Source organism: Eschscholzia californica, unplaced genomic scaffold, assembly GCF_041429995.1.
Source record: "Eschscholzia californica isolate CP2 unplaced genomic scaffold, dmEscCali1.0.p SCAF_2, whole genome shotgun sequence".
NCBI classification, from domain to species: domain Eukaryota; kingdom Viridiplantae; phylum Streptophyta; class Magnoliopsida; order Ranunculales; family Papaveraceae; genus Eschscholzia; species Eschscholzia californica.
Genome location: NW_028238309.1, coordinates 21,313,110 through 21,456,183, shown reverse-complemented (window position 1 = coordinate 21,456,183; position 143,074 = coordinate 21,313,110). Strand labels below are relative to the sequence as shown.

General features: G+C 35.4%; 9 protein-coding genes, 9 long non-coding RNA genes and 2 pseudogenes across 29 annotated transcripts; 8 read left to right on the top strand and 12 right to left on the bottom strand.

Annotated features, from left to right (window-relative positions):
- Positions 1-11,765: 11,765 nt before the first annotated feature.
- Positions 11,766-12,741, top strand: LOC147556876 (uncharacterized). The gene is made up of 2 exons (XM_086658721.1): positions 11,766-12,380; positions 12,664-12,741. The coding sequence occupies exons 1-2, from the start codon at positions 11,766-11,768 to the stop codon at positions 12,739-12,741; spliced, it is 693 nt and encodes a 230-aa protein (XP_086514847.1).
- Positions 12,742-22,450: 9,709 nt separating this feature from the next.
- LOC147556875 (uncharacterized) lies at positions 22,451-24,050 on the top strand. Its single transcript, XR_015233545.1, has 4 exons — positions 22,451-22,628; positions 22,977-23,144; positions 23,378-23,439; positions 23,790-24,050. It is a non-coding gene; the product is annotated as an uncharacterized LOC147556875 (long non-coding RNA).
- A 25,132-nt stretch (positions 24,051-49,182) lies between these two features.
- LOC147556874 (uncharacterized) lies at positions 49,183-57,522 on the top strand. Of its 5 annotated transcripts, none has more exons than XR_015233631.1 (16): positions 49,183-49,745; positions 49,849-49,936; positions 51,097-51,166; positions 51,373-51,500; positions 51,758-51,813; positions 51,925-52,006; positions 52,106-52,236; positions 52,370-52,540; positions 52,622-52,951; positions 53,449-53,469; positions 53,594-53,634; positions 53,976-54,066; positions 54,169-54,367; positions 54,471-54,599; positions 54,989-55,694; positions 56,023-57,522. XR_015233631.1 is itself a non-coding variant. In XM_086657845.1 (15 exons), the coding sequence occupies exons 1-15, from the start codon at positions 49,577-49,579 to the stop codon at positions 55,641-55,643; spliced, it is 2,367 nt and encodes a 788-aa protein (XP_086513971.1). In that variant the 5' UTR covers positions 49,183-49,576; the 3' UTR covers positions 55,644-55,933. The 5 variants fall into 5 exon arrangements, 3 of the variants coding, with proteins under 3 accessions (XP_086513971.1, XP_086513972.1, XP_086513970.1); XR_015233630.1 differs by having other exon boundaries at positions 54,462-54,599; positions 56,023-56,502; XM_086657845.1 differs by lacking the exon at positions 56,023-57,522 and having other exon boundaries at positions 51,376-51,500; positions 54,462-54,599; positions 54,989-55,933.
- On the bottom strand, positions 55,908-60,324 carry LOC147556873 (uncharacterized). Its single transcript, XR_015233632.1, has 2 exons — positions 58,699-60,324; positions 55,908-58,631 (listed from the first exon to the last, which is right to left on the bottom strand). It is a non-coding gene; the product is annotated as an uncharacterized LOC147556873 (long non-coding RNA).
- Positions 60,325-62,257: 1,933 nt separating this feature from the next.
- LOC147556872 (putative polygalacturonase At3g15720) lies at positions 62,258-63,602 on the bottom strand. The gene is made up of 4 exons (XM_086658719.1): positions 63,444-63,602; positions 63,273-63,290; positions 62,465-62,672; positions 62,258-62,367 (listed from the first exon to the last, which is right to left on the bottom strand). The coding sequence occupies exons 1-4, from the start codon at positions 63,600-63,602 to the stop codon at positions 62,258-62,260; spliced, it is 495 nt and encodes a 164-aa protein (XP_086514845.1).
- LOC147556871 (uncharacterized) lies at positions 63,420-66,523 on the top strand. Of its 2 annotated transcripts, XM_086657843.1 has the most exons (4): positions 63,420-64,369; positions 64,856-65,704; positions 65,789-65,926; positions 66,083-66,523. In XM_086657843.1, exons 1-4 carry the CDS (start codon positions 64,247-64,249, stop codon positions 66,083-66,085), a joined length of 1,113 nt encoding a protein of 370 aa, XP_086513969.1. In that variant the 5' UTR covers positions 63,420-64,246; the 3' UTR covers positions 66,086-66,523. The 2 variants fall into 2 exon arrangements, with proteins under 2 accessions (XP_086513969.1, XP_086513968.1); XM_086657842.1 differs by lacking the exon at positions 66,083-66,523 and having other exon boundaries at positions 65,789-65,970.
- Positions 66,524-73,214: 6,691 nt separating this feature from the next.
- Positions 73,215-77,490, top strand: LOC147556870 (uncharacterized). Its single transcript, XM_086657840.1, has 4 exons — positions 73,215-73,459; positions 74,518-75,207; positions 76,387-76,542; positions 76,945-77,490. Exons 2-4 carry the CDS (start codon positions 74,650-74,652, stop codon positions 77,248-77,250), a joined length of 1,020 nt encoding a protein of 339 aa, XP_086513966.1. The 5' UTR covers positions 73,215-73,459; positions 74,518-74,649; the 3' UTR covers positions 77,251-77,490.
- A 1,307-nt stretch (positions 77,491-78,797) lies between these two features.
- LOC147556869 (putative polygalacturonase At3g15720) lies at positions 78,798-82,005 on the top strand (annotated as a pseudogene).
- A 589-nt stretch (positions 82,006-82,594) lies between these two features.
- Positions 82,595-88,604, bottom strand: LOC147556868 (uncharacterized). Its single transcript, XM_086657839.1, has 9 exons — positions 88,367-88,604; positions 87,343-87,606; positions 86,955-87,067; positions 85,778-85,849; positions 84,977-85,012; positions 84,144-84,189; positions 83,807-83,894; positions 83,660-83,717; positions 82,595-82,837 (listed from the first exon to the last, which is right to left on the bottom strand). Exons 2-9 carry the CDS (start codon positions 87,437-87,439, stop codon positions 82,787-82,789), a joined length of 561 nt encoding a protein of 186 aa, XP_086513965.1. The 5' UTR covers positions 87,440-87,606; positions 88,367-88,604; the 3' UTR covers positions 82,595-82,786.
- A 4,365-nt stretch (positions 88,605-92,969) lies between these two features.
- LOC147556867 (uncharacterized) lies at positions 92,970-95,860 on the bottom strand. The gene is made up of 7 exons (XM_086658718.1): positions 95,597-95,860; positions 95,313-95,516; positions 95,153-95,242; positions 94,962-95,069; positions 94,578-94,880; positions 94,408-94,481; positions 92,970-93,457 (listed from the first exon to the last, which is right to left on the bottom strand). Exons 1-6 carry the CDS (start codon positions 95,858-95,860, stop codon positions 94,449-94,451), a joined length of 1,002 nt encoding a protein of 333 aa, XP_086514844.1. The 3' UTR covers positions 92,970-93,457; positions 94,408-94,448.
- A 53-nt stretch (positions 95,861-95,913) lies between these two features.
- Positions 95,914-103,415, bottom strand: LOC147556865 (uncharacterized; annotated as a pseudogene).
- On the bottom strand, positions 98,416-100,842 carry LOC147556866 (uncharacterized). The gene is made up of 2 exons (XR_015233629.1): positions 99,676-100,842; positions 98,416-98,682 (listed from the first exon to the last, which is right to left on the bottom strand). It is a non-coding gene; the product is annotated as an uncharacterized LOC147556866 (long non-coding RNA).
- Positions 103,416-109,118: 5,703 nt separating the features above from the next.
- Positions 109,119-110,455, top strand: LOC147556864 (uncharacterized). Its single transcript, XR_015233628.1, has 2 exons — positions 109,119-109,208; positions 109,962-110,455. It is a non-coding gene; the product is annotated as an uncharacterized LOC147556864 (long non-coding RNA).
- A 4,523-nt stretch (positions 110,456-114,978) lies between these two features.
- On the bottom strand, positions 114,979-115,998 carry LOC147556863 (uncharacterized). The gene is made up of 2 exons (XR_015234996.1): positions 115,845-115,998; positions 114,979-115,306 (listed from the first exon to the last, which is right to left on the bottom strand). It is a non-coding gene; the product is annotated as an uncharacterized LOC147556863 (long non-coding RNA).
- A 1,692-nt stretch (positions 115,999-117,690) lies between these two features.
- LOC147556862 (uncharacterized) lies at positions 117,691-118,736 on the bottom strand. The gene is made up of 2 exons (XR_015234983.1): positions 118,583-118,736; positions 117,691-118,043 (listed from the first exon to the last, which is right to left on the bottom strand). It is a non-coding gene; the product is annotated as an uncharacterized LOC147556862 (long non-coding RNA).
- Positions 118,737-123,180: 4,444 nt separating this feature from the next.
- Positions 123,181-125,849, bottom strand: LOC147556861 (uncharacterized). Of its 2 annotated transcripts, none has more exons than XR_015233623.1 (3): positions 125,774-125,849; positions 124,055-124,208; positions 123,181-123,516 (listed from the first exon to the last, which is right to left on the bottom strand). It is a non-coding gene; the product is annotated as an uncharacterized LOC147556861 (long non-coding RNA). The 2 variants fall into 2 exon arrangements; XR_015233624.1 differs by lacking the exon at positions 125,774-125,849 and adding an exon at positions 124,877-124,953.
- Positions 125,850-126,407: 558 nt separating this feature from the next.
- Positions 126,408-127,383, top strand: LOC147556860 (uncharacterized). The gene is made up of 2 exons (XM_086658717.1): positions 126,408-126,591; positions 127,015-127,383. The coding sequence occupies exons 1-2, from the start codon at positions 126,487-126,489 to the stop codon at positions 127,381-127,383; spliced, it is 474 nt and encodes a 157-aa protein (XP_086514843.1). The 5' UTR covers positions 126,408-126,486.
- Positions 127,384-129,105: 1,722 nt separating this feature from the next.
- Positions 129,106-130,787, bottom strand: LOC147556859 (uncharacterized). Its single transcript, XR_015234966.1, has 2 exons — positions 130,157-130,787; positions 129,106-130,076 (listed from the first exon to the last, which is right to left on the bottom strand). It is a non-coding gene; the product is annotated as an uncharacterized LOC147556859 (long non-coding RNA).
- A 281-nt stretch (positions 130,788-131,068) lies between these two features.
- LOC147556858 (uncharacterized) lies at positions 131,069-132,257 on the bottom strand. The gene is made up of 3 exons (XR_015234965.1): positions 132,210-132,257; positions 131,517-131,630; positions 131,069-131,128 (listed from the first exon to the last, which is right to left on the bottom strand). It is a non-coding gene; the product is annotated as an uncharacterized LOC147556858 (long non-coding RNA).
- Positions 132,258-136,718: 4,461 nt separating this feature from the next.
- LOC147556857 (uncharacterized) lies at positions 136,719-139,838 on the bottom strand. 6 transcript variants are annotated; one of them, XM_086657838.1, is made up of 7 exons: positions 139,535-139,812; positions 139,104-139,209; positions 138,789-138,847; positions 138,346-138,463; positions 137,772-137,918; positions 137,570-137,637; positions 136,882-137,022 (listed from the first exon to the last, which is right to left on the bottom strand). In XM_086657838.1, exons 2-6 carry the CDS (start codon positions 139,156-139,158, stop codon positions 137,627-137,629), a joined length of 390 nt encoding a protein of 129 aa, XP_086513964.1. In that variant the 5' UTR covers positions 139,159-139,209; positions 139,535-139,812; the 3' UTR covers positions 136,882-137,022; positions 137,570-137,626. The 6 variants fall into 6 exon arrangements, 3 of the variants coding, with proteins under 3 accessions (XP_086513964.1, XP_086513963.1, XP_086513962.1); XM_086657837.1 differs by having other exon boundaries at positions 139,669-139,766; XR_015233625.1 differs by lacking the exon at positions 138,789-138,847 and having other exon boundaries at positions 136,719-137,022.
- Positions 139,839-143,074: the final 3,236 nt, after the last annotated feature.

Below are 143,074 nucleotides of genomic sequence, written 5' to 3'. Positions count from 1 at the left end.
GCTTCAAGTGTAGCTCCTCTACTTGGGACACCGAATAAAGTATTTAATCTCCCTCCTTGAAAGCTCGCTAGCACTCCAATGGTGGTTTGATAATAAGAAGACCTTCTTCTTGCTTGACTAGAAGATAGCTTGGGAATTAGCTCACTTTCTCCTCTCTACTTGATGTGGTAGAGTAAGAAAGCTTAGAGAGAAATTCCACACCTTATTCTCTGCCCTAAGAGTGTTTATATAGAACCCTAATAAGAATCCACCTCCTTTTAGGTTCCCTAAAACACCCTTTAGAATAAGATTTAGGGAAATAGTCGAAAATAACAACTAGTTGATATTTTCTCAATTCCCTAAGGAGATGACGTCTAAACCCAGCCAAAATTGGTATATTTAATGTTAATAACATAAGGAAACGTCCCTCCAAAAATCAGCCCAATCCGAGCCCTAAAAGTGCCTGAATCGGCCTAGGCCCAAAACCCTTATTTCGGGTCTTTTTGCTATCTTTTGCCCAAATTCTATTTAGACCTGTGAGATATGTTTATGGGACATTCCCAATGTTATATCACACTCCCACTAGTCATATCATCCGATTAAATACCTCTTCTTATGTGTAACCCGATGTAGGATCCGATCGAAGTTAGCCGCGAATTACTTCGTAATTCGACGATCGTAGTTGGTTTCTAGCTAAACGCTACGACCCCTAAATCAATCGGACTTGATGATCTTCTTCATCAATTGTCCTAGCCGACATATTGCTCGCATTGCCATCTTGGTCGAAGGACATCTCCTTAAACTCCTTCAGACTCCCACTTGGACTTAGAAAAGTGCAATGCCTCGATTCCCGTGTCAATTTAGTATCCCATCTGATACGTCACGTCATTCAGACTTTCTTGATATCCGAGTACAACTGTAAAATACAAACGATTAACTCCTAATCTGTTTGAGCGTGGCCACGCATTTTCAGTTGCTACTCATCAAGTGGCCTTGAGACACTTTGTACCTAATGTGATTAAGTTGACACAATCTATTCTTGCGCTCCTACTTAACTTCATGTCTATCCTGTCCTTCCCAGTATCCGTCTTTATAACCTCCTTTTACGACGCGGCGTTTGACGGAAGCAAAGTCGGACATTCCTTTCATAAGATGAGTGGTGCACTCATGTTTTGAGGAATCTCTCCAATTGTCTTTATGAGAAGTATTGACGTTCATCACGAGTGATGTACTTCTCATTTGAGGGTTATCCAGTGTATAAACCTTTTACACACCTTCGAAGGTCGGGTTCAACAGATTCCGTCGAAGGATAACTCCTTCGTTGGAATATTTAGAGAGGGATGAGAGTTTTTTTTTAAGGTCGCCGGTTGGAAAAATTTCCGGTCGGCGACCTCATCGGAGAAGGCAGAGTGAGGTGGAGAGAGAGGTTAGGTGAAGAGAGAGAGGGGTGAGGTAGAGAGAGAGAGAGGTGAGGTGGAGAGAGAGAGAGAGATGAGGTGGATAAAGAGAGGTGAGGTGGAAATAATTGTGTTTTTTAATATTTTATTTAGAAATTAGGAAGGATATTTACGTTATTTACATGAAAATAGGGGGCTAAAAAAGAAGCTGGTCACAAAGTAGGGGGCCAAATAAGAATTAACTCTTTTTATTAATGTCTATATAGGGCTCATCTTATTTCCCTCATTCATTTTTGGGATATTTAGTGTTTGGGTCAAGGATAAGTATCGGTTTTAGTGTTTAGGTCTCAAGTTTGTCCGTTATAGGGTCTGGGTCACGGACTAACAGTTGACCCCTTGACTAATGACGATAGCTAACTACCGTCATTAGTCAACATGGTCAATGGTTAGTCCGTGACCCAGACCCTAAAGCCGGTATTTATCCTTGACCCAAACACTAAACACTAGCTGATGTGAGCCGTTCTAAGTCCTATTTCTTGCTGCCATGAAAACCGAGTTAGTCCCTTGAAATCCCAAACTCGAGGGTGCTTCCATGAACGTCCAAGCTGCTGCCACCTTCCATGAGCCGAGCTCAACTCCTTCTTCCCGTGTCGGCGTAAGCATTGGCCGGTCGGCCAAGCTTTTGCCGGTCATCTCTCTCTCTCTTTCCCTCTTTTCAAGCTCTCTTAAACCCTAACTCCCAAGAACCCTGGAAAACCCCCAACTTCAGAAAACCCTAGCTTTTCCCCCCTTTTCATAATAAAAGGTGAAGATCTGTTCATTTACTCATCTAACAACTTTCGATACAATTGCCATGGATTTACATCTAAAAAACAAGGTAAAATCAGATCTAGAATCTTTTATTAAATTAAAACAATTTTATCATCAATTACGTCTTGTTTGGTAACAAAGTTATCTTCTTCGGTCTTCCATAAACTGGAAAATCATCAATCGTTTCCGCCATGGCTAAATTCCAGAACTACGATATCTACGATATAAATATATCAAATGTTACTGATGATTCTGACCTAAAAATGCTTCTTCTTCAACCAACAAAACGATTAGTTACTTTTATTAAAGATTTAGATCCATATTTGAATGAGAAATCAACATCTATAAGTTTATCAGCAATTTTGAATTTCATGGACGAAATTTTCTCTACTTGGTTGAAGAAAGAATCATGGTGATTACTATGAACAACAAAGACCAAATTGATCCATCAATTTTAAGACCTGAAAAAATTGATGTTCAAATCCTTTTTGTGATTTTAATGCGTTCAAATTTATTTCCGTCTTTGGAACGGCTCACAGCAACGCTATTTAGTGTTTGGGTCAAGGATAAGTACCGATTTTAGGGTCTGGGTCACGGACTAACCATTGACCCGCTGACTAATGACGCTAGTTAACTGCAATTCCAACTATTAAGTTTATATTAAGGTTTTTTTTCCTATAAACTTAAGTTTATATTAAGGTTTCTGAGTACTTCTTTTAAATCTATATTCCAACTATTTATAATTTTTCATTTGTCTTGGTAGAACTCTATATTTAATATTTTATTAATTATATTTTATTAATTATATTTTATTAAATATATTTTATTAATTATATTTTATAATAATTTATTAACTTTATTTAATATTTTTAATTTTTAAGTCTATATAATATCTAATATTTTTATTATCTTTAATATTATTTAATGTTTATAATTTTTTTAATATTAGTAATATTATTTAATATTTTTAATATTATTTAACTTTTAAGTTTAATTTTCATCATATAGCTTTCATTGATTTGTTGGGTCTTTGATACTAAATTAAAATCTTTGGAAGGTTGGGATAAAGACAAAAAACTTAAGTAGCACCGCAATGAAATGAGAAATCGCGTACAGACAGAGGTCAAAATATAAAAATTAAAAGAAGAACTAGACGCACATTACATCTACTGTAGTAGTGCTACACTGAGTTCCCATCTCAACCCCTTTCAATCAATGTTTGATATGATTAGTTGCATGTTTTCTTACTTAGTTACAGTAGCATGCTTCTATCTTATATATATTTGTTAAAAGATTTTAAATCTTTATTCCAACTATTAAATATTTTTCATTTGTCTTGCTAGAACACTATATTTAATATTTATTAACTATATTTTATTAAATATATGTTATTAAATATATTTTATAAATTATATTTTTATAAAATATATTTTATGAATTATATTTTATTAAATATATTTTATTAAGCTATCACTACATTTGATTAACTATATTTAATAATTTTGTATTTAATATTTTTAAATGTTTAAGTTTATATTATATTTAATGTTTTTTATATTTATTTAAATTTTAAGTTTAATTTATCACTCAAGAACACTTTATACAGCAAGTTCTCTAAGGTTGTGTTTGATTGGCCTTTTTCCCAGGGAAAAGAGAAACATTGTCTCTAAATCTAAATTTTTCATTAGTTTGCTTACTATTTTAGGGAAAGTTAAACCGTCAATCACGCGACCAAATTTTTTCCATTTTCCCTTAAAATGTCGGAAACTTTTACCCATCTCTGTGAAGGATATATTCCCTCGGCCCGAAGGAATGGTATCCTTCTAAGGGAATGTCCTTTGACCAAGATGGCAATGCATACGATTTGGCGAATAGGATCATAATGACCTTATACGGAAGATCATTAGTCCGCTCGAATTAGGGGTCGTAATGCTTAGCTAGAAGCCAACTACGATCGTCAGATGACTTCGGTAATCCGCGGCTAACATAGACCAAATCCTACAAGGGTTACACATAAGAGTGATGGTTTGAACGAAGAGAGGTTGACTAGATATAAAGTGGCAAATAAGTGATTGGATCCATTATTTAGTATTCGGAAGAGTCTGGACAAGTATACATAAACCCGGGCTAAAAGGGAGGTCCGGGAGTGCCCATAAAGGGGTCGGCCAGCACTTGGTCGGCTAGACCCTTAAGTGGGCCGGCCACAAAGCCCATAATGGGCTATAGTGGCCGGCCACACCATAAGCCCTAATTTGGTTTTATGTGGGACTTCTAAGGATATGTCTTAAGTGAGATATTTTAGGAATCCTGGTTTGCGACAAACTCCTACACTATGTTCCCTATAAATAGACCTCATTAGACATAATTATGTATGCAATCAAGAGCAAAGTTAAGAGAGCTTTTCAAGAGAGAAAAAGCAAGAAAGAGAAAAAGGAGTTTTCTCGGTTATCTAGTTAACAAGAAAGTGTTCTTCATCTCAACCTTCAAGAAGGTCCTAGCTGACTCGAAGGAGGGAGTTCAAGTCATACACTCGGTGTCTCAAGTAGAGGAACTACAGTTGGAGTTCTTGCTCTTCCGAATCTAGTCGGAATTTTGTTCGTGGGAAAATGATTAAGGTAATCTTCTTTCCATTCTAGTTCATTGATTAGTCATGTAAATATCGATCCTAGATGTCTAGTGTTAACATATAGATGTTTGAGATTCCGCAATAAACACTAGATAGTGTATTAGATACATACGTAACCCTACAGTGGCATCACGAGCCAATCACATGTACTATCTTTGACTAGACGAACTAGGTTCGAACTTGATAGATTAGATAACAAAGTGTTTTAATGAAGAGATTTAAATATGATGAGACATGAAAATGTCCCATCTAAATCTTGTAACTTGGGCTAGTTAGTCCATTTCGAGCAGTTACTTTGATGAATTATCTATTTCTCTTCCAAGGTGTCTTTTACGGAGTTCAGTGTGAAAAATAGCTAAAATCGGGAGAAAGACACACTTGAGGGGCATTTCGGTCATTTTGTGATAAGGGTATTCTGGAAGTTTTAGTACTCAGACGAACACTGGAGTCCAAGACGAACCCAACGCCGAAGACAAAAGCCAAATCAGAGTCCGGATGAGCGAGATAGAACGGATCAAAGTATGGGTCCAAATCCGTTAATCAAAGGTTAACATATATTCGTTGTGACGCATGGCGCTAATCCAGAGCAGGAATTCGAATTTTTCGGTACACTTTTGGTCACACGCTGGTGCTATTCGGGATCTCTCCAGATTATGATTCAAGGTAACTTGATGCAAGATAAAAGATAATCCGGGAAGATCCAAGACGTAACCGCCTATCAGCTTTCATCTAACGGTCACTAAACAAGTGACCGCGAATCTAATGGTTGTACGCGTATCTCATTAAATCTCGATGACTTTGCTCAACAACAAAGAGTTGCACACTAACAGTACACGGATCTTATTGGGCACTCGAGATTTCCAGGAAGCAAGATTCAGTGCATTGCGCATTCTCACTTCAATACTCCCGCATACATTCGACGGACAGAGAGAGGAACCGCGTATATCGAATGTATCTCTCAGGGGTCTTATTGCATCTCGTTACACCGGGAAGCACTGAATCCGTCACACCTGCTAGCTAGTTACACGTTGGTCGGCACCTTTTTCTCCTTCCTTATATAGTTATATATAGTTTCTGTTTAAAAAAAGAAAGAGAGAACAAAGATATGCCCTTCTTCATAACAGTAGAGAGAGAGAGAGACAAATTTGTTTCTCTTAAAAACAGAGGAGAGAAATTAAGAAAGAAACTTGGGAAAGATCAAATAAAGATAAACAGAGAAGATTTTTAATCTCTGTTTTTAGAGAGATGAAAGAAGATTCCAAAGGAAAGGGAAGTCGAGAGAGATTTTGTTCCTCTTCTCCGGTTCTTTAGAAATAGAAAGAAATGAAGACAATCAATTTCGTTGAAGATAATATTTCCAGAGATATTCAAAGAGCTATAGAGAGAAAGATTGAAGATAGAAGAGAGACAGAAAGAAACTATTGTTGTCCCTCTGATTTCTCTTCTCTAAATACAAAAGGTAATTCTATTATTTCTTATCTCTTCAAGAAGGACAACAAGGAGAAGAATATTTCTAGAGAGAGAATCGACTGAATTAAATCTTCTCTCCTCTAACAGAAAGTTTTGAAGAAGTATATAACCGAGAAGGGACTCATGATGAGGTTTATCTCACTTTTGGGGGTCAAATCTTCTCAAAAAGTTCAACTAAAAGATAAAGATCAGAGAGATAGAGAGGGAGTCTCACCGCTAAGAACAGAGGGAAGTCAGTTGGTTTTATCATCATCTCTCTTGAGATTAAACAGAAAAACATCAATCATCTCTGATTGTCACTTTTGTTTTCTTATTCTTGTTTTGTTAAGTTTCTTTTAGTGAGAGAAAGAGATAAACAGAGAGAGCGAGAAGAGAGATTTGTTATTAGAGAAAGATAGGAAACAGAGAGTTGAGGGAGTAATCAACTTTGTTATCTTTTAGGGTTATTTCCCAAATAGCCCCCACCACCTCTATGTCCAACTTCCTGGCTAGCCCCTTACTTTATAAAAAAATGCCTAGATAGCCCCTTTTTTACAGTTACCGTCCATTCACCACTAATTGACTGTTAAGTTTTTCTTTATTTCCAGAGATACCCTTATTTAATGTATTGCTTTCTCTATTTCCAACTTTTTGTCTTTATGTTTCTTCCCTGTAACTCTCTTTTTCTCTCTACAATATCTTACATAACAAATCTAAAGAGAAAGCATGGATAAAATCAAAATTCAATTTCACAAAGTATGTTTCTTTCTTGTAACTCTTTATCTCTCTCTAAAATATCTTCCCAAACAAATCCAAAGAGAAAATCAAGGAAATCAAAATTTAGATCCAGAAAATATATTTCTTACATCTAACTCTCTCTCTACTTTCTCTCTTACTTTCACTCTCTCTCTCTTTATCTTTCCGTTTTACAACCAGGTTCAAAAAACAAGAAAATCCAAAACCTTCAGTTTAATCTAATTTGACTCGTCAAAATCTCTAAATTTTTCGAAACCAGTCTCATCAGTTCTTCTGAATTTGTAGTTTCTAAACTTTCTTCATCAATAATCATCTTCTTGATCCAGATTTCAATCTATTTTGATCCTTTCGTTTCGACCCATTTTCAGGAGATGAATTCTAGAGTTGTGGGTATGGCAGCAATTGCTGGATCAGAATTGATTACTGTTGAAGAAGATGAAGGGATCTTACATGGGTTTTTAAGAATTTTTTCCACACAGATCCGGATTACTAAAGAACCATTTTGTTTCTTGAGAGAGAAAGTTTAGGTTTCAGGAACTTCTCTAGTCAGGAATTCGATTTGCAAATTCAAGTGGAATTTCTCCTGATATTTTATTTGAAGAAAGATTCAAATAATGCAAATTGTTTCCTCCAAAATCTTCAACCAATGAACCATTAGTATTAGAAGAACCAGGAAGTAGTTAAAAATACAAACATCTAACTCCACTCCATGAACATGGATTATGATCTTCATTGTTCTAGTTTTTTAACACCATTACAGGATCTTTAAGAACATAGCACTTAAAAGAAAGTAATAGTATCCCATTTATGTTAAGCCCAAAAGATCTAATCACAAAAATAAGGAGAAGAAATTTAGTAATTTTCCGGGAATTCGTGATTTATTGATGAACAAATTCATGTCTAATAATTCATGAGTAAGAAGAAAGATATGTTCGGAATCTGGATCTTGATTTTCTCATTAGATTTGTTTGGTAAGATATTTTCTCATTAGATTTGTTTGGTAAGATATTAGAGAGAGAGTTAGATGGAAGAAATAAATTTTCTGAATCTAAATTTTGATTTCCTTGATTTTCTCTTTGGATTTGTTTGGGAAGATATTTTAGAGAGAGAAAGTGGAGAGATAGAGAGTTACGGGGAAGAAACATAAAGACAAAAAGTTGGAAATAGAGAAAGCAATACATTAAATAAGGGTATCTCTGGAAATAAAGAAAAATCTAACAGTCAATTAGTGGTCAATGGACGGTAACTGTAAAAAAGGGGCTATTTGGGCATTTTCGATAAAGTAGGGGGCTAGGCAGGAAACTGGTCATAAAGTTGGGGGCTATTTGGGAAATAACCCTATCTTTTACTGTATAGAGAGAGAGGGAGAAATCAGAAGATCAATTCATTAATCATTCATATTCTTGCTGTATTTCTTCTTTGTCTAATAATTTTAGCGAGAGAAAGATTAAAAGAAGTTTGAGAAAACAGTAGAATGAGAAAGTCTGTTGTGGAAAACAATTTTCCCAGAGAGAAATAATTTCCGGGAAGATGAGAAAACTGCTCTCTTAGGGCGCGTTTGGTTGCCCGAGTGGAAAATCAGCAGGAAAAACAATTTCCAGTGAGAAAGTTATGTTTTCCTTCCCTCTTTATCTCTTATTTTCATTCTTGCTAATGTTATTTTGTTTGCCATGAGTGGTTAACCATCTTATCTAGGGTTTAGATGAAGTCCATAGCGAGAATTTTATCGATTCGATTTATATGCGAGTCAATTGAATTTTAGATTAAATCTTTATATACTTTAAAGTCTGTATCGTTTTTTAGCGATAACACTTTCCGGATTTTAGAACATTCATGCTATAGAATCCGAGTAAAACAAAGAACTTAGTTGACTAAGGAAAATAGATCAACTTTAGGATTGTCACGTGGATGGATACGAAAACCCTAGGTTCTCCCCATTTGAGTTCATCTTTGTATTCGTTTTAATATTTTATTTTACTTTAATCACCAAAAACCAATTTTGAAAAGAAAACCGTGTTACTTCTAAGTATTAGGATAGGTTTCACTTAGTCCCTACGGATTGACTCGGTCTTACCGGAATTATTACTTGACTCCCGTGCACTTGCGGGTGTAAACCTATTTAGGAAACTTTTTAGGCCCATCAAATTTTCGGTGCCACTGCCAGGGACTAGTTTTAAATTTGTTCTAATCTTGGAAAGTTTTATTTTTGGTAAGTTTTGACTTTTTGAATACTTTGACTTGCTTTTCTATTTTTGATGTGTAGAGCACTAAGGAGCTAAAAAGGAGGCGCAACAAGGAGGAGGACCTCAAAAGAAGAAATTTACATTTGTTTTAATTTTTTGTATTTATTTTGGTGTAAAAGAGAGACTTTAGACTTTCTTAATTTTATTTTATTTTTAGGGTTAATTCCGTTTTGGCCCCCGATTTGTGACCAACTGGCCGTTTTGGCCCCGAATCCGCTGTAAGTGGGTCCTTGTATGTGTTTTGTGTGCCTAATTGATTTGACGAACTGCTTAGTTTAATCGTCTTTAGTAAGGGCACAAACCCCATTACAAAATAGGAGTCGGATTTCATCACCGATCTCTTGCCCATTTAGGAAACAACGTTGCGAATCCCAAACTCACTTAAATTAAAATCTGGTTTAGACATTGGCCTTAGGGTATCGAGCTCGTAGGATCTTTGAAACAATTCAAGGACTTAATTTTTATTTGGGCATTCCTCAAAGGTCACCTCGAGAAGAGGAAACATTACCGAAGGTTGGACGGCTATCACAAAAGTAGATTCAATAGCCTAAAACACTAAAACTTTAGATTTTTGAAAAAAGGTTTTCGAAAACTAGTTTTAGGGTTTTGAAATTTGTCCAAAAAGGGTCAAAATCCACTGTTTTGATGATGAAAATTATCAAAAACATTGAGTTACAGCAGCTGGACAGGAAATCCAGTGAGGAAGATGAGTTTGGACCGAGAGATTTCCTAGAAAATCTCCTGGCCGGACTGGCCAGGACGCGTCCTGGACGCATCTTGGCCGTCCAGCACGTCTCGGTCAGACTGTCTGAGACCGAGTGGGACACGGACTAAGAGTTCGTGTCGGTCGGGATTCCAAGTCCTATCCAGACTAAAAGTCCGAGATCCTAGGATCTCGGACATCCCAGCGCGTCCAGGACGCGGCTGGGATATCCCAGTCTGATCGAGTCGGACTAGGAGTCAGAGACGCACGCGTCTCGGACGTCCCAGCGCGTGTCTAGGACGCGTCTGGGATTCCTAGTCCGAGACGGACTAGAAATAGGTCTCGGTCTAGGACCGATACCTGGACGCCATGTCCAGACGCACCTAGGATGCGACTGGCGCGTCCGGATGCGTGTGGGACGCGTCCAAAGGGCATCCAAAGATGGAAGCCCATGTCGTCCCACCCGAGACGCGTCTAGGACGCGTCTCATGCACCAAACTCCACTAGGACGCATCCTAGGGTCTGTCCTAGGGCCAGATTCGTCTAGGACGCATCTGACCTGCCCAGGACGCGTCTAGCTAGGCTAGGACCCGTCTGGCCAAGGGACAAAGCACGATGGAACGTGTTGTCCCTTGGTCCGGCCTATGACTAGTCAAGGGACTTTGACCAGGGTCAAGTTGGGTCTTTTTGAGTTTGACTCGAGGACTTTTGGGCCTTGACCCGAGTGGGAGTTTTTCAGACCTTTTTCTCTAAATTTCAAACTTATTTTTCCGAAATTGACCCGGGTCGTCAAAGGGTCTAACGGAGTTTTTCCTTAAAGCGATTTTGGAAATCATTAAGGAAGAAACATCACGTGCTATTGGTCTGTATTTTATGAAAATAGACTTAGAACTCACGTTAGACATAGGAATGTCACAATTTCCCACATCTAGATATACGAGACATAGCGAACCTAGACACGTATCTAGGATACATACTTTACTATGACTGTCATATTTTTGAATGTATGTATATTTTATGTGATTGCGTAGTTTGGTATACCTTTAGATAGGCTAACGTTTCTTGTTCCCAAACACAAGTGATTGTGCTCGAAATAATACTTAGAGTATAGGGTCTAGGAATCCATTGATGAACCGAACGATGAGATCATGGTTCAAGTGGGAGTAATTAATGGAGGTTCAAGGATGAAAATCCATACGAACCATAAGCGAACAAGAAATTAACCTAAAAGATGAGATCTTTTAGGGATATAGATTTGAATAAATCATTACGCAAACCCACATAAACTTTTACGTAATAAATCATAATTGGTTATGCTAGAGTTCATAGTAACGCAACTTGATAAATTACGTTAAAAGTCCTCAAATTTTTTTTGAGTAAAGCCTACCCAGATTAAGACAAATGTTGATCCCTTGTTCATCGATGGTGGGTCGGCCTTCACAGAGTGCCATCTTTTACCTCGGGACGATACTGGTAGATCTATAACAGAGGTCTACATGTCTAAATGGTTATTCTCAACGAGTCAGCTAAAGGGTTTTGGATTTCGAGGCAAAAGGACAATTTGCCACTAAAGTGTGAAATTTGTCAACCAGGAGTCATAAGAGTATGATCAGTAAAATGTTACTTACCCAGGACGACAGATTAAGGGCAGTGCCCTAGTACGCTTAATTCCGAAGAAATGGGATCCTGGAATTATGTTATTCTTAGGGGACAATAAATAAAGAATAATATAGGCATACACGACTATTATGCAAGGATAACAAGTTTAAATCACTTTCGCGTTTCTTACATGTAGTTTAATTATGACGAACGTAGGAATCTTCGACCTTTGCAACATGATAGAGAAATTGAACGATACAAACTACGTTCAATGGGAAAGAAATCTGAGAAAAATTCTCGGGGAAACAGCAGTAGTATTGGACACGCCTATCCCGACACTCACAGAAACCTCTTCTAAAAAGGAACATGAGCAAGCTGAAATTATCAAGATAAAGTCAGGACCAGTGACAACACTAATGCTGGTATCCATGGAAACAAAGTATCTAGATACTTTCATTGACATGGATGCATACAACATCATTCAACAGCTAAGAAATGTGTTCAGAACACAATGTCAAATTGAAAGATTTAAGATCTTCTCAAGTTTGCTTGACAAAAGCCAGCAAAAAGGGGAACCAATCCGACTTCATGTCTTAAGCATGATGGACCATCTTAGTGACTTGAAGTGGTTGGGATCTCCTATGGACGTTCATATGGCAATTGACACAATCTTGCTGTCCTTACATAATGGATTTGAGCAAGTGAGGAATAATTTCGAATTGAAATTTGGATTAGTATCACTGGAAAGATTCTGGAAGTGGCCGAAAGCAGATTCGTTGTACTTGAAAATACAGAAGAAGTTCTTATTGTCCAAGAAGGTACAAACTCGGGAACGGAAGAAGTTAGGAGAAGGAGACGCCCTAGGACAAGAAGGGGCGGGAGAGTCCGAAGACCGAGGACAATCCTTTCTAACAACAGCTGCATATTTTGTGGTAGCAGATCTCATATATGGATAAGAGATTGTCCACGCTACCAAGAAGAGCTGAACAACGGAAATGTGATTTCCGCTCAAGGTAATAAGAATTAAAAGTTGATTCAATTAAATACAATTCCTAAAAGGTATTGGATACCTAAAATTGTTCTTTTGATTATGAATGACAGGAACAAATGGAAGCTGAGTATTTATTGAATAGGAAACGAACCTGTCAAAAGCTGAAGGAAGCAAAAGTTGCTACATAAAGCTGGAGAAGGATCACGGGCTCCATAGGCATAACTTTAAACTAGTTTTTAGTTTTCTTTTTCTTTTTAAGAACATTGACTCTGTAATAAGATTATGGAGATAAATAACATAATCAGTATTTTATAAATGTTCTCAAGCAAAAAACCTAATCAACTTTTAATAATTACACCGAACGATCCAATTTAGTTATTCTAATCTAGTCAAATAAATTTGAAAGAACATGGATGAAGCTAAAGTTGATTGATCTCGTATTTCTCAACGATAGTTAATCATGGTTCAAACAAAAGAAATTTGACGAGATCCTAAAGGTCAAATTACTCACTAGAACTTTTGTTAGACATAAGAAACTGACTAATATGACTAGAATAGACTAAACACTAGATTAAAGGAAAGTCACTAGAACGTGTCCAGCACAAGAAGCTCCACAAATTCTATCAAGAATAGTGCTATAGGCGCCACTCCCATTTGCTATTGTTGTTGCTGGTCGGATAGAGGAATTTGGGTTGCATTTCCACTTGAGATAATTTCTACAAAGGTCAAAATAATATTGAAAATGAGTAGAAAAGCACATAACATTTGAAAATTATTATTCAAGTCAAAAAATGTGCAAATACTAAAATACCTCTTTTTGTCATTTTGTGTAACTAAAATTCTTTTATTTTTCTTTAAGCTTTAAATCGATATAACTTTTGTTTGAGATGTCGGATTTCTATAAAAATTATATATTTAAATATGATTTTTCGTTAGCTTTCTAACAAGATCCACTTTCAATACTTTTTTTTCAAAAAAAAAAATCAGAAAAAAACGGCGTTTTTTTCCTTTACGTTTTTCTGCAAACGTGTTTGCAACAATCTGTTATGCAAGTGTGTTTGCAACAATCTGTTATGCAAACGTGTTTGCAACAATCTGTTTTGCAAACAAGTGTTTGCAAACAAGTTATGCAAACATTTGTTTGCAACTATCTGTTCTGCAAACATGTGGTTGCAAACAAGTTCTGCAAACATGTATTTTCTTAGAGAGCGGATCTCCGACCATGGAGTTCCAAACAAGGTTCTGAACTTTAGCAAAGCTCTTATCCTTCTTGACACAATTTTGCTCGCCTTTCTAATGTTAGGATGTAACTTTTCGATTAATCCATTCAAGCTTTGAATTTGTTGGTATAATTGAGAGTTATGAAGTTTGTGAGTACGTCTTTGCTTAACACGACATGTCGAATTCTAAAGCTTAGGTACAAATTCATCTAGGCTTCTAATTCTTGTTGGAGCTTCATTTAGGTCCCTAGAAGCTTGTTCTAGTGCACCCACAACTCCAATCATGCTCGAAACGATTTGGGTAGCAGAAGAAATAGCTTATAAAGCATCCATCTTTACCTAGATAGAGAAAGTGCAAAAAAAATTTCCCAAGATTTTCTTATTTAACTAACTTGAAAAAATTAAAACTCCAATACCTATAAGTGAATACTACTTGATCCAATAAACACAATTTTTAGGTCATTTAGATCCCCGTCAAGTTTCACTCATTTCCTCCAAAGAAAAAGAAACAAACCCCAAATCTTGGTATAATAACTAATTTATTAACTTAGGAATTTAATCAAACATGTTAAATTCATTAAATATCAGGAAACACCAATTTCAATGAAATCATAACAATTTCTAGTAAGCCACCCATAAAAACCAAAACCCTTTAATACTTACCTACTTCATCCATTATAAGAAATCTAAATTCTGAATTTGCAGTTCCAGTTTTGAGAATTCTTTGATTTCTGGAAAGCAAATAAGAAAGAAAATAAAGCAGCCAACAAAAAGTGAAGAAGAACCAACAACTAAAGAATCAGTTTTCCTACTGATAATTGCATAAATTATAATTATGTACTCTAAACCCATTATTGAATTATCCATATATTTATCAAGTTCTTATTAAAGAGATACTGAAAGTTGCAAAATAATTGAAATTTAAAGCAATCATTGGCTCAACTGTCAAATCTTAAATGTGGAGGTATCTTCTGATTATTGCCACACAAAAAATTTCTTGAGTTTGGAATTGATTCTGAAACCTCATTCATTTTTCCACCATAAAGACTAAAGATTACCACAGGTTCCTTTTTGTCTAATAAAATTCTCCATAGTCCTTCAAATCCAACTTTTGAAATGGGGTCTTTCACATAATACTACCAGAAAATTACCGAACATCAGAAGTGAGAATCTGAACATCAGATGATGCTACCGAATGATTGCTGGAATCTTGATCAGATCTGGTTAGTTTATGAAGGAATCCGTCTAGATCAACAGATGAATTAACACAGACATGACGATAGTTCCTGATTGATTTGCTTCCATTGCTGAGAGTTTATTGATCTCTAAAGAAGGAGAATCGGAGAAGATGAGGGATTGGAGAATAAGAGAAAAAACCCTAAAGCTTCTTGAGAGATAAAGTGGTTTTTAATATGTAAGGGTATTTTGGGAAGCAAAAAATAAAAAAATGACCTGATTACTAATTATTCAAATTATTTTAAACTTGATTTATCATTCGCCATAATATTTTAACAACTTTTAGTTAATAAAGAAATATACTTGTTTTTTTAGCTATTATGAAATCTTTTCCTACCTAAATAGTGATTTTCTATTTCCAGTTTAAATTAAATGGCTGCTACATGTCTTTTAAAGAAGTGGCCATGAAATTAATTCCTTTTTAAGTCCTTGATTCATATGTACTTAATAAATAACTCCCTTCATATCTCTATCCAATGAATTGAATTTTCATTGATTTCTATTTAATCCCCAATTTGACTTTTTCTTTCTAAACGTCAAACAGTCTCATTTCTATCCGTAATCTTTTATTTCTTTAATCGAAAACATGGGATGTTACAAAGACTCTCCATGGAACTCTTGTATTTCCATGGAATTGTTTTCCTGATATCAAATACAACCTTATATTTTAACCTTTGTGTCTGACTGGTTTAAGAATGTGGAGGATACTGATTTTTGTGGGCTAAAGTTTCTTAGGGAGTATATAATCTTGAATTCTTATGGATATATGATTCTTACTTTCTAATCAATTGAGGTGGATGACCCATCCATGTTTACAATTTTGACCCATCCATGTTTTTTTCTTACAACTATAGAAGCTTCTTCTTTCAGGCTGGAAACTCAAAAATAAGGTAAACAAGTTTGAATTTAATTTTCGCCCATCCTTTATTGAGTTAATTACATAATGAAGAAATCAATCGATTTTGGACACAAAACTATCAGAGTTTTTCTGCAAACGTTTTGCCCTAATATCTCATGGAGGTTATTGGATTTTGAGATAATTTAAAGTAACATTACTGCCGATTTGAAAATATATGTTCTTGATTGAGTTCGTAAGGAAGTAATTTCTTATTCAACCAACTTAATTTTGAGAGAAAGCTGTATAATTGAGTGATTTGATCAAATTCTAATATCTTTTTTTTTTTTATCTTGGATATGATTTTAGGACTCGGGGGTATATCTAATTCCTTGATCATCTACACTTTTTCTCTTTTGTCTAGTTGATCTATTTTGCAATGGAATACACGCCGAAAGAAGAGAAGAAAGTGTTCTGTGGTAGTAGTGGTGGTGGAGAAATAAGACGAAGCGGCATGCGGACACGGCTTCTTAGTTAGAGCTTTTTCGTACAACTTATGCAGGTTAGTTTAGTTTTTTAAAATCCTTGCTTTTTTATCAATTTGATTCATGTTTTTTTCTCTTTGCTTGAATTTGTTGTTTTCTAAGTGCTTGTTGTTTGCACTTTGTATCTGGTTCAAATAGAAGACCTTGAACATTAACTAAAAGAACAAGGACCGTTGTAGTCTTTAACATTCTCACATAAGGCTACTACAATTTTTTCTCTTTGAAACTACTTCTAATGTGAGTGACACTAAAAATACATTATGGAATCTAAAGGTCTGAATATATTTTATTTAAAAACTAAAAAGCAAGCTGAAAGAGGGAACACAACAACCGGTTCAATGTGTTGTTATCCTTCAACTAATTCTAGGGGTTTGGATTTAGTTTAAACTTATCTAGTTAGGAGGGATGGTTATTATGCTCTATCTTTGTTGTAAATTTGATCTTGAATTTGATTTTTTTTTTCCCTTTTTCCTGTCCCATGTTTTGAGTTTTGAAGGGTTGGTGTTAAGATTATTAGAAATTAAATGATAACAATGCTTGGAATTGGTGGAGAAGGGTATTGTTATTACTTTTGTATTGATTTCAGTTTTTCGGTTCATGATGTGCAGTAGTATATGAAGCACTTGGGGTAAGTATCGATACTGCACTTGGGGTAAGTTCTTATATCTCATATCAAAACTTCAATTGAACTTTACATTTTTGTTCTTGCATTTATAGATTAGCTAATCTGACTTGATAAATCTGGCTACTTTTTTCTCTTGATTTTGATAATTACCTCACTAATATACTTACAACCTCCAAACCTTCCTTAGGTAATTGTAACGAGAGAATGTACTCGTAAATCAAGTTGATAGACTCATTGCATTATAGATTAGCTTATATTACTTGGTCAATTTTGATTTTATTAGACATTGTTGGTATGAATTATGTTAACAAGCATAATTGGTTGTGGTGGTACTCGATCACATATCTGGTTAGGAGGGTTGGTTATTAGGTTCTATCTTTGCTGTAAATTTGATCTTGGATATGATTTTTTTTCCTTTTTCCTATACCATGTTTTGAATTTTGAAGGGTTGGTGTTAAGATTATTAGAAATTGAATGATAACAGTGCTAGGAGTTGGTAGAGAAAGGTATTGTTATTACTTTTGTATTGAATTCAGTTTTTCGGTTCATGATGTTCAGTAGTGTATGAAGCACTTGGGGTGAGTATCTATACTGTCCTTCGGGTAAGTTATTATATCTCGTATCAAAACTTCAATTGAATTTTAAATTTTTGTTCTTGCATTATTAGATTACCTCATCTGACTTGATAAATTTGGTTACTTTTGTCTGCTGATTTTGATAATTAACTCACTAATTTACATTGAGAAGAAGAAACAACCCTCAACCTTCTCTCATTAACACCTCATGAATTTTTTACTTTTCCAGGCAGAACGGATGTTAAATAATCCAGCCTTCTCAATTTCTTCATCTTCCCATACTATCTCTCAAGCTAAACCCTATAATATTGTTTGCCTTCCTTCCTCTTCATAGATATGGCTTCAGATTTTCCCTAATAATCAAAGTATCTAAATCTGTGATCTTTTGCAGATCGGTTAATTGTTTAGTTTGATTTTGATTTTAAATGTTTGTTAAAGTTAATGACATAGTTTTTGTTGTTACAGGCTGTGGAATAGGGACATCATAGGCTCTGCGAAGTTTCTAATGTCAGGGTATAAGCTTATATCTTTTATTCTCTTCATCTTTGTTAATTAATCGAGATTCATCATACGCCTAATCGGGGGTATATAGTTCATTAGTTCTGCATATTTCTTACTTTTTAAAAGCTTTATTAGTAGTCCAGATTTAAGAAATACTTGATTACTTGACTGGTTTCATCCCTCATGAGTCTCAAGGAGGATTGGGTTAAGTTTTATCAATTTAGTGTTTGAATAATGAATTTTAGGTTTTACCAAGGTTGATCTTCGCTGGAGAAAAACCTGAAGATGGTTGGACCTTTGTCAATTAGAATATTTAGAAACTCTCTACTTTCTCTCATGACATAACAATATGGTTCTGCAGCACGGGAGTATACTCGATCTTTTGGTACGTGCTCCTTAATGTCGATAAGTGCAGTGTTAGTACCCGAAATGCCGCAGCTAAGGGTTATTTTGCCAGGAATACAATGCAAAAGTCATGCTTTTGGAGGTTGTCCTTTCTCTAAAAAGTTGTGGTGTCTCTAACTTCATGCTCGGGCTTGCAAGAGTGCTCAAATTCAATTTGTAAGTTCATAATTTACTGTCATATTTCTTTTAGTCAGTTTGACATCGTTACTTTTTTGGCGGTACTACTAACAACCATAGGCGTTTATAATTAAATTTTATTGAAAAGTATAACGGGTACGCATACCTTCACAGGAATTTAATGGCTGATATCTGTTATCCAATTGGAAGTGGGAAGACCACAGTAGCTATTTGGTGATATAAAAAAAAGTATCTGGTACTTGATTCCATTACGTGAACATGACATCCTAATTAAACTCCATAATAGTGTTATTAGAAGTTTTGTGTGAAGTAGGACTTTCCTGGTTGGTAGTAGCAATTATTAAATAACGAGCCTCGAAGATAACTAATGGCAATCGGTACCCAGATAACTACAGGTTTTATAGGTTCCTAAACTTCAATTGGTAGGAACCCGAAATAATTTTCAACTCTAGGCAGTGAGATACACAAATATGAACCGGACTTGTTGACATATCTTATTGTTTTTCAAATTCGTTTTTTCTCTTCACATCGTATGTTATTGTGTGACAGAGATTCTAAAGAACAATTAAAGAGGCTGCAGCAATATTTTTTAGGCGAAGAGGTGCAGATACGGAGATTATGAGGCGAAGGTCTGTCGAGGTTTCAAGGGCCTCTACATGTACCTACTGATTCTACTGAAGTACTGTCGTTTTGCATTTTTTTAGTGCGTCTATTATGTTTTGACTTTTAAAAGTTGGTTTCTCACTATCTCTTTTTCGTCTCTGCCTCTCTGAGTATCACTGTTTGCTACTTAGGATTTGAAGTTAACTTTTCAAGTTGGTATGCTGCTCTGATTCATAGAATCTTAGGTACCAGATGTTCCTGTGATATATGGTTTGAGAAAGTCCTTGCTTCTTAGCCACCATCTGAATTTCGAAGTGAATTTGTTAAATTAGGTGAAGAACGCCGTTTGCATATGTCAGAGCTGGAATATAATATGTTAAAAAGGAGAGTAAATAGTAAATTGGGCACCCAAGAGGGAGAAGCTATGACACCGGTTACTCATGAAGCCTCAGGGGATGAAGTCCAGACAAAGGTTGTACCCACTTCCTATACTCAAAGGAGAAAATTGGGTGAGACAGATAGACCTCAAATTAAGGGGAAAAGACCAAAGGTTTGAATCACAATTGTTCTTCTGAGTTCAATATGAATAGTGGTAATAATAGTAACTCTATGAGAATTAAGAGACCGACACACTTTTTTTGTCTTGGCTGTTTATATTGAACACTCTCCAGGCACTGGAGAAAGTTCTGTTGATTGATAGCTGGACAGATTTAACCAGGGCATGCCCATTTTGGCAGTTCAGTTAATGTATTTTGCCAGCAATCAGCACAAACAGTACGAGTAATGTGGTAATTCCATATGGTCGTATCTGTTTAGTATAATTTAATAAACATGTCTTTATTTCTTTTAAGTGTCAATATTTAGCAATACCTTCTCATGTATCGTCCTATTCGGCATCAAACTCCCCCATCTTGATCCTAAGCTAAAATTGTCGAATCGATTAAACAGTAACATGACCTTTTAGTGGGGTTGATTATGTCATTCTCATCAGAAGTTAATGTAGTAATAATACATGGTGATTTTTATTTGAGATAACTCGATAAAAAAACTTTTCCATTACTTTTGAATGATGGATTTCGTGAGAAAGTGATAATTAGTTAAGGATCTAAGTTCCTTCAAATAAAATGTTCGCAGAATTATGATGTCAATGATGATTACCCTTACGTGTAGATTTACATATACATACGAGTTGGCTAGATTGTTCCTGGCCTTAGAGTTGTTCTTGGCATGGGACGATTGAGATTTATTATATAGGACTTGCTACAAAAAGATTAGTACTTAGTGTTAACCATGTATAATTTTGTTTTTCATTTTGTAGTGTAAATATTCTTTATACTGTACTATATTTATATTGGAATAACCACGTAACATGATTCTTTTTGTCAACTGTTTGTGCCCTACGGTCACAGGTTATACCTACATAAACTTATTTTGAATTTATTCACTTTGCTGCAACGTTTTGTGCTGACGAGACACCAGTGATCAATTTCTGCTGTTTATTTTGAATTTCCTTCATATGTGCCTTTACATCTTATAACAACAATTGGGTTCTTCCATTTTCTAGACACTTTAAACAGAAAGAATATCAAACAAAATTTATTTGTTCTTTAAATGTTTTTATCCCGAGTACAGTGTTTATAGATATGCTTTTCATCGTGGCGAAGGCACGGGTTATACCTAGTACTTATAAAATAATATCTAAAATTCTTTCAAACAGAATTAAGCCTTTGTTGGACTCATTCATTTCCCCTTACCAAACTGCATTTGTCCCTGGACGTCAAAAATCTGATAATGTGATTGTGGCACCTGAGATGATTCATTTCATGCGAACAATGAAAGGGAAACATAAATATTTGGTACTAAAATTGGATATGTCAAAAACTTTTGATTTGATAGAGTGGTCTTTTATTATAGACATCCTGACGGGTTTTGGTTTGCGAAAGGGTTTTATGTCATGTTCAATGTATTAACACAACCACTCATTCGGTTTTGTAGAATGGCCAACCAGGGAATGTTTATTTAAATCCATTAGGGGTTTAAGACAGGGAGACTCTTTATCTCACTATCTTTTCATTTTATACATGAAAAGTCTTAGTCGTATGTTAAGTAAGGCTCAAGCTATGGGCTTAATCTAAGGTTTTTAACATTTAGCCTCTGTCCCCACTCCCCATCATACCTCATCTATTTTTGCTGATGGTTGTTTGTTGTTTATTAAAAGGGTTACTTCCGTTTTGGCCCCAATTTGTGACCAACTTACCTTTTTGGCCCCATAAGTGTCCGGGAGTTTGATTTGGCCCCTGACTTCCTGTTTGACCCCCAAATTTTCTTATTCTCTTTGTCCACCTTACCTCCATAACTTCCCTCCATAACTTAATTGTGTTTTTTTGTCTCTTTGTCCACCTTACCTCCATAACTTCCACATCACCTTCTTCCACATCAGAGGTTGCTAGAGAAGGTCACCGGCCGGAGACTTTTCCGGCGACCTCAATATTTTTTATTTTTATTTTAACTTCTCCTTCTTCCCCAACCTCTACGCTCTTTCTCTCTCTATCTTCTCTCTATTCTCTTCCATCTCTCCCTCTCTTTCCCTCCCTTCTACCTCCTCTTCTTTCTCTTTTCCCTCCCTTTACCTCCTTCTTCACAGTTTCGGTGAAGGGTTTCCCTTCGCCGGAACATTGTCTGGATCTAGGGAAACCCCAGATCCAGACGTCCTTTTCCTGATCATCTGAAGAACAAATTAGAGTATTATGTTAATACATAAGAATATAAGATACCAAGTTAGAAAGCAAAGAAAAGTGTAAGATTAAGCTTTTCTTGTTAATGACAGACCTTTATCTTTTCAACCAATTGATGCAACAAAGGTCGTAAATCAGTTCGAATTTCTTCATCTCGTAGATCAGTTCGAATTTCCTCATCTCGCAAGTCAGTTCGAATTTCTTCATCTAGTAGATCGGTTCGAATTTCCTCATCTAGTAAATCAGTTCGAATTTCCTGTTTCGGGAAATTTGGCCAAAACTTTCTAAATAATTGAGACTTTGGTTAAAAAGTCATCAACTTTTCATAGGCTTCAGCTCCCTGAGGCATTTTTGTAAATATCAAGCATAAGGAAAAGACGTAACTAACCTTATTGGTTAGAGCAAATTAAAAAACTCATTTTTTTCTTAATATTTTTCTCTCTCTCTAACTGGCAACTATTCCCTCTTTCTCTCTTTAACCCGACCATCTCTAGGTTTAAAAAAATGAAATCAAAATTCAATACTCAAACCAAAGGCAACAATCTTCAAACAAAGGGAAACAATCTTTAATCCACGATTTGGGATTGGGATTAGACGATGATTTAAGTAAAGATTGAGGCAACTATTTTTCTCCAAATGTCGACATCATAAAGCCAGGTAAGGACGATATTTGATACCCTAGATACCAATTTCCTACTAATATGTAAAGTTTGGTTCTCTTTAACATGAAAATCCTAATTGAATGACTTCCTTTTCACTTTGTTTATACTTCTTCTATTTGCATATCTGGTATAACATATTATGCACATAAAATGTTCGATGAAATTACTGAATCAAAGATCTTCATATAGAACATAATGACGTGATTAGTGGTTGTATACTGAACGAAATATCTTCATACGGAACACAATTATGAACAATATATAATGTATTTTATCTTTGTATCCAACCATAATTTTATAGTAGAAGTTTTACTTCCTGTTTTTTTTTGTTGAAACTAATTAGGTGACTTTGGCTCTTACAAAATTAGTGCAAATTGGTTTGCAGTTTTTTGCAAACTGATTTGCGTGCTTTACAACTCATTTGTTAAGATCTCAACATTGACTAGTTTGAATATAATTGAAGAGAGAAGAAACCGAGAAGAAATTTACTTACACTAACCAAGTCGATTGTGTAAGTATCTTTAAATGTTTTATTTTTATGTTGAGTACACTACTATGCAAAGTGGTTTGCAAAGCTTTGCAAACAGTTTGCACTGTTTTGCAAACAGTTTGCAGAGCTTTGCAAAGTGGTTTGCAAACATATTTGTAAAATGGTTTGCAAACCGATATGCATTGGTTTGCAAAGTCATTGCGTTGCATTTTAGATAAAAACTTAATAAATTATTCATTATGTACTTAATGCAGGTTGATGATGAGTTCCAATTCATTTCGAGAAGAAATTTACTTACATCAAGCAATTCGATTGTGTAAGTATCTTTAAATGTTTCTTTTTATATTGAGTACACTGCTATGCAAAGTGGTTTGCAGAGCTTTACAAACAGTTTGAACTGCTTTGCAAACCAGTTTGCATTGCTTTGCAAACAGTTTGCAGAGCTTTTCAAAGTGGTTTGCAGAGTTGTTCAAGCAGTTTGCACTGCTTTGCACTGATTTGCAAAGTGGTTTGCAAACTGATTTGTAAAGTGTTTGCACTGCTTTGCAAAGTGGTTTGCAAATTGATTTGCATTGGTTCGCAAACTGATTTGCATGGATTTGCAAAGTCATTATGTTGCATTTTAGGTAAAAACTTAATAAATTATTCATTATGTACTTAATGCAGGTTGATGTGAGTTCCAATTCTTTTCTAATGCTACAAAAGGCAACAATTTTGAAGAAGTGGAGGTTGAACCTAATGAGATTACGAAACTTAGAGGAAAGATAGTCGCTGAAATTATTTCAGATGAAAACTATTGTTGAATTTAATAAAAAAAAAAGCGTTTGAATATAGTATTTGCTCTTAATATTTTGATGAATACGTTTGTGAATATTTTGATGAATCTTTAATAGATTTTAATCTTATTGTGTTGAGTAAATTCGATTACTTATTTGTTCTTATGAATTAAGTTGTAGCGGTTTGTAAATTGATTTGCAGTGGTTTACTTCTGGTTTGCAAATTGACTTGCAGTGGTTTGCAAATTGATTTGTAGTGGTTTGTAAACGGATTTGCAGTGGTTAATATGCAAACTGTAGCAACTGTCAAGATCAAGATTTAAGGTTCACATTATAAGAAATTATACCGATATTTTTCATCCAACAAAAATGAAGACAGTATATTCAAAAAGGCAAGTGAAAGCTAGTGAAAACTAATTCATGAATTAAATTGACAAGTTTTCTTGTTAAAAAGTATAAACGTAATGAAAACTTATTCAAATATTAAGTTTACAAATCTTCTTGTTTTCACCAGATAGATGTATGACACACGTTACATTTCATCGACCTTTTCCACTTTGATCTGTTTTTTGGTATCCTCTCTTCTAGGTCTTCTTCATCTCAGTCGGTGGTAAAACAATAGGATCGTCGTGATGATGATACGGAAGGTCATAATCACCAAGTTCAATAACCTTCTCATACGATGCACAATATTACTCCAACAACAGTCGTCACCATCAAACTATAAAAAAAATAAAAAAAAAACTCAATTAAAGTTATATAAATGTAATATTAAATTCCTTGCAAAGCTCTGCAAACTCGTTTGCACTACAAACCAGTGCAAACTCGTTTGCAAAGTTCTGCAAATTGTATGCAAGATATTGTAAATTTCTTGCAAATTTTTGTGAACATGATAATTTTATAAAAGATACATTAAAGATCATTTAGATATATTATGAGTTATTTCAATCATACTACCACTAATCTATATAACAAAACAGGGTTTCTTATTGATGACTGGGACAAAATAAATGCTCCATTTCGCTGACTAGGATTGCATATGTGGTCCACTTGCTAACTAGATAGAATGTGTCCTTAGCAACATAGATTGGGGGAATAATAAAGGAAATAATGAAAATGTAATTTTGTTTTACCTACATGGAAATCGAATTTATTACCTTTAAGTGGGAAATGAGAATACATATTCATTCCTATGTCAGTGTTACAACTTCTTTGAATTGTAAACCAACAAACAACTAACTCTGACACAATTAAATTTAAATTACAAAGTTAATATTGAAATGAAGAAGAAAATAATAAACATCACTCATTCACGTAGTTCGAATCAATCCACCTAAATGCAATACATTAGATGGAAAAAAATATTTTGTTCACTCATTTATAAATAAACACATTTTTTTACTTGATTCAGTTTCAAGATTGAACGAGGCATGTATTCGTGACGATCAATTCTAAATTTAACATAAATTTCGAAGCTTCGGAACATTTGGATAGAAAATACCAGTTATTTGAAATAACATATGATCAATTCTATAGGTTAAGTAAAATTTACAACAAATTTAGTATGAAGATTACTTGGAAAATACAACAGTCACCTTTAACTATATTTTTAAAGAGATGGGATTAGTTAGGGGTAATATTAATTACAATTAATGACTACTATTAAGAGTAATATTAAATGATGCTTTAAGAGCATCCGTTTTTTTTTTTTGACAAAGAAAATAAGACTTCGTTAGTTTGTCTCACTAAGGAGAAAAATTACAAATTGTTCGGGAATAACCGAATAATCCCACAAACTTGAAATGTTATGCTTGAGAACATAAGAAGGAAAGATATGAGGAGGAGAGTTACATTCCCTAAAGCAGTGGCTAAACAATGCCGATAGAAGAAAAATTACATTTATGATTAATCACATTTAACATTCTATTCTAGCATCCGTTTCACTTCCATTACCATTCCCATTTCCATTTGTTCTTTCTCCTTCCTTCATGTTCCCTTAATCTTCTAACTCTAGGTATGTGTAATTTAAAAAAAAAAACCGTCACTATTTCATGACATTCACTTACCACTAAAGTCTTTTAACATTCTATTCTAGCAGTTTTCTTATTCTTTAACTAATTTATCTTCTTTAGCAAGATGTTTTTCTCTCTTCAAAACATTAACATCTCTTTAATATGAAATTCAATTAGTATTTTAAAATCTATAATTGCCCATCATTTACAGCAGTAATGACTGAAAATAATCATCTATCCATCTTCCTCAACTACGCCTATATAAATGGGTGTCTAGCTTCAAAGCTCTTCACTTCTTCTTTCAATAGTTTTGAAGTTTTAAATGGAATCTCTCAATATCTTTTTTATGCTGCTCAATATCTTCTTTCAATGATTGCAATCCTTATTTGTATTTCTCTTCTACAAGCTAAGTTATATACACCCTCTATAAGTTTTATGTTATTGCGGAGACAATGGAATCATCAGATGTCTCTTTGTTCTCTGTTAATTGCTCATTTTCACCAGCATCTTCAACATCTTCTTCCCAACAATCGTTCGTCAATCTTCACCTACACCATCATACTCATCTTCATCATCCGTCAACCAATGTTCATCACCAATGTCAGCGACAATCTTGGTTCCTGTACCACCACTCCCCAACAACACCCAGACACGAATCCCTGTTTATAAACACCACGTGTGCCCCGTTGCCATAAAAAAGTTCGGATGTCGGAACTGTGAAAGGTGTTAACATGTCGTACGTGAAGCTGTATTGCACACCATGCAACCGAAATTTCACTATCATAGGTGTCAATGTCATGACCAAAAAACTTATTTATCGCTCAAACGCATTGTCAAGTTCGAATACATCAAAACGGCATTGTGTATAACGCACTCAATCGGCCTGTTTTATTTAATGTTCAATTATATAAAAAGTTTATTTATTTCTTTCTTACTTATATTGTCGAAGTTTTCTTAAATTTAATATTTTTGCATCATTCATACCTTACTTCTTGAAGTTTTTTTTCGACTAATTTGTTATCCAGAATAAATGTCAATTACATATATATTTTTATTCCAACCATTTAGTTGAGTTAAACTGAATAGGCTAAGCCTTCACATATCCAATTAAAACGGGTTTCATTCGAAGTCTGTTATTAATCAAACATGTATTCTATTGGCCTTAGGGATAAGACTGAACATGGCCTTGTTTAGTTCATTAGTTCTCTTCATGCACACATGATGTCCCTAGACATTGTTTTTTTTTTCAAATAGGTCAATAGGATTGAAATTGGTTGGACGGGTTACAGTTACAGTAGATTATCCCAACTCTCAACTGATACAAAGGGCGTAAAATATAGTACCTTCAATAAATTGTTATCATGAGAATCTGCCAATATTGAAATGAAAATATGATATAGTTAGATAAACAAATAAAATAACTTCAAAATATGATGCAGATATATAAACAAATAGAATAAATTAACGGTGGGCGTTTTGGCAGTTCGAAAAAGTGGAAAATAATAGTACAACTTGTAAGGAATCCTTCAGTATAGGCTTTGGTTTTTTCATTTTCAATTACACAATAGTTTAAAGATAAGTAAAATTCTTTTTCACATAAAGTGCTATAAATATAGTCGTCAACATTTCTAAATTTTTATCTCATCAAAAAATAATTCTAAATTTTTTCCCTTCATCCTTTCTATTTATTAAAAAGTTAAAACAACGTTTACTTCACATTAATAAAACAATTCAACAATTGACCATTCCAACTTTCAAAAAGATTACAAACCTCATCATAATAACAATAACAATAATAATCACAATAACTAAAACAGTAAAATTGCATTATTTTTTCAATACTTTTACAATAATGTGCCAAATACGAATTTGTTCATGCCGAAACCACGGGTGATGTCTAGAGAGGAATAAAAACCTTTTTCATTTGCAAGCAGATAAGAAAATCTTTTTAATAACATATTTAGGAAGATAAAAAACATCCGACCCAAAACCTATTAGTGATGACTAATGAAGGAAAAAACTAACATGTGAACAATTCTCATTTCTTTAATTTCAGTGAAATCTCATTGTTTTACGTTAAATTTGCTAAAATTTGAGCTTACTTTGATCCTTCTATCATCCATTTCAGTCTTCCGGTGGCAATAATTCCATAAAAGTGAGCCAACGACCCTTCTTTGTAGTGGTAACACCTTAGAAGTCAAGGGTTCGAGCCACGCTGACAATTATAAACAACTCCATAAAAGTGACCCTTTCAAAACCTTTACGATATTAGAATTAACAATAACATATTAATTAAGTATGTCAACTCACTCATATACATCTACATCTAACATTTATTTTATAACTACAGAGTGTATTCTTGCCATGTTTAGTTAAAAAATTTAAGGTATTTAAAGACCGTGCCGGAGGCACGGGTCATACCTAGTAACTAATAATACATGATTATTATGATAAAAAAAAAAAGACTTTCCTTGCTTGTTGAAAGAAAATAAGTAACTAAAAAGTAAGAAATTGTTTGGTTTGCAAATTGGTTTGCAAACTATATCAGCTGCCAAGACCAAGATTTAAGGTTCCATATTGTCAGGTTCTCAAACAATTCAATCTTCATTCAGTATTTTTATCAAACAGTTAGCGTGCATGAATATTAATCACTGAATAATGAAAGTTAATCACATCAATCCAACATAAACAAAATAAAACAAAAATTTAATTACCCAAACAATTCGCCCAAAATGAGGTTAATAGAGCTTTAACTAAATCAAAGACTTGCTTTTAAACTTAATCTTTAGTTCTTTTTAGAGTTAATTCCTATATGGCCCCCTACTTTGTGACCAGCTTCCTTTATGGCCCCTTTTTTTCGTAAATTCAAATATGGCCCCCTATTTTCAGATAAATGTCATTACTACCCTTCTTAATTCTAAATTTAAAACAATAAAAAAAATTATTTCCACCTCACCCCTCTCTCTCTCCACCTCATCTCTCCCTACACCTCATCTCTCCCTACACCTCATCTCTCTCTCTCTCTCTCTCTCTCTCCAATTCACCTCTCTCTCTCTCTCCAACTCTCCTCTCTCTCTCCTACTCACCCCTTTCTTCTCCGGCCGGCCACCTTCAAACTTAAAAAAAATAAAAAAATTTCTCTCTCCTCTCTCTTTCTCTAAATTTTTTTTTTCTTTTTAAAAATCTCTCCACTCTCTCTCTCTCTAAAACTCCGGCGAAGGGGGTTTCCCTTCGCCGGAGGATCTGTCCTGCTGTTCACGAACAGATCTGTTCGTGAACACATCCTCCGGCGAAGGGAAACCCCCTTCGCCGGAGTTTTAGAGAGAGAGAGAGAGTGGAGAGATTTTTTTTTTTTAAAAAAAATTTTAGAGAGAGAGGGGAGAGAGAAATTTTTTTTTTTTTTAAGTTTGAAGGTGGCCGGCCGGAAAATTTTCCGGCCGGCCACCTTGCCGGAGAAGAAAGGGGTGAGTAGGAGAGAGAGAGAGGTGAATTGGAGAGAGAGAGAGGGGTGAGGTGTAGGGAGAGATGAAGTGTAGGGAGAGATGAGGTGGAGAGAGAGAGGGGTGAGGTGGAAATAATTTTTTTTATTGTTTTAGATTTAGAATTAAGAAGGGTAGTAATGACATTTATCTGAAAATAGGGGGCCATATTTGAATTTACGAAAAAAAGGGGGCCATAAAGGAAGCTGGTCACAAAGTAGGGGGCCATATAGGAATTAACTCTTCTTTTTATTAGATTATACCTTGAAATACTTTGAGATTTTCCTTCCATTGAAAGTACATAAACCTTTTGAAGCCCTAACAAATTATGAAAGGGAATTACAACTTCCTCTCACTAGAATTCTTAAGAAAAAACTAACTCAAAACTCTAAACAACTAAAGAGATTCAATCACAAAACCTTAAAATAGATTTTGACCACAAAACCACGAAATCCAGTTCAACCACGTTGGGTGAAAATCGCCCAAATCCCCCATTTTTTCTGGTTCGTCGTTTTTGAGAAAGAGGCAACTAATTCTTGGTTTTGATTTCAAATTGGTTATTTGGGTATTTTTTACTAGACAACGGGCAATTTTGACCTTGGAAATATGGGTGTCTTCAAAATTGTCCTTGAAGAACATTTTGGAAAGTTATTTGGGCCCTAACTTTATAACAACTTATGATGTCTTTTTTAACAAAAAAACCAGGAAATTGGACCTTCGGCCCAATTTCCTGTTTCCTAAATTGAGTTATCAGTTCAAATTTCTCTCACTAAAAATGTCAAAGATTTCAGAAACGAACAAGATTGAAGAAATTTGATAAGGTAGTCAAAACCCTAGTTATGAAATCGATCTAATCAAACTTATTACCTCAGAGAGAAGTCGGTTCTTCGGAAAGAGTTTGGGGAAATTATTAGGGTTTTCTTCATGGATAGTGACTTGTTGAAACTGTTGGGGTTTGAGATGTCGTTCTCAACACCACTACCACTACCCTTAAATCCTTAAATCCTTCCATGGTTTGAGTTGACTTCTTAGAAAGTAACCGATTAACTCAATTATCGGATACAAAACCCCTAAATTGAAGATCAAAATTGCATAATTCAATGAGAAATTGAGATCTGGGGTTTTGTTTGTTGTCTAGGGTTTTTCTAAGATAATGTTTCAGGTAATGTTTTTCTAGGATTTTGAAATTGCTTTGTTGTTAATCCTTTGTATCTGATTCCTGCAACTAAGTAAAGTCACGGTTTGGGTTGATGGTGGTTTTGAGGATTGGAGTGCGCAGAGAGAAGCTTCCATGGTGGTGAAAAAGAAGGTATGTCTGTCTGTGTATGGTGAGAACGACGAAGTAGAGAGGGAAGTTGGAGAGAGAAACAACTGAAGAACCTTATCTTTATTTAAGTTACTTTTTGTTGTTCTTAAAGAAAACCCAACATTTTTACCTTTAGAGAGAGATATTGAGAAAGAGAAGATAAAAAGAGAAGATGGAGAGAGAAAGATTAGGGAAGAATAAGAGGATAAAAAAAATGAAGGTCACCGGAAAAAATTGTCGGCCGGCAGGCAACCTTCTCCGACGAAATTATGTGGAGAAGGTGATATGGGAATTAGAGGTGAGGTGGACACAGAGAAAAACTAATGAATTAAATTACAGAATTGCCATGAGGGTGAAATGGGGAGGTTTAGAAAAAAAATTGGGGGCCAAATCGGACTGCCGGACGCTAAATTGTCTTCGAATTTTTTAACAACTATATAAGAGAAAAGAAAAGGTTATTAAATACTTATCATCATTAATAGAGTTTCCCATGTTGTAGACCTTTTCATAGTTTTAGCGAGCCAACATTATAGTGTCCTATAAATATTTTAAAACCTCTATTTTTTTAGTCTTATACTTATTAATACTATTCCAAACTTCTGATATAATAATTTCAGTTCTATCGATAGAAATACAGGCAAACAAAATTTTCGATTCACTATTCTGTTTAAAAGAATAATTATAAACAATTAATACATAGTTACCTCATGTCACTATTATATAATCTCTAATTTTCGTAGTCCTATACCGAATAACAACAAAATTCCAACATAAATTTCAATTATAATGTTTTCAGTGAGCCATATTATATTTTATAAATTAAAAATATAAAATAATAAATATTTATTAATATTTATTAATTAATAATGCAAATACTAGTTAAATAAATAACTAGTTAAAAATATAAATTAATAATATTATTTATTAATTAGTATTTATTAATTAATAATACAAATTCTAGTTAAATAACATTTGACATATTCGGAGGTTTTCTTTTTTCTCTAATAATGGTTTTTATCAGGGAGGAATTCAGACATACATGATATACATTGTGGAATATTCTGATGGTTACAAGAAAAGTCTACAGGCTAAATTCATTGGAGTTGAAATAAGAGGTATATTTTCTTTTCATTTTGATTTAACTTGGTTCTTATATTTGTTTTTCTTTGAATCAATTATATCCATAACTTTATTAGTTTCCTTCGTTTCAATCTTCATATTCAAACCTAAAATATCTTATTAAGTTCTATAGGAACTTCCGTGCCCACTTTCTAAAGTATGCGTTACGGGAGTTATTGGTATATTTAAATATAATTTTCTTACTTAAATCTTTTAATTATTTTTTATTAATTTTCTTGTTTTATAATATAATCTTATTAAATTTAAATTTATAGGTTTTTGATACAATGAAGGTGGATTCAGTGGTGGTTTCAATAATTCGAAAATATCATTAGTATTTTGTTATTAATTAATATTTATTTAAATTAGATACAATACTAATTAATATATATTAACAAAGGAATAGTAGTTAAATACTAATCAATAATATTATTTATTTATTAGAATAATAATTAATAATATTTTTTATCGGATACAATACTAATTAATATATATTTTAACAAAATAACATTATTAATAAAATAATAGTATTTATTAATTAGAATGATAATTAATAAAATGATCTTAGTATTTGTGTGGACTATCTTATTATTTACTGCTTGATTTATGACATTATATGGGATCTAAGTTTACATGTTTGTGTACGAGACCATTTTTAAGGGAAGAATTAAATGAATGTCTTAGTATTTTTTTTTTTTTGAAATAATGTCTTAGTATTCTAGTGTTTGATTTATGGCACTATTTGGGATTAAAGTTTAAGTTTAGTTATCTTGCTTGTTTTGTGTGGAATCTCTCGTTCTCAAGTGATTTGAGGCATTATCATCCATGTTTAAGTTCCTTTCTGTTATGAAATCATTTTGTTTTTTTTTAAATAGAATGGGAAGCCAGGAATTTTGGTAAGTCAAATGTTTATTGATCAGTCTGGTATTAGAATTTCAAAGTAAATATGCTAAGTATAAGACTACGAACTAGAAAGATTCTGTCACTGTGATAAGTGATTATGATCGCGGCTTGTTGAAGATGGAGCAAGTGATAAATGGTCTGCGGGGAAGTGTAGACAATCCCATCAATGATAATAAGTTTTTGATGGATCTAGAAGTTGTTAAAATCGTCGAATATAATTTGTTCTAGTTTCGTGATTGTGATTTTTCGGTTTTTGTATCGGAGGACGACGAATGAAAGGCAAGAAGGCATTATGTTGTTATCATGTATAAGCTATTATCTTCAAGAACATTCCATCTTATCTCATTGTAGTGTTGTTTTTGTAGGTTTTTATATTTCTCTAATGCTTAGAGATTTATGTTGATTCCACGAAATACGAGTTGCAACCTAGGTATAGATGAAAAACTTTAGTAGAAAAGTAAATGTGATGAATATTGCTCCAACTTACGTATCAGACTATATAGTTTTACTTGTTACAACTAATATGTTCATACATTATGGTGCCTTCAGGGTAGGGGCGTGGTTGAAGGAGTGCAGTCGGTGCGTACCTAGGTTGTTTAGATCCCAATGTGATATGCGCCTCAGTAGGTAAGGAACTTGTCCTACATATTTGAGGACTTAAGTTTGAATTTCATCATCAATCTGATTACATTTATTTCATTTTAGTCTTACTAAGTTCTAACCTCTATAGGCGCCTCCATACTGGATTAAAGCCTCTACATGCCATATACAAGATAAAAGGACACTTTAATGATTTCATAACTTATAAATAGATATTTTAAATGTCACTGTGGCCTCTAATCATTAATTTCTACCTCTACCTCTATAGGCAGCCCAGGAAATGATTTTCTGGTTCCAACTTCTAAAGACGCCCCATACTCAAGTAATAAAGCCACTTTAATTTCTAATGTTACCTCTAGTCTTCTCTATACTCTCTCCCTTCAATATGTAAAAGGTTTCCATATCTTATCTCCCAAATATACGTTATTCTCTTTTTATGATAATTTTTCTTACACAAAACAATATTGTTTTCTACTTGTTGCAGAAGATTTTATGTATCATACTTATTTTATGTGAATATTTTTTTTAATTTGTGTTCATAGACTTACATAATATATCGAGTATAGCTTAAATATTTTTAATAGAGTTAGTTATGTAATTACTGCAGACATTAGTACGTTGTCTTTTGGATAAATATATATTTTTCATGATATTTTATAAGAAATTTCTTCAGACAAATTATTTAGATATTCAACTATTATATTACGCATAACTTTTTGGTTCTCACATCATCATAAGAAGGGGGGCCCAGGAAAAAAATTCGCACTTGCCCACCAAAATCTCGGCCACTCCACTACTAAGTGCCTTCAGTCGACATCAAATTCAGCATATCTCTGTGCGTCATGAGCTTTTAGTCATTCTGGCCTTTTGGTAATCGTTTGGGACAGATGTAAAAAAACGTCTTCATTGTCTTATAAGATCTCTCATTCTGGAGAAGCTATCCCCAAATTTAGAAATATTCCTATTAAGCACCGTAAAACAATATAGATCATTATTTGTTCGAATTTCCTTTTGTTGGTTATGGGGCTTACAGGTTCGTTATTGACAATAAAAAATATTACACTATAAGAGTATATACATATGCAGGGGCGGATCCATGGGGGTGCGAGGGGGTGCGGCCGCACCCCCTGGATCATCCCGAAAAAGAAAAATAGTAGTAATATTTTTGTATTTATGCATAGGTATATGAAACATATATATGCATTATGATGTACTTGAAAAACATAAGGAAGCATTAGCTCAGTAGTTCAATTGTGAGTTAACATGCTTCTTTGAGCGTGAGAATTTGGGTTCGAGCTCAGCCACAAGCATTTTCTGTTTCTTTTTATACCTAACCGTGCGTGCGAATAACATCAAGTAGCCCTTGGTTAGTTGTTGAGGTTGAGTTGTGGGAGAGTTAAAATGGGAGTTCTTGTGTTTCAGTCTCAATTGTAAGTTGAAATATTTTGACTTTTCTATATTGAAATTCGACCACTATTAGTAATTGGAAGTATTTTAACTTTTCTGTATTGAAATTATATAATTCAATACAGAAATCTATACAAACTTCAATTAATCTACTACAAATCCTATAAAAATCGATTTATCTGTCGTAAACCCTATAAACTTCAACTCATCTACCATAAATCTCTACAAATTTCATTTTATCTACCAAAATCTTATAACTTCATTTACCTTAAATCCTATAAACTTCAATTTATCTACCATAAACTCCTACAAACTACAATTCACAAGTACTACAAAGAAAAGACCAAGATATTGTGACTGCCATGGATTTTGTTGAATCATCAAGTTAGAATCCAATATGTACAAGACCATGAGTGTCATTATTGGTTTGGAGTGTTTTCTACTTTTGCTTATCACTTTAGGACGAACTTTGTCGGTTGCAACTGTTTCCATTGAAAGAGTTTTTTTCAGCTATGAAACTAGTTAAAACACGCTTAAGAAACAAGATGAGTGATCTGTGGCTGAATGAGAAAAAAGTTCTTAATGAAATTAACAATGAGTCGATTATGCGAACATTTCAGAATATGAACTCTCGCAGAGGTCAATTGTGTTTGTAATCTTTAATGTATTAATATGATTAATGAAAATAAATGTATTGTTAATTACTGTGTTTGCAAAAAAAAAAAAAATTATTTAAGTATGTAAATTCGCACCCCCAAAGTGAAAATCTTGGATCCGTCCCTGTACATATGGAAAATAAAAAACTTATCTTATTTGATCGAGGCGAGCGGTCACTCTTTCCTTAAGACAACTATGTTCCCGCAATGGTGCTAACGGTTTCACGGACACTTGTCTTCCAAGATACAACGACCGTGTCGTATAGATAAGAAGCTCTACTATTCTATACGCTCCAACAAACTTTTTAATTACTATACTCTCATAGACACCTCGATGTTTGTCCTCAAACTTTTAACTACATGTCGTCTCAAAAACTTATTTGAAAAAGAAATCAAATGGAGTATTTATAGAGTTAATCGTGACTCTACGAGATGACTCTCAATTTGGGTTGTGACGACCCATAACTTGTGTCTTTACACAAGTTATCTATTGTATAATATTTCACTCAAATAAAAAATTATTTATATTATTAATAATTTTCCAAAAATCCCCCACATGAGTGAAATTACCAATTGATGACAGACTAACAGGAAATATCATGCATCGGAAAAGATAGCTTTTGGCTTTGAATCTTCCTTAGTGAATAGATAGCGAGTTGACAAGGACCTTAATGAACTATGTCTTGAACTGGGCCCTATGTATTGTAAACCGATGCCGTAGCTATCACATATGACACTCCTTGTAACCTCCCGTTCTTGGTTGTGTTCATTTCGGCCTTGAACATTCTCGGGGTTTCAGGAGCGCTTAGAGAAGTCGACCATTACAACATTCTCACGGAACCGACACCAGTTCACACTCATATCGTTGATCTCTTATTAAAGTTATCATGTTATACCCCATTTAGAAAGAAAAATTCTAAACTATAGGAATCATTAAAAGATAACCTTATCCTCACTAATTACAGGCAACACTGATTCATCATAAGAATAGGTAAGAGAGCATTCTCTTTCAGTGTTACTGCCGAGTTAGTATATAACTTTTGTTTCCCGTTGAACCTAGGTTATGGGATCTCCATTCAACTAGGTTGGGTGTTCGTTATGACTTTCCTCATTTACTTTAGGCCATAGTCTGATTCCCCTTGATGACAATTGCTCTTGTGACACACCTATATTAATTGGATCATGTTAGGTTGTCATTCAGCTCTATATGCATGCATAATTTATTTACATTATTAAATTGTATAGAACAATTGTTTAATGGTAATATTATATCGGTGTCAATTGACATTCGTTATAAGGATTTCGATAAATCGATTGGACATTTATTTGTATTAATAAATTAATGTAATACATTGGTATATTTATTGTTTGCAGTCTGCAACTAAACAAGATATATAGCTAATATACCATTTTCTATTCCATTTTGTAATTAATCAACATCGGCTCGAATTCAATATTCATGGAAAAACAACTATGACATATGATAGCTCCATACCTTCCCTATATTTCATGACTCTCAGTAAGTTGTCATGAAACCAAAAGTCAATGACGAATATTGAGTATGTCCCACAAGAAAATTACATTTGAAGGTGATAATATGTATAGTAATTTAATACTGGAGATAACAACCATTTTTCTTATCTCTTTCTTCATACATAAATCACTCCCCCAATAGAGTTGAACATACCTGAATTTATTTCAGACAAGTAACCTCAAACTTGAATTTAAAGTTGGTTTGATCTTCCTATCACAATGGATGAGTTCATGCTTCTTTTCTTAAGGTTTCTGTGATTGAAGGATAATACCATTTATTCATCTTGAAACGGGAAGAACGAGAAGAGAGATTCATTGCTCAAAATAATAAAAGTGCATCTATATGGTCTCCGACACCTGATGTGAGGAGGAACGAAGTGGACGCATCGAGAGAGGATTTGAAAATCAACAACACTTCAATTATGCTTCTCGACTACTTTTAAGTTAGTTGTGCTCAAATCTCAAGTAACGCCTTTGATCCATGACACATTTATGGCTCATATTATTACAATTCCTCTTAGAGTTACTTGGAGGAATTTGGTTTCTGAAACATTATATTAATTTGTCTAATTCTTATTCTTTCCACAAACACAACCCTTTCATTTTATCTAATTCTTATTCTTTGATGACCATCAACTAATATAATTTTATTATGAAACACCCCTCAACCACAACCTTGGGTTTCAGGAAGATGTATTTATAATTATGTAAGTGATCAATATGTAGCATCAATTATAGTATTTGATTACTATGTTCACAGTTACCATAGATGGTGTGATCTGAAAACAATAATCTGTTTGACGCAGATCTAGTGAATCCATTGGCAACTACCAACAATCATTAGTTAAACAATTTTTCGAGCAATTTGTAGAGGTAAGGTACCAAGCAGTTCAAAGTTTCAGCAATTATAGAGTTGAGACTGAACTTACCATGGCCGTTTTACAGTTTTTTTTAGGATTACAAAAACCAATGTAGACTCCAAACAGTAGGTCATCTTCTCCATTCAGATGTGGGTTGAATTCCACAAGTGTAGAAGAACATTGTATCCATTAAAGTTACGAGAAAAGGCTGTAGAAAAAGTGTACTGAACTTCAAACATCACCAAGGCTTTGAGACTTTGTCCTTCTTTGCCTTGAGACATTAGACGAATAATGATCTCAAAACCCCGAACTACTCCATTCTCTTTGGTGAGACCTTTTAGGCGAATAAAAATATTTTTTCTTATTCAACCCCCACATTAGAACTTTTAGGCGAATACAAATATTTTTCTTAGTTAACAATTGGTAGCCCAAGTGGTACCAAGGTGTTGGCATAAATTCTAGAAATACATGGAGGTTCGAGGTTCGGATCCCAGAAAAGGTGGAATTTTTGGTTATTTGAATTGGGGTATTAATAAAGTTGTTGGGCGTCAGGCCGTTGTCTTTGTTGGGCTATAGGCCCGGTGTTGTTAATGTTTGAGTGGGCAATTATCGAGCTTATCAAATCTATGATGTATCAAATGCCAAATATCACAACGTACGTAGACCGTAGTCGTCTTCCAAAAAAAAATGTAATCTTAGTAACTGTCTCCTCCTCCCTAATTTGTGACACTAGTGCGAAACAACTTGTTCCAGAATTCCCCACATATCAAATATATTAATAATTGTTTGTTTTAAAACCATTAACCGGAGAGGACTAAATAACAATAGATTTTCTATAGTCCCACTCAAGGTGAATCTTCTACATGTAGGAACTGAATTGCCTATTACCAATTGGTTTGTGAGTTAGGCACTAATTCCTGTAACCTTTTAGTCCCCTTCACTGAAAGATTACAGGAATGATAATCTTCGTGTCATCTGGGACGTCAGACCAAGATGAAGATTGCCCTCGTGTGTTTATCAAATTTGGTTGTTTTGGCAACCACATCCTCTGCAAGCAACTACTGGTTTGTTCATACCCACTTTCATGACATTTACTCACTATTATATGGAGTATCAACCTGGTCACTATTCTTCGTCCACATGATTAACCGTATAAACACTTATTACTATTAAATGAGATAAATTTCGAACTTGGTATCTTGAACCTTTACCAATGCAATAAGATAAGAAACTCACAAGAATTTCATAATTTTGTAAGCCAAAGAAAACTTCATGGAATGAGTAAAAACGGGATATGATTTTCGATAATTATCATTGATTCAATGATTGTCATGGCATGTCAAGGATATGAGATACAAGTGATACGTTGCTAAGGTGGTTACTGTTTCGAATGATTGGACCAAGAGATACAAGAATTAACAATTACAGGCATATCTTTTAGAAAGGTTACAAATGAAAAGGTTTTTCCTTAAACTTAAATCTGGAAAATTGTCTACTCGTCCAAAGAGGAAATGTTAAAAAGATAATTTTGTATTTTTTTATCAAACAAAAATGAGGGATCGAGGATCTATTCAATCCAGAATATATAAATATCATTCCATCTCTCCTTCAACACATCTAAGTAGTGTGATCTAACCGAAAAACCAGTGAAGTTTTATAGCCCATTATCACAACAGATAAAATTATATATGTTCTAAAAATTGATATATCACTAAAGGAATTTATTCAATTCACAGAATAGCTGATAAAATGCTAGTAAACCAAGTAACCAACAAGCATCACCACATGAAGATTCAACAGTGAAAGAAATCACAATTTCATGTTCTCCTTTATTGTCTCAAATGTTAAAAACAATCTATCTGTTTCTTTTGTTTGTTTATGTTTAGTAGCATAAAGCCATAAGTAAACAAGATAAGCTTTCAGATAAAAATGTTTTAAAATTCATTCAAATCACCATCTATTTAGGAGTTTTGATTGGTATCGATAACTACGATTTATAGTTCATCAAAACATCACTACCTCCAGCAATTTTACGAGATTGAACACAACCTTAAGGCTCTACTTTTCTGCGTACGTATCCAGTTCAAAATGCCTCCTAAACATTTTTATTCAGGCAACACCCACAAAGGCCAACTGAGAGAGGACAACCCATATTTCATCAAACTATTTAGCATTTGTGATCAATCTGTAACGAGATATACATTTTCGGAAACAAAAAAATACTACTTTGTGTCCCTTATATGAAAATTGTACAATCAAGCGTTGTTGTTGAACGATATGACAACAGTGAACACGATGCATGAGAAGCAACAAAAACACTTTAGTCAAGATATTTATGTTAGAATAGGGGTGGGAATAGGGCAGGCTCAGACGGGCTCGGGCAAGAATGAGCCGAACTCGGGCGGATCGGGCTCGGATAAGCCGAGCCCGCAGTAGTGAGTCGGGCGGATCGGGCCGGACCAAACACGCCATAATGGTGCCCGTAGCCCGTCCGAGCCCGGCTGCCCGAGCGGGTTCCAACGGCCTCGGGCCGGACGGGCTCGGGTTTTTTTATTATATTTAAAAAAACCAATTTATCTTATTATTTTTTAAAAAACAAATAATTACTTAATAATTTATCTTATATATCTTACAAGTAAAAAACCCTAGTTTTTCAAGTTTTCAATCACCAATTTTCTTTAACAGTCACTGTACTGTATACAAAGATTAGTTCTCAATCTTTTAAATCATCTAGACCTAGTAAAAAAACATCATCAAATCTCAATTTTCATTTAAAAGTAAAAATAAAACCTAAGTTCATTACAAATAAAAAAAACCCTACTAAAAAAACATCTATAGATCTCAATTTTCTTCAATCTTTGATGGTCAATCTTCAATAATCCACCCTTTGTACTCTTTTTTTCTCTCTCTCTCTCTCTCTCTCTCTCTGTATAGATGAGTTCTCAATCTTCTAAATCATCCAGACCTTCAAACCAACACAAACATCATCTTTTGGGATCTGCAGTGATTCTTCTCTTCATCCTTTTCAACGGCCTTCGGTTTACAACCATGACGACGATAAAGACAACAAAGAAGATGATGATTTGTATGATACTATGATAGTAATGGACTAATGGTTATGGTTTAATGGAGTTTTGGGGTTATGGTTTAATGGAGGTAGGAGGTTAGAGAGAGAGGCAGGGAGAGAGGTGGAGATAGATTTAGGGTTAGGGAAATATGCAGAACTCTTTTATAGGTCCCCTATTTAATCCAACGGCTGAGGTCTATTTCTACCTCAGCCGTTGGATGTATTAAAAACACGCGGGTCTTAAGCGGGTACCGGGCGGATCAAGTCGGGCGGACTTCATCGGGCTCGGGTAACGGACGGGCATAACGGGTCGGGACTCGGATTTGAGGTTATGTCCGAGTCCCGGCCCACTAAGCCCGATTCATCGGGCCGGGTTAGCCCGGCTCGAGTTGACTACGGGCAGCGGTCTCTAACGGTCTGGGCCGAACGGGCCGGATCGCGGGGTTTCAGACCGTTTTCCCAGCCCTATGTTAGAACAGGGGCATAAAGAAATGATAAAGCATTAATTTAACATTTCAAGAAACTGAACCGATAATTATCTTAAGATTGTTGGTTATGGGGCTTACGGGTTCGTTCTTGACAATTAAAAATATTACACTATAAGAGTATATACATATGGAAAAGAAAAATTTATCTTGTTTGATCGAGACGAGTGGTCACTCTTTCTTTAAAACAATTATGTCCTCGCAATGGTGCTAACGGTTTCACGGACACTTGTCTCCCAAGATACAACTACCGTGTCGTATAGAAAGAAACACTACAATCTATACGCTCCAACGAACTTTCTAGTTACTATGCTCTCATAGACGACTCTAGACGACTCAATATTTGTCCTCAAACTTTTAACTACATGTTGTCTCAAAAACTTATTTGAAAACCAAATGGAGTATTTATAAACTTATTTGGATTGTGACTCTACAAGTTAATTGTGTTCATAATGGACAACTGTTCATTTACTCCAAAGTAAGTCCATCATCTTCTTGTATCAGATGTAGAAATCTGGCATTTTGTTTATTTACTCCAAATCGATTGAAATTGATGATGCTGAAGTGAATTTTTGTGATAAAGAAGTCGAAGAGAAAGAAAAAGTTATGGGAGAGCAACTGATCGTGGAAGAAGAAGAAGCATCGACTAGGGGAGGGGAAGGGTTTTGGTTGTCACATTAATTTTGAAATAAAATCCACATTAAAGAGGATGGTTGGCACTTGTCAATGTGGCAACCTAAATCAGCAATAACAATATTAATTTTGTCCTAGTAAACTTGTCCTAGTCACAACCTTTCTATTTTGTTACATAGATAAGATAGAAGAGGGCCTCTGTAAAATTTGACACCAAACTCTCAAATTCTCAGCCACAACTCTGTAGCTGAGTTGGGTGATAAGATAAGGGTTATTTTGGTCTTTTCATAATCTTTTCAGATTGTGAAGAGACTAAGGTGCTGTTTGTTTTTTAGTTTTTTCAGATCTGAAATCTGAATGACAACCCAATTCAGATTTCAGATGTTGTTTTTAAATTAAAGAAAATCTGAAAATTTATCTGATTTTCGTCATGGTCTGAATTGGCTGAAAAATATGCTACATATTTCAGACTTCAAAACAAGTCTGAAACATTAGTCCAACATCTGAAATTTGTCAAAAGACGTTTTTACCCCTGTGATTTTAATCAAGTCCTTAATCTATAATTAAATATTTCACTATCTGCCAACAGTACCTCCACCGACCACCGCCGCGCAACCACCGACCGCCGACCACCGACCACCGACCGCGCCACCACTACACCAAAAACCACCACCAGACCACCACAACCACCATTACTACACCAAAAACCACAAACCAGACCACCCCACCACCATAACCACAAACTAGACCAGACCACCACCACCAAATACCAAGATCCAGACTACCACCACAACGCCACCATAGCACCACCACAAAGTTCTTGTTTTAGAAATAGAAAGAAGGTAGCTAGAGCAGTAGATTAAAGATTAAACTCCTTAACAAAAAGAAAGAGAGCAGTAGATTAAACTATCATAAACATCACATCTATACTACTTGCCTATACAATCCCCACCATAAAATCCATCTATATCTACCATTCCCATTGTCTTCATGACTTCCCTTATAAAACCCCCAATAATATCAAAGGAGATTTACAGAGAGACAAATAGGGTTAAATCTTGAAGTTTCTGTGAAAAAAGATCAGAGATCTAAAACCCTTGAAGACATTGTTGAAGCTTCGGTTGATCATTAGAGAGAGAAAGGGAGAGAAAGGAGAGAGAAAAAAGAAGAGAATGAGAGAGAGGCAGTAGTTTTAGATTAGGGTTTCCTTTCTTTTATTTTGGCGGGACAAGAAAAAAAAGAGAAAGGGAAAAGTACTAATGTTGGGGGTATAAATGTCATAAATTTAATTCAGACTTGATGGTTCAGATTTAGAAAACAAACATCAAAATTGAAAATAATTCAGCCAATTCATATTCAGCTAATTCAGATTCAGCTAATTCAGATTCAGCTAATTCAATTCAGACGTTAAAAAAAAACAAACAACACCTAAAATACCCCATATTCTAGAAGAGAGAGTACGCCATGGTGTCTACTAGGGGGTCCCTATCAACATTGGAGTTTTCTTTTTTTTGATGAGAGTATCAAAATTGGAGTTTAAAACGAATTAAAATTACAAATGTCCAGACGTAACAAGAGAGAATTTTGCTCCCGGGCGGAGATATGAGTTAGGCAAGACGGCACCTCCACTTTTGGTGGTGAGTTAGTTAGGCTCTCCACTTTTGTAGCGGTTTTCCCCACTTTCTGGGCAGTTTCATGCAGTTCAACCCACGTCCCATCTCGGTTTTCCCCATTATTTCCCTATATTAGCAAAAAGAACTTCTTAATTTCTCTTCAGGAGATTCTCATACTCGAGATATAGTCTCACTTAGTCGTTTTCCTTCCTACTATTGATCTTCTTCCCTCTCTAGTTACGATGGATGAATCAAATACTCAGTTCTTACAACAGTTTGAAGCTCTCACAACCATTGATAACCCACCGGCGACGGTTGAATTGTCGGAGAATACCAGTTTGGACTCTGAAATAATCAAGACAGGAGTAGTGTGGATTCAGAGTACCAAAAGAGTTGAGATCGGACAGGCGATGATGCGACTAGCACGGGTTATCCATGGTCCAAACAAATTCGTGATAACAGAAGTAAAGGAAAATACGTTTATTATCCGCTTTATCACGGCTACAGAACTCGATTTGGCTTTGGAAAGCTCCCCTTGGGTCATTCAAGAAGAACTAATGGTGTTACAAACTTGTCGCAGTGACTGCCCACCGGGAGATCTAAAGTTCGACACTGCATGCTTTTGGACTCAGTTTCATGGTATCCCACTCGGACTTCTAAACTGCGAGACGGTGAACAGATGTGCTGCAGCGTTAGGGAATTACAGACAAACTACCCCAGAAGAAGCAGCAAAATGGAGCTTATATGGACGTGCAAAAATTGAGTTCTCTTTGAACAAACCGCTTCCTCAAATTGTGTATTTGAAAATTTCTAATTTTAAGTTAATTGCTATTGAGATTAGGGTTGAAAAACTACCTAGATTCTGTCAATCTTGTGGCTTTCTTGGACACACCATAAAGTTCTGTCCAACCATGCTAGCCTTTGGGGATCTTCTCAAGCAGAGGTTATCTTTCGACCAAACTCAACTTGTTATGAAGGCTATGGAGCCTAAATACAAAGACACTTTTAAAGTGCCTTTCAATGTGAGAAATCTCGGCCGAGAATTAGGATCTCTAGGCCTGGAACGCCTTTCCATTGACTCTAATGAGACCGCTGAAAAAGAAAACCCTAATGGAGAACCGCAGCCTCCTGAACCCAGACCTAATGTTCGAACTAATTTTGGTGATCTACTAGCTAGTCTGTCACAGGTGAAAAGAAGTAAAGTTCAAACAGCGGAAGGGATAACATCGATTAACGTTGGAGGAGACCGGCCAAATAGTCCAGAGACAGTTCAACAAATTCAACATTACGCTGTTATCCAGGACCCACACATTCAACCAATATCGCTAGAAGGACAGCAGAAAGAACGAGCAAGAAAGCATTATAAAAGATCAGCAAGACAACTTTTATTAGAACAAGAAGAACGGGTCCCGGCAACCCAAATGCCGGAGGGGACATGAAGCTCTTTGCGTGGAATTGTCGGGGTCTAGGGAACGCCCCGACAAGAGAAACTCTATCTCAGTTCCTAGGAGCGACAAAACCACAGCTAGTTTTTCTCTCCGAAACTAGAATTTCAAATTATGTTGTTTTTCCCTGTTTTTCTAAGTTAAATTTAAGTAATTATGTAGCTATCCCAGCCACAGGCAGAAGCGGTGGACTTCTTTTGCATTGGTCTGATGAGTTTGTTATGCATGTTAATTTCACGTCTGTCAATTTGATTCATGTTACGGTCTCCTCCCTTTCCCAACCCGATCCTTGGGATCTGTTTTGTGTATACGGGCCCCCTAGAGTGCAGGATAGATATGAGTTTTGGTCTGACCTCTGCGTGAAGCTTAATAATGTTACTAACCCCTATTGCTGTATTGGGGACCTAAATGCCATGAGTTCTAGTTCTGACAAATGGGGAGGTTCCACGAATATCCCCTTCTTGTCTAGCTTTCAGAATTTCATCAGTGAGGCGAACTTACTAGACCTGGGGTTCAATGGTCCAGCTTATACTTGGACCAACTGTAAAGCCTTACATCATTTGACTAGAGAAAGGTTGGACCGGGCCCTCTGTGATGCGTCCTGGCTATTACGATTCCCGGAAGCTGGAGTCTTCCACTTGCCTAGGTACAATAGCGACCATGCGCCTATCCTCCTAAAATTAGCGGTCCAAGGGAACGTAGTTCGCACCATCTCAAACTTTGAGATGTTTTGGACCAAGCATAGAGACTATAAGGAGACATTTAAAGATTATTGGGTCACTAGTTCGGAGCCATTTTTAGAAAAAATTTCCTCGGTAAAAGACTCCCTGTACTTATGGAGTAAACGTGCTTTTGGCGTTATAAAAAATAGACTAACGATTTTAAGAAAACGTCTTGCAGATATACAATCACTTACACCCACTGAACACTCACTAAATTCGGAAAGTCAACTTCAGGAAGAGATAATGTATTTGGAGGAAGTGCAGAGATCTAAAGCCGAACAGAGATCCAAAACAAAGTGGGCCCACAATGGCGACCGAAATACGAAGACGTTTCACTTAGCAATGTCTACTAGGAGGCAGAAAAACAGAATACACCAATTACGACTCAATTCTGGCCAGGTATCAACTAACGAAGAAGAAATTGCAAAGGAACTAATCTCTTTTTTTCAGAATCTATTTCAGGCGGAACAAGTTACTGATCCACCAACTGAGATACTTAAAGCATACAAGGTGTTTTCACCTGAAGCCCTGACCTCCATCTCAAGGGTCCCCGCTGAAGAGGAAATTAAGGCTGTCGTCATGGAGATGGGCTCAATGAAAAGCCCTGGCCCGGATGGGCTACCCTGCTATTTCTTCCAACACAATTGGGACGTGGTAGGACCTGAATTGGTCAATTTTATCAAGCAAACTTTCATTACAGGTGAATTCGACCCATCTCTCAACCAGACGACCATCGCCTTAATCCCCAAAATCAGGAACCCGAGTAAGGCCTCGGACTTCAGGCCTATCTCCCTATGCAACTCAGTTTATAAATTCATCACAAAAATTATTGCTAATAGACTGAGACCATATCTCGAGGATAATATAACTTGGACCCAAAACGCGTTCGTTCCTGGGCGTCAAATCATGGACAATATTATCATTACCCAGGAACTCCTTCACTCTATGAACTTGTCAAAATCGAAAAATGGGGCCTTCTCGCTGAAGATGGACATGGCCAAGGCCTATGATAGGGTCAATTGGGACTTTTTAGACAAAGTCCTTGTTGCCACCGGACTGCAGGGGACTATTCTCAATTTAATCAAGTGTTGCATCTCCTCCACTCGCTTCAAGGTAAAGGTAAATGGGAATTTAGTGGGCAACTTTTCGGCCTCAAGAGGCCTGAGACAAGGGTGCCCATTATCACCCTATCTCTTTATTCTCACCTCTCAATCACTCTCCCTCTTAATTTCTCATTACGAAAATCAGAAAAAATTTACAGGATATAAGATCAATCAAGCCTGTCCGAGTATTACACATTTATTATTCGCGGACGACTTGATTGTCTTTGGTAATGCCAACACCACTAATTTAGATTACATTTTACAGTTCATGGCTCATTATGAAGCGTTCTCGGGGCAAAAGGTGAACTTCGAAAAGTCGTCTCTTTTCTTCGGCCAAGGAGTACCAGGAACAGTTCAACACCAATACATCAACAAGCTCAAGGCTCCAATCATGACAGACCAGGCTAAATACTTGGGAGCTCTCCTTCTTAAACCAGGTAATCGAATTAAAAGCCATGAGTGGTTAATTGAGAAATTCCAAAAATCTTTATCAGGCTGGAAACAAAAAATGATCTCTCAAGCGGGCAGAACTGTTCTAATAAAATCTGTTTTAGGGCCATATTGTACCTACCCTTTCAGCTACCAACTCATTCCTAGAGGGGTTATTAACAAATTAGAGCAAGCTGAACGAAACTTTTGGTGGGGTCATACGGAAAATGACAAGAAAATCCATTTTATTCGTTGGGACATCATTAGTAGTCCGAAACATAAGGGGGGTCTAGGCATTAGGACGTTAACTCAGGTCAACGAGGCTCTTATAGCCAAAATGACCTGGAGACTTGTGACCAACCCAACGGCAGTTTGGGTTAAGCTATTAAAGGGCAAATATGTCATTTTCGATGATTTTTGGTCATCTCCCACCCCCCCAGCTCCTTCCCCTTTTTGGAGATCTATCCTCCATACTAGAGAGATCATGGAAAAAAATGTTTTATGGATCATCGGAGATGGTTCGTCGGTCAAAATTATTTTGGATCCTTGGATCCCATCTACTCATAACCATAGGCCCATTATGAAAAGAGATCTTCCATCTAACATCTTCTGGGTTGCAGATTTAATTGATCCACAAACTAACGATTGGAATATGCAGAGGATAAAGTATTACTTCGATGATTCTACTGTTCAGGATATCATAGCGATGAAAATCGCATCTAGATCAAATCAGGATAGGCTAATTTGGTGCCCGACAGAAAGTGGAAGATTCACACCGAAATCATATTATACAGAGATCAAGGAACCACCTAACCTAAGTGAAAAAGCTCTAAGCTTTCCATGGAAGCAGTTCTGGAAGATGAAGGAAATGAAACCAAACACACAAATATTCATATGGAAGCTAATTCATGACGGAATAGCTAATCTCAGTAACATAGGTAAAAGGGTGGAGTCGATACCTCAAGATTGTCGGTTGTGTGAGCTACAAGAACCTGAATCCTTAGACCATTTGTTTGGTTCCTGTCCAAAGTTCCAACAGCTCTTAATTTTAGCAGGAGAAGATAATCATTCCCAAACACATATTAATCCAATAGATCGACTCAAGAGCATTCTAGAATCACAGAATCAAAGAGAAAACAGATGGTACAAAATCACAACTCTATTTTGGAATTGGTGGAAAACAAGAAACGAACTTATCTTTAGTAATAAGCTTCCGGATCTTCAAAGATGTTGGTGGCAGACATGCGAAGAGTTAAGGTACGCTTCTCTTACAGTGAACTCCTTTTCCTCTAATGATTCTTTGATTACAGATAGATGGTGTCCTCCACCGAGGGGAGTCATCAAAATCAATTTTGATGGCTCTTATAAGGAGAATAGAGCTGCATGCTCAGCAGTAGCAAGAGACGAGGAAGGAAACCAGATCGAAGTTCGAACAGACCAATTCCGACCGATCTCGCCATTGCACAGCGAATTGATAGGGTTTCGGACGGCGGTGGAAATAGCTGAGGAAAGGAGAGATTTAACTTATATAATCGAAGGAGACTCTAGGGTTTTGCTCGATTTGATCTCGGCCGTAGATCCCTCGATTCCCTGGCGATTAATGGATGAGATCAACGACTTAAGAGTTCGCACGCGTCAGCTGAAGATTTCATTGGCCTACTGTCCACGTGAACTCAACTCATTGGCACATGTTCTAGCGACTGGCACTCAACCCCCCTGTATTGGCGTTCTTGCTAGATAGTCCTTATGTTTACGGTTTTATTTTTCACCCTCATAGTGTTTGTGATGAGGGAGTACTATTTGTGACACATTTGGCTTATTTAAGTGTTTTTCCTCAAAAAAAAAAAAAAAAAAAAAAAAAAATTGGAGTTTAAAACATGTTCAAATTGTTCAAAGGAAAACAATTGATTTGGCCGAAATTTGGTTCGACCAGACAAAGTGTACCGCGATCTGTTGGTACCATTTGGTTGGCCTGTTGGGCCATTTTTGCTCACCCCTGACTGAACAAACCTGGAAATAAAGACGTAGGACCAGATTTACCTTCGGAAAGGATGAACGGTTATGATTGGAAGTCTCACGTGATGGACGCGGGCACGCACTCACACATGCGTCTTCGTTTCTATGTTTTATCCGCCAGGGCGCCAACTCATCCTCAACTCACTCCAAAACGAAAACCTCAATTCGACTCTCATTCTTTTTCTTCCGCCAAGACAAAGAAAGAAGAATCTCAATCACTTCCTACAAAACGCTGATCGATTTCAATTCTGTGTTTTGAAACCTTCTTCTCGGCTGAATTGATTCAACCATGTCAATTAGGTTCAAGTTTAGAAGCGCTTTGAAATTCGATACCATCAGTATCGATGATAAACCCTCTATTTCTATTCGAGACCTTAGGTTAAAGATTATGGAACAGAAGAATTTGAAGGCTTGTCAAGATTTTGATCTTGTGTTTTCTGATCCTGATACAGGAGCAGGTATAATTCTCTTTCCATTGTTTTTGGTTTACGTTTTCTATCATTTTGTGTCAGTTTTGATGTTTCATGAGGCCTTTCTTTTTTCTGGTGTTTCTTTTTTTAGGGTTTGTGGATGAAAATGTTCTTGTACCAAGTGGTTCTAGTGTGATTATTAAGAGAGTACCTGCTAGAGGATCTGCTCCTTCTGTTGTGTAAGTAGTCTCACTCAAAGTCTCTATGTTTTAATTGATTCAGTGGTAATTCAAGTCATGCAGGAAGACATTTCATAGCTGTAATTACCTAATTTACTCAGTACTCTCTGTTGTTGTTGACAGTGTGGACTTGGGTTGAGTTCCTTTTAGCATTGAGTTAATGTTCTTATTATATGCATGTGCTAGAAAACTTTGATGATTGACATTGAAGCTAGGTTATGTTCTTCAGTTAACAACTTCAGCATAGGTTCCCTATTTTGTAAAGATTGTGCATAATAAATTAAGAACGTAAAACATCTCGTTGTAAGGTATTCACTTGAACATGCAGATTCGTAGACGTTCATGGGCAATGATCCAATCAGATAAGAGCAGCTGGAAATTGGAATTTTCTTGTTCTTTATAGATAGTAGAATTACCGTACTTCATAATCATTAAATCATATTTCCAATTTCCATCTATTATATTAAAACAGCTCAGTCGGTTATCCAGGTGATAAGTCTGACTGTCCATTTTATTTTAGAGATTCTGTTGGGAACACATCTGACGGATGATATGAAATCATTTTATGTAAATAGACATTAACTTCGTAACTACAACTTACGATACATAAGAGGAACTTCCAAGTTTCTGTTTCCTTTTGTAATATATTCTTTTTTTAGTTTAATACATTAATTCCCAGTTTGAAAAAATTTACCACCATTCCGGTGGTCTAATGAAGTATATATATCTTGGCCATTTGTGGACACCCACTTTGCTGGATTGAGGATGTAAAGGCACTATATTTAGTGGTTTTTTTATTAAAGGAATTAAGGACGTGTCTTTGCTAAATCGCAAGATGCTCGTTTACCTCATTAGCAAGGCGGATATAGCAGTTAACTACGTGGGTTTAGATAAATTTTGTACTAAATAGGGGAATTTATCTTGAATTTTCCTTTATTTCTTATTTTGGATCTGTCTACTTACTAAACTTATAGTGTGATATGTGACGAAATTCGTTGACTCGCTGTTCCACTTGGTTTTTGTGGAGTTTCAGGGTTTGGTAACTTCGGTTTTAATGGCATCAATTGTATTCCTTTACTTTAAGCCTTGCTTCAACTGTTCTATGATCTCACAACAATACAACACCGTGCTATTTTCTTACACACCTTTATCTCTTGCAGGCCAGGGGTAGATAAATTGGGGAATCAGCAACATAACATCAGCAATACTGGCAAGGCTTCTCCTCCTGTGGTATGTTCTATAGCCTTGCTTGTCTTTGTTTGTTGAAGTATCATTTTTTTATGCAGGCGTGAATGTTGAATTATGATTTATTTCTGACATGCATGCATAATCTTATGAGTTCCTGTTTTTCTCTAAAGTCTTGTTAATTTTCTCTATGTTTATGATATTGTCCACATTTCTGTTTCTTCCTTATACTTCTTTGTTATGTCACCTAGAAGTTGCAGAACATGGAAGTGGAAAACGTTCGCGACTTTGGAACTAAATTATATCCTGCTCCAAAGGCATTGTTATTGGGTTCAGATAGTGATGATGATAATGTACTGCACACCAAGGAATTTCTGAGGTATGACTTACTGATTATTATTAGCATCTTCTTCCCAATATGATTCACTTGCATGTTTTATGTGCACAAGGTGAGTAGAGTTATTTATCACGAATGCCTGCCAATATCGGCCACATGAGAAGCCACCTATGTTTTGAATTATATTTTTATGATTTGATAGTATATGTTGATTGGTCCTCAATATACTTAATCTTGCTTTTCCTCATGATCAAAACCATTTGAATGCAAGAATAAGTGCAAATTATCTTCTGATTCAGATGCTCTGGGACATCATTTGTTAAACCGAATGTGCTGAATAATTGTCCTCCAAAAGGTACGTATGTTTCCTGATTTTATTGTGAGTATCTAAATAGTCACGAGTCGTCCAAGTGACTTAGTTCTTGATTAACCATTCTATTTCATGGCTGTTTTTTTGTTTAACCAGGAGATGTAGAACTCGGTGTTGGGAGTGATATGATGCAGAAAAATTCAAAGCCTGCAGTAGAAAAGTTTCAGAAGTTGGATACGTGAGATATCATACTGTTCACTATTTGTGTTATTATTTTGGTTATTTTTTTATTTTTTTTTATGAATTTTTAGTTTTATCGGTTTATTGAATCTTATAGGTTGGTTGATGCAAGTCGGTCACAAATGCCAAAAACTGTTTTGCCTTCAGAGCTAAGATGCTCTCTTTGTACTGCGATATTCAAAGAGGCTGTAATGATACCTTGCTGCCAACATAGTTTTTGTGACAAATGTAAGATCCCTATAACAGCTCCAATATCTATCCTCATAAAGCAAAGTAGACAATTGCTTTAAACATATACAAAAACGTCACCCAAATTTAGTTATTCTCGTGTATGTGAAACTTCCATTCTTCCTGCTCGCAGGTATTCGTCTTGTGTTAGTTGAAAATGCAAGGTGCCCTAAGTGTTTATCAGCGAAATGCGGAGTAGAAGATTTGCTCCCAAATCTCTCTCTCAGACAGGCTATTGAACACTTTCTTGAGTCTCAAGGCATTACAGGCAATTCAGAAAATCTGCTAGCTATGTACATTCCAGGTATGGATAAATGATAGGATTTACACATAAAACAGTTCGAAGCTCAATCATTGGCTAGTAAGGTTTTAAATTTCTATATAGATGAAGAATCTGGAACCCAAGCAAAACCATTCCCCCGTGTAGTGCGTCAACGAGATCCAATATTACCTCATTCTCCTTCAGCAACATACCAGTCAAAGTTCAGAAACAATGGATCTGCTGCTGGTGCTAGTTCCAACATCAATTTAGAGGCAGGTACAATACCAGTCTTGACATCACAGATGATGAACCAGATGAGATACGGAGTGAGAGATGCAGCTGATGGTCATCCAACTTTCGAAACTGTAGCAAAAGGTTGTGCACCTGCTACTGAGTTCGAAGGAGAAAATCAACACTCCAAATTGCCCCCAAATCTTATGGCAAAGGAGGAAGGTATTGACTATGTAACTAGACCCCTTTCTTTCTCTTTCTTGCTTATTTTTTTCCGTGAATTATTAAGTATTAACATGGTTAGCTAGCTCATGTTTTGCCTCCAATTCTTGGTCGGAATGAGGAAGTTATTGATTATCAGTAATTGGGTTCTTCCTCACTGCTTTGCCATGTACTAAGTGGATCCCCTCAGTTATCTGAGAAAATGACACGGTTACCTATTTTATTAGAAGGGAAGGGCTAAACCCCCCGACATAATTGCTGTAGGCCCCTGATTAAGCACAAATTGTGAGGATGTCTTGTGTGTAATCCGGGGGCCTACTGCAATTATGGTGTGGGCCTTTACCCCGTCCTTTATGAGAGTACATTGACGTGTGCGTTATTGTAGTTGCCATTTTAGTCTTGATCTGATATTTTATAAGTTTCTACTTTTAGCCATACTTGACTTCTAGCTTTCAACTTTTTTCTTGTCTTGCTAATTTCGGGCGGCAATTGGACAGGGTTTTGGCTTAATAATGCAGGTAAGTTCTTCAGTTTTGATACTTCAATTGCTAAAGTTGTCTCCTATGTAGACTCTATTTGGAAATATGATTATCGTGATATTCTTCATGATATCGTTCTAAATATGATATTTGGGTTTCTCAGATGGAGCCGGACGTTTTTCAGCTACAAGTGAATATAGAAGGGTAACTACTTTTACCATGAATATATTTTATTTTATTCATCCTTATTCGTGATTAGTTTTGTTATTCTCCCGTATCCTGGATTAGTTTTGTTACTGCCATATCCTGGCTCTACTGTACTTCAGAAACAAGGTTTGTAGCAGGAAACTATTTATGATTCATTATTCACTCTTGATAGAAAAGTCATCATTTGGTTCTCCAAATATTGTTTAATTTTTCCACGACAATGGGCCAAAAGTTTGTTTATTTCCTCGTGTAAACTGGAACTTCAAAGACATTAATTGTATGTCTATTTTTAGTGTTTTACATCCATTCCGAGCCTAAATACACCTTGTTCGGAACAGGGAGACCGGACCTGCTTCATGTGTGGTTCTCCAGACCATTTTATTAGAGACTGCCCAGCTGCTTCTGGTCAATATCCTATGATGCAGACAGGTAATATTTAAAACGTTGGGCAGTAGTAAGTATATTAGAGTTTTCCATAGTAGTTCCGTCAAACCATTTCATTTGTTGAGGTTCTCTTCCTTTTTTTATCAGGAGATGCTATGTGTCCTCAAAGTATGCCTGCTTATGGACCACCTTATTGGCATGGGAATTCATATCCCCAAATTGGGTCATTCCACAGTGTATATGCAAATCCTGGCATGTTGTCCTATGACCCAAACATTGTCAAAGTAAACCCTTTTGCTGTATATTCTTATATGCCGTGTATGTATCCTCCCACACCAATGCCCCAGTAAGTTTTCTGCTTCCATAAAATCTGACTACAGGCTTGAGGTTTCGTACATTCACTAGACATATTAGCTGTATCTTTTGGTTGTCCTTTTTAGATTGTGCAGTGGACTTACAAGGATGGGAGGTTTTGCACCTTCAATGATGACGGGAGCTGAACTCCCTTTTATGCAGACAGATTTTATGGGTTATCAGGGTATTGAACGGCCTTCTGCGATGCAAGATCACCTGAACAGGTAACTATTTTTTCAATTTTCGTGAGCATCTCTGTGGATGTGTTTTTTCGCCACCCAATATAAATACTGTCTGGCTGGTAATCATTCTTTCATAATGGTCTTTCTTGACCATATAAGGGACACATACATCACCCTAAGTTGAGGTCAGAGAAAAGCTTTTTTACACGTATGTTAGCTTCTTTCGTTCTCTTGTGTTTTTAGTTTCTGCAGTAGTGCAATTGCTCTTGCAAAAGTGGAAAATAAGTGATGGTGATCCTTGTCTGATTCCCATCAATACTCATTTAATGACTAAGCATGGACATTTGTGCTTAATTTTTTTTTGGGAAACTGCTATTAACTTTCCGAGTACTCTTTCGACATACCTCACTGAATTTGATAACATCTGTCAGAGAGAAAGTTTATGGTGGCGATGCTTCAAACAATGACTATTATTACAATGAGCCTTCACAATCTCCAGCTGGAGAACCTCAAGAAGAGAGCGACTTTGGAGAACATGATATTAAAATGTCGCAAATGAGGCTAAGAAGGACACTGCGCAATCAAGAGGCTCACCCAGTGAATGAAAGACATGAGAAGGGGTCTCGTTCTTCAGCTGCTGGAAGAGATCATAGGGCACAATACTTTGATGGATCTAGTCCAGAGATAGATACATCTAACAACTCTATTCGTCATAGTAGAGATAGTAGGCATAAGCATCGACACAGAACTTCTAGGAGACACAGTGGGAAAAGTAGTGATTCTACGAGGAGTCACCATCGAGGCCAAAAAGAATCTGCTACCAGCAGAAAGAGGGTTGATGCTGATGCCATAAGGCGCAATCAGAAATATCATAGCCACACAGAGTCTGGCCCAGAACTTAGTTCTTCCGGAGATCGAAAAAGACAAAGGAGAGAGAAAGAAACAAGCCACAGTTCCAGGCATGGTAGCAGAAAGGTGAAGTCGACAGATCATGAAGGGTGGGAGATGGTCGCTGGCTTGGATGAGGACAGCAGAGAGGAATATCATCATCGTCACCATCACCATAAGCACAGGAGATGTCACTAATGTGTTTTTTTCTGCGTAAGGAGCACAACGACAAAGGACTTGTCGTCTGAGGTAAATTTGTATACAATATACTGTATATGCCTCAATAAGACAAGCTATCTGGTACTCCTCTATTCTGAACTACCTTTTAAATTGAGACAGTTGTACCCCAAAATTAGTTTTATTTTACATACCATACTTCATACCGTACTTCTATATGACCTTTGAATTTATCGACTTCCTGGAAACCGTTTTGAATAGACTTAAGGTAATAATTTAGACTAATGTGAACTCCGTTGTTGGTTTTGTGATACAGATGTCAGTCGGCATTTGGGTAGTATCATTGATTTAACATTTATTAGTTTACACCGTACTAACTATGCTGTTTGATATTCAATAGAGATGCGGAGGATAGCAAAATGCCTGTTTTACCACGGAATTGTACCTGTTTTGCTTGTTTTACCACGGAATATCAGTAAGTTATAGGATTTTTGATGATTTTTCCACGTGATCCAGCCTTCGTTTACAGAGATTACTGAAAGCTGGATGAGGTATGTTCTTCCATTTCTTTGTGTTACTTCAATCTTCCAGCTCCGATGCCCGTACCACTTTTGCGATTCTTTAAGATAGATGTGGGAACATTGGGGAGGAGGAACAGAAAAATGATTACCTAAACTTCTTTTATCTCAGAGAGTTGGTAATCAAGGGAAAGTTCACTTCAAAGTCGAAACAAGTTTTGTAGTCCCTGAAGAACTTGTAAGTCATCATGTTTAGGATCTTTAGTCACATTTCTTGTGTCAGTATAGATCTGGGAGAAATCATAATGATGCAGAAGTCAGTCTGACATGATTCAGGGATAATCTAACATTATTTTCTGAAATTTCTTCCATCTTACCCTTTCTGTTGTGCGTCGTTGATTACCTTTATTATTCTTTTAGATCTAGTCTCTACAGTTGTAGTAGTCCTGTAAAATCGTTTGGTAGCAGTTCCCTCTAAGTAGGTCAGTTGTCTCCTTTAATTTCAAGGTGGCATGGTCTGTCTACCAAGAACCTGAGATTGTCAGTGCAAAAACAGGCTACCATCCTTTGAACTCACATCTCTCACATGAGAGATGCTGGTGGCGGGGTGTGGCTGGCGGTCTGAAACCCACACATTTCAGTCTCGTAGATTTCTCGTTATCCTCTAGGTGTAAAAATTTCTTTTGGGAATCTCGAACTCTTCTTAGTTCTAGCAGCTCCGTCTGTATTCTCTTTCATGCATTTTTTGTCTCCCGATCCATTTTGGCAATTTGATATTGTGGGATGTCAATCAGTCTATCAAGATGGACGCTGCTCCATCATGGATGTCTCTCAAAGGGTAATCAAAGTTGAGTTGTTCTATTTTTCCCCTAAATTTCCTCTCTTTGCTCCTCTATACATTCGGTAGTTCGTTGTTCGATTAGATTTTGAGGTTGGTATTGTACGTATCTTAAAGGCTCGCCGTGGGTGGGTCCTAAAAGATGTAACACCACAAACACAATCATCTGGACATTGATTGTCCAGTGAACTTATGTTATCCATTGAGAGTTTAATCTGGTCCAGGACCACCTCATATCTATATTTTCAACTTCAACGTATTTGAGAAAAAGAAACTTTAGAGACACCCACAAATTGTGAAGCTTACACTTTGAATTCAGAAGTGTTAAGGCTTAAGAGGGTGCCTATACCCAAATCTGGGTATCGTGTGAGTTCCCCTTTCAATTATTATTACGTTACTATATAATATCTCTTTGAGTAGGTTTGTGTTGGTCTGCTATTTATTTTAGTTATTTAAATTTATTTTATAATTAGTTAAACAACCTTCCTTTATACATAGTAGCCCTTTATTACTTTTTATAGCCACAGTACTTTTTCAATAAAAAGAATTCAAATGGTTGGTTGATCTTATTTGGCCATTCTCTCAAACCATGGCCTAACCAATAGGAGCCATTTAAACAAAAAAAAAAAAAAAACCAGTAGGAGCCACCCGCATCATCTTCGGCCCGTGGGTGGTCTCAAATCTCGGGGCATTTAGCATTTTTGATACTTTTGCTAATAAAAAAAATCCACTTCTCTTTTATAAATTACGAATTCATGAAGGGCCATGAGCAACTATTTTCAGTTGCTTAGTGTGTAAGCTCTTGGTTGTGATATGGTTTCTTCCATACAATTAGTTCCTGACCTTTCTTACCTATTGAAAGGTTGGACAGGACTACCATGTCTAGGCTTTGTTTCTTTCTACAGAAGTTTTATGAGATCCTATCTATATTAGGCAATCCAATCCCGTGTTCTTTTGTTTGCAACTTTAGCTCTAGTATAATCGTCGATTGGGGAGCGAGAACAATACCTCTCACGTTTTTCTTTCGCTTCAATTTGCACGACAATGTTAGGCCCATCTAAATCTCATTTATTTTTGTTTTTGTTGTCACGGTTGGTTCAAGTCAATGGACCAAGTTAAAAAGATTAGGGTTGTAAAAGTAGCTCTATGACTTCGTGGTTTTATGCCTCTTTTTTATTTTTCTCTTTTATTTTTTCAATATATAGAGTATATCAGGGATTTGAACATTTGACTTTTCCTTGAATACCCAAAAGCTTTGGAGGAGGATTAATTACATGTCGTGGTAAAAGTAGATAATGAAGAGATTGCAAAATCTATTATAGGATGGTGCGGACCAGCCTTTCGAGTTGTTAGTGATACTGTCTGTTTTGGCACATCTGGGTTTCACGGTTTTAAAAGGCCTCACCAGAGAAGGGTGCTTAATCTCTTAAGAGGACACTCTGTCTCACCACCAGTGTGAGATTGTTTCCACAACACACCCTCCTAAGACCACATCACAGTAAAGCGAATCGTGCTGATAACGTGTTATATGATGGTGCGGAGCAGCCTTCTGGGCTCCTAGTCATACTGTCCATTTTGGCACACCTGAGCCTCATGGTTTTAAAAGGCCTCACTAGGGAAGTGTGTTTAACCTCTTAAGAAGAGCGTCACACTCTGTCTCACCACGAATGTGAGGCCTCACTAGGGAAGTGTGTTTAACCTCTTAAGAAGAGCGTCACACTCTGTCTCACCACGAATGTGAGATTGCTGTCACAACAAAATCGACATTTTGTTGAATTTTCTTGGCGTGCTTTGGATTATGGGCTATAATATGTTTGAGCTCTTTATACATGAAAAAAAGTCAATATAGTCAATTGTATTAGATTGATACTGAACTAGCCACTTATTTGGTCATTTTTAAGGAAACCTTAAGCTATGTTTTGTGTGGGAGAACAAAATGTGATTTCTAGAAATGACACCCAAAACTGATACCCCTGGGCCAGCGGAGAACCACTACTCGTGGAACTAGAAAACTATAAGGAAGAACTATAATATCGTTAGCGATCTTTCCACTTGGGAGGTTAATTCCGGTAAAGATATTAACATTTGGACGGATAAATGGATCCCAGAAATAAATGCTACAGTTCAAAATGTTAACAACTCCGCTCTTACCAAAGTTGCTCAATTGATCACTAGTAATAACTGGAATGAAGATATTCTCAGGGCGAATTTCGAACCCCACACGCAAGAACTTATCAAAGCTATCCCAGTTAATAGCGAAGGAAAAGACCAACTTAAATGGAAGCTCACCAAGACGGGCAAATTCACAGTCGCCTCTATGTACCAGCACTTAATCAGCAGCTCTATCAATGTAAATCCCAGCACGCATAACTGGAAATTCATTTGGAATCTCCCGACCATCCCTAGAATCAAGAATTTTATCTGGAAGATCTGCAACAAGGCTCTTCCGGTGAGAGATATAATTGATAAATACATTGATAACAACACCAACTGCCCTAATTACACACCACTGAATCTATCGAACACGCGCTGTTGCATTGTGCTCTAGCCAAAAACATCTGGTTTAATTTTAACATTATCTTGGAGAACATTTTGTCCATTTCGGACTGGACTTTTTCTTGGGAAGTAAATGCTCACCTTTGTTACACAAAAGAGAATATTCATTTTTCTACTGTTCTTTGGATTATATGGAAAGTTAGATGTGATCACTGCTTTCAGCATGAAATCAATGATCTACATAAGATCATCAAAATGATAGAAAACTACCCGAAAGTCATTAAAAAACCAGGAAATAACCAATCAGGTAAAAATGTACCTTTAACAGATGAGAAATGGCAACCCCCTCAAAACAATTCTATCAAGATCAATGTAGATGCATCTTTTACGAACATAATATCCAATATGGGAATCAGCTTAAATGCTCATAATGAAAAATCTAAATTCATCGGGGCACAGGTAAAATCTTCTAGAGCTAGAAACAGTGAAGAATGCGAAGCTATGGCTATCTTACTTGGTATTGAATGGGCTAAAGAATTGAATTATACTTCCATCATCATAGAAAGCGACAACATCAATCTTATCAAACATCTGCGCAACGGAAAACATGCAGTACAATGGCAATCTCTCATCTACATAAAGAAAATCAAGGAATGCAGGAAAGAATTTCAGATGATCAAATTCAGTTATACCAGAAGAGCATTGAATTCAAACGCAGACAAACTGGCAAGATGGGCGAAGAAAAAGAATCGTAACAAAGTGTGGTCGAACGTTCCTTGTATCTTAGCTAATAGTTATTGTAATAACTTTTTAATCTAATTAATGCAAGCTAGTTTCAACAAAAAAAAAATAGAAATGACACCTATGACGTGATTTTTGGTAATCACCTCATTTTTCTCTAATGCTTGGTTGGTGGTTGGCTTATCTAGAAATAGAAACATAAAATTTTTGCAAAAGTTTTTTGTATATTTTTTCACATAAAGGACATATAGGCCTAACTTTGTTAATCAGAAGTATTTATTTTAATTTGTAGATATGAATAGTAACGCAATACACCAAGTTAAAGTAATATTTAAAGATCTGTTTGAAACAATAAAGACCTTTATAAAAAAAATTGTCTAAAAAACAAATAATTGTATTCAATTGATGTATATTAAAAACATCAATAAAAATATATCATCAAATAATTGTTATTGACTTTCATGGGCACCTGTATATATGTGGATGATGATATATAATCATTATTATTATTATTATGTTGTCATATGAAATAACAACTTTTTTATATTATTTCAAAAAAAAATGTTTTTTAAACTTATCTAGACATCTGGTTATCCGTGTATTGATGATAATATTATTATTTTATTATATTAGATAACATATTTTAACTCCTATTTCAAAATACACTTTAGGATTTTTCGTGGACATCTGAATATATGTGCACATTGCCTCATATGTATAAAAATAATAATAATAATTAATAATAATAATAATAAAAGTAACATATTTTTATAGATATTTCAACACTATATTTTTATGGATGTTTCAACACTATATTTTTATAATTATCTTAAATTTTTTATATATTTTTATGGGCATCTTATTGTAATAATATTATTATTATTATCTTATAATATGAAGTAACAAATGAGAATCCAAAAAAAAAAAATATGAAGTAACATATTTTTATAGATATTTCAACACTATATTTTTTATTTTCGTATACATTGATGGACAATTGACGGATACCTATTATAATAACTAGGTATAGTCCGTCGTGCCTTCGGCACGATGCAATCTTTTTCCAAAATAAAATAAGTTAACTTTTATAACCTTGACTCGGAATTTGAATATCACAAAAAACTTATTTAGTAAATTCAACAAAAATAGAATACAACAGAGTCAATTATAGATGTGAGAAATTGGAGGTGACATCCACAAAATTGAGAACATGAGAAATATATAATGTAATGGTTATGTATTAAATTGTTTTGGAGGTGAAGAAATTTGATGTATATTTATGTTCAGTCTGATTATAATCTAAACAATATGATCTTATTTTCCTTTAGATGTCATCCGTACATAGATAAAATTTAGATTGCAAAGAAACTGGATAGACTTGGTGTTATTTCATCAAATGATATATTTCTTGCATATTCAGACTCACCCTGAAAATCCCAAGACAAGTACAAATATATGTAAATTGACATGGATATTTTTTTATCTTAGTAATTTTTCTTTGATAGTTTGGTACTACTCCCTTGCCTGGGTTATGTGGACGGACAAGATTTAGAAGAGAAAGTTAAACATCAATCTCTCAACCCGGTCGGGAGAGTGGCTGGGCAGAAGGTCCCTTTCCAACTGGTAAATTGTAGGAGGCTAATAAACAGGCCCCCGGTCACATTCGAGAGCTAAACGAGAGATTAGGTACCTTCCATGTTTTGATTCTAGCTCCATTTGTAGATCGAGTTAATTTACAATTGTGCACAAATATATTTTCCACCTTCTCATGAGCTCCATTTGCTCCTAAGCTTCTAACACTGCATTTTTTTTTCCATCGTTATTTGGTGGTGCTTTTGGGTTAAGAAAACGCAAGAGTTTCACGTGACAAGTTTAAAAGTTAGATTGTCTGTGTCCGAGGCTCTAGATACTTTAACTCAATTCATTTTGGACAGTATTGTTCTCTTGGAAATTGGTAATTGCTAACATGGTACTATTTCAACGGTGTTGTTCCCCGCTTGTATTATTTTCCTCCACTTTTAACAATTGGTGTAAGTAATGGGTTAAGTACTAGAAGATTTAGGAACAAACCTTATGCCATGTCCAGGGCCACAATGCACATTTGAGATGTTAATGAAATTAGAATCACCATTAATAGCAACACAATCATCACCTAATATAAAACACAAAACCATAATTAAAAAAAAATCAAATATAAATAAAAATCAAAATAAGAAAAGGGTATGAAAGGGTAAAGTTGTAAAACGTACCGGTCGAAAAAGAGGAGTCTTTTACTAGAATGTATTTTGATTGACCGATGTCAATGCCATCAGTGTTAGGACTATCTTGAGGAGCAGTTACAGATATGTTAGAAATGGTAGCATTGTCGCATTTTGTTATGGAGATATGACCTTTCTGGCTGTTCCTAAATTTCAACCCACTTAAATGAAGTCCATTACACTCCTCTATTCTTAGTGCCTAAAACCCACAAAAGAGAAATATCAATAATTCAAGTTGTGTGATTATATTTCATCAAAAAAAGTTGTGTGCTTATGTCTTACTTTGTTGGAATTGTTATTCTTGCAAGTTGTGTGATTATATTTCCACAAATTTATTTTGTATCTAAGATTATTTTTATTAGAACTCTGATTCATTTGAAATGAGTAGTAGAGACTACGAGTTCATCCCAAGGACCTATATAGCCGTATAGGTATAAAATAAACTAGTTGTTGATACGTGTTTGACTTCAATAGACAATATTTTCTAGCACAAAACTAAATTTGGGGCCGAATAAGGTGGAGGTTGGGGAAGGGTAGGCATTGAGGTTAAGGTTTCACCTTCTGCTACTAACATGAAGCGGAAAACATGAGTTTTATATGTACAAACGTCAACCCAGCTCTACGGATACATCCTTCACATGAGGAGAGGGTTGGCGAGTTGAGCTGCCCTATGTACATTCACATTTTGTCCAAAGAAAAATGAAAAAGTTCGACTCTAATGCTAGAGAGAGTATTAAGATTTAGAATTAGATTTGTTTGTAGATAAGCAGTGGAGACAACTCTAACAAATCAAGGTTACCGTTGCTCGTTCAGGTTCCTGCAAATAAACAAATCAAATATCAGAATCAATTACATATTAGATAAAAAAAAGTTAGAGTTTTAGGAAAAGAATGAAATGAAATCTAAATTTTGACAAAGGAAAAGGAGAAGATTAGAAATAAAGAAAGAAGAAACAAAAGGTATACATTACATATGAGTTTTCAGAGGTGGACATTAGATCCCACCAAGCAGAACCTTGTCCATCAATTTCGCCTGATCCATAAATGGTTAGCCCTTTCACTTTAGATAATATAATCCATCCTTTTTTACCCTTATTCTCATCCCACAATTCAATTTGGTTTGGTGCCATTATTTTCCCCAAAATCTGCACATACAATGTAATATTGCTAATTTGCTATTAAGGATTTCCAATCAATGTCTAAAAAATTTTAAAACTTATGGAAGCCATTATTATAAGGAAAATGATCCTCATCCTGGTACGAAACCCGGCCGAAACTCGGCGGGGTGACGTGTCCTCTCTAGATCACAGCCCGACACGTCACCCCGCCGGGTTTCGGCGCGTGTCGGGGATGTGTATCACGGTTGTTATTATAAGCCAAAAATAGGTGTTATAATATATGGTCAAATATTACCTGTAAATGAATGTCTTGAGAAGTGCATGGACCTTTCAAAGTTATATGACTCAACAAAAATGTCTTGTATGATGATACTTTAAGGGTTGGAGAAGCTATATTTGTTCTACAAATATCTCTCCATGCTTTTAAGAAAGCCTACATGTAAATTAGGGTAAAAATTGTAAATCTTACATAATTAACAAAAGCTATCTGAATCAAGCTCTATATCATGAACATACGTTTTTGTTATTTTCTCTGGTAATTTTTCATTCAAAAAGCCCTAATGTTCTAATTTTTTTTTTTTCTCTCTCTATCTATCTCTATATCTTGAACAACTAAGAGATTTGGTTAATGTGTGATATTACTTTGTTTTGGACAGATGGTAAAGCCTACTTCATCAAAACAATCAAGTAAGAAAGTATCCATTGATGAACCTCGGTCTAGCAGATCGAAGACAGTTATTGAAGAACAAGTAAGTAGAAGAATGAGCCCTAGAAAAAAGGTATGTAACTGAAAACTTTAACTATTTTCTGTTTCATAAACTTATTCCGAGTACATAATAATATTTCCTGTAGATTGATCTGTTTCATAAAGTTGTGTACTGGTACAACCAAATAGTTCCAGTAAACCAGTTGATTTCTTGTACACTGGATAGTTTCAAAAAAATTATCCAGAATACTTAACTATGTAAGACATAGATAAATTTCCAAAAAATTCAACTCTTTCTTATGTGAGTGGTTTGTAGTTTTTTTTTTATAAAGCTGTATATTTTACAAAGAGGAATTCGCAGAAAATTTTACTACGTACTAGTACAACAAAATAGTTGTAGTAAACCAGTTGATTTCTGGTAGAACAAAATAGCTGCAGTAAATCAGTTGATTTCCTGTACACTGAATGGTTACCATAGTTAAGTTTTCTTTATGAAACACACAGATGATTGCCAGAAAATTCAATTCTTTCTAATGTCAGTGGTTTGTAATTTTTTCAGGTCTCACAAGATGATACCTTAACAGTGGTGCCACAAACAAAAGGAAAGAGAAAAATGGCAAATGTAAAACCTGAAGGAAGGCCAAAAAAGAAGACACAACAAGCTGTACCTGAAGGTGACTCTGCAAGTGCCTGGCTTGGCTCTTTAAGTGAGCCAAAAAATAGACCCGAAAATTTGGCAACCAAGTTGTCCAAGGTGTACAAGATTTCTCTTAAAAACACATGGACCCAGTTGAAAGTAACATATCCAAAATTGACAAGCAGGCAGAAGGAGTTGCTTGCAGAGTCTCCCTTCAACAACTTGGTGAACGCGTTTATAAATGTCAAGATTGGCTTAGACAGCACAAGTCGACCAAACAAGGCGATTTTTAAACTCCTCTGCTTGTATTCCTCTTCGACAGAAACTTTCAACCTCGCTGGCAAAATGTTAAAGCTGAAGCCTCAGGATGTTTCTGTGATTCTTGGCATGCCATTGAGAGGGGAGGTAACAGAGGTTTTCCCAACCACCAAAGTACTCAAGAAACCACAAGTAGATTTTTGTAAAAAGTACTTCGGAGAGGTGCCTCCAAAAGTGACATGCATTAAAATAGCTAATGCAATGAGAAAGGCGGTTGGGGAAGAGGATGAGATGGATGCCATCAGGTTCATAATCATGTTTATTGCTGCCAATGTTTTATTTCCTTCAACAACAGGGTACTCGATTCCAGCACAGATTCCGCTCTACCTGGAATCAATGGAAACAATTCACAGTTATAATTGGCCAGTGGTGGTGCACCAATACATGATAAACCACATGAATAAGCACCCGAACGACCTAATTAGAGCTTCAGACTGCCTACTACTCCTGCCTGTGAGTATGTTTAAGTTCATTTCAATTATATATTAGAATTGAAGTGCCTTATTGAATTTACAAATGTGTTCGTCTTATTTAAAGCTATGGTTCTGTGAGCATACTCTATACTATGAAAGAGAGGAGAGGTATAAAGATGAAATCCCAAGGATTGTAAGGTGGTGTCTGTTGAAAATAACTGAAACGTTTGACGAGAAACTAGCCAGTCTGACATCTGAACAAGTATAAAATAACATTTACATACCAGTAAACTTGTGGGTTTAATGTAAACTAACTTATGTACTGGAAACTTATTGGTTTACTGGAAACTTATTGGTTTAGAAACTTATTGTTTTACTGATATGGTTATTACTGAAATGTTTTTCATTTTCTTTCAAGTAAGTGAAGCTTTTGTTTTCCCCCTCAACGAAGAAGAAACCAAGTTCGTGCAAACAATAGAGACCAAGTCCAACGTAAGTGACTTCATTCTTGAGATTGACCAACTTAAGCTAAGAAATGACCAGCTGGAGAAAGAGAATGAAAAGCTTAGGAAAGAAAATGAAGAACTTCAGGCAGAACTGGCAGAAGCTATTGAAGAGAGGGACGATGCATTCAAAGGATATTCAGATCTACTGGCAGAGGGAATGATTCCAGTAGCCACTTATGTTCGATCAGCGGAAAGCATTTTAGTGCATTTAATGGAAATGAATACAGAGAAAGCACCAGAACAACAACAGGAGGCTCAGGAGAAAGAGAAAAAAGAGGAGAAAGTAAAGGAAAAGGGTAAAGAGAGTAAGGAAGTTTCAGGAAAAGAAGTTGCAGGAAAAGGTAAAGAAGTTGAAGGAAAGGAAGATAAGGGAAAAGGTAAAGAAGTTGCAGGAAAGGAAGATGCAGTAAAGGGGGGAAAATTGCAGGAAAAGAGTAAAGAAGTTGCAGGAAAGGAAGATAAGAAAAAAGGTAAAGTGAGTAATGAGGAAATTTCCGAAAGTGGAGAAGAAGATACGGATGATGAAGAAGGTGAGGAAGAAGAGGCTGAAGAAGATGATGCTGAAGAAGATGATGGTGAAGAAGATGATGCTGAAGAAGATGATGGTGAAGAAGATGATGATGAGAACAGTGAGGAAGATGATTCAGAAGGCAGTAAAGAAGAAAAAGAAGAAGATGAAGCGAGTGAGGAAGAACAGGATGAAGATGAGGAGACAAAGGATGAAAAAAAGGAAAAAAGCAAGGGTGCACGCAAAGCTGCGAAAAAAGGCAAACTCTAATTTCAGATTAAGAATTTATTTTGGTTTAATCTAATATTGTTCTCTACATTTAGTATTCAGTTAGTTTCACGTGTTTTTATTCTTATTCCAAAAATAGTAAACAATTGGCAGGTTTTAAGTATTGAAATTCTAATTAGTAGAATTAGATCCTCTATAGGAAACTTTTTGATTCACAGTAAATTATTCTATGTCTCAGAAATGACTTAGTGTTGTTTACACTGAAGTTATATCAGACAATTATCTTAACCCACAATTTTGTACGTAACTTTACTAAATGGCCCTCAAAATCAAGTTTAAAATTCTTCTTTTATATCCATTTATAACAAAAATAAGTAAAGATGATTCTGATGAAGAGGAGATCCAAATAAATTTGTCAAGTGAGGAGGGGGGCTGGGTTGAAGATACAATGGAAAAGGAGTTGCCAAAAGAAAGAGGTAACGTTCTGATATTAAGTTGTCCCCACCATTAAGTTTTGTTCGGAATTTAGAAATTTAATACTCCACATGTAATTTATTTACAGATTATAATGTAAAGAGGATGGTGGATCCAAACAATGATTATCCTAGTTTTGATCTCAACATGGAACTCCAGACGCAACTAATTGAGTGGACTCCACCAAAGAAGTCTCCCGTGCAAATTGAAGAAGGTGAAGAGTGTACACCCAAGGCCCAAAATTTCGACTATATCGCTGAAATGGGAAGACAATCAGTGGAAGAAGTGTCCGCAAACATGAGACAGTTTCAATCACCCCATGTAAGCCCTCCCAAAAGAGTAGCATCCAAAAAAGGGAAAGGGTCTTCGCCAGTACCAACATCACTTGTGAAGAGGATTAAGAATAATCCAAGGGTGAGGAGGAAAACGGAAAAAGGAACAAGTGAAGTCCCGGTTATTGATTTGGAGATGATTAAACTGAAGAAAGAACCCCGTGGGAAATTGAGTAACTGGAGAATAGGGGGGATATGGCCATATGTGAAAGACACTGAAACCATTGATGGAAGAGTTCATGAAAAATGGATGGACAAGGTATTATCTATTCCTTCATAATTTTTTTGGTTCAGAATTTTTTTTTCAGACAGAAAATTTGTGTGTATCTGGTACACAGGAAGGTTCCGGGTAAACTGGTTTGTGGTTAGTAAACAAGCCAGTTTCTAGTTAATTATTCTGAGTGACTAATGAATTCTACTTTGTCTTGTACAACCTCGATGTCTGGAACAAGGAACAACATCACTGCCTAACAGCAAAAGATTTAGACGAGCTGATGATGAATAGAGGTTGTGACTCTCAAATAATTGATTGGTTTGCAGACAACTTAATGTTGGCAGATTCGAACATCGACCGTGAAGTGCTTTTCCTATCATTGTTGCTATTTGTAAGTTTCTTAGCCATTACTATAATAAATTTGAAGAGGATTTTGTGATTCACTAGTAAACTAAAAATGACACAATGCAGACAATGATAAGGCAGAAGCGCAGTGAAAGAACAATCAAAGCTAATTTAGATGATCGGATTAAGAAGCACTTCATCAAAGATCATACAACAATGTTGTGCGTTCCACTTAATTCAACATCCAGTGATGACTCTTTGGAGGGCCATCACTGGACTTTGTTGGTGTATGATTTTGGGGAGAACGAGTGGACGCACTTCAACTCCTTACTTCGTGACATCGACCTGGGAAACAGATGTAACTACAATGCAAAAGAATTAGCAGAAATCCTGGCAGCAAAGATGATAAAGATGAAGTGCGGAAGGAAAAAAATTGCCTCAAAAATCCCATTCATTAAAGATGTTGAATGCCCCCAACAAGGGGACAGGTGAGCCCAGATTTTGGGCCATTACAATACTATGTTATTCCGTACATGAAACTAACTGTGTGTTCCTCAAATTTTAAAAACAAACAGTCCTGATTGCGGTCTCTACGTAATGATAAAGATGGAAGAAATAAAGCATCAAGCATAATTACCCGCCAAAGTGCTCGCAAAAAGAACAATATGAAGACAGAGCAAGGAGAAAGAGGGCAGAAGTAACCTACCAAATTTTGGAGGAGTCAAAGGACGGATGGAGGAGGAGTATTGTAGAAGAAAACTAAAAATTTAAATATCTAAAAGTTTATGTGTTTTTTTGTTAAGTTTACTTAGGAACGGATTATATGGTGAAATATTAATGGTTTGTGACTTAGAACATTGACATATTTTTTATCATTGTTTTGTTAAGTTCATTAATCGAAGTACAAAAGTGTCTAACTACAACATGTTCTCGGAAACAATTCAATGTCCAATACATTACTAAATTTACGTTAAACATAAATTGGAAACTCAAAACATAGAGACAGTAAATTTACAAGCTTCACTTTAGTACACAAATAATGTTCAATGTCCAACACATTACCAGATTCACTGGAAACAAAGATAGAATCCTGAAAAACACAGGCATAGGTTGCAATGTTAACAAAAACACAGACATAGGTTGCAGAAGGAAACATAGAGACATAGAGACAGTACATTTTCAAAATTCCAGGAAACAGTTCAATGTCCAACACATTACTAAATTTACTCGAAACAAGATAGAATCCTGAAAACAAGATAGCATCCTGAAAACATAGGTTGGTGGCACTAAATAACTAACTTATGTGCCACATAAGTTACACAAAAAAAGAACAGCAGAATGTTAACAAAAACACACACTCTCTTCATAATCTGAAAAACTTCAACACTGTAGAAGCTATTCAAAATTGTAGAATGTCCGGTGCACACTCTTCCCCTGCTCAAATGAAGAACATTTACAATCACTAAATAGGTTTGTTGCACGAAGCACTGTTGTGATAAGAGAGTTGTTTACATCAACCACATACCCTCTATCTTTTTCGAAGGTTCCCGGAACTTTCAATCCTAACAGTTCGCGGTCTTCCGGGACGCTTCTTGGTTAAGGGAGGAAGTATCATGTTGGCTTTATCGAAAGATTTTGGTGCATCAAAAGTAGGGACAGGGTTGATGTAAAGACTGTAGGTCTTACAATAAGCGTCCGTTGTGACAGCAGGATCAAAAAACTTTGAGGAATCACCTCCATGCACTTTAATACACAAGATAGCATGTTCACATGGAATACCTTGAACTTGCCACTTACGACATGAGCAAGTCAGATTAGCAAGATCAACGGAGTGGCTGGGGTTCGACATAACTTCATATTTGAATTCAGAAGACTGAAGACATTTCTAACTGCAGGCAACATTAAATCTGGACTTCATTGTCTCATTGACTTTTGGGCATAGGAATGAGTTCCAGAAGGACGATTCAATCCTTCGATCGTTCATCATGTTCATTATTTTTACCCGCAACATATCGAGCATGACCGAAATGGGAAGAACTCTCTCGTTCTTTACCCAAGAATTGAAAGACTCAGATAGAGAAGAACAAATCAAACCATACCTATTACCTGGAAAATACACATCGGCCCAGTTTTTAGGATTGACAGAGTACAAAAATGGTTGCACTCCATTGCCGCCCATGACAACAAGTTCTGTAGTGTACTTTTGAAAGTCCGGAACAGTTAGCGCCCGAGCCGCTTTAAATATTAGTGACTGGAAATAGTCAGACTTCTTGGCACCATTTTTGACACGTAAATTCATATTGTTGCGTAAATGCCATACACAATATGAATGGTGGGCCTCTGGGAATATGTTAGAAACTGCGTTTATAATACCATGGTGCCAATCAGACATAAACATCAACTCTGGACTACTAGCGACAACTCGTCCCAAATTGCAGAAAAACCAAGTCCAGTTTGGATCGTTCTCTACATCAACAACAGCGTAGGCAACAACAAACAATCCTGCAATGAATCAGTAATGAATCAGCGTAGGCAACAGACATTTATTTTATTTTCGTACCAGATAGTTTTCAGAAAACTGGGTAGTGGTCAGAAAATCAAGTAGTTTTTAGAAAACTATACTAGGACGTAAGTACCATCGTTTCCATTCTTTGCTACCGCTGCAAGTATGCATCCATTGTATTTGGTTTTGGCAAAGGTACCATCAACAAATATTAACGGTCGGCAGTGCTTGTAGCCTTCGATACTCGCTCCAAGAGCAATAAATATTCTAACAAAACGACGAGAAACTAGATAGACTTGAAGATCAATATGACTATTTGGGTTAGATCGAGATAGTGCATCCACATACCACTGGAGCTTCGCATATGAATCCTCTTCTTCACCATATGTTAAAGAAATAGCAGCATTTCGAGCTTTATATGAATAGTAGTAGCTAAGAGCTATACCATAATCCTTTTTAAATAATGTTATAATGTCTTTCGTACTCTTTGTAGGATTCTCTCGGATGTCATCAGCTATTAACTGGCTGACAGCTTCTGTTGACAGCCTAGGCTTACAGGAAGACAATACAAAATCATCACACGTATGGACAAGGTTGAAAGCTTTAAGAACAAACATGGAACGGGACTTCAGAGGAGCAACAACATGAATGGACCAACCACAGCTGGGGGTTTTGCATATACAAGTTATCCGGAATAGATCATTCTTAAGGAATTTATAATTGTATCCATGTTTTATGGAATATCGACTAAGAGCTTGTCGAAACGCAGGAGCACCCCCGGGAAATTCCTGCCCAATGGATGTAAAAACTTCTGGCCAACTATCTGATCGTAGAGGTTCACTCCTAACGAGCGCAGTAGATGCCTCAGAATGAGTTGTTGAGGAGGGAGAGATAAAATCTTGTGGGAAACTGCATGAAACATAACAATTGTCAATTGCCAGAAAATCTAGTTGACATAAAATCTTTCTGGTTTCCAGAAACCTGTTAGTGCACCGGAAACCAAATAGTTTATTGTAAACAAGACTACGAACATATATGAATAGGGTAATTCTTATTTTATAGGAAACTGAGTTTATTGTAAACAACCATTAGGTGTCCAGTGCAAAGTGGATAAGTTCTAATCTAATGGGAAATAATATGAATAGGAACTATCAAGTTTACAGTTAACCAGGTAGTTTACCAGAAACAGACTAGTTTTACGGGAAACATCGACTTTACGAAAACAAACACAATTTACACACGTATATGGTTAGAGAACTATCTAGTTGACAACAGATCATCTTGTTTACTAGAAACCAGTTGGTTTACTGAAAATCAAAGAGTTAACTGTAAATAAGACAATTTACGCACTTATCTAAATAGGGTAATTACTACTTTATAGGAAACCAGATTGTACAATGGAAATCAATGAGTTTACTATGAATTATTATGCAATATGAGGAGTATTAAAGTAGACTACCACTGTCTTTCCTGTTGAGCATATCTAGCGTGTGCTACAGCTACAGGAGGAGGGGTAGAACAGAAAAAGTTGCGCTCCACCCTGAGTAGTTCAAGTAAACATTGATTCAAGTAATCATTGTAAAAGAAAAAGAGAAGTACTAAAGAAAGTAACATAAACATCCATTCACCAGAGATGACCGGTTGATCCAACGTTCAAAAGCATTTGACTGAAAGGAAAACAGAAAAGAAAATGAGAATATGAATCTTGTTATCAACAAGGATTCAGTAATAACATAACAATATCAATTTACTTCCATACGTGAATGATACTGTGTTTGACAGGTTGATTATTTCTTCAAGGCCATCCATTATGTAACGCCAACAAATAAACCTGGAATATAAGAAAGTTTGAAAAAAAATCAGAAACATTCAGGGTGAAACCTTCAGGTTAAATATTCAGGAAAAATATGAGGAATTGGAATGACGGTAATGGTTTAGGAGAGCATTAATGTTTAACTAAGAAAGTCAGAAATATTCAGGTGAAATATTTAGTATAGTATTGAAGACAAAGAAGATAATGGTCTCATGGTTTCGGGTAAGCATTGAAGACAAAGGAATAAAAAATCAGAAAGTTTCACCTGAAAGAAGAAAACAAAGTCAGAGGAAGATAATGACCAATGTAGTTAACTTCCCAAAATCTCTGTATAAATAAGCTTCTCAGATGAAATCTTTCTAACTTATGGGCGGGCTTTCAAATTTTAGCTGAAAATTTGGCTGAAATTTTGAAATTTGAAAGAAATAGAGAGAGATGAAACTGTTTTGAGAAGGACTTAGAGAGAGAGAGAAGCAGAAAATAAGGAGATTTGGAGATATTTAGGTGTGATTGCAGGGATTTAGAGAGATTTTTGAAGCAATTAACGTCAAATCTCCATCCCTCATTAAATGGTATTAATTGCTCCCTCTCCATCACGCTGACAAAGGCGTCAGGAAGTAAGAGTGTTTTCAATGGAAGGGTAAAAGAGGGATTTTTAAAAATCTGTCACAGAAAAGTGTGAGCTGTCATAAGGCTTGGACTGGAAATGCATATTTGGCTGAGAAGGGACAAAACGCCCATTTCCCCCAAAAATTTGGACCAAACGCTCATTTTTTGTTTTCAGAAATAGGGGTTTGGTGGTTCGGGACTAGAAAATCACTAAGCACTCTCAAAGTGAAGATATTGTGTTTCTCCGGCGATTCAACAGCAAGGTTAGCTCCCTCCCTATCTCATTTCTCTTTCTACTTTTCAGATCCTTCCTGTCTTTCAATTGTTTATCAGCACCAGTATAGATTGGTTATTTCTAGGGTTTTTATTACATGTTTTGATTTTTTTTTTTCTACCACCTTGTACGCAGTTTCTGTTCCTCCATTTGACATTACTTTCATCCTCACTTTACTTTTTGTTATATAAAATTAGGGTTTCTTGATGGTATAAACAGTGGTGTTTGATGTGTGAATTAGGTTTGATGATTTTACTGTACTTTAAGTATGGTCTTATAATTCTTATTCTGATTGGTTCTAATGCCTAAGTTTAAAGTTTAAAACTTGGAAAAATGATTAGTTAAACAAACTTCCATACCCACATTTTAACATACTTAATTAGTACAAAACTGGTATTATTGTAGTATCAGTCCTATTTAAGAAGAAAATTAGGTTTTCGTGTTTTAGCAGTCTTGTACTCACAGTGTTTGACACTTCATGATAACGTTTGACACCTATTTGTTACATAGGTAAGAATTAGTACTGAATTAAGTAGTTCATTGTTTTCGTCGCTGTGAGGCAATAGATTCAAGTCTTTGCGTTAAGTTGTTTACGAGCTAGGACAGTATGACACTAGTAGCATTTTTGAAGTTGTAAGGTGCTAACTTTTCCCACATATCTGATGTCTTCCTGATCTGTATTCCATGATTTCCATGAGTATTACTATCATTGGCATTGTAATTATATGCAACTCGACATTGTGGTATGTGACTTGGGTACTCCTTTACTATTTATCCGTATAGATATGTGGGTAGTCATTTTTAGACACTCAGATTATGGACATTTTGTGTGTACGTGCACCGCAATGGAATAGAACTGTAAAGTACAACTCTATGTTTTTAGACTCTTTTATGTATCATGTAGTAGTACAAGTGATTGAATTAAGATTATAATTGCAAATCAAAATATAGGATAAGACAATCGTAATGTTGTTCCTGCTTTTGAGTTTTGAATTAAATTTTTTTTTTTTTTTTTACTTTGATCTGAATATTTGCATATTTTACCAGCTTGCAAAGAAAGGAGTACAATTTATAGCCCTTTTGGGACTCCATTCCTCATCCCCTTTTGACATCTCTACCGCATTCAACTGCTAAAACCCTTTGTTCTTCTTCAACTACTTTCTCTCTCTAAAACCAGAGATGAAACAAATGATTGCCCTAGGGTTTGAAGGGTCTGCTAACAAAATTGGAGTAGGAATCGTAACCTTAGATGGAACAATCTTATCAAACCCTCGTCATACATACATAACTCCTCCAGGTCATGGATTTCTTCCAAGAGAAACAGCTCAACACCATCTTCAACACATAATTCCACTGATCAAATCAGCCCTAAAATCAGCAAATATAACTTCAATTGATTCAATTGATTGTTTATGTTACACTAAAGGACCAGGAATGGGTGCTCCTCTTCAAGTATCAGCAATAGTTGTTAGAATACTTTCTCAACTATGGAAGAAACCAATTATTGGGGTTAATCATTGTGTTGCTCATATTGAAATGGGAAGGATTGTTACTGGTGCTGATGATCCTGTTGTTTTATATGTTAGTGGTGGAAATACTCAGGTTATTGCTTATAGTGAAGGAAAGTATCGAATTTTTGGGGAAACCATTGATATTGCTGTTGGAAATTGTTTAGATCGATTTGCTAGGGTTTTAACACTCTCTAATGATCCTAGCCCAGGTTATAACATTGAGCAGGTAATCTCTTTCATTCATTTGATTATTGTTATTAGTAGTAGTAGTAGTAGTACAAAACAAATAGAAAATTAGGTTTTCGGTTTTCAATTTGGAAATGTAGAACTATAAGAGAGAAAAAGGATTTCTCAAAGGAATTAGAAGACCATAAGAAAAAAGGCACCACCTTGATTTCAAGCCTTTTTTTTCCTTCTGAAACATTAAGATTCGAACCCTGGTCTCCCTAGTAGAGAGACACACAGTTACCATTTAACTAAAGTAGGCGCTTTTTCCTTACTTAGGTCTTATATCAATATTTACATTTTATATGTCGATCTTGTATATTTATGCACAATTGTGTTAGAGCCATCAAATACTACTGTAGACATCTTTGATGTATAGTGTTATTTACATGTAGGTACATTTATGTGGCATGATTACAGTTTTAGGATTTTATGATGTTCTAAAGATGACTATCTAATGTTCTCAATATCTTACATTATTGGAACATCTAATGGTGGTTTTTCGTTCGCGTGGATGTACCCACCACCAACCTTAATAGGTTGGTATATGTAGACTTGCTGTAAATATAGATGACGTTATAATTATGACTATGATATATGGGATTCGTGTTTAGCATTCTCGTACTCACAGTGTTTGACACTACATGATAACGTTTGACGCTTATTTTGTTACATAGGTAATAGTGATTAGTGAATTAAGTAGTTCATTGTTTTCGTCGCTGTGAGGCAATATATTCAAGTCTTTGTGTTAAGTTGTTTACGAGCTAGGACAGTATGACACTAGTAGCATTTTTGAAGTTGTAAGGTGCTACCTTTTCCCACATATCCGACGTCTTCTTGGTCTGTATTCCATCAGTATTACTATCATTGGCATTGTAATTGTATGGTATGTGACACGGTTACTCCTTTTTAGTATTTTTCCCGTGTTAGATAAGTGGGTAGTCATATTTTAGACACTCAGATTGTGAACATTTTGTGTGTAATGGGATAGAACTGTAAAGTACAACTCTATTTTTATACTCTTTTATGTATTATGTAGTAGTACTGGTGATTGATTAAGATTATAATCGCAAATCAAAATATAGGATAAGAAAATCGTAATGTTCCTGCCTTTGAGTTTTGAATTAAATTTCTCTTTTTTATTTTTTTACTTGGATATGAACATTGCATATTTTACCAGCTTGCGAAGAAAGGACTACAATTTATAGACCTTCCTTATGCAGTCAAAGGAATGGATGTTTCCTTTAGTGGAATATTAAGCTACATCGAAGCCACCGCCGTGGAGAAGCTAAAAAATAATGAATGTACTCCTGCGGATTTATGCTATTCATTGCAGGTAAGTAGTGATTGTTCTTTCTCCATATAGATACTATAGTAATAGAAAACTACACAAGCTTTGTAATTTTGAACACACTTATCATATCAGTGTGTTCGAAGTCAACCAAAATGATAATTTTACATTATTTGGTAATGGTGGGAGTTCGTTACTTATTTGAGAAGTTCCATTTTGCCTCTTTACCTTTGTAACGCTGTTTTTCGTGTTGTAATTGTGTTGACTGTCTTCTCCCCCAGAGAAAAGGTAACATTGTAGCTACCTTTTGTCGTAATTTTTTATCAGCCAACTGTTTTCTTTTTCTCTTTGCCTTTAGCAACAATCATGTGTCAAGAACAAAAAACCTTACTACGTTGTTTTTCCGCTTCATCTGTAATGACCGTGATTTTTGTCAAAAATTGGTAGGAAACATTGTTCGCGATGCTTGTAGAGATAACAGAGCGAGCAATGGCACATTGTGATAAGAAAGATGTACTTATCGTTGGAGGTGTGGGCTGCAATGAGCGATTACAAGAGATGATGAAAATAATGTGCTCCGAAAGAGGCGGAAACTTATTTGCAACAGATGACCGGTATTGCATCGACAATGGTGCAATGATCGCTTACACTGGACTCCTTGCTCACGCAAACGGTATATCGACTCCATTAGAGGATTCTACTTTCACTCAGAGATTCAGAACCGACGAAGTTGAAGCTGTATGGAGAAAATAATGACTCCAGTCCAATTTAGTAAAAGAATTTGAACCCGGTTTTGCCTCTTTGGGGCAGGTTTCTGAATTTCAAGTCGGTTTTTAAGAAGTAAATCTGGCGAAGCTGCCAATTTGTAACATTATTATTTTCTTACAAACTTTATTCAAGGATGACTATGTCTTTTCATTGTTTAGGGATGATTTGAACCATATTGTACTTGTAATTGTTATGTATTTTCGTGGTTCTTTTGGTTTTTTTCAATTGTTAAGTCGTATCTCTCCAATTATTAGCTCTCGCCAAACATAACCCAGAGATGGGATCCAACTAGTCTGAAAATCTCAATGTATTCCTCCTAGGATGCTTTGCGTTTGATGAACATTGATGCTTCTTTCATCTCGTTGAACGAAGACATTGTAGGATTGATTTTACGTGAGATTCGACGACAGTCCAGAGCTCCTACCACAATATAGAAACTTTTTTACTTGTATGTGTATTCAGTTTGTTGGTAGAAATCGTAACAATAATGTTGATGTTCTAGCTAAGCGGTCTAGGAGAAATCATGAAGAGCCCTTCTGGGACTCGATTCTTCATCCTCCTCTGACATCTCTACAGTATTCAAAACATGTTGTAGTTTTCCATGAAATTTACTTTTCAACTTATTATGCAGTCGTATTTCCATAAAAAGAAGTTTAAAAATTGGTCAAAAACTCCCTAAACAAATTTTATTTTCAAAAATGATCCATCAATTTCTTTTTATTTTTGTTGTCTGTGTACGGTTTTCATTGGTTCGCACTAAATGAAGAAAATAACTTTTTTTGGTTGGAAGTTCTTTTCTTCACCCTCTCTCGGTCTGTCCTTAAGTCCATAAACCTTATGGGGACAAAAAGCAAAACTGATCACATGCATTAAGAAGTTAATAGGCATCATAAACGGTTTAAACCTAATTAATAGAGAAAGTTTAAGGCTAATGAAGTTTATTTAACTGAATTATCAACCATAAGTAATATTATTTATAATCGCTATTTTAATAAATTTTTACTTGTTAGAGTGATAGAAAAAACTTCAATTAAAAGAAATATTTATGAATGACTTGATCAACCCAATATTGTTTTCCATGTGAATCTTTTTTCTTTTTCTAATAACAAATTAGTTGGTGGTCTTAGAGATGGTGAGAATGGTTTACTTGTATTCTTTATTTTTTCAGTAATTACGGCCATTTAGGTTATTTTGTGTGTAGTTCAATTAGTATATAATTGTGATATGGAAAAGGCTAATCGCCAATTTCAATAGTCTCGAGAGGGATTCGACTGGTAATTTGTGAGGATTGGCGAGTAAACTCACGATGGAAAGTGCTTAACCATGTTTCAAGATTGCTAGTATATTTTTATGTTGTTATCTTCACATAATTTAGCTTTCACATCTCTTTTTTGCACTCACAGAATTGCAAATAGTTACTAAATTTTTGCTCAAGATTTTATAAATTATTATGATGTCTCATACCAACAAATATTTTTCTTTTTTTATCTTTTTCAGGGTTTGTTATGTATTATTTCGAAAGTTTTGGAATTATGGATAGGTATCGGGTGGCTTTTAGTGATAGATTAGCTATGATCAAAGAGTGTAGCGGTCATGGTGGTGGTGTCGATGTGATTGCTTATGGAGCTGTTGGAAATGGCAAAACGGATGACTCCCATGTAAATTATTCTATTTTTCCTCTTCTTATAACTATCGAAATTATTTTTGTACCATATTTGAGATAAGTTAAATGTCTTTATATTTGCAAATTTTCTCACATGTCTCTTTATGTAGATGATATTTCAAATTGATCAGGTTGATGAAATAAGTTTGAGTTTTTTGCAGTTTCGATAGACTAAAATTTATTACGATTCCCAAAACTAAGGAGTTTGATTCAGATAGCTTTTATTAATTATGTAAGATTTACAATTTTTACCCTAATTTACATGTAGGCTTTCTTAAAAGCATGGAGAGATATTTGTAGAACAAATATAGCTTCTCCAACCCTTAAAGTACCATCAGACAAGATATTTTTGTTGAGTCCTATAACTTTGAAAGGTCCATGCACTTCTCAAGACATTCATTTACAGGTAATATTTGACCATATATTATAACAAGTATTTTTGGCTTATAATAACAACCGTGATACACATCCTGGCACGCGCCGAAACTCGGCGGGTTAACGTGTCGGGCTGTGATTTAGAGAGATAAAGTATTTTACTTTCTCTCTCTAGATCACAGCCCGACACGTCACCCTGCCGAGTTTCGGCTGGGTTTCGTGTCGGGCTGAGGATCATTTTCCTTATAATAATGGCTTCCACAAGTTTTAAGATTTTTTAGACATTGATTGGAAATCCTTAATAGCAATATTACATTGTATGTGCAGATTTTGGGGAAACTAATAGCACCAAACCAAATTGAATTGTGGGATGAGCATAAGGGTAAAAAAGGATGGATTATATTATCTAAAGTGGAAGGGCTAACCATTCATGGATCAGGTGAAATTGATGGACAAGGTTCTGCTTGGTGGGATCTAATGTCCACCTCTGAAAACTCATATGTAATTTATACCTTTTCTTTCTTCTTTATTTCCAATCTTCTCCTTTTCCCTTGTCAAGTTTCAGATGTCATTTCATTCTTTTCCTAAAATTTTAACTTTTTTATCTAATATGTAATTGATTCTGATATTTGATTTGTTTATTTGCAGGAACTTGAACGAGCAACGGTAAGCTTGATTTGTTAGAGTTGTCTCCACTGCTTATCTACAAACAAATCTAATTCTAAATCTTAATACTCTCTCTAGCATTAGAGTCAAACTTTTTCATTTTTCTTTGAAAAAAATGTGAATGTACATAGGGCAGCTTATTCGGCCCCAAATTTAGCTTTTGTGCTAAAAAATATTGTCTATTGAAGTCAAACACGTATTGACAACTAGTTTATTTTATACTTATACGGCTATATAGGTCCTTGGGATGAACTTGTAGTCTCTAATACTCATTTCAAATGAATCAGAGTTCTAATAAAAAAAAATCTTAAATACAAAATAAATTTGTGGATCAATTCTTTTTTCATTTCGTTACTTAAATACAGAAAATTGCAAGACTAACAATGTTCCAACAAAGCAAGAATAATCACACAACTTGAATTGTTGATATTTCTCTTTTGTGGGTTGTAGACAATAAGAATAGAGGAGTGTAATGGACTTCATTTAAGTGGGTTGAAATTTAGGAACAGCTAGAAAGGTCATATCTCCATAACAAAATGCGACCATGCTACCATTTCTAACATATCTGTAATTGCTCGTAAAGATAGTCCTAACACCGATGGCATTGACATTGGTCAATCAAAATACGTTCTAGTAACAGACTCCTCTTTTTCGACCGGTACGTTTTACAACTTTACCTTCTCCTACCTTTTTCTTATTATGATTTTTATTCATGTTTGATTTTTTTTTTTATTATGGTTTTGTGTATTATATTAGGTGATGATTGTGTTGCTATTAATGGTGGTTCTTATTTCATTAACATCTCAAATGTGCATTGTGGCCCTGGACATGGCATAAGGTTTGTTCCTAAATCTTCTAGTACTTAACCCATTACTTACACCAATTGTTAAAAGTGGAGGAAAATAATACAAGCGGGGAACAACACCGTTGAAATAGTACCATGTTAGCAATTACCAATTTCCAAGAGAATAATACTGTCAAAAATGAATTGAGTTAAAGTATTTAGAGCCTCGGACACAGACAATCTAACTTTTAAACTTGTTACGGGAAACTCTTGCGTTTTCTTAACCCAAAAGCACCACCAAATAACGATGGAAAAAAAATGTAATGTTGGAAGCTTAGGAGCAAATGGAGCTCATGAGAAGGTGGAAAATATATTTGTGCACAATTGTAAATTCACTCGATCTACAAATGGAGCTAGAATCAAAACATGGCAGGTAACTAATCTCTCGTTTATCTCTCGAATGTGACGGGGGGGCCTGTTTATTAGCTTCCTACATTTTACCGGTTGGAAAATGACCTTCTGCCCAGCCACTCTTCCGGTCAGGTTGAGAGATTGATGTCAAACCTTCTCTTCTAAATCTTGTCCAACCATATAACCCAGCCTAGAGAGTAGTACCAAACTATCAAAGAGAAACAACTAAGATAAAAGAATGTTCATGTTGATTTACATGTATTTGTACCTTGTCTTGGTTGATTTTCAGGGTGGGTCTGGATATGCAAGAAATATATCATTTGATGAAATAACACTTGAACAAGTAAGAAATCCAATAATCATTGACCAATTCTACTGTAATGGAAAACATAACTGCAAGAATCAAGTAAGAACTCTATCACTATATATTTTTTATGCATTATAATCGAACTACTAACTAATTATTATTAGTGGACTAATTCAAATTTAATGGTGTTTTTTGTGAATCAGACATCTGCTGTTGAAGTTAGTCATGTAAGTTACAGTAGATTTCATGGAACTTGTGAGAATGATGTAGCCATTCATTTGAGATGCAGTGATACTAAACCTTGCAAACATATAACCATGAATCATATCAATATTCGATCAGGAAATCAAGCAGAGAAGGTTTTTTCTTCCTGTTTCAGTGCTTTTGGAAGATCTAACGATACTTTTCCTATCGTTTCATGCCTACCTCAGATTCCAAGTTTTTGAGTTTCTTTTTTTCTTTTCAGAAAGTAGACTTGTTCTTGGTAAGAGCAGTAGTTTTGATGATAATAGAAATAGATAATGGATTTAAACTATGAACAGTACAAAACTCTGGGTCGAATTTGATTTGAATATGTTACTTTCTTGTTTAGTTTGGTTAAGAATGAGATCGGTACGGATAAATCATTTCCCTATTCTTTTGGGAATTACCAATTATAATTTCAGACCATGGCATTCGCAATGAGCCTGATTTTTTATTAAACAAGTCAGCTTATTCTCATTTAGATCAACAATTTTGTTAACTATGGAAATGAAATGTGAATCTAAACTATGAACAGTATAGCATACACAAGAAAGTGGTGTTCGAAATTCAAATTCGAAATGCTCGTGGTTGGGCATTACAGTTTATTGCATAGGGATCTAGAATTCATATTCCTGTTCTGATAACTCCTTTAACATATGAATACAAAATTACATTTCGTAGGGTTAATTTCCGTTTAACCCCCAAGTGCGAACAACTCGCCCGTTTGGCACCACTAACGACGGTTCCCTCCATCTTGTTCTCCATCTTCCTAGGTATTTTGCCTCCGGCCAGCAGAGGTAAAACCCCTACTCTAGACAAGAAACTCAACCCAGTAATCTAAAATGGAAAAAGCATAGAAACACTGAAACATCGATGGACATGTCTAAAAAGTAAATCAACTCTTACTATGATAAGCTGGTTTAAATTTTATCTTCTTAATATGTTAGAACTTCTTCTACTAGTCAACTCTTTCAAGGTTAACATATTTCAGCCAACATACAAGATGGAATAGCCGAAAAAAGAAGTGGGCCATGAAGTCCCTACTGGAGGCGGCACAAGATTATGCTGCTCATTAGTCCTTTGCTGTAACGACTAGCAACCCCAATGCACCGATAAGTATGTACTGCACGAAAAGCGTGTATCCACAAGTTAAAAAGATGCATACATGTTGAAGAACTACTCGAGAATAAAAAAGTCTCGTTATGATATACATTTAAAGCTTCGGTTCATCAATGTGGAAAATTCATAATATGTCGACCAACAAGCTACTTGTGATCAGGGTTAGTATCAATGAAACGTACAGAAAATCTTACATAATGTTTGTTTTTTTTTTAAGTCAGATCTGAAATCTGACTCAGAGTCTTGACTTGATTCAAGTCATATTTCAGGATGTTTGTTTTTGTCTGACCTCGGACGTCAACTCATTTAAACGACTTATTTGGACGGATTTTTTGAGCTTACCCCATCGTCACTAATTGGTAATTGAGTCTACCCCTCAATTATGGTTAATTGACAAAAACACAGAGGTTGTGGTTGGCGTACGTGAAATAATTGTCACTATCAAGAGCAATTATTCTTCAATATGATTCTTAGTAGTTATATTGTTTGATTTGGTCGGAAATATGATTATTAAAGATCGATTTTTTTTTTTTTTACATTATTTAATTTATGATTTTATTATCGCATACCAAACATGTCACTTCGTCGTTTTTACAAAAATTCTAAATACAAGGGGGTAAGTTCAATCACCAATTACTGAAGGGGGTAAACTCAATTACTGATTAGTGTTGAGGGGGTAAGCTAAAAAAAACTAATGGGACAGATCTTTGGCTGATTTGAGTCAGACTAGTCACACTCAAACAATGAGAAGGAGAAGAAAAACACCATATTAATTTCTGAACATCATCATTATTATTTGGCGATTGTACCAAAGTATAAGATATACCTTGATGATCGGTTTCTCGGTCATGATAATGGTTACCCAGCCAACATATGGTAAGAATCTGCACAGCAATAATAGTTAGTGCCCGTCAAGACATTACATACAACTATACCAACTAAAGAAAAGAAAATAATTTCTTAGGGTTCTCACCCAACAGCTCTCCCCATAATATGGTGGCGCTGAAGCCAAAGCTGACCATGAGCATATAAAGGTCTATCGTCCCCAAAGTTGTTATCCCCTGAAACAAAAATAAGCAAATCCTGAAGGTATTAGTTTTTAACCAGAAAGGCACACATTTAAACAATGTGTAGTAAAAAAAAAGTGGAGCACGTGAAAACAAGGAATGTTCAAGAGAAAACATTTATGCTATAATTGAGAGACAGTTTATTAGACAGGTAGCGAGTAATGACACCACACCAGTATCAGTTACCCTGACAAAATTATAGACCAACATAAACTCCATACGAATTCATTTTAAAAAGAATACCTTTCGTAAGGACATCAACTTCTCCAGTATCCTTCCTTTCATGAACCTAATATCAGAAACAAAAACTCAGTCAATTCTTCCAGTACTAATATGTTTATTTTGTTTTATTCTTTTGCAAGTAATAAACTAAAAACGTTATGAAATAATGCAAGACAATAAAAAAAAAACCGAGTGTGCACGCACACAACACTAACATGAACATAAAAATTTGAAGGTGAACGTGACATGGTTACAGTTAGTTAGCAAAACGCCAAAAATGCCATCTAGACATGAACCTATTTTCCGAGTGGATTACAACGCGGGGGTGTTTCTACTGGTTGAGTAATCTTTTCCCTAAGCATCTCACAATGGCTAGAACTGCTACAACAGTAAGACATTTCTTGCTACGTAAACCCTTCATTAGTCATTCAAATTCCAAATTTCTTGTAAAGAAAAGTTCAATTAGAATTTGTCAATCACCAGGAATTGTAAATTACTACTTCAGTCGGGTAAGCCAAACTGCACAAAACAGATCGCAGAAGATTTTTGTCTTGCAGTTTTGTATCTGCTGAACTACTGGTTTGCCTTTAAGAATTTATAGTTTACTTAATTCAGTGGCAAACAAACAGTTCCAGCATTAGAGAGCTCAAGTCGACTAGTAGTTAAGAATTAATTTAAAAAAATATTAGATATCTGGGTACTGGCCATATTCGTAATTAACAGCAAGTATTGAAAATTTGTGCAGTATGACTTATCAAAAAAGTTAGAAAATTAACAAACATAAATTGTGTTGTTTGTGGTTTTATATCATAAGGGAAGTGACATAAAGGGAAAGGTGTGGAAAAGATGATAACCTTAATCACACGATGCACAATTGGTATTTCACGGCCCTGAAACAAATGAGTAAACATATCAGCAAGAAGAACCCCAGCCAGAAAAAAGTCTAAACCTCCACAATATTAGGGAACATGTTATAAAACTACAAACTTCATAACAATATACAGAGAGCAACCTGAAAGTGAAATAACCAAAAGCAATAAACTGTGCAGTGATGAGGAATAAGAGAAAAAAATGGTGGGGTGGGGGATACATAGAGAGAACGACAAACATGTCATTCACAACAATCAGTAGTACATTGAAAAGATAGCTAAAATTATAAAAGGGGTAACTTTAAGCGGCAGACTTTCGGAGTTGGTTGTATTTGGGCTCTTAAATTGAAATAAACTTGGTCGAATATTCAAATTAAATGCCAAACAGGTTAGAAGGCTTAAAAGAGTTGAACCTTTGTTCTTATGGCAGAGAAAACCAACTTCACTAAAGCCTAGTCCATGAATCATTTCCACATAAGCCGAGCATGTTATACTAATGATCTTGGTACGAATGTGGGGAAGTTAAAAGTAATGATATAATTCCAACATTTTGTCACATGACAATATTTTTTTCCTATTCTTTAGTAATCCAAGTAACACGAGTGCAACTGTAAACAAAATAACTATAATTGGAGACTTCTGTAACAACCAAGCAAAGTAACACGAGTTCAACAAACAAATAGTGATAAAAAATCAAAATTAAAATAATAAGCAACTATCTTGAAATAGCAGAATCCGTGAGATGAGACATTATTGTATAACATATGTCAGGAGTAATATACATACATCAACATTGAATACAACGATTTCCCCTGCTCGAATTGGATCCTTGCTCATGTGTAAAAACAGTATATCACCCTGCACCACCATAATTGTTCATACAGTTATTTTATTGAGAAAGATGACAACAAAAGGAGATACAAAAGAAATGATGCAACAGTAACTTCGATACCTCTACACACACTACCTGCCATAAGTTTTGTACAAAAGTACTCAACTACTGCTAGACAAAAATGAACTACCCCCAACCCGACGGGAAAAGAAAAAATGAAGATGATGAAGCTGAGTTGGAGATGGAACATGATGACCATAGAAATATGCTGCCTCAATCTTGTCAAGAAAATGTTTTAGTAATGAAGAATAATCAATACGAAATGACCATGATGAGTAGCAAAATCAACTAGATGGGCAACATTTCGAGTTGCAATGCCTCGTAACATAATCTCCCGAAGTAAATATGACTAGTAGAGAGAAATCTAACTCAAAAGTTAAGGGATTCTGACACAGCGTTCCGACTTTCCAAGAGCATGCTTCTGATGCTGATATAATACTCCAAAAATTAGCTAGGCATGGCTGTCTATGATCTAAGGACTAAGAAGGTGCATCATGCAATATGCATGACATCCATGCAAGTTCACTCAACAGACTACTAATATGAACAGGTTTATGCCACCCAAGGAGGGGTAAATCATTCTTTCATGACCAAGAAACCCTTTAGGGTCATCAGCATTACTACTTAGCTGATTGATATTCTGTCATCCTCAACACCCCTTTCTCACCAACTCGATTTCCAAGTAATATGAGGTTGTTCGGAATGTCATTCACGAAATCAGGTCCTTGACGATATCTCTATGTAGTTGTTCAACCCAGGTCTTAAACTATCTCTCTCTGTGGCTATATGAAACAGTCGGTCTTGGTTGGGAGTGTTTGAATGATTCTCTTGCAACATTAGATATTAATTCACTAGCCAAGCTCAAACGAGTTCAACAAAAGATTCAAACGTTTACCCACCAAAAAGTCAAAAACCATTCTATCTTTCCAATTGTAGGTCAAAACTCGAAATATTCCAAAGAAAAAAACTTGCATTATAAATTGACATGTTAATAAGCAAAATAAAATCAATCACAAAAGTAGAAGTCATGAGCTTGAATTTCAATAAAACTAGATAGATGCTTTAACTCACCCTCTTGAAGCCAGGTTCCATACTTCCAGATAACACAACAACAACAGGCGACTCACTCCCAGTAAAACACATCAATCCCTTCCATATTATCAAAGCTGATGTAACAATCATACCTAAAACAAAACCAAATTCAGATCCACATAAAACCCATTAACCCCAATCAAAATCAATCAAATAATAATACAAAACCAAACAAGTGAATTTCTAGATCAAGGATGAAAATTTGCATTTTCAACTACAAAAAGTCGAAATTAACAAGGAAACAATTCCCTTTTAAGTATTACAGATACAAAGATATCTACTTGAATCGAAACCCCCATAATGATATCAAAGATAGATCTAAGAAGCAATCAAAATACAAAAGCTAGAGTTAGGGTTTATGACGAACCGAGACTAACGGCTTGAGTAAGAACTTGTCGGAATTGAAGAGATTTAATGGAGTCTACGGTCTCTCCAATCCAACCCATTTTGGTCTTTTTCTCCATTAATCTTTTCTTCTTCTTCTTCTTCTTCTTCTGGTTTTCGTCGTTGAAATCTCGTCTCTTCTTTTTACCACCAGTTTCGTCTCTTCTCCAGATGTACTGTTGGATCTTGGAGTTTTTTCGTTAATGCTCGAAGAAGTGACAAAATCCTAGACCAAATGATGTGGCACCTGTGAAGTGGAAATTTAGACCAATAATCAGACACCACATCAGATTCCTGACGTGGCCGTTGTAGTAGCAAAGGCCCAATACTGGTGCCATTTTCAACCCCCAAAGTTCAACGTTAAAGGAAAGAAAAATGATGCTATGCCCGGTGCCAATCCCAGGTGAAACCCGGCGTGCCGACGTGGCGCGGTCAACCGGGCATAGCATCTTACGTGGGCAGAAGTTTGAGATGGATTTCACGAATTGTCGGATATGGTCCCTCAAATTTCACTTAATTAAAAAAGAGGGGCTGATTATAAGAAAATAGGTTAAACCCATTCACGAACAGCAAGCCGCTCATTCTCTTTGTTTCTTCAACTCAATCCCTTTCTTCACCTAGGGTTTTCACTTTCCTTCATCCAAATACGGATCCAGGGGTGTCGTTCTTCTTCATCATTTCTTTTTTCTTTAAGTACGAATCAAACGAGGTCCTCCCTCTATCTCTACAAGTAGGAATCTAGGTTACCGGTTTTTTAAGGTTCTCTGTCTATCTCTCTATAAATCCAAACTTTGATTTTTCCTAGTTTCTAATGTGATGATCAATATTACTAATTTTGCTTAGATTTTCCCCTCAGTTCAACCAGATGTTTAAACCCTAAGTTGGATTCTTACTTTGGATGAACCCTAAGTTCGGACTTGATGAAAACCCTAAAAGTGGATTTAGGGTTGATTGCTCTTACCAAGCAATTAAAGGAATTGGTAGAGATAGAGAGAGATAGAGAGAACCTGGAAAAATGGAGTTGTTCTTCTGCTCTTTGTTGAAGAAACGTCCGGTGAAGAAGTCGAATCCCTAAGTGAATGTCGAGCTCTCAAGGAAATAAGAATAGTTTCCTGATTTTATGAGAAGCCCTCTATTGTAATTAACCTAAAGTCAAGGACCAGATCTGAAATTCGTCCAATCCCCTTTTCTCTCCTTTCACAGGTCAGATGCTATGCCCGGCTAGCGCGCCAACTCACCCGGCCGGGATTCCGGCCAGGCATAGCATCACGGTTGTAAAGGGAAAGGAAAATGAACTGGGACTCCCAGAGATACTCCCAAATGTACTCTGGCGTCACAGGACAAGGCCACTTTGGTCTCTCACTCTGACAAAAACTATGAAACGACCAAAATGGTTGTCACTGTAAGGGGGATTACACTTGGGAGTATCCCAGGGAGTCCCCTATCATCATTGAAAAATGTGTGTATTATGGGGTCAACTATCCATGAAATTCAAATAGATAACTTCCTAAATTTCTCTCTCTCTATAACCGTTTTTTGAGAAAATTTTGAGAGATTTTCGTTTATTCTCCGGCGAAGGGGCATCCCTTTACCGGAACCCTTTTTTCCTTTCTAATAAAAGTTTGCTATCCCTCCATAAAAGTTTCTAGGATTTCACATATCCAATTTATGTTGTGGTGGTAGTCGCGGTTGTTGTTGTTATGGTAGTCGTTGTGTTCTATTGTGGTGGTGGTCGTGGTGTATGGTGGTGGTTTGATTTTTGATGTACGGTAGTGGCGGTGGTTTGAACGATAGTGATGGTGGTCTGATTTGTGTTGTATGGTGGTGACGGTGGTTTGTACGGAAGTGATGGTGGTGATTTGATTTGTTGTGTATGGTGGTGGCGTGGTTTGAACGAAAGTGGTGGTGGTGGCATGTTTTCGTGGTTTGGAGGTTTTCTGGTGGTTATTCCAGGGTGATGGTGGTGGTATGTTTTGTGGTATGAGATGGTGGTGGTTTTATGGTTTGGTCATGGTGGGTTCCTGGTAGTGACGGTGGTTTCCTCACAGTGGCAGCGGTCTTTCAGTGGTGGCGGCGATTTTCCGATGATGGCGGCAGTGGTTCTCTTGTTTGGAAGCAATTTATGTTTTAATACAATAAATTTTATGACCTTTAGGGTCTTTTTATTCTCGATCTTGATGATCTTTTCATTTTACGACATTTAGGGGCTTTTCATTTAGTCTTTGTCTTGTTATTTTTTCCCTTCACGAGGCACTTTACGTCCGAAAGTTCTGTGTAGAACTTTACTTATGTAACTCTCATGTAGTTCTCAGAAGAATTAAAATTCTCAAACCATGTAATGTTGTGGATTGATTTCTACTTATCAATGTAATTCTGGTTTTACTCAAAAAAGAAATATGTGTCTACCTCACAGACTTATCCATTTGTTATGTTACTTGAGATTGGTCGCGAAAACATTTGAATGTCACTTGTACGAACTTAATATGTATTACATTGTGAATCTGGATGAGTATTATAATTACCATATTAAGGCATTTTGGACCCTAAAGGTCATATAAAGACCCTTAAGGTCTGTTCTAGGGGGCATGTGTCATCCTATTCCTAGATTTGTTTTATTTATTGCCTAAATTAAGTAGGATTAATCTTTGTGATAAACTGTTCACACTAAGGCCTGATCTTGTGACCTTATAGGCTTAAGAAGGGAGTGTCCAACCACTAAACCAAAAGGTGGTAGATTGCTATGTGAAGTTAAATTTTAAGTGTTTAGTGGGTATTAGGAAAATGAGGTGCTTTCAGAATTGTTGTTATTTTTCTAATTGAATTTAGGTTCTCCAAAGGAAAATGTTATACTCATATTTGCCCGTTATACTCATTGTTATTCACATTTACACTTCAACCTATTTTAACCCTAGCACATTCACTTTTTCTGTACACACATATGTTGTCAAATGCTTTCACCAGTTTCCATTAGTAAGATTCTATACTGAAACTATCAGACAGATGAAATCAATGTGTAACATAAAGAATCAGTCCGATCATACCAACATATAGCAAAGAGGAACATCCAAAGAGAATTTTAATAATCTTCTTTCGTTAACAAGAAAACTGTTGCTATACTTAAACTATAAGGAAGATGAAATCGATGAGTAACATAAGGCATCGGTATAGTTTTACTGACAGATAACAGAGAACAACAATATTTATAGAAAATTTTGATAAGTTTTTGTCGATAAGACAACACCGATATGTTTCATTACATATCGGTAGCTTCTTGTCGACCTCTAATGTAATTTGTCGAACGGGTACCTCCGATAGATTGCTTTTATGAATTTTTTTTGCTTTTCGAGAATAACACCACTTTCTTTGAAAGAAAAACTCAAAAAGAAGACCCATAGGATGTTTCCATACTTTTTTAGTGGATAATTTTTCAGTCTTTATAGTTTTATTTAGATCAAAATAAGAATGTGAAGTTTCTCCCTCTTACATGATTTTTACTATTAAAACACCAATAAAAAGCTTCAATGAGTTGAATGATTTGAATATATTCATGGAAGAAGATAATCATTTGATTTCTAGGTCTTTTATCAAAATAGAAAGTTTTAAGTGGTGGGTTAGTGAAAGGATAAATCTTTACGAATTGGAAGTGAAAAAAAATCAAAATACTGTCACAGGAATAACAGGATCTACAAAAGTGACCAAAACGGTTGCAAGGAGTTTTTTCAATTTATACCCCTAATGGATAATTGAAATTTAGAAACCCCTCATCAATAACCGAAACTATAACATTGAGTCAGTGGTGAGTGTGAGTGCAATTTGGTCAAGGTAAATTGACCTAATCCACCCAAATGTGAGTGCGGCAGGTAAATGGGGAATGTATACAAAATTTCCCTTCTACAAATTGGGTTTAATTTCATTTTCATATTTGGATTTCAGTCTAATTTCAATTACAAGAAATCTGCAAACGAACGGGGATTTCACACATTTCAAATTTAGGGAATTAGGGTTTTCAATTAAGAATTTTTAGGATTTTATAAGGGTTGTTTCATCTGGGGAAACGAATCTGCCAAAGAGAGGGAGATCAACCCCTGTGATTGGGTTACACATGTTACGGAGATTGAGAGAAATGAGGGACATGGGAGAAGATATATAGTGTGTTGAGTGTCATCCTTTCACTAGACTGAGATAGAAGACCTGCTAGCTTTTGGAACTATACCCAGGACAAACTTTATCTCTACCACAAATTCAGTCTAGTCTAGACAATTTGTTTTTTTCTCATCTTGTTCCAACAACTGTTTTAAGCAGGCTTATCAAATTTCGTTAACACTTCTGAAGGCAAGAAAAGTTGGTTCCGACATAAGTGCGAAGCCAATTGTAGCTGATGGCCTGGTGCTAACATATATCTTTCTCCAATGTTAGATACCACATTGGGTTGTTAGAACCAACAACCCTCTCACAAGACGGGACTAGGCGAGTTGCCCATGAATTCAACCTGTAAGCTGCCATCTTTTACGAGAAGTCTATATGCACACACAAGCTTTTCTTGAATTTCACCCATTCACAACAAGGAGACTTGTAGGACAAACTCAGCTACCTCATCTGATTGTTCAAACTTAGCCTTCAACGGAGTAACTCATACGAATTACTCTTATAACTCCGCACCACAAACACTAAAAGCGTATTATATTATGCAGAAAGAAATGCTGGAAATCATATAATCTTAAAACTTGAAGAAACTGAAAAAATTAATTATCCAATACATTTGATGTCCTAGGAAGTTAACACACAATAACATTAAAAAGAAAAGAAATAATTAATCCCCTTGTTTCCCTGCCAAACCTACACAATTCACAGTAAAAGTGATATTTAATTTAACAACCTAACCATCTTATCTCCATATATTTCTTCTTCTTCTTCTTCTTCTTCTTCTACATTTACATCTACCTTCTATTCGAGCCTTCCAAGTACGAAGGCAGATTATCCCAAGTCTTTGATCAGCCTGAGCTCTGCTCTGAACCACCTAATTTCGATCTATTTAAATATGTAAGTTTGTGTCATGGGTTTCCGAAGAAGTTGCGGATTGATGCCGGGAAAATCATCACCTTTGCAATTGATCTGAACCACCTTGACCGGAGGTGATGCTTGGACTAGCACCATTTTCAGGTGGTGGGGCAGTGCCCCATTCCGATTTTGAAGGCTCAACTACAACAACACCTCCATCAGTTAGCCCCAGGGCAAACTGATTAGCTTCAGATGGATGAGCGACTATCACAAGCGGATGAACTCTTGTGCTATTTGAGCTATAAAAGAAAATCAGAATTGAAATGGTCTTCAGGAGAAAATGCATAAGCTTAGGTAATGATTGTTTATTTCAAACTTAGATCTGAGATATGGCTTGGGATCTGAGTCGACGAGTCAGATTTTAGAAAGCTCATTTCTATATAAAACGTCTCGAGTCCCGACTTGCCAGAATGGCTGACTCAGGTTGATTTTAAGTCACTATAAAAAAACATCTTATTAGCGACGGTTTTATTCCGTCACTAATAGAGAAAATCCGTCGCCAATACTTTTACCGACGGACTTCGCGACGGTTTCTACACATACCGTCGCTGATGTTTTGGGCATTTACGACGTTTTTTTTTAATACCGTCGTTGTAGTTTGATTCTTGGCAACGTGTATTTCCTTTATTTTAAACATCAACGACGGGAAAAACCGTTAGTAATACTTATTACCGACAATTTATATACCGTTTCTAATAATATTACTTACGGTTCTTGTCGTCGCTAATGTTTTAAATCTTTTTCCAATATCTCTCCTGTTTTTTAACTGGCAGAATGCCTAACCCTCAAGATAATTCCTTCAAACACACAAAAAGCAACAATAATTCACATCCATTGAACAAAACGAACATTAACACTAATATATCTCAAAATGTGAACACAAACATATCCCAAAATGTCGACACCTGAAAAGAAACAACATTTAAATTGTATTCAAATATGGGAAACACATAAAAAGTGCATACTTTAGTGTCTACTACTTTACGACCCTTAATCTTCATTAAAAATCTTCTTTATCCTCTCAAAACTCCATGTATATCCTGCATAACAAGGTTTATAACGTGTGAGTACTAAACACTCAAACAATAAACAAATTAAACAAATGCATAAAGTTTCAATCATATGATAATTAACTCGATCGGGGGTTTCAATATAGAATTAGCTCAATTCAAATCTGATTTCACAAGTTATTCAAGTGAATCACTCGATTCAAACTAAGTAATACTAAGTCAAGAAAGACTAATGAATTTACTCTAAAAATCACTTGGAAACATGTAAATCTATACCCACATGATATCAATCAGAGTTAAAATTTTGGATGAAATGGTATGAAAATTAAACGCATACATAATTCATAAGAATAATGTAGATTACGAAATCATTGGCGTTAACTAATAAGATAAGAAAAATCATTCATTATTGAGTTATCAATTCCTCGAGTATATACTAATATAACTAATTATGGTAATTCCATTGCTAGGGAAGTCAGGTTGTCCCCTTCTTGCTGGTGTTGGTCCCAATCAGACGGTTGCTATCTTAATTGCAAGGATATAATTTTGTATCTATCGATTAAGTCGCACAATTTCTTAAAAAGTCTTACTGGACAAGAGATAAAAATACAAAGACATCTATAATTTACTACTGAAGAAAAGATAAACAATATCAACAGGACTCAACATAATGCTATGATAGGTTTCGAGTTCGAACTTATGGATTTCTGCTGCACATGCCTCTTCCGAGTGAAAGAAACATTCTTATTCATATTCCAAACCGCATACAAATTCAGTAACCATCACTTTGTGACTAAGGCTGGCTAAAGAACGATAAGACAACCTATATGTACCGTTAGTAATAAGATTAACTCTAAACTAATTTGATCACTCTTAAATAGAAAACGATTGGTCAGACTCACTCTTATCATGGCCAGTAACATATGAGTTGTTAACATGAATAAGTAACTTATCATAATGTCAAATAAATAATAACTTACTATGATCGTCTTCTCAAAGCCAAAATAAGATGAAGCATCGATCAAGATTGGGCTGGTGTTGGGCCTTGGGAATCCTACATAAGAATTTGATCATCAAAACCTAAACATAATAGTCAAAATATAAAATTGGTCACTAAATTTTTTTTATTAAAAAGGTTAAGAGTCCACACCTTTTGAGTGTTGCTGCCACCAGAACGATCATTTTCAAGTTGTGCCAACCTCTCTAATGCACTTTTGAGTTGATCTTGTAAATCCTTCATTTGTTGATTTTTTTCAACATCATCTGATCTTTTCTTCTTTCTTGAATTTGAAGTATCTCTGTCCCAAAACTGCTTTGGCTTTACTGGACCATAGCAACGAACTCGACCGCCTCTATCACGTCCCATTACTTGAGCGAAAATATCGTTTGGACATGAATCGACAAATTCTCCATCTTCTTGAGTCAATTGATGTTGTAGTTTTTCTATTTTATCCTGTCAATGCAACCACATCTAATAAGTTAGAATTAAATCATATAGTAAATGTAATATATCATATATAAATGAAATAATTACAATCTTCTCTGCTGCCAATTCGTTTACTGGAGCAAGATTTCTTTTCCGTGTATGAGTCCTTTTGTATACTGTTGTGCGAGGAGGGGACGCATTAAGCTCTTTTCTTAACTGTTAAAGCAATTACTGAAAGAGTTAAACACAAAATCAATTGAATATTATGATTTGATATGAATGAGACGAAAGTAATTTACCTCATCAGCATATTTGGCATGGGACTTTGAACCTCCTGTATGCGGAATTTGCTGAAGAGCCTTATTTTTTGCATTTCGACGACTTTGTTTCTATATTAAATAATCAAAATTATTAAAGTATACACTATAAATAGAGCTAGTGTTTACTATAAGTAACTACCTTCGCATCTTCTGAATTCCAGTAATCAACAACATTCATCCATTCGCTCGGTTCAATCCCATCGGGTGGATTAGCAAGGCACTCGTCTAGGTTGTCATATGACGAAAAGTGCTCCTTTTTCACGGTGTATTTGTGATCTTTCCATCTTGCATTCAACCTCTCCGATAGAAATTTGTTACATTCAAAAGGAATTTCGAATATTTGCTTGTAAAAAGAAAATAGTAAACAATAATTAAGACACATCCATCAATAAAAATTTAAACATAGTAGGTTAGAATATTTACCTTAATCTGATCTATAGCTTTATTTATCTCTTCCTCTCTAAACTTAACCATTTTCTTCCAATCAGTTATCGAAAGTGGAAATCTGTTCACATCCCTTGCCAAATATCTAATATAAGTCGACAAGTATGTTGAATTTGATCCGATTGGCTGCTCATATTTGTCAACTTCAATTTTTAACGTTCCTCCTGGTGGGAGGTCATCTAACCATGATAATTGGGTTGGCCCCCTCCCTCTCTTTGTTGGAATTTGTTGATCTTCAGCCATTACCCTGTTATATCATGAACACTAAACTTAAAAGAGACAAATAACTATGAAGATTAGTAAAAATCAATGTAGAGATACCGATATATCATATAATTAATCAAAAGACACTTCTCAAATAAAATATCAATTAGTTCATCACAAAATAATAAATATAATGTCAATATAGTGTTAGGAATAAGAAATGGATCACTATCTAGTAATTGATCATCAACTTCGCGGCTAGTCATGTCAAAAGTGTCTCTCGGTTTATTTCTTACCACAACATGCCATTCCGGCTCACTTGGATCTTGAACATAAAAAACCTTGCAACCTGAGATGCCAATACATAAGGCTCTTCATTCTGGGTCGACAATGGATATGTGAAGTTAACTAGTGTGAAACCTAGATCATCAACTTTCACTCCTTTACCTTTGTTAACATCAACCCAATCGCACTTGAATAGTACAAATTTACAACCTTGTCGGTATGTCACTTCAATTATATCAGTCACTCGTCCATAATATGTTAACTTTGCTTCAACTGGATTTCGATCCTTTGCACTTGAGACGCAGGGAGGAATTGCATCTAAAGTTACACAACTACTTTGTGTTTTAGCTTTGACCTCTTTGGAAACAATTTTGAATTTATATCCATTAATTCTATAACCTTTGTATCGCTTAGCGCATGAAAGCGGTCCCGCAGCAAGTATGTCAAGTCTCTCGGGATATGAATGACTTGCCCGCTTCAGTCTATTAAGATGTTCCTTAAACCAATCAGCAAACTCTTCTTTGTGCTTGTTTTGAATTGCTTGAGCCGACATTTTTCGACTGACCATATTCAACTTAGATTTGTGAAGACTGCAGTTAATAGTTAAATAAAATATGTCATATACATAATATATAATTATCAAAGATAGACTAATTTATTTTAGAACCAACTTACTTAATATAGTAAGAGACGTCATCGTCGTTGGATAAAATATATTGATGTACTTGCTTCACTTCAGAATAACTCAGTATGAAGTTAACACCTCATATTGGAGCATTATCTTCATACCTAGGTGGTCTATTCATGCGTGACTCAAGATCACCCATATATGTTGTCATAAATGTCACACACTCATTGGCAAGATATCCTTCAACAATAGATCCCTCTGGTTGTGCTCTATTGCGCACGTATTTCTTCAAAGTGTAGAGGAACCTATTCGCACAGGTAAATACATATAAAACAAGACAAGTACCTAAGTTAAAAATAGAAAAATACAATGCGTACCTTTCAATAGGATGCATCCATCGATAATGAACAGGTCCACCAATACGTGCCTCTGAAGCCAAATGGATGGGCAAGTGGACCATTATGTCAAAGAAAGTAGGTGGGAAGATCCTCTCTAGATTGCACAGAATGAGGGGAATTTTCTTTTCTAATCGTTCATAATCTTCTTCACGACTGACTTTTGAGCACAATTCACGAAAAAAAGTGCATAACTCTAACAATATCGAGCTAACTTTCTTAGGCAATGTTTTACGGACTGCCAAAAGTAAAAATTATTGAATGATAACATGTAAATCATGACTCTTCAAACCATATATCTTTCGTTGTTTGACATTGACACATCTGGCAATATTAGAGGAGTAACCATCTGGAATCTTAATATTTTTCAAGATGTTACAAAACATTTCTTTGCGAGCCTTATCCATTGAATAACATGCAGATGGGATGTGATGGGCCTAGAAGGTTAACCTAAATAGGTCTACACCCGCAAGTGCACGGGTGTCAAGTTATAATAAAGTCTGGTAAGACCGGTTCGTTCCTCAGGGACTAAGTGAAACTATCCTAATACTTAGAAGTAACACGATTGTTGTTTTTGAAAATTGTTTTTTGGTGATAGAAATAATAAAATATTAAAACGATTAAAGGAAATGAACTCAAATGGGGGGGAGGTACCTAGGATTTTAGAATTCACACAAAAAATCACTTTTAAGAGCAAATAATTAGACAAATTGAATCTCTCCATTTATAACTCAAAATTCAAGATAATGAACTACCCAAAATTTCGGAAGATGTTTTCGTTAAAACGTGATTGATAATAAATAGTAATTGTTTTATTTTGAAAAACAAATCTCTAAACTATTGGCTATTAATCAGTAAGCATACACCATCAAAGAACTTAATCTAAGTATGGTGTATCAAACTAAAAATATAGACAATGAAAAGAAAATAAGTTTAGCTAATTAAAACAACTTAAGCTTTTAAGCACGATCAAGAGATTTAGTCATAAAAGAATATGTTTCTAAAAGATCAATACGGTTTCATCATCAACCCTAGATAAGTTATCCATGAAACAAGGAGATTAAAATTAATATGAAGAATAAGAGAAAATGGAAGAAGAACTAAACTTTTTCTCGCTCAGAACTGTTTTCCCTATGGAAGCCAAACGTACCCCTAAGGAAAATAATTTTCCAGCAAGTGGGAAAAGAATTTTCCAGCAATACTTCTTAACCAAACATGGTCTTCTTCTCCACCAAAATTTCTCATTCTCTTTATACTGTTTTTAGGTCAAATTAGAAAACCAAAACTTTGAAAATGGATATTAAATTAGATAACAAATTGGATGATCTTCTTTCTTTCTCACTCTACAATTTCTCTTTGAATCACTCTCACAAAGACTCAAAAGAATGAAGAACAAGAAAAGTATGAGTTCTCTGTTTCTTTAATAATATCTCTCTCTCACATATTTAATGTAGCGTCCCAAATCCCAAATCTCAAGCCGCCTTGAAATCGAAGATTTGAGACCTTCAAACTGGATCCACGAGCGACGCCTACCATGAGTGCACAATCAATACCTGAAAAATGAAATAGCTGGGTTAAAACCCAACTGCAGTAGATTTCCTCAAACCTAAGTCTCGGGTGGGCAAGCTCAATCCCCAATCAAGGAAGTATTTCATTCATATTCATTATTGGCGTTATCTGAAATTTAACGTGACAACTAACATAATACAACGAGATTTACCACACGCATGTAGAAATCAGTAATTTATGTTCTTGGTTATTAGGCTTTCAACGTCCTCGTATTCTAATCCAATATTAACTCTCGGGATAATAATCTTTCTCTTTTTCAATAGATATAAAAAGATCACACTATTCACCAAGATAGACCATTATAGAACCCTAACTTAACAATTAAGTCGACAAAACATTATACCAAAAGACACAATCATCCAACTCTCGTCAAATGATATGACAAGTTGGTGTCCACGTTGTATGAGAGTGTGGTCCACAAGGTCATCCATTGTGTTAGCGCCGACCCCATACGCTCCATACCTCGATCACATCCGGTAGAGAGGGCCGAACCAACCACATAATCTCATACAACCCTCCATCAACTCCAATTAACTCACCGTTTGAGCCACTAGAAAGTAGACAAACAGATCTTTCCAACCATATACACACCGAGATTCATTATCAATCAATACCAGATTTACTTTTAATCTAGACAGAAATACAGTAGGGACTGCTCTGACACCTCGTACGAAAACTATTGTAACTCCTCGCTCAGAACTCTAATTAACTCACCGTTTAAACCTCTAGAAAGTAGACAAACAGACATTTCCAACCATATAAGATACACACCGAGATTCGTTACCAATAAATCCAGATCTAATCTTGAAGTTAGATCAAAACATTGTCCTACATAGATATTTTATGGAATTCAAGATAGAACTAATATCTAAATCATTCAATCATTCTTTATATAACTTTATGTGATTAACAATACTAAACCTATCATGGAATCAATTGAAAAAGCCTACAAAAGAATTAGGAGATAAGAAATCTACCTCTTTTGCCTTAGATGACATCAAGACCACAATCACGCCTCTTTCTCTCTCTAGAGAACTCCATCTCTACCTCTTTTCTTCTTTATCAATTCTTCATTCACTAAGAGTGGCTTGTTGAAGATTAAGAAGATATACTAACTATAACATAAACAATACATAGATTTCTTCAACTTATTCATCAAAATCTTCTCCAAAGAATACCATTTCTCTTTCTCTCTCTAAGTTTTGTTCTAGATCTACAAAAAGAGCTCTAGACCCCTTTTTATATAATTAACTCAAGCAACCCTAGTTTTCCTTCTAACCCACTTCTATTTTATGATGTTCAAGCCCACACTAACTTACTCTTCATATTAGGCCCAACCCCAAATTGACCTAGAGTTTTGTTATTTCCACCTAATTTGATATAGATAGAAAATAGGGGTGTTACATTTAATCTCTCTCTCACTATCAATCTCTTTCTTCTCACACAAACATATAGAATTACATAAGAGAAAAAAAGAATTGGAAATCAGAGATGATGAAGAAAAAATGGCTCTCTGTTCATTTTAGCCGTGAGGAGATGATAAAAAATGATGAACTTTCTCCCTCTCTCTCTCTAATATTTCTCCTTAGTTGAGCTTTTGAGAGGAGATGATCCCCCCCAAACATGAGATATCCAACAGTGAGAAGAGAAGAGGTATTTAACAGACCTCTTTCTCTCTCTCTTTCTAAAATTCGATTATCTTCAATATCTCCTCTGTTTCTGTTTGTGATCTCCAAATCAATTGACCATATCTCTCTCTAAATATAATTCTTCAAAATACTTTCTTATCTCTCGGTTTTAGAAACTTTCTGCTTCTCCCTCTCTACTGGTTCCAGCTTTAACCGAATCCCTTCTTCATCTCCAGAATATATCTTGTTTCAAAAGAGAAGATAAACAATATCTGTATCTTCATCTAATCGGTTTTTCTCTTAGTCTTCTCTCTGAAAAATCTCGTCTCCAACTCACCTTATAGATCACACAAGATAACCCCAACTCCATTTGAAATATACACTTCCTCCCTTATAAATCTCACCTCCAACTCACCTTATACTGTGTAATCTCACTCAATCCCTCTATCAATGTTTGCTATCTATATCAAGAAAATAAGATTCCTCTCTAATCTGCCTAAATTTCCAGCTCTATTAGATTTTGGGTTAATTCCGTTTTGGCCCCCGATTTGTGACCAACTCGCCGTTTTGGCCCCAATAAGTGTCCGGCAGTTCGTTTTGGCCCCAAAAAATTCTTAAATGGCCCCAATTTTTTTTCAACCTCCCAATTCTACCCCCATGGCAATTATGTAATTATTTTTTTTCTTTTTCTTTGTCCACCTCATCTAACAATTAACACATCATCTCTGTCCACCTCACCTTCTTCTCCGGCGAAAGGTTGCCGGCCGGAATAAAAGATTCCGGCTGGCCACCTTTACCAAAAAGAAAAAAAAAATCTTCCTTTCTCTCTCCTCTTCTTCCATTCTCTCTCTTCTTCTCTCCTTCCTTTCTCCCCCTTCTGCTTCCTTTCTCTCTCTCCTCCTTCCTTTCTCTCTCTCCTTCTTCCTTTCTCTCCCTCCTTCCTTTCTCTCTCTAACACCTCCGGCGAAGGGAACCCCTTCGCCGGAGGTCTTCAACAGACCTTGAAGGTCTGTTGAATCGGATCTTCAACAGACCTTCAAGGTCTGTTGAACCGGATCTTCAACAGACCTTGAAGGTCTGTTGAGATCTTATCTTCAACAGACCTTCGAAGGTCTGTTGAGCAGATCTCCAACAGACCTTCGAAGGTCTGTTGAGATCTGATCTTCAACGGACCTTCGAAGGTCTGTTGAGCAGATCTCCAACAGACCTTCGAAGGTCTGTTGGATTAAACCTCCGGCGACTCCTTCGCCGGAGGTAGAGAGAGAAAGGAGAGAAGAAGAGAGAGAAAGGAAGGAGAGAGAGAAAGGAGAGAAGAAGAGAGAGAAAGGAGAGAAGAAGAGAGAGAAAGGAAGAAGAAGAAAGATAGTTTTTTTTTTTTAAGTTAATGGTGGCCGGCCGGAATTGTTACTCCGGCCGGCAACCAGTCGCCGGAGAAGAAGAAGGTGAGGTGGAGAGGAGGTGGTGTGATGGAGGAGAGATAAGGTGAAGTGGAGGAGAAAGAATAAGGTGATGTGGCTTTTATGCCTTTAATCTGTTTTTATAGAAATAATTCCTTTTTGGCCCCCGAGGTTAATTTCGTCAAAATTTAACCCTTTGGGGCCAAATCGAACTGCCGGACACTTATTGGGGCCAAAACGGCGAGTTGGTCACAAATCGGGGGCCAAAACGGAATTAACCCTTAGATTTTATATGATCCTTCCCTTCTCAGCCCATACTTTCTCTTTCTAAAATATCCATTCAGATTTTGCCCAATTCCTTCCAAGAAAATGACCAAAGATAGAGGTGGGAGAAATAGGAAAGAGATAACTTAATGGGATTTCCCATTAATTTGGGTAACACCCCACCAAACCGTGTGAACACGTCTTTGCTGTTAGTGGCAAGTATAGGCAGAGATTTGGTGCTTCGCGGGACAGTTTAACAAGTTGCATCCTTCCCTAAGATGAAGCCACGTGATATTGACTAAACTCACCCGTTAGATGCCCACTGTACACGGTGATTTATTGTGGCACTTTACATGGAATAAAAAACTCTCAACAACCCCAACGTACACCAACCTTGAGACCGAACATTGCCCGTATAACCTTGCAACCGTCTGATCTGGTTCCATATTATGCGCCACGTGTCGCTAAAAAGACCAAAGTGGACTTGATTTTGACTCAAACTTTGACCTTCTCTAGTTTTATCCTCCGAACTCCGTTTCGACTCCCGTTTTCTCCTACGGACTCGTCATGGACCCCACTTCTCATCTGAGCACCAACGTTGGTTTAGATTACCAGAATTCCCAAATGACCAAACTGCCCTTTTGTGTGACTTTCTCCCGTTTTTATCTAATTTTCGAGCACAATTCCATAGAAGACACCTGAACAAGAGAAACTTACAAATCATCAGAGTAACCGCTCGAAATAGACTAACTAACCCGAGTTAAGAGATTCAGATGGAACATTTTCATGTCTCATCAGTATGTAAAAGGTGCCATTATCTTGTCGTATTGGGTGAAGCTCTGGTCGAATATGCATTGCCGCGAGGTCCCATCTCGCCTTCAGATTGTCTTTTGATTTCCCTTCAATGCCCATGATAGTACCCAGAATATTATCGCATATGTTTTTTTCAATATGCATAACATCTAAATTATGCTCCCAATATGGGAGTTCATAAAAAATACTCAGTTTATTCCAATTATCCGGCATCTCGGGGTTTCGATGTGCCACTTTTCCTTTTCTTCTAGATGAACTTGCACATTTTCTTTTTTTGTTTGATGGAGAAGTATCCCCTCTCAAACTTTCCTCGAATTTCTTTCCAAATGTATGTGGAATACCTCTTAGCTTTTGCAAGATATCTGGTCCCAATAAAGGGTTCGGAGGTGGCTATCATCTACGGTCCCATCAAAATCCTTCTTCAGTTTTCGAAACCTATGATCCGAAGGCAAGAAGCGTCTGTGTCCCATATAACACGTCTTCCGCCAATTAGGTAAGTACATATGACTTGTATGATGATAGCATGTTGAACACGCCATTTTTCCTTTAGTGCTCCAACCAGATAACATAGCAAGTCCTGGATAATCACTTATCGTCCACAACAAAGTTGCACACATTCTGAACAATTCTTTCTTAGAAGAATCATATGTTTCTATCCCTTCTTCCCACAATTCTTTGAGCTCATCTTTTAACGGCCTTAAATAGATATCAATGTCATTTCCCGGGCTATGAGGTCCAGGTATAAGCAAAGAGAGTATCATATGAGGTTGTTTCATACACACCCATGGTGGCAGATTGTAAGGAATTATAACAACTAGCCACATGCTATGAGAAATACTCATCGTTTCGAATGGATTAAATCCATCACTCGCTAAACCTAACCTGACATTTCTTGGTTCTGCAGCAAATGTGGGATTTCTCTCATCAAAATCTTTCCAAGCGATTGAATCTGTCGGATGCCTTGACGCCAACTTCTCTCATTCTTTTTTTTTGCCTGCAATTCCGTCGTAAAATAAGGTTCTTGCCGACGGCTTTGTGCCAAACCGTTAGTACAAAAGGTCAATACCGACGGTTTCTTACAAACCGTCGTAATTAGACACATTACCGACAGTTTTATGAAAAACCGTCGGTAATATTCCGTCGCTAATACCGTATTGTTTTGTAGTGAGTGCATTTGAGTCAATCATAATATATGTCTGAATTAAGAGGTCATTGCCTAAAGAAAAAACCAAGTACAAGTTGGCCTTAGACGAGTCAGATCCAGACATAACCTTAGATTGGTTTGAGAGTCATACAGAAATAGAAACTAAGAACAACATAAAATTAACTCTTGCAGGTTGTGCCACACATGATGTTGCCTGTTCTTCCGACTCCATTTGGCTAGTCCGTCCGCCAATAGGTTATTCTGCCTCAGAGAGTACGAAAAGATGGTGTTGGTAAATTTTGCTTTTAGTTTCTGGATGTCGTCTATAATCTTGATTGTGCTTTTGTTCATACTTTTAGAAAAAGACCATATATGTATCTAAACAATATATATATCAAAAATCAATATAAACTCTACATACTTAAGTACTATACCATATATATTCTTCAAAAAAGAAAAAAGTACTATACCATATATATGATCAAGGATGATAGAGCTTATTTTTGCATCTACATTTCCAAGAGAGGAGATAGTAATTATCATCATCTTCTGTTTTAGATGTTGAGGCCATAAATAAACTATTTCTTTTATTTCTCATCATCTTCATCTTTTTATTCTTGATCTTCTTCTTCCTTTGTTGTTGTTGATCATCTTTTGGAACATGAGGAATAACCAAAGTAGCCATGCAAGGTCTGCAACTAAAACACTTGTTTATACACTCTGGTGGTCTTGATCCCAAAACAAACACCTTCCTTCTTATCATACTAGTAGAACTCCCACTCCTTCCTGCACATAATAAAACTTGATTAATTAGGTTAAAATAAAAAATAAGGTCATTTGAGTGACAAAAACATTTTATACTTCAAATATCATCATTTCTTTTAAGTGGTAAACCCTAAACCCTTATGAAAGTTTAATGACCTTGTTTAGTGGGAAGAAATGAGACAAAAGAGATGATGATGATAATGAGAAGCCAAAATTTTCTTATCCTTAGAAAACCCATATCAGTCTTAAGATTTGAAAGGAGAAGAGGTGGAACGGAAGATACATAACAAATCTATCTATAATTAGAATTTAAAGAAGAATTTATACAGAAAAGGATGAAAGTCTTGATGGGAAATACTGAGACAGCATTTGGGAGGTTGTTACTTGTTGGCAGTAAAGGAGACAAGACTTAGCTATAAAATGTCATCGGGAATTTGAAGACTGCTTCCACCGATCAAAATCTCTGAAAAATTATGAAAATATCAGATCTTCCAAGACTCTTGTAACTATTATAATCATTTTCTCTCTCTCTCTACATGGGTGTACTCGAGTCGAGCTGAGCCGAGTAGTAAGATGTTCAAGCTCGGTTCATGTATTTGACTGTCGTGCTCGAGCTCGAACTCGGGCTCGTTCGAGTAATTGTCCACTTGTTCAAGCTCGGTTCGTATAAGTTTGAAAGAGCTCGAGCTCGAACTCGAGCTCGCATTGTTTTAAGCTCGCTTATCAAAATACTTAAAATTAAAACTTTCTAAATCATCAAAATACTTCAATGATCATTTGTCACATACAATAATAATGATTAATGATTCATATTCCGATAATTTTGTAATGGTTGATAGTTCATGTACAAGTTTCAATACTAATATGTAATTATGTACTATACTATTATAAGAGTATGTTAAACGAGCTGTTCACGAGTAGCTCGTGATACACTAAAGAATGTTCAAGCTCGGCTCGTTTATGTAAACGAGCTTGATTTTGAGCTCGTGTTAAGCTCGGGCTCGTTAATATTCGAGTCGAGCACGAGCAATAGTCGAGCCGAGCTCGAGCAGCTCATTAAGAGCTCGGCTCGTGTACACCCCTAGGAACGACTATATATATATTTGTATTATCTTGGGTGTTAAATTCACGATTATATAAATAATCGGAGATATGAATTTAAAGTAAAGACACGATAATTTAACGTGGTTCGGTCGATTACTCAAGACCTACATCCACGGAGAAATAACTCTTTATTAATAATTCACCACATACAATTGTATGTGGGTTTGATCGGTTACATTGGTCAGACATAACTCGATGAGTTTGAATCCTAGAACCCTCTCCTATTTATAGATGACTTAGGGTTTAGGGTTTCCTAGTTTCTGATTACTAAACTAGGAAATAATACAAAATCTATCTAATATTACCATTAGATAGTTACAAGAGATATTCTGAATATAAGAAACTAAATCTTCACATATCTTCAATATATCTTCAATATATCTTCAAATATCTTCAATATTCTGAACTCTTCTTGATCGTCGGATCTCGTCTTCTCGATCCGTCACGTACATACACGTGTGTAACACGTATATTATTTCTGCAACTTATCTTGACCGCCGGATCTCCTATTTTCGATCCGTCTTATATAACGTATCCTATTACCCCCCCGCAAGTTGGAGCACGTAATTTTTGAAGTGTCCGACTTGGAGAGAGAAAAAGGAAATACTTCTTGATTCGTCGTATTCGTCTTCTTGCAACTCTTGGATTGTGGATGCGTTGGAAGATGATTGAACGATGATTAAGTCACAACCAAAAGGTTGGAAGTTGCGGTCAAAAAATTGAGCGAAAATCAATGACAACGAAACTACATGTATTTTTCTCATGTATGTAAAGTTGGTCATTGTATGAAGAAAATGTCAACAACTTAAAAGGTTGTGATGATCAATATCTTGTCGTATAAAAACGTCAAGTATGAACTTTAGGAGTGACAACAAAATAATGTTGTTTTGTTTAAAATCGACAAGAAATTATTGTCGTAATTGCCAAAAAATATTGGAGAAGAAACAACCAAAAAGATGGTCGACATTAAATTCATTGCCAAAAATATGCAAGATCGATATAATTCCGAAAAAATAAAGATATTCTATTCATTGAAAAGATATTCTATTTATTGGAGAAATATCCAAAATGTTATTTGGTAGGAAAGACAAGTCATCATAGATTAAGTATGAGTTGGAAAATGTCACGAGAGAATCCAGAAATATAGGTCAAAATAGATATATTCTATTTGTGGTAAGAAAAAGTCCAAAATATAATTGGAAGAAAGAAAATAATCATGAAAAATATATGATTATGAAAATTTCGCGGGTTGAATTCCGGAATTAAAATCCAAAATAGGAATTCTTTCTCCGTTGAAGAGAAAGTCCAAAATTTTGGTAGAGAAATAAAGTCGTCATAAAGAAAGTATGACTTTGAAAATATCACGGGTATATCCGGAAAGAAAATTAGATGAAATTAATCTATTTTTAGTGTCACAAATAGAAGAGAAAGTGACAGAAAAATTGTCACAACTAGAAAAAGTTGGTTATAGGTGACATTAGAAGTCTGTCACAAAATAAATTTCCGACAGTTAAACTGTGGCATAAAATTCTGTCACATATATCAAATCTATTAAGTGTCACAAATAGAAGAGAAAGATGACAGAAAAAGTGTGTCACAACCAGAACCGTTGGATATAGGTGACAGTAGATATCTGTCACAAAAGAAACTTCCAACAGATGAACTGTGGCAATGGACTGTCACGAAACAATGGAAAGAGAAATTGTCGCAAATAATTAATTTGGGGGAAACTTAGAAACTTCTGAATTAGGGTTTTCCAAAATTGAGAAATTTCTCAAAATTAGGATTTCCCAAATCAGAAGTTAATTGAAAATTAAACAAGACAAATCATCTGTGATGTGTATGAGACTCCTAATCTATGATTGGAAGAGTCCATTCAATCAAATGGACAAAGAATCGATCGGTGAAGTCGATTTGTAGAGAGATAAAATTCGACTAAACTAGATCCAGACGAAGTGTAGGCAGTCGTGTATGGACGAGAAGTCGAAGAATAAGCCAAAACGATGGTCATGAAGGGCTATTAAAGCCGTAAAGTCGTCCTGATTTGTAGACGGTGGTCTCAGATCGTGAATAATCTAGAGAGAGAAAGAGCTATTGGAGAAGCTAAAAGAAGCAAGGAGCCTTTGGTTTTGATGGACAAAGGCGGTCTGTTGCAAGGTCGGACGCCGGTGAGAAATCCACCGAGCACCTATTAGCCTTACTTATGAAGGGGCAGTTGATTAATTCCTTTCTTCCACCATGAGCAAACCCTAAAAGGGCAATAGAGGAGAGAATCTCCCGTGAAGACAAAGGAAAATAATCTTTATTAGGTAGGGTTTGTCCATTTTAATTTGGGTGGGTTTGAACAACTAGTGCTAATGGGCCTGAATTAATTTCTATAGGCACCAGGTATGCAAAGTCTGTAAGGGTTATTTGGAGTCAAAAGAGGTTGACTCTGGTCACGAGGTCCATTGACTTCGGTTTACTTGGTTCCGGTTTTGACAAAAGCCGGGATAGGGTGGTCGACTGGAACGGGAAAGGACCAGATCTGGTCGTTTTCGGTTCCAGGAAGGTCTTTTTTCCTTAAAAAAAAAAAAAAAAAAAAATCGAAGGAAAAAAATGGAGAAGTTACCTTTGGTGAAGAGGAAATCTTTGGTGCATCTTTGTTGAGTAGAAATAAAAATCCCAGAAAATAAAATCTTCTCTAATACAATGTTGAAGGAAACAACGAAAGCAAAAAATATCGACAAAGTGATTTATCGATTACTTAATCACAACGATCTAAAAAAATCATTGGAATATGATAATCACAAGAATAACTTGGTTATAAAAAAAATCGTCAAAATAATTGATCGATTATGATGTCACAACGAAAAAAAAAGTTGGAAATTTTGCGGAAGCATAAAACACGAACAAAAATCCTGCTCATGATACCATGTTAAATTCACGATTATATAAATAATCGGAGATATGAATTTAAAGTAAAGACACGATAATTTAACGTGGTTCGGTCGATTACTCAAGACCTACATCCACGGAGAAATAATTCTTTATTAATAATCACCACATACAAATGTATGTGGGGTTGATCGGTTACATAACTCAATAACTCGATAATTTTAACTCTATAACCTAACTCATATTTATAGAGTGATTCGGGTTATCTAGTTTCCTAAGTTTCCTAACTAAACTTAGGAAAGAATACAATATAAGAAATATCTTGAATATATGAACATATCTTCTGATCTTCATATATCTTGGTCTCTTCTTTTATCATTGATGAATTAGACATATCTTCTGATCTTCTGATCTTCATATTTTTGGGTACCCTAATGTTGGGTTCAATTCCATTGATGAATTAGACATATGGATATTTCTAATTGATTGCAGGCAGTTATCAACTATGGTGCATCTTGGTAAGTTATTTCACCTGAATGCTTCTTTTTCTTTAATCAATTAGGATTTTAGTGAGTTTTATCTTTATCCCTTTTGAGTAGTCTCAAGTATTAGTGAAGTAGTTGCATACAATGTGTTTGATGGAGAAACTGAAAGAAAAAAAACATGGGTCTTGTGGAGTTGAACCAATCTAGGAAGCTATATCTAAATTTGGTACATAATTATATGAATGGGTTAGAAATGAAATTCGTTTATGAGAAATTAAACTACGTTATCGATATATGTTGTTGTTGAACTATACTTCAGTGATCAGACCCTACTTTGCGTTGTTGCTGGCCAGGTATGAAATTGGGTTGTTGTTGTTTGCCTTTCATAATTTAGCATCAACACCAATTACATCTTAATAATATGAAGATGGTATTTATAAAGTGTTAGAACTTCTCATCCTCTAATCTTCATTCTGAAGTTTTCATAGTTCTAAAACAGTGTGAACATGAATCATCAATTTGAGGCTTTCATGTTTGGTGTAATGAACCTAATTTTCATTTACATGTGTGATGAAAACAAAAGCCAAAGGATTTTTAGCTCTAAATGTGGTATAGCCAAAGAGATGACTATATTGTAACAACAAGAACCTTGTGTTAGAATTAGACATTATCATCTGTTAAAGTTAGGCTTTATCTAGATTGAGTTTTTTTTGTCGATATGTAGAAAGAGATGGCTATATTGTAACATCAATTGTGATTCTTATAATTTCGTTATGCGAAAAACAGTGTTACGCCGAGAAACAAGCTCTTGGGGAAGTGAGTGCCGAACTTCTAGATACTCAAGTTAACCTGGCAGTTTGGGAGATCAGTGGCCATATGGTGTTAAAGAGGCGAAAGGACTACGAGGAGGCATCTGAAGAAAATGCTTGGAGGCTTCTTGCAGAGGGTTCTCTCTCTGGACCACGTTTCGAAGAAGTTAAAGCTATCATATTTGAATCCATCAAATGCCAAGAAGATTCCGACGAGACTATGAACGAAAGCTTGAATTCAAAGTCTGAAGAACTTGGGACTGCAAGCGTTGTTGCCGACCGAACCATGGCTTCTTTGGAGCATGCCGGAATGGCGGAAGGTTTCTTTTTCATGTTTCGTGGTACTGTTGTGGTGGTCTGTGGTTGGCGGTGTTGACACAACTTCTAAAAAATATGAGAATATTGTTGTTACTTTAATTGATTGTATTTTTATTTTCAATTATTTATACAAGAATTCATCTTTATGGACAATGAATATGAGTGCTCATCTTTATATATCTCAGCTTGAACCCTTTCCCATGAATGTGTGGTCAACTTTTTCAGCCATTGTAATTCATAAAGGTTGGAGCAATTTCGGTGGGTTCATGTCGAATTCTCCTAAATGGGATCGACACCAAGCCACTGATTTGAACTCCAAAAGCTTAGCAAAGCTACTGGAGTTCAAATCGGTTGGCTCATGTCGAATCCGCTAAAATGGATACGGCATGAAGTCACCGGTTTGAACTCCAAAGGCTTAGCGAAGCTACTAGAGTTGAGTTCGACATGGAACCACCGATTGTCTTTGGGTTAGTTCGACATGGAGCTACCGATTTTATTTTAAACCATGATTTAGGTAGTTGTTTTAAATCGGTGGCTTCGTGCCGATTTCCTTTTAGAAATTTCAACATCAAGAAACCGATTTGAATTCCAGTAGCCTAGGCAAGCTACTGGAGTGGATATCTGTGGCTACATGTCGAATTCATTTGACGAGGATCGACATGAAGCCACCGATTATTTGGTCTGAAAGAGCTCAACATGGAGCCACCGATACAAACCATTCTAGTGCTTGTTATTTGTTTACTGTCTCGCTAAAATATGACCTTCTTTTTATTTCATTGATCATGAATCAACCTTAATTTACACAAGCATCACAAGTTTTTCATTTGAAAAAAGTTTGCCAATATATTATTTAATCAAATCGATAGTTTCATGTCGATTCTCTTCAAGCACGTTCAACATGAAACCACCGATTAGAACTCCAGCAACTTCCTAAGCTACTAGAGTTCAAATCGGTTGATTCGTATTGATTCCCTTCATGGGACTTCGACATGAAACCACCAATTTGTATTGAAACTATGATATAGATAGTTGTTACATGGAAACACCAAGAACGTGTTCTTCTCTTTGCATTTTACAAAATTAATGTTCAAATTTAACGGAAAGCAATAAGAGTACAAAACATTCAACTATATATGATTGAATAATTGAATGGACAACAACATAAAATCAACTCGTATGACATTATGGTCTCTCCTTGGAATTTCATCAAACGCTTGATTGGAGAGACCCACACTTTGCATACTTGTGTTTCCATTACATGATGACATAATAATCTCTCTTAGTCATTTCATCAAACACTTAATTGGCAATTTAAGAACCCACATTTTACATATTTGTGTTCCTACTACATTATAACATAATAACTTCTCTTAGTCATTTCATCAAACACTTAATTGGCAAAGTAAGAGACTCACATTTGCATACTTGTGTTTCTATTACATTATAACATAATAACATCTCTCAGTCATTTCATCAAACACTTTATGGCCATACATTTCATCTGGATTTTTGCTAAATGTTTTATTTATTAAGATTATGATTTTGGAGGGACTTCAACCTTCGATTGATGAAGAAGAGAGACAAATTTACTTCATAAGGTCGATTGATTTGATGATTTGGAAAATTTTGACTTTGAGAGAGAGTGAGAGCTTCAAAGGTTTCTTAGGATCCACTTTAGCTTAATGAGGAGTTGAAAGAGAAATCAACCGAGATATTTGAGAACCAAGACTAGATTGAGATAGAAATTTGGAGTAATAGTTGATTCAAGTTGTGATTTCGAACTTTGGTTGAGAGAAAATAAGAGAGATATGAAGAACTCGGTTTTGTTCTCTGATTAAAGAAAAAATTCAGATATCTAGAATTTCTAGTTATGTTATATATAGGAGGGTAAGTTGGGAAAGAAAAAGCTGAAAACCTAGAAAAGGGACATTTTTGCAAAAACTTCTTGAAGTGGGACAAAAATGCTTTTTACACCCCAAAACGGGACATTTGAGCAAAATTCTCCTATTTTTAGGGTTCGTACAATAATAACTCAGGGTAAAGTCATATCAAATCTAATCTTTGATAAAGTAAGAGAGAAGGGAAAGGACCCACCCAGTCTGATGGAAAGAAACAGTGTCACATTTGACCGACCGTCTGATTTATGTTGCTCAGTTCATGATCCTTTTGACTGCCTGTGTGTTTATATACAATGCAGCTTTTTATTGTGTTAAACTTCTTGTTTGGATTCTATTTCTACTTGATTCTTTCTTATTCATATGTAGGTGGAGCAATGAAGAAGATCTTGAATGTACAAATCCATTATCTACTCCTACATGCCCACTATTTGGGAAGAAGAAATTTTTTTGTTTGAATTTTGACTAATTTTCCACTGTGTAAAATTTCAAAAATAAAATAAAATGATTCTTTTCTTCCTCATCTCCTAGACTCCTACCACTCCCACCCCCAAATCGGGCCACCACCACAAAATTCGTCCACCACCGCCACTATTTTTCCTATTTTTTTTCGTCTCTATGTCCACCACCACCATAGTGTATCCTTGTGTCTCTATTTATCATTCTCCACGTCTCTCTCTCTAGTCTTATCTCTTTACCTAATCTGGCGAAAGGGAGGTTCCCCCAAACCAGATCGGCAACTGGTTTGCGGATCTCCCAAACTACTGACTGGTCTGGGCGATCTCCAAACCAATGCCGTTTCCGACGTTATTTTCTTTGCCTGAAAATGGCGAGAGAGAGGCAGGAAGAGAGAAAAATAATGGTGGTGGTGGACGGAAGAGAAGAATAGTTCTCAAAAAAAATTGAAGGTGGTTGGAAATAGTCATTTGTCGGTGACTATTACTGGAGTTGATAAAAAAATGGTGGTGGAACTGTGGAGAACGAAAAAATTCACTCAAAGTTGTTCCCCTCCCACAACTAAAAAGAAAAATTAGTCAAAGAAAATTGACCAAATTTTGACAAAATCTTTGCACTCCGATTTTTTTTTTATTTCCCCAAAGCGCCGCCCTATTTGTATATACAAGCAAGTGTGTCTATAGGTGCCCCGTACTTTCTTTCTTTCTTTTCATTGGCGTCCCAGCAGTCTTTGAGTTTTTCTTCTTCTCTCGATTTCATTTCGATTTTTTTTCAAAATCTTTATCAAAACAGTTAGATGTTATTTTGATAGATATTCTATATATTTCAGTCATTGAACAAAGAGACTAAAGATATGTTTCAAAAGATATCCATTTCTTATTAAAAATTGATTCAAATTTTTACTTTTTTATGATTTTATATTTTGATCCAGTGTTTGAAATGTTTTTGAAATGATTAAATCATTGCAAAATGTTTATCACCGATTTTAACTCGATTCAAGTGATTTTAGAGTGTTTTGCAAATAGTAATTAGTTTCTTCGAATCTGAAAAGTTTGAGCAGTCTCGGGCTCGAACGAGTCCAAGACCATAGGTAAGCTCCGAGAGCCAAAGAAGACCTCGGACTAGAACAAACCCAAGACCACTTGCCCTTGACATTCCGAGGCCTGACTTTGGCTTTCACATCAAACAGTCTGCCAAAGTACAACATTTTCAGTCAAGGTGGATTGACTAGAGTCCATAAGTTTAGTGAAATGCGAAGAGAAAAGGCAGAACACCTACGGAGACCCTTCACAAACTTCTCGCTGTATATATATATATAGATTGGATAAGTTTATGCAATTTCAAATGTGTCTTATCTGATTTTTACCTTAGCTCGTAATTTAAGGTGCCCGTCCATTAAATCCACCCAAAATAAGAAAAGTTTAGAGACCAAAAAGTTGAGAGGTTTCCTTTTCCGGAGCTTTGATCAGTAGTTTAGTACATCTTTCAAACCGAACTGTTGATAGAGTTTTTGGTCTGGACTCTGGAGGTTCTATTACAACTTCCTTTGTTAATTCTGAAGTTCTTAAAAGAAAATAAATAACAAAAAAAAATATATTTAGTTAATTTAAATTGGTCAATGTTTGGAGAAATACGAAAAATTTCCAAAGAACAAAAATATAAAAGGGCAGAAACTAAAAAATTTCTCCAAAAGCAACCTCTGTTTTATCTTGTCAACTGGCGGAAAACTTATTTCTCTCTCTTCACTGTCTTTGCTATCTCTCTCCTCTCTTCTCTCTCTTTACTCTCACTATCTTCGACAAGGGGGGGGGGGGGGGGATCCCCTTCGCGGGCTTAAACCAGAGTCGTCTGGTTTCAAATCAGATCTCGTCTGGAAATAATAAGTTACACAATTTTTTTGTTTCCACCCAAAACTTTGCACCCCGAAAAATTTCTTTATTTTCCCGAAACACCGACCATTAATTGACTGAGTTAAAAAATCCATTTAACTTGTCTTTAATCGTCCATACAACGCCAACTTTGACAAACATATGGGCATCTGTTATAAACAGTTCACGCAGTTTATGAAAGGACCACGAACTTCCGGGTACTTACATATTCTGAGATGGCAGTAACTTTATTTCAGGTTTAAGATTTGGAACAGAGTTAATTTCTTTATATTCCCGAAACACCAACCATTAATTGACAGGTTTAAAAAATCCATTTAACTTGTCTTTAATCGTCCATACAACGCCAACTTTGACAAACATATCAGGCATCTGCTAAAAACAGTGCACAAGGTTTATAAAAGAACCAGGAACTTCGGGGTACTTGCATATTCTTAGATGTGGTAACTTTATTTCAGGTTTAAGATTTCGAACGAGTTATTTTCCTTCAGTAACACAAACAAATTTTGATTTAATGTATATCTTAAACTAGTCTTGAATTGAACTAAAATTGAAAACCAGAAATCAAAATGAGAACAGTTCTGAGAAATGCCCTTGCTTGTTGGATCTCGGACTATTTAGTTTGTTTGTATAGGAGAGATGCTAGGCCAACCCTTCCACCACAGATTAGAGATGGCTCTTGCTTTTTGTGGAAAATTGATGGAAGGCCTGCTCTCCAGTTATAGATCATCGAAGATGTCCCTTGTTTTGTGCTCATCTCTGAAATCCTGTACTCGAAATCCGAAATATACATGAGGAATACATTCTCTGGATATCTATAAAATCCAACTTTTACATGACAAACTAGGCATCTAAGGTCTCAACTCTTCAAGTAGAGGTTGAAATAATGTTCAAATAACAAGTAAATGTCCCTTAACGGGAAAAAAATGAGTATCATAGTGTTTCTTTTTTATCAAATTGAAGTACTGTAGAAAACAGTCACGTAATTTGTAGTAAAAAAATGCTATGTAACACAGTCAGATAACAATCAATCTTTACTTTTTACTATCAGGACATCACGGTTCGTTCGACTGTCAAAGCAGAAAAAACGAATGTACTAACAGTTATAACGGCCACTGAGGGAAAAACAAGAAGTAAAATCTAAAATGCTAAACAGTGACAAGAAATAACTATAACATATGGAAGATTTTGAATTGTAAGGCATTTTCTAGAATATCGTTTCAATACCATTTTAAGCAAGGAACCAAAAAATAATTCACAGTCGATGGAAAGGAGGGCAGAATCAGGTAAAGTAGTAATACATACAAAGGAGGTAATGGGGCATCAGATGTGATAGTCGACATGCCTTGTCGTTGCTTATGCTTGGGATTTGCAGTGCATAATACAAAAACTTTTCCTCGGCGCTTAACCGTCCGACAAAACTCACACATCTTCTTCACAGATGATCTAACCTTAATCTCTATTCAAAATAAATTAGAAAAATCATCAGTTCAGTCAGGGACACAAGCAGTGAAGAAGCACTTCATATATCCGAGTAGATAAACACATTACTTTCATAGATTTCGACAGATTTTCATCACATTATAATCGAACGCATTAAGTGCAAAATATACTTTATACATGTCTATCGTCAGTTTAACCAAAACCCTGCTAACCTTGAAACCATCTCCTACAGTCCTACTGCGAAACGATTCATTCCAAGGCAAGGATTTGAATCGAAGATCATCTTCTAAGAAAGATAAAAGTTAGTTTCTTTTACAATATCTGCTATATTTATGATTCAAAACTTTTCTTGATAATGAAACCCACTTTGTGTGGATGCTAACATGCGTGTGTTTCCACTGCAAAGAGCAGGGTTTGTATCTTGTTATTCTTAAAACGGAAGAAGAAAGCCGATTCTTTACTAAGCTATTGTATTATCGAGGATAGCGAATAGATACCCATTTTCAAATTTTTCACTAATATAAAGCATGGTATACCTCATCGTTCACATATCATACAAGAAATAAGGATTCTAGCATAGACATTTTCATAATATATATAGCTAAAACAACTGTCTGAATCCCAAAGTTTACTGATATAAATATTATACTTATCCGAGAAATCACTAGTGAATAAATTGCATACCTCTCCCAAATTTACATTCAAAGATTTTAGTCTCTCAAGCTCCATTAAACTACTTGATGAACATAAAAGAAGTTCTACTACCCATTCAAGATCCACTCATTAAAATAATTACTAAAAGCTATATTGATTCTATGATTGCTACAGTATTATAAGTTGAAAATTTGAATCTTAATACAAAAAGAATGCCAAGTTTTTCCCCATTAGTTCAAAGGTAAGCCCTAAAATAGGATTAAACAGTGAAGAACGCAACCTCATTCAAGCTAAAACCCTAGTTCTAACCATTAAAATCAACTAATCTCAGAGTTCATGTTTTGACCTAATAAAAGCAAAATCACACCAAGAAATAGATCCAAGATATTTCAAAGTTCAATCAGAGTCTACAAAACATGGTAATTTCCTTTCTAAAACCCTAACTTTTGTTCTCATATTGCTGATGAGGAGATAGATTAAAGAACGTGGAAACTGTTACCTGCTAAAGAAATTTCGCTTCTGCAGAATAGTGGGAGAAATGAAGAATGATTTCGGGGACAACCCTGATAAGCCCTAACGTAGGAGTTACGTATTTTACGTTAGTCAAATAATAAGTTTCCACGTCTGGAAATAATAAGTTACACAATTTTTTTGTTTCCACCCAAAACTTTGCACCCCGAAAAATTTCTTTATTTTCCCGAAACACCGACCATTAATTGACTGAGTTAAAAAATCCATTTAACTTGTCTTTAATCGTCCATACAACGCCAACTTTGACAAACATATAGGCATCTGTTATAAATTGTTCTCGCGGTTTATGAAAGGACCACGAACTTCCGGGTACTTACATATTCTGAGATGGCAGTAACTTTATTTCAGGTTTAAGATTTGGAACAGAGTTAATTTCTTTATTTTCCCGAAACACCAACCATTAATTGACTGGTTTAAAAAGTTAATTTAACTTGTCTTTAATCGTCCATACAACGCCAACTTTGACAAACATATCAGGCATCTGTTAAAAATAGTGCACAAGGTTTATAAAAGAACCAAGAACTTCGGGGTACTTGCATATTCTTAGATGTGGTAACTTTATTTCAGGTTTAAGATTTCGAACGAGTTATTTTCCTTCAGTAATACAAACAAATTTTGATTTAATGTATATCTTAAACTAGTCTTGAATTGAACTAAAATTGAAAACCAGAAATCAAAATGAGAACAGTTCTGAGAAATGCCCTTGCTTGTTGGATCTCGGACTATTTAGTTTGTTTGTATAGGAGAGATGCTAGGCCAACCCTTCCACCACAGATTAGAGATGGCTCTTGCTTTTTGTGGAAAATTGATGGAAGGCCTGCTCTCCAGTCATAGATCATTGAAGATGTCCCTTGTTTTGTGCTCATCTCTGAAATCCTGTACTCGAAATTCCGAAATATACATGAGGAATACATTCTCTGGATATCTATAAAACCCAACTTTTACATGACAAACTAGGCATCTAAAGTCTCAACTCTTCAAGTAGAGGTTGGAATAATGTTCAAATAACAAGTAAATGTTTCTTAACGGGAAAAAAATGAGTATCATAGTGTTTCTTTTTTATCAAATTGAAGTACTGTAGAAATCAGTCACGTAATTTGTAGTAAAAAAATGCCATGTAACACAGTCAGATAACAATCAATCTTTACTTTTTACTATCAGGACATCACGGTTCGTTCGACTGTCAAAGCAGAAAAAACGAATGTACTAACAGTTATAACGGCCACTGAGGGAAAAACAAGAAGTAAAATCTAAAATGCTAAACAGAGACAAGAAATAACTATAACATATGGAAGATTTTGAATTGTAAGGCCTTTTCTAGAATATCGTTTCAATACCATTTTAAGCAAGGAACCAAAAAATAATTCACAGTCGATGGAAAGAAGGGCAGAATCAGGTAAAGTAGTAATACATACAAAGGAGGTAATGGGGCATCAGATGTGATAGTCGACATGCCTTGTCGTTGCTTATGCTTGGGATTTGCAGTGCATAATACAAAAACTTTTCCTCGGCGCTTAACCGTCCGACAAAACTCACACATCTTCTTCACAGATGATCTAACCTTCATCTCTATTCAAAATAAATTAGAAAAATCATCAGTTCAGTCAGAGACACAAGCAGTGAAGAAGCACTTCATATATCCGAGTAGATAAACACATTACTTTCATAGATTTCGACAGATTTTCATCACATTATAATCGAACGCATTAAGTGCAAAATATACTTTATACATGTCTATCGTCAGTTTAACCGAAACCCTGCTAACCTTGAAACCATCTCCTACAGTCCTACTGCGGAACGATTCATTCCAAGGCAAGGATTTTAATCGAAGATCATCTTCTCAGAAAGATAAAAGTTAGTTTCTTTTACAATATCTGCTATATTTATGATTCAAAACTTTTCTTGATAATGAAACCCACTTTGTGTGGATGCTAACATGCGTGTGTTTCCACTGCAAAGAGCAGGGTTTGTATCTTGTTATTCTTAAAGCGGAAGAAGAAAGCCGATTCTTTACTAAGCTATTGTATTATCGAGGGTAGCGAATAGATACCCATTTTCAAATTTTTCACTAATATAAAGCATGGTATACCTCATCGTTCACATATCATACAAGAAATAAGGATTCTAGCATAGCCATTTTCATAATATATATAGCTAAAACAACTGTCTGAATCCCAAAGTTTACTGATATAAATATTATACTTATCTGAGAAATCACTAGTGAATAAATTGCATACCTCTCCCAAATTTACATTCAAAGATTTTAGTCTCTCAAGCTCCATTAAACTACTTGATGAACATAAAAGAAGTTCTACACCCATTCAAGATCCACTCATTAAAATCATTACTAAAAGCTATATTGATTCTAAGATTGCTACAGTATTATAAGTTGAAAATTTGAATCTTAATACAAAAAGAATGCCAAGTTTTTCCCCATTAGTTCAAAGGTAAGCCCTAAAATAGGATTAAACAGTGAAGAACGCAACCTCATTCAAGCTAAAACCCTAGTTCTAACCATTAAAATCAACTAATCTCTGAGTTCATGTTTTGACCTAATAAAAGCAAAATTACGCCAAGAAATAGATCCAAGATATTTCAAAGTTCAATCAGAGTCTACAAAACATGGTAATTTCCTTTCAAAAACCCTAACTTTTGTTCTCATATTGCTGATGAGGAGATAGATTAAAGAACGTGGAAACTGTTACCTGCTAAAGAAATTTCGCTTCTGCAGAATAGTGGGAGAAATGAAGAATGATTTCGGGGACAACCCTAATAAGCCCTAACTTAGGAGTTACGTATTTTACGTTAGTCAAATAATAAGTTTCCACGTCTGGAAATAATAAGTTATACAATTTTTTTGTTTCCACCCAAAACTTTGCACCCCGAAAAATTTCTTTATTTTCCCGAAACACCGACCATTAATTGACTGAGTTAAAAAATCCATTTAACTTGTCTTTAATCGTCCATACAACGCCAACTTTGACAAACATATAGGCATCTGTTATAAACAGTTCACGCGGTTTATGAAAGGACCACGAACTTCCGGGTAATTACATATTCTGAGATGGCAGTAACTTTATTTCAGGTTTAAGATTTGGAACAGAGTTAATTTCTTTATTTTCCCGAAACACCAACCATTAATTGACTGGTTTAAAAAGTCCATTTAACTTGTCTTTAATCGTCCATACAACGCCAACTTTGACAAACATATTAGGCATCTGTTAAAAACAGTGCACAAGGTTTATAAAAGAACCAGGAACTTCGGGGTACTTGCATATTCTTAGATGTGGTAACTTTATTTCAGGTTTAAGATTTCGAACGAGTTATTTTCCTTCAGTAATACAAACAAATTTTGATTTAATGTATATCTTAAACTAGTCTTGAATTGAACTAAAATTGAAAACCAGAAATCAAAATGAGAACAGTTCTGAGAAATGCCCTTGCTTGTTGGATCTCGGACTATTTGGTTTGTTGGTATAGGAGAGATGTTAGGCCAACCCTTCCACCACAGATTAGAGATGGCTCTTGCTTTTTGTGGAAAATTGATGGAAGGCCTGCTCTCCAGTTATAGATCATCGAAGATGTCCCTTGTTTTGTGCTCATCTCTGAAATCCTGTACTCGAAATCCGAAATATACATGAGGAATACATTCTCTGGATATCTATAAACCCAACTTTTACATGACAAACTAGGCATCTAAAGTCTCAACTCTTCAAGTAGAGGTTGAAACAATGTTCAAATAACAAGTAAATGTCCCTTAACGGGAAAAAAATGAGTATCATAGTGTTTCTTTTTTATCAAATTGAAGTACTGTAGAAAACAGCCACGTAATTTGTAGTAAAAAAATGCCATGTAACACAGTCAGATAACAATCAATCTTTACTTTTTACTATCAGGACATCACGGTTCGTTCGACTGTCAAAGCAGAAAAAACGAATGTACTAACAGTTATAACGGCCACTGAGGGAAAAACAAGAAGTAAAATCTAAAATGCTAAACAGTGACAAGAAATAACTATAACATATGGAAGATTTTGAATTGTAAGGCCTTTTCTAGAATATCGTTTCAATACCATTTTAAGCAAGGAACCAAAAAATAATTCACAGTCGATGGAAAGGAGGGCAGAAACAGGTAAAGTAGTAATACATACAAAGGAGGTAATGGGGCATCAGATGTGATAGTCGACATGCCTTGTCGTTGCTTATGCTTGGGATTTGCAGTGCATAATACAAAAACTTTTCCTCGGCGCTTAACCGTCCGACAAAACTCACACATCTTCTTCACAGATGATCTAACCTTCATCTTTATTCAAAATAAATTAGAAAAATCATCAGTTCAGTCAGAGACACAAGCAGTGAAGAAGCACTTCATATATCCGAGTAGATAAACACATTACTTTCATAGATTTCGACAGATTTTCATCACATTATAATCGAACGCATTAAGTGCAAAATATACTTTATACATGTCTATCGTCAGTTTAACCGAAACCCTGCTAACCTTGAAACCATCTCCTACAGTCCTACTGCGGAACGATTCATTCCAAGGCAAGGATTTGAATCGAAGATCATCTTCTCAGAAAGATAAAAGTTAGTTTCTTTTACAATATCTGCTATATTTATGATTCAAAACTTTTCTTGATAATGAAACCCACTTTGTGTGGATGCTAACATGCGTGTGTTTCCACTGCAAAGAGCAGGGTTTGTATCTTGTTATTCTTAAAACGGAAGAAGAAAGTCGATTCTTTACTAAGCTATTGTATTATCGAGGATAGCGAATAGATACCCATTTTCAAATTTTTCACTAATATAAAGCATGGTATACCTCATCGTTCACATATCATACAAGAAATAAGGATTCTAGCATAGACATTTTCATAATATATATAGCTAAAACAACTGTCTGAATCCCAAAGTTTACTGATATAAATATTATACTTATCTGAGAAATCACTAGTGAATAAATTGCATAGCTCTTCCAAATTTACATTCAAAGATTTTAGTCTCTCAAGCTCCATTAAACTACTTGATGAACATAAAAGAAGTTCTACTACCCATTCAAGATCCACTCATTAAAATAATTACTAAAAGCTATATTGATTATATGATTGCTACAGTATTATAAGTTGAAAATTTGAATCTTAATACAAAAAGAATGCCAAGTTTTTCCCCATTAGTTCAAAGGTAAGCCCTAAAATAGGATTAAACAGTGAAGAACGCAACCTCATTCAAGCTAAAACTCTAGTTCTAACCATTAAAATCAACTAATCTCTGAGTTCATGTTTTGACCTAATAAAAGCAAAATTACGCCAAGAAATAGATCCAAGATATTTCAAAGTTCAATCAGAGTCTACAAAACATGGTAATTTCCTTTTAAAAACCCTAACTTTTGTTCTCATATTGCTGATGAGGAGATAGATTAAAGAACGTGGAAACTGTTACCTGCTAAAGAAATTTCGCTTCTGCAGAATAGTGGGAGAAATATAGAATGATTTCGGGGACAACCCTAATAAGCCCTAACGTAGGAGTTACGTATTTTACGTTAGTCAAATAATAAGTTTCCACGTCTGGAAATAATAAGTTATACAATTTTTTTGTTTCCACCCAAAACTTTGCACCCCGAAAAATTTCTTTATTTTCCCGAAACACCGACCATTAATTGACTGAGTTAAAAAATCCATTTAACTTGTCTTTAATCGTCCATACAACGCCATTTTTGACAAACATATAGGCATCTGTTATAAACAGTTCACGCGGTTTATGAAAGGACCACGAACTTCCGGGTACTTACATATTCTGAGATGGCAGTAACTTTATTTCAGGTTTAAGATTTGGAACAGAGTTAATTTCTTTATTTTCCCGAAACACCAACCATTAATTGACTGGTTTAAAAAGTCCATTTAACTTGTCTTTAATCGTCCATACAACGCCAACTTTGACAAACATATCAGGCATCTGTTAAAAACAGTGCACAAGGTTTATAAAAGAACCAGGAACTTCGGGGTACTTGTATATTCTTAGATGTGGTAACTTTATTTCAGGTTTAAGATTTCGAACGAGTTATTTTCCTTCAGTAATACAAACAAATTTTGATTTAATGTATATCTTAAACTAGTCTTGAATTGAACTAAAATTGAAAACCAGAAATCAAAATGAGAACAGTTCTGAGAAATGCCCTTGCTTGTTGGATCTCGGACTATTTGGTTTGTTGGTATAGGAGAGATGCTAGGCCAACCCTTCCACCACAGATTAGAGATGGCTCTTGCTTTTTGTGGAAAATTGATGGAAGGCCTGCTCTCCAGTTATAGATCATCGAAGATGTCCCTTGTTTTGTGCTCATCTCTGAAATCCTGTACTCGAAATCCGAAATATACATGAGGAATACATTCTCTGGATATCTATAAAACCCAACTTTTACATGACAAACTAGGCATCTAAAGTCTCAACTCTTCAAGTAGAGGTTGAAACAATGTTCAAATAACAAGTAAATGTCCCTTAACGGGAAAAAAATGAGTATCATAGTGTTTCTTTTTTATCAAATTGAAGTATTGTAGAAAACAGCCACGTAATTTGTAGTAAAAAAATGCCATGTAACACAGTCAGATAACAATCAATCTTTACTTTTTACTATCAGGACATCACGGTTCGTTCGACTGTCAAAGCAGAAAAAACGAATGTACTAACAGTTATAACGGCCACTGAGGGAAAAACAAGAAGTAAAATCTAAAATGCTAAACAGTGACAAGAAATAACTATAACATATGGAAGATTTTGAATTGTAAGGCCTTTTCTAGAATATCGTTTCAATACCATTTTAAGCAAGGAACCAAAAAATAATTCACAGTCGATGGAAAGGAGGGCAGAAACAGGTAAAGTAGTAATACATACAAAGGAGGTAATGGGGCATCAGATGTGATAGTCGACATGCCTTGTCGTTGCTTATGCTTGGGATTTGCAGTGCATAATACAAAAACTTTTCCTCGGCGCTTAACCGTCCGACAAAACTCACACATCTTCTTCACAGATGATCTAACCTTCATCTCTATTCAAAATAAATTAGAAAAATCATCAGTTCAGTCAGAGACACAAGCAGTGAAGAAGCACTTCATATATCCGAGTAGATAAACACATTACTTTCATAGATTTCGACAGATTTTCATCACATTATAATCGAACGCATTAAGTGCAAAATATACTTTATACATGTCTATCGTCAGTTTAACCGAAACCTTGCTAACCTTGAAACCATCTCCTACAGTCCTACTGCGGAACGATTCATTCCAAGGCAAGGATTTGAATCGAAGATCATCTTCTCAGAAAGATAAAAGTTAGTTTCTTTTACAATATCTGCTATATTTATGATTCAAAACTTTTCTTGATAATGAAACCCACTTTGTGTGGATGCTAACATGCGTGTGTTTCCACTGCAAAGAGCAGGGTTTGTATCTTGTTATTCTTAAAACGGATGAAGAAAGCCGATTCTTTACTAAGCTATTGTATTATCGAGGATAGCGAATGGATACCCATTTTCAAATTTTTCACTAATATAAAGCATGGTATACCTCATCGTTCACATATCATACAAGAAATAAGGATTCTAGCATAGACATTTTCATAATATATATAGCTAAAACAACTGTCTGAATCCCAAAGTTTACTAATATAAATATTATACTTATCTGAGAAATCACTAGTGAATAAATTGCATACCTCTCCCAAATTTACATTCAAAGATTTTAGTCTCTCAAGCTCCATTAAACTACTTGATGAACATAAAAGAAGTTCTACTGCCCATTCAAGATCCACTCATTAAAATCATTACTAAAAGCTATATTGATTCTATGATTGCTACAGTATTATAAGTTGAAAATTTGAATCTTAATAAAAAAGAATGCCAAGTTTTTCCCCATTAGTTCAAAGGTAAGCCCTAAAATAGGATTAAACAGTGAAGAACGCAACCTCATTCAAGCTAAAACCTTAGTTCTACCCATTAAAATCAACTAATCTCTGAGTTCATGTTTTGACCTAACAAAAGCAAAATTACGCCAAGAAATAGATCCAAGATATTTCAAAGTTCAATCAGAGTCTACAAAACATGGTAATTTCCTTTCTAAAACCCTAACTTTTGTTCTCATATTGCTGATGAGGAGATAGATTAAAGAACGTGGAAACTGTTACCAAGTATGTTAAAATTTGGGTATTGAAGTTTGTTTAACTAATCATTTTTCCAAGTTTTAAACTTTAAACTTAGGCATTAGAACCAATCAGAATAAGAATTATAAGACCATACTTAAAGTACAGTAAAATCATCAAACCTAATTCACACATCAAACACCACTGTTTATACCATCAAGAAACCCTAATCTTATATAACAAAAAGTAAGGTGAGGATGAAAGTAATGTCAAATGGAGGAACAGAAACTGCGTACAAGGTGGTAGAAAAAAAAAATCAAAACATGTAATAAAAACCCTAGAAATAACCTCTTTAACAAAAAAAAAAAAAAAAAAACCCTAGAAATAACCAATCTATACTGGTGCTGATAAACAATTGAAAGACAGGAAGGATCTGAAAAGTAGAAAGAGAAATGAGATAGGGAGGGAGCTAACCTTGCTGTTGAATCGCCGGAGAAACACAATATCTTCACTTTGAGAGTGCTTAGTGATTTTGTAGTCCCGACCCACCAAACCCCTATTTCTGAAAATTTACTAGATTACCCCTGCTATTCCAAGAAAATACGAATTTTATTTGAAAAATGTCAAAATAATTTCGTTCATTGTTTTGGTCGCTGTGAGGCAATAGATTCAAGTCTTTGCGTTAAGTTGTTTACGAGCTCACTAGTGGCATTTTTGAAGTTGTCAGGTGCTAACTTTTCCCACATATCTGATGTCTTCCTGATCTGTATTCCATGATTTTCATGAGTGTTACTATCATTGGCATTGTAATTATATGCAACTCGACATTGTGGTATGTGACTTGGGTATTCCTTTACTATTTATCCTTATAGATATGTGGGTAGTCATATTTTAGACACTCAGATTATGGACATTTTGTGTGTACGTGCACCGCAATGGAATAGAACTGTAAAGTACAACTCTATGTTTTTAGACTCTTTTATGTATCATGTAGTAGTACTAGTTATTGAATCAAGATTATAATTGCAAATCAAATATAGGATAAGACAATCGTAATGTTGTTCCTGCTTTTGAGTTTTGAATTAATTTTTTTTTCTTTTTTTTACTTTGATCTGAATATTTGCATATTTTACCAGCTTGCAAAGAATGGATTACAATTTATAGACCTTCCTTATGCAGTCAAAGGAATGGATGTTTCCTTTAGTGGAATATTAAGCTACATCGAAGCCACAGCCGTGGAGAAGCTAAAAAATAACGAATGTACTCCTGCAGATTTATGCTATTCGTTGCAGGTAAGTTGTGATTGTTCTTTCCCCATTTTATAACGTTTATTTCTTATCAATAGATACTATAGTAATAGAAAACTATCTCGACCTTTTATTTTGACAATCATGATTCAGTTTATAGTAGTGTTCAAAATGAACCAAAATGATAATTTTACATTTATTTGGTAATGGTGGGAGTTTGTTACTTATTTGAGAAGTTCCATTTTGCCTCTTTACCTTTGTAACACTGTTTTCGTATTGTAATTGTGTTGACTGTCTTCTTCCCCAAAGAAAAGGTAACATTGTAGCAACCTTTTGTCGTAATTTTTATCACTCAACTGTTTTCTTTCTCTTTGCCTTTAGCAACAATCATGTGTCAAGAAAAAAACCTTACTACGTTGTTTTTTCGCTGCATCTGTAATGACCATGATCTTTACAAAAAATTGGTAGGAAACATTGTTCGCGACGCTTGTGGAGATAACAAAGCGAGCAATGGCACATTGTGATAAGAAAGATGTACTTATCGTTGGAGATGTGGGCTGCAATGAGCGATTACAAGAGATGATGAAAATAATGTGCTCCGAAAGAGGCGGAAACTTATTTGCAACTGATGACAGGTATGGCATCGACAATGGTGCAATGATCGCATACACTGGACTCCTTGCTCATGCAAACGGTATATCGACTCCGTTAGAGGATTCTACTTTCACTCAGAGATTCAGAACCGACGAAGTTGAAGCTGTATGGAGACTCCAGTCCAATTTAGTAAAAGAATTTGAACCCGGTTTTGCCTCTTTGGGGCAGGTTTCTGAATTCTAAGTCGGTTTTTAAGAAGTAAAACTGGTGAAGCGCCAATTTGTAACATGATTGTTCTCTTAAACTTTATTCAAGGATGACTATGCTTTTTTCATTGTTTAGGGTTGATTCGAACGATATTGTACTTATACTTGTTATGTGTTTTCGTGGTTCTTTTGATTTTCTTTAGTTGTTAAGTTGTATCTCTCCAAATTTTAGCTCTCCTCAAACATACCCTCACAGATGGGTTCCAACTATTGTGAAAAGGAATGATAAATCTCGAGGGATTCCTCCCACGATGCTTTGCATTAAATGAACAGGATGCTTCTTTCACCTCTGTTGAAGGAAGATATTGGTATAGGATTAATTTTACATGATTGCAACTCAATTTATTTCGGTTAAGATATTGAGTTTAAAGCTCGAACCAGTGAAGAAGGTGAATGGGAGGCGATTATCAAATGGATGTAGTGGGGCAAAAAATCAAAACATCAACTTTCTCATAATCCAAGGGATAATCAGAACCTAATTCTTCATTTCAGTTAGTATTAACAATATCAAGCAGCTACAAACTTCTTTTGCTTCTATCTGTTTTCAGTTCGTTAGTAGAAATTATAGTAATAATGCGGATGTTTTAGCTAAGTGGTCTAGGAAGAATCATAAAAGAGCTGTTTGGGACTCGATTCCTCACCCCTCTGGCATCTCTACTGTATACTCAACTCACCTCCTGGGACTCCCACTTGAACCGCCTTGAGAGAAATAAGGGTTTCTCTCTCCTCTCACATGTTTAGTCACGTGGAGAGAGAAATTCTTGTTTCTCTCACAGGCGGTTCAAGTGGGGGGTCCAAAGAGGCGGGTCATGTAGACTTGTTGGTTTTCATTGGTCTGTCCATAAACCTTATGAGCATGAGGGAAAAAAAAACAAAACTGATCACATGCATTAAGAAGTTTTTTTTTGTTTTTTGATGAAAGATGCATTAAGAAGTTAATAGGCACCATAAACGGTTTAAAACCCAATTAATAAAAAAAGTTTAAGGCTAATGAAGTTTATTTAACTGAATTATTCACCTTAACTAATATTCTTTATAATCGTTATTCTAATAAATTTTAACTTGTTAGAGTAACAGAAGAAACTTCAATTAAAAGAAATATTTATCAATGACTTGATCAACCCAATATAGTTTTCCATGTGAATTTTTTTCTTTTTCCAACAACAAATTAGTTGGCGGTGTTAGAGATGGTGAGAATGGTTTACTTGTATTCTTTATTTTTTCAGTAATTCCGGCCATTCAATTAGTATATACTTGTGATATGTAAAAGGCTAATCGCCAATTTCAATAGTTTCGAGAGGGATTCGACTGGTAATTTGTGAGGATGTACCCTAGTAATAAAAAAAAAGACTTTTCCAAAGATATGAGCTTTTTGTGGCTTAACTAAAACATAGCTATAGCCTGTTAATTGTTCATTCAACAAAGAGCTATAGTAAAATTCAATCTGTTGAAAATGTAATGTATGTACTTAATGTGAGAACAAAGAAGAAACTAAAGATTTTTAGTGATTGAAAAGAAACCCTTTTGCTGGATGATATACAAACTATTACTAATTTACTAAAACATAGTTTTACCTTTAGTTTTATACCTTCCAACAGAGAGATCCATAGCAAAATTCATTTATGTGAACGATGAGACCAATATCAAAACATGAATGACAAAGAGACATGTCACTTTAAACTGTGGTTTAAATTGCGAGTTTGTAGTAGACGGTTATTCTTATATAGTACAAGAAAGAAAAAGACAGTTTACATTTCCAATCTGTCTTGAAATTTTGACAATGTAATGGCCTAGATTCTATATTTTGCTTATTACACAAAAATAATTAAAAACTGACTCAAGACACCCACAAACTAAACAGACAATGGGCTCTCAAATTTGCCAATAACAATAATGGGACTCTAGAAGAAGATGATGAATAAATTGCTCTGTTGTGTTATATATGAAGAAATGTGAAGATTTAAACAGATCAATGAATGGAGTGTTTGACAGCCTGCCGCTTAATGTAATGAACGGAAAGTTAAAGCATAGAAAGGAAAACACTCTCCAAATATGGCATCGAACAATCGGTTGTAGAAATCAAACTGAATCTCACCACCCAAAACACATTTGTGATGATTATCCAGTCAAAAAGAAAAAAAATGCTTACTTAGTTGCCTATATCGAGGTAAAAGGAACAACATGATAATAACCAGAACCTGCACTTTGCAGATACAAGCAGTTACCTAGCTTATCATGCCATGATATCTAAAGTCTAAACATCACTTATAATGGTTGTACTCAATTGTAAGTTTACCCTCGTTGTATCAAAACAATACCTAGCTTTATCATACACTTATATAACCTGGTTATCTCGAAACACCATCAGACCCAATGTAACTACGAGGATCTACCTCATTGCACTGAAAAACGCTCGGAAACTTCAGTTCCTATTTTTAGGGTGCTTTGTCTACTTTCGTTAGTTTTACAATGATACAAAGATAACATACTCAAGCATATAAATGAAAATCTTAATGATGTTTAACAAAGAGAATACCTATATTCAGTTGCTAAACTCTTCCTTATCAACGGAATTGATGCAATGAAATCCATTCACATTATTTCGGACAGAAAAAGTGCAACGTTTGTTAATGATCCTCCATTCCCAACTCCGGAAACAACAAAGAAGAACTGTAGGGAGGAAAAGTATAAGGTCAATAACTGAGTTCAAGAAGAAGCGTAGACAAAGGTAAAAAGAAACTATTTGCTACCTTCATTAGATTTGTCAAGAAGTCTCGAACAGATATCACAACCAACATCCCAATGAATAACAGTGAAATATACTGCGGATAAGAAAATTAAAAACAAATAAGAGGACTATCACTTATTGAACTCGGGTAGAAAGAAAGGATGGGTTTATATATGTCATGGAAATGTAGAAGCATAACCATCTGAACTGTAATTTGGATAAATGTTATATAGCGATCTTCAAACAAATAACATAAGAAAAAAAAATCTTTTTTCTCTCATGGACTTCAATAGCCAATTGCACTCAAGAAGTGCATAAGTGTGCATTTTCATTGGCTAATATCAATTTTGTTAAGAAATTATCGATCAAGAAAAGTTCAATTCAAGTCTTTACTAATATGCCAAGATTATCAGTTCACAAGATTCATTAATCTCTCGTGTAATGGACGATCCTTAATCTTAACTCAATACTGCTAAAGTTTTATGAACTATACCGCAAAAAGGAAAACCAAATGTATTCATATAAAAAAAAATGATGCTCATTAATTAAGTTCTAGCACAAAAAGTTGTTTAGATATTGCCAAAGTTTATAACATAAAAGGTGAGCATGCTTGCAAAGTTAAAATTCTCATTCACCAAAGAGCCTAATTCGTATTGGGCAGTCTTAGTCTAATGATCTTAGGAACTTACGATGTTCAAAGCTTCTAGTAAACTGTAACTAAAAAAGATGGGTAAAACTTCTGAATTCATACAACACTTCATCTTAAGACCAATGTAGTTCGGGTGAGGCACTGTATTTTTACCAAGCTCAAGTTCATTGAAAGTTCTATACTTATAGATTTAGAAAATACATCCTAATCAATATGAAAGGATGTGACCAACATTTTTTATTGAGATAATCAAAATCCGTATTCATGGTTGTATAATAAATACTTGTTTAGCAGCTGGCCGATTCTCATTCGAGTTAGGTATCTCCTTGCCTTCTCATTTTGAACCTACAACCACATACAAATATAAATCTTTATCACTGGTAAAAGGTTACGATACCTTCTTATGTCACTCCCTCGTAATTACTCCAAAGTACTATTTAAGTGTTACTTATTTCCTTAAATTGGTGAGATAAGATTGAGTACGGTTCAAGTAATTTCCATAAGTAACACACATAAACGGATTTAGAAAAAAATTGTAATCTACAACCTATCTGACATCAATTGTATTTTCAAATTGTTCAATAAGTGACCATTACAAGATTGGTCCTATTTTGTACCAAAAAAGAGAGCCAACTGAAACTCAGAAGTTTAATAAACACTACAAAACCAAGTTAAGAACTTCAAAAAATAGACTAACAATTCAGTATAACCGAGTTCCACCATGAAAACATACATGCCAACAACGTCACATCTAAAGAGTGATGCTTGTATTCGTTTCATTCTAGTTCCTTTGGCACCTTTCCGTTCGTGCAATACCTTGAAACGGATATCCTACACTTGGAATTCGCTACATTACACATTAAACCAGAGTTTGAAATAAAATTAGTTCTTGGTTGTTACTTAATAACATAGCATAACTAACATATACTAAAAACTTAGGGGGTGACGACAACAAATATTCGAACAACTTTTTTATCGAACTCATGTAGACCAACTACATCAAGTTTATGTGATCATAACTGAAAAATATGACACCAAACGAAGCTTAAATTTTTTTATTGTTGTTGAAATAAGAAGCATAACTTGGACAGAAGAATTAGCAAAATTTAACAGATTACTTTTGTGGGGCCCTATTTCCTAATAGATGAAGCTACCGATGCTTGAATCCTATGTTGATCTGTCAGAGCATTAGTGTAAATGCTCTTGTGCTAAATTACTAACTCTTCGAGAAGCGTACAAGAAGCTGGAAAGTTGAATTATTGTGCCACTTCTAGACCCGTTGTATTTGATCACAGGTAGAAACAAATTGCGTTAAAAAGGCTCTCACAAATGATTTGGCTAAAATTCATTCCACACGCAAGCTTTTTCAACGAAAAAAAAATGCCTAGCCTAGTTTATTGTCTGACTAAAGGGGTATATATTATACCTGGCTTATTGACATTTCCAACATCATTTTATTGTATAAAACAAAAAACAGAAAAATTTGGAACAAAGAAAAGCAACACTTAAGCAAATAGGCAAACAGTAGATACTTGAGAATTCTTTATTTCTGCTTGAAGAAGTCTGAAAAAACTTACTTGATATATATCATATTTATAGTCATAAAACTAACAGTAAACTCCTAAAAAAACTGCAACTACTTAGACTATGTAACTAATACTTCATGACTTGACTGCTACTAAAATCTAGGAAATTAGTTATTTGACTAAGTAAACAGAAACTTTAGTACGTAGATGCACTAATTTTTAACACTCCCCCTTAGTGCATCCTTCTGATCAAGAACTCCAAGAGCTGCTCTGAGATGTTCAAACTTAGGCTTTACCAAATCCTTTGTAAATATATCTGCAACTTGATCATTTGTAGAGACTCCTATTAGCTTAATTTCTTGGTCCAATACTTTCTCTCGGATGTAGTTGATGACGAACTTCAATATGCTTTGTCCGAGCATGAAAAACTGGATTGGAGGCAAGCTTAACAGCACTTTCGTTGTCACACTTAATTTCGACAGCATAATCAAGTTTGCAGAATATGTCTTCTATTAACCTCTTCAACCACATACACTCTTGTGCAGCCATAGTTGCTGCCATATATTCAGCTTCTGTGTTTGACAATGCAACCGCTGATTGTTTCTTGCTGCACCAAGACACCATAGCCGAACCAGTATTAAAGCAATAGCCTGAAGTTGAGTGTCTATTATTTTTGTCTCCAGCCCAATCTGCATCAGTGAAGCCTTTTAGACAGAACTTCTGAGTCCTCTTGTACATAAGACCATACTCAAGTGAACCCTTCACGTAACGAAGAATTCCTTTTGCTACCTCCAAGTGACTAGACCTTGGGCACTGCATGAATTGAGAAACTACACCAACAGAGTAAGCAATCTCAGGCCTTGTGATAGTCAAATAAATCAAACTGCCAACGAGTTGCTGAAATTTCATAACATCCTTTACTGGTTCTCCTTCATCTTTGATCAATTTGAGATGTGGCTCCATTGGAGTGGTTTTTTCTCTTGACTCCCCCATGCCAAAACTATGTAACAACTTCCTTGCATAACCCGTTTGAGAAACAAAGTACCCTTGATCTGATTTTTCAATTTCTAAACCAAGAAAACAACTAGTCTCCCCTAGGTTCTTCATCTCAAATCGAACAGAAAGTTCATTTTTCAGCATCGAAATTTCTACGTCATTATCTCCGGTGATGATCATATCATCCACATATAATAAAACCATCAAATGCATATTTGAATCTGATTTAATAAACTAACTAGAATCTGCATCTGAAACCTTAAAGCCGCAAAAGATAAAGTATTGAGCAACTTTACCATACCAAGCACGTGGTGCTTGTTTAAGGCCATATAACGCCTTCCTTAGTCTGCACACATGGTTAGGATACTGCTCCCCAACATATCCTTCAGGCTGCTCCATGAATACGTCACGATCCAACTCTCCATAAAGAAAAGCATTTTTTACGTCAAGTTTCCATAACTTCCAATTTCGGAAAGCTACAAGAGAAACAATGGTTCTTATTGTTACCATCTTCGCCTCGGGACTAAATGTTTCTTCGTAGTCCAATCCGTAACTTTGAGAAAAGCCACGTGCAATGAGTCGAGCTTTGTAATTTTGAACATCTCCATTTGAGTTTTTCTTTAAATGGTAAACCCATTTGCAAGTGATGGGCTTGCAGTTTTCTGGTTTCATCACCAACTCCCATGTCTGATTCTTTTTCAATGCTTCAATTTCTTCTTGCATTGCAGCTTCCCATTCTGGACGGTCTTTGGCTTCTTCGAAACTTGTTGCTTCATCTACTTCTCCTACAAAGAAGCATGAAGTGACTGTACACAACTGAACCTCGTAGTCTTTGAGGTAATTTGGTTGTCTTTTCTGCCTTATAGGCCTTCTTTCAAATTGTTGATCGTTGCCATTTGAGTGGCAATCAGCTGGAGATTCATTTGTATCTGAATCTGGTAAATCATTTTCAAGAACAGGTTGCTCTTGATCATCACTGAGAATTACTTCCTGCACATAATTTTTCTGGGCTGAATAATAGGTGGAAATCTCATCGAATACAACGTCTCTAGAGGTGACAAACTTTCTGGTTTCTGGATTCATACACCTCCATCCTTTCCTGCTGGAATCATATCCCACAAAAACACACTTTTTTGCTTTCGGATCAAGTTTGGTTCGATTTGATTTTGGAATGTGAACATAGCAAACAAAACCAAACACACGAAAGTAATTTACATTAGGTTTTAATCCATACAACAATTCAAAAGGAGTTTTTTCTTTACCTGGCCAAGGTGGTATCTATTTATCATATGACACGCACATTGAAATGCTTCAGCCCAAAGTTCTCGTGAAAGATTCTTGTCGTGTATCCATGAAAGACTTGTTGAACGAGACGTGTCAACTTCCTTTCTGCTACCCCGTTTTGCTGAGGAGTATTAGGACATGTCATTTGTCTTTGAATACCATTTTTCTCACAATACTGAAAGAAATCATCAGACATAAACTCTTCACCATTGTCACTTCTTAGGCATTTTATTTTCTGCCCAAACTCCTTCTCTATGGTGTTGTTGAACTCTATGAAGTTGAAGAGTGCCTCACTCTTCAAATTCAAGAACTTTACCCATGTATATCTTGAAAAGTCATCTACCATCACCATAACATAAGAATACCCGCAATAACTTGGTGTTTTTGTTGGTCCCATCAAGTCTGTGTGCATTAATTCAAAAGGGGTTGATCTACGGTTGGATGAGCTTTTAAACGGAAGGCGATGTGATTTGCCAAACTGACATCCTTGACAAATCACATCTTCATGTACGTTCTTCAATGTTGGAAGTCCATCTACTAATCTGTTAGAAGAAATTTGCTGCAGCATTTGATAACCCAAATGACCTAACCGAGCATGCCAAATTGCTGAGTTGTCCGTTTGACTTGTTTTCTTCACATAGGCTTCCCCTGCTGCCAAGACAAACAAAGACCCTTTCTTCTTACCGGTCAAAACAACATCACCATCAATTGTCTTCACATTATCAAGAACTTTTACATCGTCTGACCCAAACAAGACATAATTTCCAGAGTTCGTAATTTGAGAAACTGAAATTAAATTTCTTTTCAAACTTGGAACATGAAAGACATTGTCGAAATTGACATTTGCATCCGTATCACCAATCTTGACGACTCCTTCATTTTCTACTGGGTATATGGAATCATCAGCGGTAATAATAGCTCGTTCTTCATTATGTTGTCGCAATTCTGAAAATAATGAATCATCTCCTGTTACATGATGAGAACAACCAGAATCAACAATCCACTTTTCATTGCCCCTTTCCTGATTGAAAAAAACTTCATCAGGGACTGTTTTTTCAGCAACATGGTTCCTTCTTTCAGCTACTTCTACAGTGAAACACTGTTCCCAGTTGAGTGGTTCATTGCTTTCTTTTTCACTTGCAGCATTTACCGTGGAGAGCTTTCACTCTACAATTTTTCTTCACGTGTCCGATCTTACCACATCTATAGCACTTAAATGACTTGTTATTTTGTGAGTTGCCTTTAACTGTTTCTGTGTTTGACCCTTTTTCATGGTTCTTGTTTCCAACCACTGGTTTCTTATGATGTTTTCCCTTTGAGAAGAGTGCAGCATCTGAATCAAAATTCTTCGCCATTTGCTTTGCCAATGCCTCTTGATTGGAAAGCAGATTTTCTAACTCTTCGACTGAAGGTTGCTTTGCCCATCCTTGAATAGAGGTAACAAAAGGAGTGTACTCCTTCTACAATCCACGAATAAGAAATCTCCGTAATCTACCTTCACTGATCTTCTCATCCAGATCCAATTCTGAAATTTCAACACAAATACTCTTCATTCGTAAGAAATATTCAGAAATAGACATACCTCCTTGTGTTAACATTGCTAACTCATTCTCCAAAAATTGCAACCTGGCTGTATTCTTTTGAGAGAACAACCTCTCTAGTATCTCCCAAACTTCCTTTGGTGAGCTAATATCACGGACATGATCAATGAACTCTTTTCCAATTGAAGTCCTCAAGGCAAAAAGGGCTTTACCACATTTGATCCTCCATTTCCTTCGCGGTGCAGCATTCTCTGTATTATCAACTGGAATTTCTGCTTCACCAGTGACGAGTTCCCACAAGTCTTGACCTTGGAGATAAGCCTCCATGCACATTCTCCAATACTTGTAATTTGTCCCTACAAGTTTCTCAACACCGAAATGTTGATTCGAGCTACTTCCCGCATTTGCAAACTCCATACTGCAATAAGAAACTTCTCCTCTACAACTTTCAATCCCCTCCAACAAGACAGACAAGCTTGATAGACAAGAAGAGAGAAAGTAATTTGAAAGTTCCAGAACCTAGCTCTGATACCATAAAACAAAAAACAGAAAAATCTGGAACAAAGAGAAGCAACACTCAAGCAAATAGGCAAACAGTAGATACTTGAGAATTCTTTATTTCTGCTTGAAGAAATCTGAGAAAACTTACTTGATACATATCATATTTATAGTCATAAAACTAACAGTAAAACTCCTACTAAAACTGCAACTACTTAGACTATATAACTAATACTTCATGACTTGACTGCTACTAAAATCTAGGAAATTAGTTATTTGACTAAGTAAACAGAAACTTTAGTACGTAGATGCACTAATTTTTAACATTGTATTGTGAAACTACATTTGCATTCCTTGTTAATGACCCCGGCAGCACCAATTCAGTATTGATGTCCTGCAAATATAGTTATATCAGATAAGTAAGAGATCTAAGAATATTAATTGATAATAGGCTTTCAGACCAAAATAGTATGGAAGAAGAAAAATTAAAATCATATTTAGGACAATGAATAGCTCATGGTATGTCTAATTCACCGGATTGAGGCTGGTTTACTTGCAAAACAGACACAATGGGGTGTTAAACCAAAGTATTGATTGTACTTATTTGTATGAGAAAAACCTAACATTCAAAGCATAACGTTACATAGTAAAAACATACCAAAAGTCAGTTACAAAGCACAAATACATAAAGTTGGTTAGATATCACAAATTTTTCAGAAATACTATAGACATCTAACCTGCTCGACCATAAAGTAGACTTGATAGTCCATTAAAATTTAAAGATAGATAATGGCCTTGAAATAGGGCAAAATACCAGGACAAGAATGATCCAATTGCAAGAATAATTCTCCAAAAGTTAACTTATGCATACGAGTCTTATGGAGCACTGTGTTGAAATAACATTCAGGAATATGCTAAATAGGAAAGAAAATGCCACCAACATAATCAAAAGGCTTCACTGAAAGCTCGTGCTCCTATAAGGTTGTTGAAGGTATAACTCAAAGTTCCACTGAAATAGCAAAGAGTGGAGGGAACGACATATTAGTAAATAAAAAGAACTTTTTATTTTGTTGAAAGAGTAAATAAGAAGAACTTGAGCAGTAAGATAATAAGACTTTTTGGAGAAGGTGGAAAGTAGTGAACCTGGATATGCCTTCAATTCATAGAATCTTGTCATCAGTTTTTGGTAACCTACGTAAGGTTCCAACAATAGGGAGACCCGTACGAATAGTAGCTTCATAAGAAATAGTAAGTATAAGCTTGTCACTGCAACACTCTCAATTTCAAATGCTGGAGGTAAAGAAGGATGATTTTAATATGGTTGGATGAGCAAAGTTCTAAGCAAAACAGCAATTAATAAAGGAAATCTATGGTTTTCTTTATAAGATAATAATGACAAACTATGAAACTATTATGATGTATCATTAGAAGCTTTCCTAACTGTTATAAGATAAGAAACAAAAATCCAAGAATTTTGAGAATGCAAAACAATAATAATGACAATATAACTTGTGTAAGAAACTTCCGTAAGCTTCCTTTTAAAATTTACATATTCGCTTAAACCCACCAAATTGTAGAAACTGGATAAGGTGATGAGTTCATTCTAAAGAAATGTTCTTTCCAAATCTGAGTTGGAATAAATAGTTTGAAATCAGTGACTAATTATCATAGAACGAACGAGTAAGAACAACCCGCAATGATTTCAACAATTACTCACTATTAGAAAGAGAAATACAAAAACAGATTAGAATCCAATGCTTTTGCACAACAGTTTTTTTTTTGTTGTACTTTTGCAAAGCATCAGCTGCCTTTTGAGAGTTTAGAGGTCTGTTTTCCTGTCATGGCAAAAATGAAGAAAACAACATTTAATGATTGTAAATGCACAATAGCTGAAAGAATGATAGAGAAAGGAATATGTTAAAAAAAACCTTCAATAGGAAGAAGAAAATGCATAACCTGTAACATGAACAAAAGTAAATGCCTAATTCGAGAATGAACACAGACAGTAAAATATGGTTGGTCATGACCTTCAACGTTACTGTCGCAAAAAAATGAACCCTTAAACTCAACCATTCTTACATGAAAATCAAATCCATCCCTTTCCTAATGATTTAAGGTATCTAAATACTAAAGCAGTGTTTGTTATTTTTCGATTTGAACCTGACTCGCTTGGAAAATCAACCTAAACCAATCATTCCAATGAGTCACATATCTGAGTCCTACAAAACAAACAGCCTGAATTTGATGAGTCATACATTGAGTCGATTTCAAATCTAACGTAGAGAGAAAACGAATACTACTATGCAATAACTGTCAAGCACAATTTGATATGAGGTAAAAACAAAAAAATTCTGAATTGTTTTTGAAGCTCATTTGTATGAATTAAAAACTGAAATTAACCTTTAGTTTCAAGAAAAGAATCAAACAATCATAACCATTTAAGAATTCTTTAGAATTAGTATTTGATATAGATACCTAATTTTCTTTTAGCTTTGGATTTGGCGAAGAACTCCATCCATTCTTTCGTCATAACATATATTGCTTCTTCTTCCTCCTTTTCTTCTTCTTTTGTGAACTCTTCCTGCAACAATTTGTTTAGAAAGAGAAATGAGCAACATAAAGTCATCTTATTAGGTCAAACTTAATCAATCAAATTGAAGATGAAAATGTGAATTAGAAACCAACTGAGTTATAAACACAATTCTAAATAACAATAATAAATCCCAATGCTGGACTATCATAAAAACTTTGATTGTAGTAATTATATACCAGAAAAATAGAATAAAAACAATCAAATTACAATAACTTTGAGAGAGAGAGAGAGGGACAACAATAATAAACCCTAATCCTGGACTATCATAAACACTTTGATTCTAGAGAGAGGGGGAGGGCAAATGATAGATTACTAGTTAATTTTGTGAAGATACAGGGGGGATGAAGATTGTAACTCCTATGATTTTGGTAAAGATTATAACTCCTATCTTCTTAAAGGCCGGATCGATTTGGTAACGGGAGTGAATAGTTGTGAAATTTGTGGTACCATTTTCTAGTCGGTTTTGGTGAATGAAGAGTCGTAGGATATTGAAACGGGCGAAGGGGAGTTGAATGATGAAGATGAGATCTCAGACGATCGAAGGGAGAACGATACACATGATGATCATGGAGGACACTAATTAAGCGCTTTGGTTACTTTCTTTCACTTAGTTGGTCATTAAATTTGTTAACTTTAGGGTGGGTAATAGATCAAAGGGTGTGGATTTTATGAGAATCGCAATCAACGACCGGATTTGTCTTTCGACTTGTCCCAGTCAGCACAAAATATTGTGTTTTGTTATATAGATTGTGTTATAAATAGTTGCTTGTTTAACCAATCCCTTAGTTGCTATGTTTAATGTAACTAGATCAATTTTCTATCTTTTCATGATTTTTTACTATTGCTTTAGTTGTTGTTATTGTTGAAAATAACTCAACTTGGAGTTGGTTTTTTGAGAATTTGACTCGTGTCATTGATCGAATTCGTACGTATACTATCATGTCTGATCGTCATCCTAGTATTATTAGTGGAGTTAGAAATGTTTTTCCAGATGCACACCATAGTTATTGTGTGTGGTATATCAGGAATAACTTAATAAATGTTATTGGTTATGGATGTCAAAAAGCTGCTTATATTGAGTCTTTGTTATATTGGTCTGTCGGTGCATTGACTAAGGAGGAATTTTTATTCATTTTAAAGAGATGGAATTAGTCGGTGGCCTGTAGGCGGTTAACTGATTTCTTTAAGAACCGTCCAGTTGAAAATGGGCAAACTGTTACTTTTTTGGTGAAAGGTACGGTGAAGTTTGTTCATCACTATGTGAGAGATACAATTCATAGGTTAGGGAGAAAAGGGGTATGCCTATAATCTTAATGTTGGAAACGATTTGTATTCGAATGATGGAGATAATGCAAACCAGATTAGAACTAGCAGAAAAGTGGAGTAGTGTGTTGTGTCCAGAGATTGATAAAATAATAAGAGAACGACGTAAGTTTGGTTGTACATGGAAGGTTGTCAAGTTATCGAAGTTTGTATATGAAATATTTTCTACACCAACTCAGTTAGTTGATTTGCGTTCAATATATTGTTCTTGTTTAAAATGGAAAGTTGAGTGCATCCCATGTGAGCATCTTGTGATTGCTATCAAGTATGATGGACTACCAATGGCTGAATTTGTTGAACCATATTTTACGATTAAGAGCTTTAAGAATACTTATGCACATGGCATTATCCTCATCCCAAACAGAGATGAACCAAAAGAGTTTGCAGCAAATGAGGCAATCATCAATCCGCCATCAAATAAGAGACCACCTGGTAGGCCAAGGAGTGTGAGAATTGAAAGTGCTGGAGCAGCCAAGTTTAAGAAGAAGAGAAAGTGTGGACGTTGTGGCAAGTTATCGCAGCACAACAAGAGAACATGTAAAGCAATATTGAGTTAGATTAATTTTCACATTTTCATTTCTTTATTGTTACTCAATAAACAATTATTTGATACTCCCTCCGTCCCATTTTGTTTGGGTGTTATTCCTTTTAAGGAAGTCTCAAAATGTTTGTCCACTTACTTTAAATAAGATTCATTTATTACTAGTTTTATTGATGTTTCCCAATCTACCCTTACTTTTAATACTAATAAAAAGTTTCCACTGGTTCTACACTACTTCCAATGTAGTTTTCATTGTAATACTCTAAAGTAAATATGGATAATTTAGGAAAGTACATTTAGGTAGGAAGCAATAAATGAAAATCTTTAATAAGTTGGATCCCCCAAAAGGTCAAACAAAATGGGACGGAGGGAGTATTTGAATTTTTCTCGTTAAATGTATATGATTTTGCAGGAAATTGTTGCAGGCCATATGTTTTTTTTGTTGACTGTTTTGTAAACATGTGTTTGCAACAATTTTTTAAGCAAACAATTGTTCGCAAACAAGTTCTGAAAACATGTGTTTGCATCCATATGTTCTGCAAATAAGTTTTTAGCAAAAAAAGTTCTGCAAAACAGAGCCTAGGCTTTAAGCTATAAAAATTAGTTCTGTTTGCATAATCGTTATGTTTGTTTACATAAATTTTTTGGGGATTTGGTTGCATTGCCTCCGTTATTTTAGATTAAAGTAAGTTCAATAATTTTGACAGGTGTTCGAGGGCGTAGTCCCCGATTTTTTGGAAAAATAAAATTCTCAAATATTGCTTTTGGCTTTAACCTATAAACATTTTTTTTTAGTTAAATACTTATTGAATGGGGTACGGGGGCGTAGCCCCCGTTTTGTTTAGTAAAGATTTGTTGACGGTGTATAGTCTAAACATTTATTAATTTCGCAAATTTTGAATTTGGCTTTGGGGTGGTCTAAACATTATTAGGGTTCGAGGGCGTAGCTACTTTTTTCCGTTTTGTTACTAGTCTACAAATCAAGCTACATAGAAGATTTAATGCATATGGAGTTCGCATTAAGAATTTTCAAAGTTTTCAATCATATGTTCTGCAAACAAAGTTTAGTTGCATGTTTACAAACCTAAGCATCTTTGCGTTTGCAAACGATGTTTGCATTATATGTTTTTGCAAACATCTGGTTGCAAAGAAACGCAAACACTTGGTTGCAGAGTAATGGAAACACTTTGTTGCAAAACTTCATTAATTATTCAAGACAACAACTAATGTTTCCACAACTGTTCTCATTTCACCTAATATAGACTAGTTAATAAGATAATATATACTACCATTTGTATTAAAATTCTCTTGCTCACATACATCAAGTTAAAACATCAATCAGTATTTTCATCATCACTAACAGTTCCTTCAGCCCAAGGTTTGTTGGTATAATCATTCAAAATCGAAGCTGCGATTTCAACCCTCTTTCTTAAAGCCTCTCTGTTATTTCTTCATGCCATCCAGTTCGCCTTAAACAACGGGTAATCTCCATCTTTGATTACCTCAGCATATAGAAGCACATACAATCCACAGTCAATCCTACATTACATTATTAACTAGTTAGCATCCAGTTCACTTTTTTAGCTTTGGACTTGATTTGAGTGGTTGTTTAGTTAGTCCAGCTTCATTAATTTTATTCACCAATCTTACTGTGAATTTCTTTGCTTCCTTTCACACTTCTTATACTTATTTTTTGACTTTTCTTCAAACTATCATAATAAAACCATCTTTCATCAATTCTATCAAAAGCGACAAGATGCCAATGCCAACCTTCATGGTTGTTATCATCAACACTTGTGTTTAATGGGAATAGAAACCATTTACACTTGTTCTTAAAAGCTTCTTTGAGCTTCTTAGTAAGTAGTTCAGATATGTTGCATTCCGAAGCATCGGATTTCATTAAAATCTACATGTAAATAAATGTTCATCTAATTTGATAACTAATTCAAAACTAAATACAACATAAGTTGTTTGAAAGAACTTACCGAT

Bases quoted from the DNA above. Each gene is read 5' to 3' on its own strand.
- LOC147556874 (XM_086657844.1), top strand. From the start codon at position 49,577: ATGTCAATTAGGTTCAAGTTTAGAAGCGCTTTGAAATTCGATACCATC. The intron at 54,067-54,168 runs GTAATATTTAAA...TTTTTTTATCAG, and splicing joins ATATCCTATGATGCAGACAG to GAGATGCTATGTGTCCTCAA. The intron at 54,368-54,461 runs GTAAGTTTTCTG...TGTCCTTTTTAG, and splicing joins CCTCCCACACCAATGCCCCA to ATTGTGCAGTGGACTTACAA.
- LOC147556867 (XM_086658718.1), bottom strand. From the start codon at position 95,860: ATGGCTGAAGATCAACAAATTCCAACAAAGAGAGGGAGGGGGCCAACC. The intron at 95,517-95,596 runs GTAAATATTCTA...TCTTTTTACAAG, and splicing joins AAGCTATAGATCAGATTAAG to CAAATATTCGAAATTCCTTT. The intron at 95,070-95,152 runs GTAAATTACTTT...TTGCTTTAACAG, and splicing joins ATGCCAAATATGCTGATGAG to TTAAGAAAAGAGCTTAATGC.
- LOC147556868 (XM_086657839.1), bottom strand. From the start codon at position 87,439: ATGGAGAAAAAGACCAAAATGGGTTGGATTGGAGAGACCGTAGACTCC. The intron at 85,850-86,954 runs GTGAGTTAAAGC...ATGGTGGTGCAG, and splicing joins TGGAACCTGGCTTCAAGAGG to GGTGATATACTGTTTTTACA. The intron at 84,190-84,976 runs GTTATCATCTTT...TTCTGATATTAG, and splicing joins TTGTGCATCGTGTGATTAAG to GTTCATGAAAGGAAGGATAC.
- LOC147556870 (XM_086657840.1), top strand. From the start codon at position 74,650: ATGAAACAAATGATTGCCCTAGGGTTTGAAGGGTCTGCTAACAAAATT. The intron at 75,208-76,386 runs GTAATCTCTTTC...ATATTTTACCAG, and splicing joins CAGGTTATAACATTGAGCAG to CTTGCGAAGAAAGGACTACA. The intron at 76,543-76,944 runs GTAAGTAGTGAT...AAAAATTGGTAG, and splicing joins ATTTATGCTATTCATTGCAG to GAAACATTGTTCGCGATGCT.
- LOC147556872 (XM_086658719.1), bottom strand. From the start codon at position 63,602: ATGGCACCAAACCAAATTGAATTGTGGGATGAGAATAAGGGTAAAAAA. The intron at 62,368-62,464 runs GTACGTTTTACA...GTTTTATATTAG, and splicing joins AGACTCCTCTTTTTCGACCG to GTGATGATTGTGTTGCTATT.
- LOC147556871 (XM_086657842.1), top strand. From the start codon at position 64,247: ATGGTAAAGCCTACTTCATCAAAACAATCAAGTAAGAAAGTATCCATT. The intron at 64,370-64,855 runs GTATGTAACTGA...TAATTTTTTCAG, and splicing joins GAATGAGCCCTAGAAAAAAG to GTCTCACAAGATGATACCTT. The intron at 65,705-65,788 runs GTGAGTATGTTT...TCTTATTTAAAG, and splicing joins ACTGCCTACTACTCCTGCCT to CTATGGTTCTGTGAGCATAC.
- LOC147556876 (XM_086658721.1), top strand. From the start codon at position 11,766: ATGACGAACGTAGGAATCTTCGACCTTTGCAACATGATAGAGAAATTG. The intron at 12,381-12,663 runs GTACAAACTCGG...TATGAATGACAG, and splicing joins AGTTCTTATTGTCCAAGAAG to GAACAAATGGAAGCTGAGTA.
- LOC147556860 (XM_086658717.1), top strand. From the start codon at position 126,487: ATGGATGTTTCCTTTAGTGGAATATTAAGCTACATCGAAGCCACAGCC. The intron at 126,592-127,014 runs GTAAGTTGTGAT...AAAAATTGGTAG, and splicing joins ATTTATGCTATTCGTTGCAG to GAAACATTGTTCGCGACGCT.
- LOC147556857 (XM_086657836.1), bottom strand. From the start codon at position 139,254: ATGACTTTATGTTGCTCATTTCTCTTTCTAAACAAATTGTTGCAGGAA. The intron at 138,464-138,788 runs GTTCAAATCGAA...TTGCCATGACAG, and splicing joins TGATTTTCCAAGCGAGTCAG to GAAAACAGACCTCTAAACTC. The intron at 137,919-138,345 runs GTGAGTAATTGT...CTTTACCTCCAG, and splicing joins TTGTATTTCTCTTTCTAATA to CATTTGAAATTGAGAGTGTT.